Source organism: Callithrix jacchus, chromosome X (assembly GCF_049354715.1).
Source record: "Callithrix jacchus isolate 240 chromosome X, calJac240_pri, whole genome shotgun sequence".
Classification (NCBI taxonomy): Eukaryota; Metazoa; Chordata; class Mammalia; order Primates; family Cebidae; genus Callithrix; species Callithrix jacchus.
In genome coordinates this window covers 50670415-50814593 of record NC_133524.1, presented here as the reverse complement: position 1 = coordinate 50814593, position 144179 = coordinate 50670415, and the positions used below count along the sequence as shown (strand labels likewise).

Here is a 144179-nt window from a genome sequence, read left to right as displayed (position 1 = left end):
TTATTGATATGTTAAGACCTAAGTCTATGTATTTGTTTAACATTAATTTTTCTGTTGTTCTATTCTTCAATTCTCTAGTTTTCTTCCTTGTAGGTTAGTTGAATATTTTTAGCTCAGTTTGGTTTTTAATTTAACTATTTGTGTAGCATTTTAGCAATTGTTTTTTTAGTATTCCACTTTATATGCATAACATCACATTCTACTGGTGTCAACATTTTTCCACTTAGAGATAAGTGTAAGAACCTTACCTCCCTTTGTGTTCCTTTGCTCTCCCTGCATTAATCCATTCTCACACTGTTATAAAGAGCTACCAGAGACTGGGTAATTTATGAAGAAAAGAGGTTTAATCGGCTCATGGTTCTGCAGACTGTGCACACATGATTCTGGGGAGGCCTCAGGAAACATACAATCATGGCAAAGGCAAAGGAGAAGAAAATACGTCTTCATATAGCGGGCAGGAGAGAGAGGGAGAGAAGGAGGAGGTGCTACACAGTTTCAACCAGATCTCCTGAGAACTCTATTACAAGAACAGCAAAGGGGAATTTTGCCCCCATGATTCAATCGCCTACCACCAGACCCCTCCAACAACATTGGGAATTACAATTTGACATGAAATTTGTGTGGGGACACAGAGCCAAACCATGTCACTTCCCCACTTATAATTTAATTGCCTTAATTTTTTTAGACATTGGGAACAGTGTTGGTGTTTTTATTTTTGCTTCTACCATCAAACATAATTTATAAAAATCACAGGGAGAATGAAAGTATTAGTTTGCTAGGGCTGCCATAATAAAATACCACAGACTAGGTGGCTTATAAAACAGAGATTCATTTTCTCACAGTTCTAGAGGCTAAAAGTTCAAGAGTAAGGTTTTGGCAGGTTTCGTTTCTTCTGAGGCCTCTGTGCTTGGCTTATAGATGGCCACCTTCTGGCTATCCCATCACATTGTCTTTCTTTTGTGTGAGCACATATGTGTGTCCGAATCCCCTCTTCTTATAAGGATATCACTCATATTTAACTGAGGCATAGGCATATTACCTCATTTTACCCTAATTACTTCTTTAACGGCCCAATATCCAAATACAGTCACAATCTGATGTACTAGGAGTTAGAACTTCAACATATGAATTTCAGGGGGACATCATTCATTCCATAACACAAAGTCTGTTGTATTTGCTCAAATTTTTGCTCTTTCTGTGTTTTCTCCTTCCTAATGTTCCAAGATTTCTTCTTTTGTAATTCCCTTTTTGCTTTTAGAACTCCCTATAGACATTCTTTTAAATTAAATAGGTCTGCTAGCCACAAATTTTCTTAGTTTCTTCCTCTGACCATATCTCTATTTTGCCATCCTATCTAAAGGATATTTTCACTGGATATAGAATTCTCACTTGGCTGTTATTTTCTTTTAGCTGCTGAAAAACCTTTGTACCATGTCCTTCCCGTCTCTATGGTTTTTTTGTGAGAAATTTGCTGTCATTTTGTAGGACGTACATAATTTTTCTATGACTGCTTTCAAGACTGTCTTTAGTTTTCAAAAGTTTGAATATAATGTTTCTTAGCATGGATTTATTTTATTATGTTTTGGATTCACTTTGCATCTTGAATCTGTAAGCTTATGTCTTTTGCCAAATTCGAAGAAATTTACGCCATTTTTCTCCAAATACTTTTTCAGTCTCATCCGTTTTTACCTCCTCTTCAAGAACTCCAATTGCATGGGGGTTAGATCTTTTATTATAGTTGCATAGGTCCCTGAGGCTATTTTTTCAGTCTATTACTTACATTGGGTTTTTTCCATTGTTCTGTTTTCAAGTTTATGATTATTTCCTCTGTCTTCTCCATTATGTGATTGAGCCCATTCATTGTTTTTGAATTTTGCTATTGTATTTTTCAGTTCTAAAATTTCCATTTGGTTCTTCTTTATAGCTCCTTTTTTTGTGGAGAATTTTTATTTCTTTTCCAAGAATATTGTTTTCTTTCTATTTTTTCATTTTTTTTCAAGCATGTTTGTGATTGTTCTTTGAAACACTTATGATGGTTGCTTTAAAATTCTTTTTAGATAATTCTAACACCTGTGCCATCTTGTCTTTGGTATCTGTTGATTGTCTTTTGTCATTTAAGTGGAGATCATCCTGGTTCTTGGTATAATTAGTTATTTGTAATTGAAACCTGAACATTTTAAATATATTATTATGAGACTTTGTATCTTACTTAGATCTTTTGTTTAGCAGGCCTCCTCTGACTTTGTTCTTGTGTGGAAGGGAGGATGCTGCTTCATTACTGTCACGCTTGGATTAAAGCCCAGGTTCTCCATAAACCTTCGCTGATACTCAAGGGGAGCAATATTGAAAGTCTCAACCCTCCACGAGGCTTCCTCTAATAGCACCCTCATTACCACAGGTGGAAGTAAAAGACTAAGCTCCTTATGTGGTTTCCACTGATACCTTGGAAGGAGGGTCTCATTACCTCCTGGTGAAAATTAAAATCTCAGTTTCCCAGTCAGCATTCTCTGACAATCACCTGGCAGGGGTGGTGTGGGGTTGGGTTGCCTTGTTATAGCCAAGCCAAGGTAGCAGCAGTCTAGCTTCCCCAACTGGACTTTGTTGACAGTGGTGGAGGTGGGGCCACAGTTTTTCCTGGGGTGTTTGGTTACAGTTTTCTGTCTTGTTACTTTTACCCTTTCCTGGTCATTTGTCTAAAGAGAGCAGGTTATTCTAGGGCTTTCGTATGTTTGCACCTATTGGTGATTCGGGATTGCTGACTTCTCTAGCACCCAGTCTTGAATGTATGAGGCCCAAAGTAAACCCAGGGGACTCATCTCCATTTAATTTCTTAGGGCCCAAGGTCTCTAGCAGGCCTGCTTTCTTTTCTACACCGTTCAGAGTCTTGTGTTGTTGTTGTATATAGAATTACCAGGGCTTTTTGTGGTATTTAATAAACAAGATATGGAAAAATATGTCTACATCACCATACTGGAAGTAGACTTCCACAATCCCAAATGACAATTGTGTATCTTTAATGTATTTGACATCCCTGCAGGATTTGATTCTGTTGACTACATCTTTCTTTTTGAAACTCTTTTTCTTTGGATTGTTACCTTACTCTGCTTTTCTTGCTAATTCTCTTGGTGTTCATTCTTAGTCAACACTATGGGCTCCTTTTCCTCCATCCATCTGATACATTTTGAGATTCTCTAGGTTTCACCATGAAATTTTTAATTTCTCACCATATATCCTATCATTATTGACTCTCAGATCTAAATATCAAGCTTGGATCCTTTTGTTAAACTCCCCATCCATATATCCAGTTGCCTACAGGACATAAATACTTGAATACCACATATTTATTGCAAAGTTAACATCTAATAGATTAAACTCATCACTTTTTCTCTCAAACCAGACTTTTCTTGCCTGTATTCTTGGAGAGGTGGTATGAAATAATGATTAAGCATGTGTACTCTGGAGCCTAGATTCAAATCCAAATTCAGTTCATTACTAGCTGCATAGCTATGGGCAAGTTATTTAATTTCTCAGCATACCAGTTTTATCATGTGTAAAATGACATAGTAACTACTTCACAGATTGAAGGGTGAATTCTCATGACTTAAAATGTTTCTTTTTTTTTAACTTTAGGTTCTGGGGTACATGTGCAGGTCATGCAGGGTTGTTGCATAGGTGCATACATAACCAGGTGGTTTGCTGCCTCCATTACCCCTTTGAGTATATCCAGCATTTCTCCCCACATCATCCCTCCCCACCTGCTGCTGTCCCACCCCTAGCCCCTCCTCAACTGCCCCCAGAGTGTGATGCTCCTCTCCCTGAGTCCACATGTTCTCATTGTCCAACACTCGCCTATGAGTGAGAACATGCAGTGTTTGGTTTTCTGTTTTTGTGTCAGTTTGCCGAGAATGATGGTTTCCAGATTCATCCAAGTCCCTACAGTGGACACGAACTCATTGTTTTTTATGGCTGCGTAGTATACCATGGTGTATATGTGCCACATTTTCTTTATCCAGTCTATCATTGATGGGCATTTGAGTTGGTTCTAGGTCTTTGCTGTTGTACACAGGGCTGCAAAGAACATATGTGAGCATGTGTCTTTATAATAGAACAATTTGTAGTTCTTTGGGTATATTCCTACTAATGGGATTGCTGGGTTAAATGGAATTTCTATTTCTAGATCCTTGAGGTATCACCACACGGTCTTCCACAATGGTTGAACTAATTTACACTCCCACCAGCAGTGTAAAAGTGTTCCTATTTCTCCACATCCTCTCCAGCATCTGTTGTCTCCAGACTTTTTAATGATTTCCATTCTAACTGGCATGAGATGGTATCTCAAATGCGGTTTTGATTTGCATTTTTCTAATGACCAGCGATGATGAGCATTTTTTCATATGTTTGTTGGCCTCATATAGGTCTTCTTTTGAAAAGTGTCTGTTCATATCCTTTGCCCACTTTTGAATGGGGTTGTTTGTTTTTTAATTGTATATCTGTTTAAGTTCATTGTAAATTCTGGATATTAGCCCTTTGTCAGATGGGTAGACTGCATAAATTTTTTCCCATTCTGTTGGTTGCTGATTCACTCTAGTGACTGTGTCTTTTGCTGTGCAGAAGCTGTGGAGTTTGATTAGGTCCCATTTGTTTATCTTGGCTTTTGTTGCCATCACTTTTGGTGTTTTAGTCATGAAGTCCTTGCCTATGCCTATGTCCTGGATAGTTTTACCTATGTTTTCTTCTAGGGTTTTTATGGTGTTAGGTTTTATGTTTAAATCTTTAATCAATCTGGACTTAATTTTAGTGTAAGGTGACAGGAAGGGGTCCAGTTTCTGCTTTCTGCACATTGCTAGTCAGTTTTCCCAACGCCATTTATTAAACAGGGAATCCTTTCCCCATTGCTTGTTTTTGTGTGGTTTGTCAAAGATCAGATGGTTGTAGATGTGTGGTTTTGCTTCTGAGGTCTCTGTTCTGTTCCGTTGGTCTATGTCTTTGTTTTGGTACCAGTACAATGTTGTTTTGATTACTGTAGCCTTATAGTATAGTTTGAAGTCCAGCAGTGTGATGCCTCCGGCTTTGTTCTTTTTGCTTAGGATAGTCTTGGCTATGTGGGCTCTCTTGTGATTCCATATGAAGTTTAAAGTGTTTTTTTCCAGTTCTGTGAAGAAGGTCATTGGTAACTTGATGGCGATAGCATTGAATCTATAAATTACTTTGGGCAGTATGGCCATTTTCACAATATTGATTCTTTCTTACCATGAACATGGAATATTTTTCCATCTGTTTGCATCCTCTCTTATTTCCTCGAGCAGTGGTTTGTAGTTATCCTTAAAGAGGTCCTTCACATCCTTTGTTAGTTGTATTCCTAGGTATTTTATTCTCTTTGTAGCAATTGTGAATGGGAGTTCACTCTTGATTTGGCTCTCTGATTGTCTGTTATTGGTATATAGGAATGCTTGTGATTTCTGCACATTTATTTTGTATCCTGAGACTTTGCTGAAATTGCTTATCAGTTTGAGAATATTTTGGGCTGAGATAATGGGGTCTTCTAAATATACAATCATGTCGTCTGCAAATAGAGACAGTTTGACTTCTTCCTTTCCTAATCGAATACCCGTTATTTCTTTTTCTTGCCTGATTGCTCAGGCTAGAACTTCCAATACTATATTGAATAGGAATGGTGAGAGAGGGCATCCTTGTCTAGTGCCTGATTTCAAAGGGAATTCTTCCAGCTTTTGCCCATTCAGTATGATATTGGCTATAGGTTTGTCATAAACAGCTTTTATCATTTTATGATATGTTCCATCGATACCTAGTTTATTGAGAGTTTTTAGCATGAAGGGCTGTTGAATTTTGCCAAAGGCGGTCTCTGCATCTATTGAGATAATCATATGGTTTTTCCTTTGGTTCTGTTTATGTGATGAATTACATTTATGGACTTGTGTATGTTGAACCAGCCTTCCATCCCCTGGATGAAGCCTGCTCGATCATGATGAATAAGCTTTTTGATGTGCTGTTGCATTCTGTTTGCCAGTATTTTATTGAAGATTTTTGCATTGATGTTCATCATGGATATTGGCCTGAAATTTTCTTTTTTAGTTGAGTCTCTGCCTGGTTTTGGTATCAGGATGTTGGTCTCATAAAATGAGTTATGGAGGGTTCCCTCTTTTTGTTTTGTTTGATACAGTTTCAGAAGGAATTGAACCAGCTCCTCTTTGTATGTCTGGTAGAATTTGGCTGTGAACCTATCTGGACCTGGACTTTTTTTGGTTGGTAGCGTGCCTCAACTTCAGCTCTTGTTATTGGTCTATTCAGGGTTTCAACTTCCTCCTGGTTTAGTCTTGGTAGAGTACAAGCATCCAGGAATTTATCTATTTCTTCCTGGTTTACTGGTTTATGTGCATAGAGCTGTTTGTAGTAATCTCTAATGGTAGTGTTTATTTCTGTGGGATCAGTGGTGGTATCGCCTTTATCTTTTTGTATTGCAGCTATTTGATTCTTCTCTCTTTTCTTTTTTATTAGTCTGGCTAGTGGTCTATTTGGTTGATCTTTTCAAAAAATAAGCTGGATTTATTGATTTTTTGAAGGGTTTTGTGTCTCTATCTCCTTCAGTTCTACTCTGATCTTAGTTATTTCTTGTCTTCTGCCAGCTTTTGAGTTTTTTTGATCTTCCTCCTCTAGCTCTTTCAATTCTGATGATAGGGTGTCAATTTTAGATCTTTCCTTGTTTCTCATGTGGGCATTTATTGCTATAAATTTCCCTCTTGACACTGTTTTAAAGATGTCCCAGAGATTCTGGTAAGTTATGTCTTCATTCTGATTTTTGAAGAACATCTTTATTTCTGCCTTCATTTCATTGTTTATCCAGTTGACACTCAGAAGCAAGTTGTTCAGTTTCCAAGTGGTTGTGCAGATTTGAGTGTGTTTCTTAATTCTGAGTTCTAATCTGACTGTGCTTTGGTCTGAGAGACTGTTAAGATTTCCATTCTTTTGCATTTGCTGAGGAGTGATTTGCTTCCAATTACGCGGTCAATTTTAGAGTAAGTGCAATGTGGTCCTGAGAAAAGTGTATATTCTGTGGATTTGGGGTGGAGCATTCTGTATATGTCTATTAGGTCTGCTTAGTCCAGCTCTGCATTCAAGTCCTGAATATCCTTGTTAATTTTCTGTCTCATTGATCTGTCTAATGTTGACAGTAGAGTGTTGAAGTCTCCCAATATTACTGTTTGGGAGTCTAAATCTATATTTAGAGAGTTAGCCTTCCTTGTTGGATTGATCCTTTTACCATTATGTAATGCCCTTCTTTGTCTCTTCTGATCTTTGTTGGTTTGAAGACTGTTTTATCAGAGACTAGGATTGCAATCCCTGCTTTTCTTTTTGTTCTCCATTTGCTTGGTAAATCTTCTTCCATCCCTTTATTTTGAGTCTATGTATGTCTTTGTATGTGAGATGGGTATTCTGAATACAGTACACTGATGGGTCTTGACTTTTTATCCAGTTTGTCAGTCTGTGTCTTTTGATTGGGGTGTTTAGGCCATTTACATTCAATGTTAATATTGTTATGTGTGAATTTGATCCTGCCATTTTGTTACTGGCTGGTTTTCTTGTCCATTAGTTGACTCATTTTCTTCATTGCATTTTTGGTCTTTGCCATTTGGTGTGCTTTCGCAGTGGCTGGTACTTGTTCCTTTCCATGCTTAGTGTTTCTTTCAGGAGCTCTTGTAGGGCAGGTCTGGTGGTGATGAAATCTCTCAGTAAATGCTTGTCCATAAAGGATTTTATTTCTCCTTCACTGATGAAGCTTAGTTTGGCTGGATATGAGATTCTGGGTTGAAAGTACTTTTCTTTCAGGATGTTGAAGATTGGCCCTCACTGTCTTCTGGCTTGTTGGGTTTCTGCTGAGAGATCCACTGTGAGTCTGATTGGCTTCCCTATGTGGGTGACCTGACCTTTCTCTCTGGCTGCCCTTAGCATTTTTTCCTTCATTTCAGCCCTGGTGAATCTGACAATTATATGCTTTGGGGTTGCTCTTCTTGAGGAATATCTTTGTGGAGTTCTCTGTATTTCTTAGATTTGAATGTTGGACTGCCTTGCTAAGCTTGGGAAGTTCTCCTGGATAATATCCTGGAGCATGTTTTCCAGCTTGGATTCATTCACCTCATCATAGTCAGATACACTGATCAAGAGTAGATTAGGTCTTTTCACATAATTTCATATTTCTTGAAGGTTTTGTTCATTTCTTTTCACTCTTTTATCTCTTATTTTGCCTTCTCATTTGATTTCATAGATTTGATCTTCTAACTCTAATATCCTTTCTTCTGTTTGATCGATTCAGCTGTTGGAACTTGTGTTTGCTTCATGTAGTTCTTGTGCTGTGTTTTTCAACTCCATCAAGTTGTTTATGTTCTTCTCTAAGCTGGTTATTCTCGTTAGCATTTCGTCTAACATTTTCTCAAGGTTTTTCATTTCTTTGCATTGAGTTAGAACATGTTCCTTTAGCTCAGAAAAGTTTGTTATTACCCATCTTCTGAAGCTTGTTTCTGTCAATTCACCATGCTCTTTCTCGGTCATGTTGTGTTCCTGTGTTGTTGAGGAGTTGTGTTCCCTTGAAGGAGAAGAGGTGTTCTGGTCTTTGATGGTTTCATCTTTTTTGTGCTGTTTTTTTCCCATCTTTGTGGATTTACCTGGCTGTGATCTCAGGGAGCTACTTGATGAGGTCACTTGTCTGCCTGTTCAGGTGCTACTTGGTTTCTAAGGAATCCTTGAGGTTACTAGGTAAGCTTCCTGTGTGTGTTTTGTTTACACTGGGAGGTTAGGCCTGCCTCTTCCACTGACCTGGAGGCACTCCTGGGTGGTCAAGAACACCATCCTGTTGCTGTGTAGGCTTCCTGTGTTTTTTGTTAAAACATGAAGCCTAGTCCCACTTCTTTAATGGTGTGTTGTGTCTTTCCTCCACAGGGCTGGATCATTCAGGGTTCAGCTCAGACGGAGGCACTGGCTGCATAACCCACTGGAGTTAGTGCTTCAGCCCTCTCGGGTTTGTGGGAGAGTGTAGGGACCTGCCCAGCCACATCCTCCATCTCCCCCACTTTCAGCTCCCTCTCTCTCCCATCATGGGGGAGGGGCCTACCCAGCTGCTCCGTCTGTCTTCCCGCTTTCAGTTCCCTCTCTCTCTGGGCAGGGGGAGGGGGCGATAGCTCAGTCCACAGGCTCTCCCGGCTGGCTTATGGGCTTATGCATTTGCTTAGATCTGTGTGCCAATCTGGGACCCTGTCCTGGATTATTATTCAACTCTGTGCTTGTAATTCCCGGCACTTGAGTGGCAAAGATCCCCTGTTCTGTGTATTGCTGAGACTTTAGGGGAAGTGCTGTATCTGGACTGGAGTGCCAGAGGGGCAGCCTCCAACTCAGTGGTCAGGTGCACTTTCTGGGTGAAGTAGCACCCCTCCCAGCCTCGGTCTGCCCTGCTTGGGCTTTGCTCACCATCGGACCAGACCTGTTGAAATGCACCTGGTACCTCAGTTGGAGCTAGGAGGTCTCTTGATTTCTGCGTCTCTCTTGCTGGGTGTTGTGCACTGGAGTTGTGTCTATTCAGCCAACTTTACTTCTCCAACTTAAAATTTTTCAAAGGCTACTCCTCTTTTTCAAGATCCAATCCATACCCATTACCATGGCAAACAAGGAATAGTCCCATGTGTTAATTCCTTCCCTGTCACTGACACCCCTATTATTGTCAACACACAGGTCATACGCTGTCTTACTAAACTTGCAGTTTTCAAAATGTACTATGTTCTTCCTATCCCTACTATGTGTGAAAGGTTTTGTCCTGCTCTTTTTAAGCAACTTGTATTTTAAGAAATTACTCAAATGCTCAAGATCAAGCTGCTGAAGTGCATTCCTTGATTCATTTAACACTTATATAGTCCTTACCATACTCTAAAAAGTGTTCTAAAAGCTCCACAGGAATTAATTCATTTTATCCCTTCAATTCCATGGGTAGGTGCTATTATTATCCCCATTTTAGCCATAAAGAAGGTGAGTCATAAAGGGATAACACAACTAATAAGAGGCTAAGTGAATCTATGACTCTAGTCTCATCCTTCCCAAACCCAAGTTTAGACTGAGGATTCCTTTTCTGTGCTTCCACATAATTCAAAGCACACTTCTAACTTAGTATTTATCTATCAGTTTTTTTATCACCTTTTCCCCTTAATATATAGAGGTGAGGGGCTATCTTTGTATCCCAATACCAAGAACAAAACCTGGCCCACTAACTGTTTGCTGAGTGAATGAATGGGATGATGAGTTAAATGAAAAAAGATGAAATTTAACAGTAGTGTATGTGAAGGATTCCTCCTGGGTCCCAAGGACCAGTGGTGCAATGCAGGATGAAGAACTGTGTCTCATATCAGCCTGTGATCCTGTAAGATCTGTATAGATTTGTGGTTTTGTTTGACAGTGCCTCTATGTGGGATGTGGGTGTCAAAATTCTAAAGGAACAGCAAACCTCATTAGCTCAACCCTTCACAGCTATAGTCATCGCAAGCTCAGCCCTGTCATCATGAGCCAATCATGGCAAGGTATATAGTGCATTTCAAGTACTAAAATGGCATCAATTGGAAGTTACATGCAAATTTCAAAAACACCAAAAATGAAAAATGGCTAGAGCCATTGTAAAATGCCATTGATTTCAAGACCCATTTTGTCTTCAAAGAAAAGAGAAACTTGCATTTTTAATTTAGTGAAATACCAGTAGTATCTGCATTCTTAGCCCTACCACTTGGTGAAACCTAAAATAGCTTCACTAGCAATTCATTGGCAGTGCTAGGGCCTAATACAAAGTTTTTGGATAACCTCTGAGTTGTAGGACTTCCTTGGCCCCTATTCCTCCTTCCCACTTTCTCCAACTTCTCCAAATTAATCCGAGGACTACAACAGAGTGTTCGTCTGTCTGTCTGTCTGTCTGTCTGTCTGTCTGTCTCCATGTCCTTCTTAAGATTGGATATTCCTCTGGTCCTAAAGTCCCACTCCAAATCTTAGTCCATGTGGATAAGGCTGGACCTAGATCTCTGAACTTTCCAGTTCCTAGCAGAGAAATAAGTTAATTTTCCAGAAGTCCCTGACTCTGAGGACCCCTCTACCTTTGGACCTCTGAGTCTCAATCAGGTTTTTCTGATGGCCTGGGCTTGCCCCACCCTTTAGACATTAGACATTAGACCTGCTAGTGGCCCCTCAAAGGCTGGCATCTGCAGCCTAGTTAGTGTCCTCAGTACTGCTCTGCTCTGTTATGAAAAGCAGCCTCACAGCTGCAATAAAAGCAGCTCCAAAAAACACTTCATCATGGCTTGAAGCCTGCTGCAGTGTTTAAAGCACATTCACCACTTGATTATCAGTCTGTGGATCATTTATTTTGTGAATTATCTGCGGTCATTTAGAGTCTGAGTTTGCCCCTCCTCCATTGTAGAGGCTGTATCCAAGCACCTCCACTCTCAACCACCAGGCTCCCCCCTCCCTTTGCCAACAATTCTTGTATGCTTGGGAAATGCAAACTCATTCTAATATCAGCCCAGGAAAAACAGAATTAGAAACAGAAGTGGCTGTAAAACAAATTCTTAAATACATCTCTAAGCCAAAAGGACATCATTGTGAGCTTATCAGCACCAATGATAACCTCAATTAGCTAATGCAATTAAGAATGGACTTGATCCTCCGAAGGCAATTTAGGGCACATATAAACATATAATCTGATGAAATCTGGGCAGCAAAATAGGCACTACATGTGTTTTAGCTGTCCAGAGGTAGATTATGTTTTTTATCTAGCTGAGAAAAGACTAGAAATCAGAGAACTAGACAAAAACCCAGAAAAAATGAATGAGATGGCATGAAAGCTCATTGACACTGCAAAATAAGACAGGGAGGCTAAAGAGATTTTTGCTGAAGAAATGAAGAACTAATAACCATGGTAGAGGAGTGGAGGAAGAGGGAAAGGGGATGAGAAAGGGACTTTCAACACCTGGAAACATTTAATGTAACAATGATGAAGACGGAGAAGAAAACCAACAGTGCTGCTTTCTGTCTGCTGCAAGCTAAGGCAGCAAAAGAGGGCTCCAGGGTAGAATGCAGTCTGGAGTGACTACAAAGGGCAACTCAGGGATGTTCTTAGGGTTGAGCTGTAGATATTTGCATTTATTTGTCAATTGGCTCAAAATAAAGAGGACAAGCAAGTGGTGGGTAGTAATCCCAGCCACTTGGGAGGCTGAGGCAGAGAATTGCTTGAACCTGGGAGGCAGAGGTTGCAGTGAGCTGAGATTGCGCCACTGCACTCCAGACTGGGTGACAGGGTGAGACTCCATCTCCAAAAAAAAAAAAAAAGTTTTGGGAAAAAGAAAAGAAAAACCAGAAAATGAAGCCCTAAGGAGGCTGGGGCTAAGAATAAGAGAAGCATGTTGTAAAGACTGAAGATTAAAAGTACTTAAGATTGAGCTATTTTAAGAGCCTGATGTGGAGAGCCAAATGAGTAAATGAGACATAGCTTTGGCCATCACTGTGCCCTCAATGCCTAGTTCAGTGCCTGGCATATACTGAGTATTCAGGAAAGGTATTTGTATGATTCAGGATGTGTGTTGTGCATGTATGTGTACATGCATGTGCATGCATACTCCTATAGGAAGCTGGGCAAAAGCAAAAAATTAAAATTTCCACAGAGATATGAGAAACCTAGCCAAATTTATTACTATTTCTATCTTCACTAAGTCTTTGCCCTGTAGATCATATCAAGTCCCAACAATGGCTGCCTTCTCAGGACTCCAGCCCTGCTTGTGGGATCCATCTTGCTCAGAGAGTCTGATGACAGGGTTTTCTGCCTTTTCTGTGCACTCATTGGGGGTAGAGGGCAGTTATTCACAGCACTTCCTGGCACAAAGCTAGCTACATAGTAGGAGCTCAAAAAATACAGAGTAGCTTAAATACCTGGAAATTCCCAGTACTCGTCAGATAAATAGCAGCTTGATCTTATTCTCCAACAAACTGCCTTATGGTAGAAATGGAGAGCAGCAACTTTCCATCAATAATGGCTGAAGGTTGCTTATTGCTTTGGAGAACACAAGAGCAGAGCTCCTTATTCACTCCTTCCACCTTCTCCTCCCAGAAAGTTTCATGACCCCAAAGGTCATACTAGGTATCAAGGAATCAGAATACTCTGTTCTTACACCTACCTTACCAGAAAAAACCCTGAAGATGGTCCTATTACAAAAAGACCACTCTGGTACATGCAAAGTGTGACCTTACATTTTAGGACAAATGCCAATTTTAAGGCATTTCTATTTTTTTTTTCAAGAAAATAAATATATTTCTGCGCATTATATTACAGGGTTTACATGCAGTTTGCCAAGATGGATTCCACCTTGCACAGGATAGAAAGAGTCCCTAGAATTTCCTTAATGGAAAAAGAACTAGGAGATGAAAATGACACCTAATATTTGCATAACACACTCTAGTTTGCAAAGGTTCCTTATACCCATTGTCACATATAACCCTCATGGCAACCTGTAAGGTTCAGTTTACCGTTTTACAGATTTAAAAGTGAAGTTTGGATAATTGAAGTAACTTGCGGGGAAGTGACAAATGCAGGATTTGAACCTGCATATATTGCAAGTTATCAACTCTGCCTAGAAACTCTTGCTACCCAGTGCCACTGTGGTCTGCCACACCCTCCTGATAACTGTGTTTTAAAGCTCCTTCCTTTGGTAATTTCTTTACACTCTCCATGAGGAGTCTGAACCACAGCCTGGAGGCATATCCCTCTGGCCCACTAGCTTTCAATCTTTCACTTGGCTGCAACTAAGTGGCCTATATCAGGTCTGGTGGATGAATGTGAAATAAGTGACTTAACCACTATGAGCCTCATTTCATCTCCATGGTGCCATTATGAGGATAAATTATAAGAATGGGTGCCAATTTTCTAATTTATCCATTTATTTATTTACTAAGGTATAAGTGACAAATCCAACACAGTGCTAACACAGAGTAGGAGCTCAATGACTGTTTCCTTTTAGAGAACCTCTTCTCTGACTAAAACCACCCTCCAATCCTTCCATCTCTCTCATTTCACCCTCACCAAGATGGTGGACTTCTCCTTTACTTCCAGTTTACCAGTTTCTCCTTTGTCTCCATATCTGACTCAAGTCTCATAGCCCCTTTGAGACTTGGGGCTCATCATAGTTGCTTTGCCTATTCCAAATTCATGGGTCTATCTGCCAAAATTTTTTTCTAGTTATTTCTCTGGCCCCCAAAAAATACAATGGAAGAAAATCACACTCTCATATTCTCACTCAAGCCATATTTATTGAGCCATTTATAAGCCACACACTAAATAGGTATTGCAGATACAAAGATGAATAAGATTTAAGGCACTATCTCTATATACAAGGAGGATCAGATAAATAAATAAACATAAACAAATTATTACAACAAAATGAAATAAGTATTTTAATAGTTTACTCCTTTATAATGCCCTTGGCAACAGGATTCTCCCTTAGGAGATAACATATGAGTATTCCACAGTATTGTGCCTGGCACTGTCCTGTACATACATGAAATAATTAATTCCCCAAAAGTACAGCTTTTCCTCACCTCCCCTATTCCCAGGCCTCACTAGGTCTACTTATCTTTACCCTTTGATACCATTGACAAGCCACTTTCTCCTTATGGACAAGGTTTCCTCCCAATCCTCTGTGTCTTTTGGTTGTCCTCCTACCTCTTTGATTCTTCCTCTTCATTCATTTTCCTTAACTTCTCACTCACACCCTAAATTTAGGCATTTCTCAAGGATATATCCTTAGCCAACTTCCTTTTTTGCTATATGCCTTTCATGGGCTCTTTTATTCATTCTCATGCTCTCAGCTGTCATCTATATATCATCTGTATATATTATGTCTCTCTCACACACACATGCATACACACACGATATATCTCCATATGTATCACATGTCACCTATTATCTGTATATAGGATAATATATACAGATAATACCCAAATCAATACTTGAAGCTCTGGTTCTCAGTGGAGGTGCTTTTGCCCACAGGAGACATTTGGCAATGTCTGGGGACATTTTTGGTTGTCACAACTGAGAAGGATTCTGCCATTGGCATCCAGTGGGTAGAGGCCAGAGATGCTGCTAAACATCTTGCAACATGCAGAACAGTTTTCCATAACAAAGAATTACCCAGCCCAAAATGTCAATAGCACTAAGGTTGAGAAACCTGATTTAAAGCAACCATAAATCTTAAACATTCAAGAACAAATATTCTGTTTCATTTCCAAGCAGTAAGAGGCATTCTTAAACTAAGTAATCAGCTATTTTCATTTAGGAAAATGTAACACACAGAAAAACACATACATGCTCACATGCATGTGCATGAACACACACACACACACATTCCAAATCCACATTTTCAATCGACTTCTGGAGAGATCCTGAGGGATCTATGGGGATCACTCCCATGTGAGGCCCCTAGGAAATGGGCCTCGCCATACGGTGAGCTTGAGCCCAGACACAGATCCCCGGTTGGGGGAGTTGAGCTGAGGGAAAGCAGGAACTGAGAGAGGGACTATGCTATTCAAAATAATTAACAGACATTACTTTATGGATATGAGGACTTGGGAGGCATTGTGTCCACTTTTGGCTCCTTGTGGTTTATTGCTTGATTGTGTTCATTTTGGACCCTTGTTACCTTCATTGTAAAATATTAACTTAAGTATTTACACTTGGTAACTTACTGGGTGTAACTGTAATGTACTTACCGTAACTTACTGGGCGTAACTTACTTACTGTAACTTACTGGGCGTAAGTTAGTGGGTGTAACTTGCTTACTATAACTTAAGTATGTTGATCTGGCGTAAACAACATTAACTTCAGAAAAGAATATAATGGAACATATTGCAAAAATAAAATTGCTGCTTGGACATAGCCTAAGCCAGCCCTCCAGACTCCGCTTTTCTTTTTTCTTTCACTTCCGCCCACTCTCTCCCTCAGGTTGAATGAGACATCTACGTTGGTGGTCTCGGGGACTCCCGCAGGTTGGTAGCCCCCCGGCAGATGTGCCAGACCCCAACATCTGGTGCCTGAACAGGGACCTGAGTACGAGAGGTAGAGTGATGCACCCCAAATCAGAGGAGACAAGGTAAAGCAGTGGTTCTTGTAGTTCTGGACTCAAAATTAATCTGGAGTAAAGATGGAGTAATGTGAGTCCAGAAATCAGTCTATGTTTGTAATGTTGATGCATCAAATGTTAAGAAATAGAGGTGCTGATGTAAAAATGAAACATGTTTTTAGGTTTTTAGAGATTGTCTATGTATTGTGTCCGTGGGTCCCTGAGGAGGGATCGTTAGATGAATCTACATGGAGTAAAATAGGAACTAAGATTGAGGAATATGCCACCACTCATCAATCTTCCCCACAGGCAGAACTGTTACTTTCGGTTTGGTTGCAGCTGTGCCACACTGTTTGCCAGCCTTCCTGCAATGCTGCAAATGCTGACACTCACTACTCCCCTGCTGCCTCTCTTGCTTCTAACCCCTCTTCCCCTTACAAAGCTAACCCTGATGATGGAGGGGGCAGCTGTAATTTACCACCTTGTGATCCTCGAAATGAGCCTGATTCCACCCTCGGAGTAGGACCTGGAGCCAGAAATAGAGGGGCTCAGGACAAAGGGATTGGAACCGAAGTAAAAAACAGCACTTCAGAGAACATGCAGTGTTAGTTTGGGGCAGAGGTCACATTTGTGTCTTTCCTAGATCTGCCCCCTCACTTATCTGGGTTCCTGAACGCCAGGTCAAGCATGAATTCCCCACCAGGCAGTGCAAAAGACCTGCTACCCTGTCTTCGTCTTCTCCGGCTGATGCCACCTCCACCTCCCTGACGCCGCCAGACTCGCCACGCAGCTTGATCAGTGAACTCCCAGACTCTGCAACGGGACAGTCCCCTGCCTACGTGGGCCCAGATGCACAGTCTAACTGCTGAAGAAGCCGCCCTGGTCGCATCTTCTGGACAATCCCATTCTCCTACTGTTATGTTTATTGCTATAATGGCTATATTGTCTTGTCATTTGGCACAGGCCTTCCCTCTCCCTGATTCCCGTGTTTTGTGGGCTTATGTTCCCGATCCTCCTTTTCTTCGATCTGTTACCTGGAATGATCCTGCCTTCCCCATCTACATTAATGATACTTCTATTCTTGGCTTCCCCTCTTCTTCTCATATTACTCCTCAAGTTGCTACCTATACTTACTCTGCCCAGGCTGTTTCCCCTCCCATGTGCTTCTATGCCTCCAAAATCTGGGACCATGATTTCTCTGCCAATGTCTATTCCCCTCCTTCTATTCCTCTTTCTTTTTCCGGTCCTTATTGCTTCAATCTTGGAATTCACCGACTTCATACCTTTTCTGGACCCCCCAACCTCTTCCCAGGTGAAACTGTTTATTCTCGTGACTAGATACTCAACTATGTGGGAATTAGAAAAACTTACAACTTTTCCTCCGCTCAGCGATTTCCACTCATTGAGCACCACCGTTGTCGACCTTCTAACTCCTCTTTGGACCCCTCTCCACATTGGCAGTTTTGTTTTCCTAACCAAAAGCAAGCTATTAATTATACCCTGCCTTCTGGTTTCTCCTTATTTGACTGGTCTGTTCCTCATCCTCTTGGCATTGCCTTAGCTGGTTATGAAACACCTGGTGATTGGAGCACTCCTATTTACACTACCTTCTCTGGCAAAGCTTATACCTCTCTGTGGAAGCTGTTTATATCCTTATTTCCTACGTTTGTTCATGCTGCTTCCTGCAGTTTATCTTATCCCACTAGGCATACTATTTATACTCAATCTTATGTCGCTTCTCCTTATGCTATTATTGCTGGTAATGTTTCCATTACCCAAGCTTCTGGCTCATATTCCATTTATTGTGAAAATTGTACTCTTACCAACTGCATTGATTCTTCCTTTTTTCCTGTTCATACCCTTCCTCTTGTGCACCAGCCCCCCAATGTTATGTTACCCGTTAATGTTTCTGGACCTTGGTATGATGAAAAAGCCCTTCTTATTTTCCAACAAGTTCATGATCTTATGATCTGCCCTAAACGTTTCCTTGGTATTCTCATTGCTAGCATTATTGCTGTTGTTTCAGTTGTGGCCACTGCTGCTACTGTGGCTGTTAGTCTTGCTCACAGTGTCCAAACTGCTACTTATGTTAATCACCTTGCAAAGAATATTTCTGTTATGATGGGAACTCAAATGGATATTGATAAGAAAATTGATGAAAAACTTAACGCTTTGGAACAAACTGTTACTATTCTTGGTGATAAACTTTATAATATTCAAAACCACCTGGCCCTTCGTTGCCATGCTGATTATAAATATATTTGTGTTACTAATACTCCTTATAATGACACTAAATGGCAGTGGCCTCTTGTTAAGGTCCATTTACAAGGAATTTGGACTCATGACAATTTACCTCTAGATGTTTTCAAGCTTCAGCAGGAAATTCATGCCATTGATTTTTCTCGTCAAAACCTGCCTGAGGATGACACAATCACCTGTGATATTGTGGACACCTTGTCTTCCTGGGTACATGGAGTTCATCTCCCGTCCTTTTCCTCTTTAATTGGTATTGGAGTGGTTTTACTCCTTCTTATAGTCCTTCTCCCGGTACTCTTTCGCCTTGTGTTCTCCTCCCTTCAACAATTGTGGCTCAAGCTTTTTGAGTTGCATCTAAAAACAAAAGGGTGAACTGAGGGATCTGTGGGGATCACTCCCATGTGAGGCCCCTAGGAAATGGGCCTCGCCATACGGTGAGCTTGAGCCCAGACACAGATCCCCGGTTGGGGGAGTTGAGCTGAGGGAAAGCAGGAACTGAGAGAGGGACTATGCTATTCAAAATAATTAACAGACATTACTTTATGGATATGAGGACTTGGGAGGCATTGTGTCCACTTTTGGCTCCTTGTGGTTTATTGCTTGATTGTGTTCATTTTGGACCCTTGTTACCTTCATTGTAAAATATTAACTTAAGTATTTACACTTGGTAACTTACCTACCGTAACTTACTGGGTGTAACTGTAACTTACTTACCATAACTTACTGGGCGTAACTTACTTGCTGGGCATTAACTTGCTTACAGTAACTTAAGTATGTTGATCTGGCATAAATAACATTAACTTCAGAAAAGTATATAATGGAACATATTGCAAAAATAAAATTGCTGCTTGGACATAGCCTAAGCCAGCCCTCCAGACTCCGCTTTTCTTTTTTCTTTCACTTCTGCGCACTCTCTCCCTCAGGTTGAACGAGACATCTACGTTGGTGGTCTCGGGGACTCCCGCAGGTCGGTAGCCCCCCGGCAGATGTGCTGGACCCCAACAAGATCCATTCCTATTTTTCAGAGTAACCTCAACATTAGCTTGTCAAAAATGAAATCCATTGTCTATCCCATCTCAATTCTACCATCTGTGGTTCCTATTCTAAAGACTGGGAGTCATTTTTGACCCTTTTTTTCCCAACACTCCCCGCAACAAATCAGTTAGAAATTCCCTTATTGCTACCTCTTGAATATGTCTCAAACCTCATTTATGTTACCCCAATCCTAACCTAGTCACCATTATTTTCTTATAAGGATTATTGAAAGAGCCTCCCAACAGGTTTCACTGTCTCTGGTCTCAGTCCCTCCAATCCAACAACTACACTGCTTCCAAAAGCAGTATTTTAAAATGCAAATCTGATCACAACACTCCCATCTTTCATGTTTTAGGTTCCCCACATACACCTTGTACTCCAGCCACATAAGGTTGCTCAACAATCCTTGACAAAATTCTGCACAATCTCTAACATCCACTCAGAAGTATTACTGCATTATTTCAGTGTAAATGTGATCAAAAGACTTGAAAAGGTCCTTCACAAAATAAGATATCCAAAGGGCCAATTAAACACACAAAATGATGTTCAACCACATTAATGATCAGGGAAATGTATATTGAAACCACAATGAGTTACCACTACATATCTACCAGAATACCTATAATTAAAGAGACTGGCAATATGAAATGTTTGTGAGGGTGTGGAGCAATAAAAATTATCATATACCACTGAAGGGAATGTAAATAGGTTCAACCACTTTGGAAAACTGGCATTATGTGAACCTACATATATCCTATAACCCAGCAAATTCAGTCTTAGATATATATCCCAAAGCAATGTGATTATATATACATCAAAAGACAGGTACAAGAATCTTCAAGGCACACTATTCATAATGACTAAAGATCAGAAGGTACCCACAAGCCTAGAAACAATGAAAAAATAAATTGTGGTATATGCCTAAAATGGCATACTTGTACGGGTACATACAACATGGATGACTTTCATATGCACAATGTTGAGTGAAATAAGCTGAAAGAGTATATTACATTATAAATTCAAAAGCAGACAAAACAGAATTATACATTATTTATATATGTTATGTATATTGTTTCTGTATGCACTATTATATACAGTTTTAGAATACATATTTAGGTAGTAAAACTATAAAGAAATACAGCAAAATAATTACATTAAAAAGATAGTAATTATATTTAGTGGTTAGAGAGATTATGTTTTGTCAGGGACATCCAAAGTCTTCTGATATACTGGCAACATTCTATTTCTGGACCAGAGTGGCGGTTAGCCAGTTGTTCACATTAAACTAATTTGCTCGCTGTACATTTACGTTTCATGTATTTTCTGTATGTCTGTTATATTTTATTTTAAAAAGTTTTTTAAAGTTCTGTTGTTTTTGATTGATGAAATGAATTGTGTACTTGTGGAGACTGTTTAGTTAAGTATAATAAATGATTATAAAACAGTGCTTTTGAAATTTGTCAAGTTGGTTGTCTTGATCATCTCTGCAGCAACGTGTCAGTAAGTGTTAAGACCTTCATTAACATCTTAAAGACCCATAAAAGGGGCTACCAAATGAAGGCGGTCACCTCTAGCAGATCCACACAAAATTGATTTGGGGTGCAGATCTCTGGAAAACAAAAGTTTTTGTGTTGCTGTCTTCTATGATACTATGGACATTGCCTGTAAGCCCAATGGCAAGATACAATGCTGCTGCAGAAGAAATATCCAAGAACGAGTGTCTCACTCCTCTTCCTCAACCTATCCAGGACTAGTCAGGAATACAGACGGGTGGTAGAGCTACTGCACTATTAATCATTGGGTATTCCTTTGTCTTAATCAAAGATGATTTTAAGAGTGGCTGGTGGAAAAGAATCTGATTGCTAAGAAGCAGGTCTACAAAAATCTGCAGTAGATTCAAGCTACGGCTTATCTAAATAAGAATCAGGAAATTACTATTTCCATTCATTCAAAATTTCCATTAATTCAAAATTATTATTCTCTGTTCCCCTTTTCCTCTCCCTATGCACACCACTAAACCTTACCAGATGCTGCTTCCTCTGCCTAGAACACTGTACCCCATTCCCACCCCAGCTTTTACCCAACCTACCTGTACTCTTCTATCTCAGCTTAGATGATAAACCCTCCAAAAAGCCTATCCAAGCTCACCCAAGGCTAGCCTTGATGTCATTCATTTGTATTCCCATAGCACCCTGCACTCTTTTTCACACAGCCCCGATCACACTAGATTGTAATTGCTTGCCTAGGGTCTTGTTTACCATGGTAGTCCCAGTATCTATCATAGTTTCTGACATGTAGTGGGTGCTTGATGAAGGCTGTTGAATAAATAAATGAAAGAAAATTCCTTTCTATAAAGTCTTCTCCATCTCACCCAGTCAGAACAAATTGCTCTTTCCATGTTTTGTAGCACTTTTTTTTTTAACAGATTTCTGTTCTAGGCTGCCTCATGTTATAACTAGTTGTGTACTGCCTGTCTTTCCTCACACAGTTTCATGCTTCCAGGAGGCAAGGAATTAACCTTATTTATCTTTGTATTTTCCCTAGAACCTACCTTCTTTCTTATATGTACAAAGTAGACCTCAATGAATTTTCGCTGCATTTAATTGAATTTCCCTGCCCTCTAGCCCCACTGTCACGCAGTTAGTGATTAGTAATGATTGGTTCATGATTTGTAAATTAAAAACTTTAACTGTGCTAGAGAAATTGCTATTTAAAGGAATAGATTAGTGACTGTTTGAGGAAAGCAAACAATAAGAAAGAATAATGAGTAATATGAATAATTATCTTCTAGTTTATCTGGTTTGTAAGTCCAAGGTTTTATAAACGGGGTTTTGGGATTTTTTTTTTTTTTTGCAAATATAAAAATAGCCCTGTGATCATTTTAAATTTACAATTTTTCTTATTTTGTTCTTTGGGATATATATTAATCAAGTGGGGTCAAAATCAATTTTAGAGAACTAGATGAGAGGACACTGAGATATCACACATGCATATGCAAACACACACACAAGCACATACCTACAAATGGAAAAAGGGTTGTAAATTAGAGAGATCTCCTTGGTCTCAGCTCTAAACTGAAAGGGTTCCAGTTAGTTGAGATGAGAGGCAGCATAATGAATATAGCCTGACACCTTTGTAAGTCACTAATTTAAACTCAAGGCATCATATTCAGTCTTTGCAATTTGTTGTTTATATTGCACACTTGCTTGGTCGCAACTTTACAAAATTAAATGGGACATTGCTAACTCTACTCTACTGATCTCCCAGCTTCCACTCATTTCCTGCCACAGTCCATTTTCCACACAGCTTTCCAGAGCATTCTTATAAAACATAAATCATATCATGTATGCCCACTACTTAAAACTCTCCAATGACTTCGTTATCAAATGAGATCCGAATCTAAACTCCTACCTTGATTAGCAGACCTTGAATGATGCAACTCCTACCTACCTCTTTTTACTCTTTGTTCCAGTTTTCTTTCAGTCCCTTGAACAAGCCAAGGTATTTCCAGAGACTTTGCACATACCGTTCCCCTTGCCTGGAGTGCTCTTCCCTTAGATCTTCCCATGGCCAGTTGCTTTTCATCTTTCTGATCTCAAATCAGATTCATTAAGACATCTGACCTCTTTGTTTAAAGTGGCCTTATATCCCATTAGTCATTTTCTAAATTATTACCTTCATAGTACTTATTGTTATCTAATATTGTAATCCTGTTTATAAATTTACTTATTGTATGTCTTCCACTTTAAGAAAGTAAGTTCTCTTAAAGCTTTATACACTACTGTATCCTCAGCAGGTAGAATAGTGCCTTGTTCAGAGTAAGTGCTTAATAAATATTCATGAAAAGAATTATTGTGAAAATCAGTTGAGATTCTCTGCACTACTAAGTTAGTTCAGTGTCTTGCCCAGGAATGAGCCATTCAATCTGATTCAATTTAATTTAGTTCAAGCGGCACTTACTCGTTTTATTCACCTCTGATTCTCCAGAACCAAGAACAGTGCCCAGCACATAGTAGATGCTCAACTAACAAAGTTTAAATGAATGAATTAGTTTCATTCTACTGTATGCAACATTGAGATAAGGAGAGCCACTGGAAAAAAGGGTTCACAATAATGTGGATAACAGTCCAGGAGCCATTTGTTGGCTGCCAATAGGAAAGAGGCAAAGGCTAGGCCTGGTCTCCATAGCAACCTTTTAAGAGAAAGCATAGGAAGGAATCTCTCTTACACCTATTTCCCAGGCCAATTAGGAGCTATAAAGAAGATGAAAAAAAAAAAGAGGCATTTTTCTGAGACCCACATCACCTCTCATTTTCACTAACAGTGTGGATCTCTAAACTGCTTGCAGGATAGATCTGGGGGAGAGGCCCTCTGTTAATCTTGCTCTCACTGGGGATCACTAATGGAAGAATGCAGCACAGCTCCAGTTTCCCAGTAAGCTGATCCCTTGTGGCCTACCTGAATCACTGCGGAGGATGAGTTTCCATGGAGAGGGCTGCTTCCCTTAACTCCATTAGGCCTAGGTGAAAGGTGGGATGGTAAGCAGAAAGGGGCCTAGCCTGGATTAAAGCTGCAGCTTGTGGGGCTCTTCTTACAGTGGTGCCTCTCTCCTGCTGTCCTAGTTACACTGTGGGTGACATCATTACAAAAAAGCACCATCTATGCTGTAGATTCTACAGAAGGGGTTCTTTCTAAAAGTACCTGCTCTAAAATACCTAGTATGAATCGGTCTCAAGATATATTATTTCTATTCTTCAAAACCCCAAAGTATGGTAATACTAGCCCCCATTTTACAAATGAGAAAACTGAGACTCAGGTTGAGTAGAAAATGAAAAGCTCAGACTCTAGAGCCAGATTACCTGAGCTGAACTTCACCACTATGGGATCTCAGGTAACTCACAGAACCTCAGCTTCCTCACCTCTAAACTGAAAATAAAATAATATCTTAATCCATAAGAAATTTACACACACACACACACATCTATACATATATACATGATAAGCCCTTAAATGTGCCTAGCACATTATCTGATAAATGGCACATTGTTCAATAAATATTAGCTCTTGTCATTATCCAAGGTTACTTAAGTAGTAAGGAGATCAGATTCAAACCCAGATGTGTCTGGCCCCAAAGCCCAAATTCCTCCCATTGTACTAGGTATTCTCAAACCTTAGCATGCATCTGAATGACCTAGAGTGCTTGTTAAAACACAAGTTATTCAAGTTATTGTGCTTCACCTCTAGAGTTTTAGATCTGGGTAGAGCTTGAGAGTCTACATTCCTGACAAGTACCCAAGCGATGCTGCTGCTGCTTCTGCTGGTCTGCGTAACATGCTAAATACCACTGCATTAAACTGTTAACCCAGAGCTTCACTCTCAAAGAGCATCTAAAAGCAGCTCAATAACTTTTAGATGTTAATAAGGTGTGAACGCTTGCAGAGCAACTGCATTTTAAATAGAGGATTATGGAGGCTGATATACTGCACTTCTACATAGAGTAACACTGAGTAGGGTCACTTCTTTAGAGTAAAGAACTTCCCCCTCCAATCACAAATAGCTATAAGCCTGCTCTTTATCCTGAGACTGTGCAACTATCCTGTGCAGTGAGAAGGCCCTAGGGGAGCATCTCCTCTTGACTGCTAAAGGAGCCACATGGCAAATAGCCAGCCCTGGGGAGTGCTTTGAGCTTTTCTAGCCACATCCAAGCCCCATTGTTGGCTCTGGGTCAAGCCCTAGCTCACACTAGGGATTTGGGAGCTGCTGGCAGATATGGAGCCTGTAGGCCTGATTTTACAGTCTACTTGGCTGAGATGGACTTTTCCTTTCAGTGGAACAACTATGAAATACTGCCTTACCAACAATCCATTTCAAAAAGGAGGGACATGGATATGTGTGCCCTCTCAGTTGTCCCACAAACCAACATTTATGCTTAGGAATTCTTCACCCTGGAGCATCCACATTGATTTTCCAAAACTCCTATCTCTAGTCCAGCTACTACTAGAGTGAACAATGCACCATATAGGGTTTATACAAAGGCCCACTCTCCACTGCTTCTTAAAACTCTCTGCCCTATTCTTGATGACCATTGCAGGCATCCATTTCCACTATAGACTTTCAATTATTTAGTTCCCCCTGCACCATCGTAGGCATCCAAAAACCAGATTTCAGCCTCCTGGTAGGCAACCTTTCCCCACATTTCTCCCATAAACATTGGTTCAAATGCAATGCTTTGGCATAGGTTCCTCAAAATGCAAATTGCCCTGACAGAATAACACTTCAAAACACAATAAATCTGAATACCTAATTGTCAGTGAGTCTGGGAGCTCTTGCCAAGTGTCAGAAAGCTAGGAAAAGATGGGGCACAAAATTCAAGCTTCTTGAGGGTTGAGTCCATGACTGGTACATCTCTATATTCATCCTCCCAAGAAGGCCCTGCTTTTATTCTAATCTGTTTCTTTTCATATTTTGTTATTTCTTTGGGAAAGGCAGGTGAGTGTCCATATGCATTAACTGCTAAGTCTTTCAAAACACATCTGTACATTAATAATGTGAAAATATTACATTATTGTCTTGGCTCCCCAGTTTTCAATTGTGTAAATAATAGATAGTCTCTTTTCCAGAGAGTAAAACGTGTGTGTGCTCTCTCTTTCTCTACCTCCCCCTCCCCTGACCCTTCCCTCATATTATGTTAGAACTGGAGATCCCTTGTGTGAGTCTGTTTTGCCTCGCTATAAAATAATGTCAAAGGCTGGGTAATTTATAATGAAAATAAGTTTCTTTGCCTCATGGTTCTACAGACTGTACAAGAAGCACAGGGCCAGCAACTTCTGGTGACGGCCTCAGGATGCCCTAAATCATGGCAGAAGGTAAAGGGAGAGTTAAGTCACTTTATAAAACCAGTGATACCTGAGCCCTACTCCACATCTAATGAGGCTCCAACAAGGAGGCCTGGGTATCCAGATTTTCAAAAAATATACTACCTGCCCCTTCTAATACATACCCTTAGTTCATCTAGTTTAAGCCCTTCATTTTAAATATGTGGAAACTGAAGTCCATAGAGGGAAAGGACCTGTCCAAGTTTACAGGGCCAGTTAGTAGGAAAGCTGACTCCCTAGTTCAACCTTGAAATAGCCAATGCATTGCCTTTACTCATGGCTCTGTTCAGAACTGCCCTTTCTCAGTGTACTTACAAACTGAAATGTACCCGCAAAATCTATAAAAGAAAGTACTCGAGAGAAGGGATAAAGGAAAAACAAGGAGAGGGAAAAAGAAAGCACAGTGGATTTCAAACTATTCGAAGACTTAGATGGCAATAAGAACCTGTGAATATCTGAAATTTCCAGTGCTCACTACAGAATCTGCACAGAAATGATTTGAGAGTCACACTGCAAACGCTATTGGGAATTTTATGATCCCTGAGCTCAGTGGCTGTCATCTTCATATTGCTATTAATCAGCCAGGCTTGGCCCTCCATTCCATAGTATAATCTCTTCAATTGTCCCTAGCCCCAGATTAGGTCATGTGACAGCATCACCCCACACCAATTTTCCTTCTCTTTGTAGGTCAGACAAGCTCCCAGTTATCTTTTCTGTATTAAAGCATCTTAGGGAGGGTCAGAGACAATGGCCCTATGGACCTACTTACATGAGTTAGTTTTCTTTTCAGATTTCTTAAAGGCAGAGGGGAGCTGGACGCCTCCAAAGCTTTCTCTGACAACACATCAATGACATCCCAATCTAGAGGAGGGACTTTTAGCTGTCACAATTGTCTTTTTGAAATAGGATATTTAAAGAAATCAAGCTACTGTAAATTCAAGATTAAGAAAAAGTGAATAGGGGATTGGGAGCAACAATATCTCAACCTCCTTAACCATTTGCCAATACACAAGTAACTCCTGCCCTCTGTATTGTGTTTTCTTCCCTTCTGAGCTTTGACAGAAGAGGTCTTAAAATGATACTTACATCATTTTACACATGTAGCTTTAGCTCCCCATCACATTCTCCACAGCATCTTCACATACCTTGTTTGCTCTTTCAAGCTTCCTCTACTCAACCTTGCCTCCCACCTTATTGAAATCAAAGTCATCCTAAGTTAGTGCCCTAGACTTCCCTTCCTCTTACATTTCTACCTAACATTCTATTTCTTTCTTTGCATCATCTTTCTTCTCTGCATTGACTGCCTGTATCCACCCACCCACCCTTTCCTCAACCTCCAGCACTCTGGTTCTATCCCTACCATTGTCATATACTCTTTAATTTTTCATCAGTCAATCCAAGAAATGAGATCATACTTGTAGAGCACATGACACAGTTCTTGACACAGAATAATAACTCAATAACATTGTAGGTCTTTCAAAATATAAGCAAGCACACACATGCACACAGAGTTAACTCCAGTTGCTTTCCCTCTCTCATCTACCACCTATTCATGGCATTTGACACTGTTGACCACTTGAAACTCTCTCTCACCTGACTCTGGGAACACTGTACTTTAGTGCAGTATCTTATTACTTCTTTTTCTTTTGATAATTCTCTCTCCTCTTCCCCCTTCAAGTGTGGTCACAACCAAAGGTTCACAACTGAAATCTCTTCTCTTGCTGGATCCTTCCTTCCACAGAGAACTGCTACTCAAACTGTAGTCCATGTTCCAGTGCCCATCACCAAACTGTCAGTTATTGGTTCATGATGAGATAAGGAGCTTGTCCATAATGTAAATCATTCACATCACTAAACACATAGATTAGTTCAGCTGATTTTTTTTTGTAACAAAGCTTTCTCAGTGAAGGAAGTGATGCAATGAATTATGTTCTGCCACAAGTGTCTCCTCTTGACATGGCCTGATGCTTTGAGGAGAATCACCTTTGAGATCACTTACACTCTTTTAGCTTCAGTACTCCTATGCAAAGAAAATTCACTCAAATTAACTCTGTACCTCCAGCTTCTCCCCAGAGCTTCAAACGTGCATCTGTGGCTATCTGCCAGACCTATATCACCACTGACAACAACCTAGATATTTCATTAGTTCTTTAAACTCAACAAGTCAAAAGCTAAATTCACAGTTGAAATCTCTTTTGGGAACAGATAACGAATATACACATTTTCAAATATATTTCTTTTCTATAAATTTTACTCATACACATAACACATAAATTCATATTCTTTATAAATATTTTGAAAGCTACAGATAAGGTCCATTTTGCATATTATCAACAACCAAGGTCCACTTCTCTCCTCCCTAGAAATAACCATTGTTGATAGTTTAAATTTTGGTATACTTCTAAATCTTTCTCTACACATGTGCATTCATATACAAAATATGTACTTTTTACATAGGGCATTGTTTTGTTATTTTTTAAAAATCCCAATGCTATATTGTAACATATCATTCCCAAATTATTTTTTCTGATCATCAAAATATTCTGCATATCTTTCCATTCCAGTCCGTATAAACATGTTTCATTCTTTTTAAAGTGCTGAATAATGTTCCATAGAAAATACATCCATAGTTTATTTAGCCATTTTTTATTGATGGACATTGTGGCAGAGACATTGCTATATATTCAGCAAACCACTCTATTTTTCTCCTGGGCACACAAGAAGTCACAGGTGGACAGTAAGGCTAGTTCTGGCCAATGGAATGTGAATAAAAGTGATACATTCTACTTCTAGATCTGGACACTAAAATCTACAATAAATCCTTCTGCTCCCTTTCTTTCACTTCTATAGTGACGATAGGGGCTATATGTGGAAGATGGCCAAATTACAAGATGTGAGAAACTTGATTTCAGAATGACCATGAGGAGCAGAAAATCTCTCTTCTCTCTGACCACATTGGATAGTCGTATGAGCAAGCAATATATCCTCAATGTGTTAAGTCACCGAGATTTTAAGATTGTTTATTACAATTGCTATAATTGCTCATCCTAACTCATACTGAGAAAACTGGATGGATGGAAATTAAGGGGCAAGTGTTTAAGAGGTAAAAAATGACCACTCCTAGGTAGCCATGAACCTATGGTGGTGTTAACATTTTCTTCTTTGTCCCATTCATAATTCAACCAAAAGCTGTAATTATGGTTGACAAGCATAAGAGCCGTGCTGATGAAATCAAATTAAAGAATGAAGAGCCATATGCTTTAAAATAAAATTAACCATGATAAAAAGAAACTTTGCAGTATCCTCTAAAGTCCTTGAAAGTGCCAAAAGTCCTGTTTAGAATGTCCACATGTATATTTATTCATCTACTTTACAACACCCATAATTAAACCAGCTTCTCTTAAAGTACTAGCATTTAAAACTGAATGTCTTGTTCAACTTGATAGTTCATTTTGCTTAATGATTAGTACCATGACAACATTATTTCATATTAATTTTCCTAAAAAATGTATAGCATTCCAGCTATGTCATGGACAAATTAGATTTATGGATCTACCTATAAAAGGTGCATATCTTTAGTAAGTTCCCAAAATAAAATGAACTCCAAGTTCCAAGCAGCTGCCTTACAACCCAGCTTTAGAAACACCACCTATTCTTTATTGTTCCATATGTTTCTTTCCAAGAAATAAACAACAAACCTAGCCAAACAGTACATAAACACCTTAAAGTCAGGAACATTGCCATTTTCATCTCCTATCCATTTCTAGTTGCCCCAACACAAGGCCAGGTACACAGTCTACATCTTCTCCAGAGAAGGGGACAGAGTTCAGATAAGAAATCAATTTAGTGGTAAACCACACCTGATTCTCCTTATGTGTTTCTTTTACTTTCTGTCTTTCTTCACTGCCATACTGCTTAACCAGTTTCCACACCTGTATCCTGGGGACATGGTCATTTAGTTAATTAATGTAAAATGCTGAGGACAGTGTGTGGCTATTTAACAAAAGTGGTCCATCTTTGTTATCTCACCTACTGGCTCATTGTCAATAAATTACTGTTATTGATAGTGAGAGTCAGGCCTCTTCAGGTGGGTTAGAGTGAAAAAAAAGTATTGATCATCACTGCCTGAGATGGCAAGATGGCGCCTCTGTGGATTTTAGAATTTAGTCTTCGTAACTGCCTTGAGGAACCCCAATGGACTCAGCATCCATTTGCAGACAAATCTTTATGCTCAGTAAAGGCATATGGAGAGAGGTATGTTCTCAGCATGCATAAATACAAATGCTTCCAGGAGAGTTGCATGCCCTGCATGATAACATTCTCCCTGCACTGCACTGGGGATGAGGCTGCTTTGAAGCAGGTAGGAGCTTTTCCAGAACCAAAGGGGTCAGTAGATCTGCAGGCCTTACTCTCCAGAAGGGATCTCCAAAAATGTGATTGATTCATCATTCTATCAGAACCAAAAGATACCCTCATACATGCATACTTATTCATATATATTTTACAAAACCACAGCACAATATACAAAAATGAATGCCAATATTAGTGAAAACCATCTGTTGCTGATCATCCTGGCCATGTACTTCAGCATACAAGAGACTCTCAGGACAAGGTTAATTGTTATTAGAATGTTTATAAATTCATATGTCAAAGTAAAAAACAAAAAAAGAGTAGTCTCTATTCTCAGTCTACAATTCCTTCCCTCCCATTTGTGTTTCAGCTTACGTGGGCTGGGCTTCCCCTGGACCCTTCTACCGAATATGTAAGGTCTGTAAGGTCACTAACACCACTCAGTGCTGAATCAAGTGGGCTCTGCTCTTGCCATCATCTTTCTTGACCTCTATGCCATATCTGACACTGTGGACCAGATCTTCCTTCTCCTCAGGTTTTCCTCCTATCTCTCTGATTATTTATTCTCCTCCTTCATCAAATTCTCTTCCTGTGCCTACCCCTTAAAGGTTACTATTTTCAGAGACCCTCTTAGTAAGGCCCTTTTCATATCATTCTGGAAACTGACTGCAGGAAATCTCCATTCCCGTGGCTTCAACTACTCCATTGATGATATGTAAGTTTTTATCTCTGACTGTCACATCTCTCCCCTACTACAGGCCCATATATGTAGCTGTCTCCTGAATGTCTCCAACTGATCTCTATTAATGGTACTGTCATCTATCAAGTTACCTAAATTGGAAACCTGGGAGTCATACAAAACTTTTCCTCTCCCCAGCAACTACATTCAATTGGCCACAAAATCGTATTATATCTTCTTTGGAATCACCCCTTAACCATATTCCTTCCTCATTGTTTCCACTGTCACTGGCTTTGTTTGGACCCTTATCACCCTCATACTAGGATTTTTGCAACAACAGTCTTTTAATCTGTCTTTGTGTATCCATTCTTGCCTCCTTTCAAACTGTCCTCCATGTAGTTGTTGGAATGAACTTTATAAATTGCCAATAACAGTATGCAATGCCTCTGCCTAAACATGTTCAATGCTAAATCCAAGTACTTTAGCATGGCATAAGGAGGTTCTTCACAACCACTCTAACTTCCCTTTTTAGCAAGATCACGTGACACTGCCTCAATCAAAATGAACTACCTGCAGACCCTTGAACACTCTGTGCCCCTTTACATTTCTGTGTCTTTGCATATGCTTTTCCTAATGCCTTAAAATAACTGTTTCCTTCTTCTCCACATTTGAAACATAGCCCAAATGTCATCTCCTTTGTGAACATTTCTTCAGGCATACTTATTCTGTATTTCAGCAATTCATGTGGGACTACCTCTGGAAGAGAGATCTGTATATGGGGCTGTAAGTGCATCAAACGCAGGAAACTGTATCTTATGTGTCTTTAAATCTCCAGTATCTACCACAGTGCCTAGCACACAATAAGTGCTCAATAAATGCTTGGTGAAATGATGAATATGGTTGGCTGCATAAAAAGACGCTAACCCTACCCTAAGAAAAGAAAGAGTTTCATACATTGAGAATGATAAACTATTTAAAGCTCAAACCTCTTGCTATATCAAGATATCTTAGAAAAAAATAATAATAATGCTCAAACATCTGGATTCACAGTGAACAGATAAATGCACTGTTCTGAAGGTACCTAGAGCAATAACAGAAGTCTCTCTAGCAGCAATCAGGACTGTAGTAACTGTCCTGATTGAGAAACTAAGTTACATAGTTACTTACAGCACTGTGATATCCCCTTATATTCTTTAGTATGTTCATTCTTGGCTCTGAAGAAGAATAACACTAGTCCTTAGGCTAGTGGTAGAGGTGGGAGTGGAGGAGGGGAGTGAGAATTAGCTGACTAGTCAGTCTCATTCACATATTTTGGTTTCCATGGAGGACAGAGAGCACACAAGTGATGTCGTCAAGGCTACAAAATTTTCTCTCATCACTCTTGTCTCCAAAGAAGTCACATATCTTTTACAAACTCTTTCCTCTGAATTACTATTACTCCCTTCACTAGTCACACACACAGACAGAGAACATTTTTCAAGGAAGGAAAGTCAATGATCTTTAAGTATCGTCAGTCAATCTAGCCACCTCATTTATCATCATACTACAAGTATGTCTTGATGAAACTTAATATAACACAGTAGAAAGAAATTTACAGAGGTTTAAAAGTTCAACCAGAACTCGGAAGAACAAAAATGGTTAGAGGCAAAGAGTGTCAGCTCTACAGGAACTGCCAGAGCTAATGTTACAAAGGAAACACAAGGGTCTTGGGAAATCTCACGTAGGTTTGCCGCCTGACTTGGTTGTCAGTATCCTATATTCTCTATTGTATTGATTAACAGAACTCAAGAGGACTTGGCAAAGCAGAGCTAAATCTGTGCTATAGACTGAATTGTGTCCCCCATATTTGTATGTTAAAGCCCTAAACCCCAGTGGGACTTGAAGATAGAGCTTTTAAGGAGGTAATTAAGGTTAAATGAATCCATAAGGGCGGGGCCCTAATTCAATAGGATTAGTGTCCTTGTTAGAAGTGATACCAAAGAACTTGCTCTCTTTCCTTCTCTCCATTATGTGAGGATGCAGCAAGAAGGCAGCTATCTGCAAGGCAGAAAGAGGGCCCTTCCTAGAACCCAACCATGAGGGCACCCTGATCTCAGACTTCCAACCTCCAAAACTGTGAGAAATAAATTTCTGTTATTTAAACTCCCCAATCTAATGGTATTGTGTTATGGCAACACGAGCTAAGACATTTTTCCAGGATTTCTCCTAGGGGTAACAACCCCAAGTAATTCATAATAAGTTAATGCAATTTATACTGTCTGTTCCCAGTCCCCCCAACTCTTGCATTTTTCAAAAAATTTAGGGGAAGTCTCAAGGTGCATTAAAATTACTTCTTCCTGTTCCCCTTTTTTGTCCTTTTCTAGGCTACGTTCATGTGAACAATTCAAGACATTTCCATCCATATGTGTTTTATTCTTGAAATTCCACACAAGTTTGAAGATTGGGCAAAGTTCTCATCTCTACTCCAAGCCTCCATTTCTCCTATGAAGAGCTTGTGGAATAGTATAAGGATGTAATTTCATGCTACAGTTAAGGCAAAATGGTCATTCTTGCCACTTTGGACAATAATACAACTATAAGAGAGGATTTTCAGAAGAAACAAAATTCTGAGGCAAGAATAGGAGGAGATAGTTAACCAGACAGAGAGGTGATATAAGTAAAGAGTGGATGCATCCCACCACAGGTGTGGAGTAGACAGCAAAAGAGTTAGAATGACAACAGCTAATGTGATGTGCCCTCTTACCACTTCTAGAGCCCTGTCATAATTTGTAGTTAAACTATATTCCCCAGAACTTGATCGATTTAGAAAGAACTCACTTGGAGGATTCAATGATAATAAACTACATATGGGTACCTACCTAACAGGGCTATTGGGGAAGTTAAATAAAATAATGTATGGAAAGTGCTTAATACGGAACCATACGATCACTCCATAACTGGGAGCTGCTGTACTACTAGTTGGTGGTGGTGGTTACATTAGGGCTTTCTTATCATGGTAACTGTGTTCCTGGCAATATTAGATTTGCTCTGAGTTGGTTTTCTATTGACATCAATTGTAGTAGTAAGGGAGACAACTGTGTTGATAGCAGTCCTGGAAAATGACATGAAAACAATGAATCACAAACTGGATGAAATGCACCTTCCATCTTACTACACAAACTTAGGAGTCATCAGTGACACCTCCCTCTCTGTCTTTTCTCCCCACTCTCAATCTACTACCAAGCGCTATCTATTTCTTCTCTTAGAACTAGACACCTAACTGTTCTCCCAACTTCCATTGTTAGCACTCCCTCATAGTCTTCTTCACAAAAGGTCACAGGGCATCCCATTAATCATGACAATTTGAACACATGTATTTACCTACACTCTGCTGCCAACCCTCACTAAAATGACAGTAATTTGGGGAGAGAAGATAACAATGCAATATTCGAAGCTAAAAAATAGACATGCAAGGGTAACTGACTTAGCAGACCTGCAGATATTGGATCCAAAACTGGCAGTGGGGAAAATAGCAACACAATTCACAGCAAAGAACCTTCAAAAGGCTCCAAAATTGGTGGTACCAATACTTCTGGAAGTGGAGGTGAAAGTGAACCTAAAAAGAAGAGTATTAGCTAAAATTTTTATTAATTAGGTGGATCTTAAGACCTCCTCCACGACTCCTCACAGTTGGGTAATTATCTCTGCCCCAACTCCCATCAGATGTGAGGTTTATTCTGTATAAAGAGTAAAACAGAGGGTTTCTCGACTGGGGAAGCACAGTTGAGGAAGAGGTACCACATGGAAAACAGGAACAGTCAGAAGTTTACATATTGATTCTTGAGACTCTTAGCCTCTTATCCCACTTAGTTCTTCTTTTGTTTGTTTGTTTTGTTTTGTTTTGTTTTGAGACAGAGTGTCTTGCACTGTTGCCCTGGCTGGAGTGCAATGGCATCATCTTGGCTCACTGAAACCTCCACCTCCTGGGTTCACACTATTCTCCTGCCTCAGCCTCCCAAGTAGCTGGGATTACAGGCTCACACCACCATACCTGGATAATTTTTTTTTTTAAGTAGAGACAGGGTTTCACTATGTTGGCCAGGCTGGTCTTGAACTCCTCACCTCTTGATCTGCCCGCTTTGACCTCCCAAAGTGTTATGATTACAGGTATGAGCCACCGCACCTGGCCCCACTTAGTTCTTAGAATGCTGACTGTCAGGCTTACAGCCCCCAGGCTGGAATATCCTTCCCTGGAGATGTGAAAAATCTCGGGGGAACAAAAAAGAAAAAAACCTAAAGATGTTGATATAAAGGGTTGTCCAGTGAAACAACCCAGCCAGATCACCTTGCAGTGAACCCCGTTGTGGTAGACAATGTAATCCCCAGTGGATAGCACCTCCTGGTACTCATGCATTTACGTACTTCTGTCTTCTTGAATGGTGATGGGAACTGTGATTTGCTTCTAACCTAACAGAATATGACAAAGGTGATGGTATGTCACTCTCATAACTAAGTTACATTATAAAAGGCTCTGCTTTAGCAGACTGAAGCTAATGTCTCTTCCGGCGGGCTTCTTAAAATGGGAGGCTGTGTTGCAGACACCTACATGGCAAGTAACTGCCAATCGCCTTAAGGAGCTGTGGATGGCCTCTAGGACCTGAGGGTAGCCTCCAGCCAACAGTTAGTAAAAAGCTGAGGCCCTCAGTCATGTGTGGCCATTAGAAAATAAATTCTGCCAATTTGCTTGGAAGCAAATTCCTCCCCAGTCAAAATTCCAGATGAGTTACATCCTGACCAACACTTTGATCGCAATCTGGGGAGTCTCTTGACAGAGGACTCAGCTACCCCAGACCTGAACTCCTAATGTACAGAAATCATGAGATTATTAATGTGTGTTTTTTTAAGCCACTAAGTTTGTTGTAACTTGTTAAGCCACAGTGGAAAACTGATATACTCACACAAGTCTCACTAAATACTCTGACCTTTTAATTAGCTTTATAGGAAACTACTCAAAAATATGAGCAAACAGCCAAGGATGACAAGCTATCTGAGGAAAGCCTCCAATATCAAAGATAGAGAACTAAACCAACCAACAAATCAAAAACTGAAAAGAAACAGAAATGAAAAGTAATAACCATTATTGTACTCGAAGAGGCAATGTATCTATCAAATAAGAGCAACATTATATTAAAAAGGATACTTAGAGAGCAAAACAATTGCTCTGAAAAATTCCTGCTTTAGCTAGAGGCCATTATCCTAAGCAAATTAACACAGGAACAGAAAACCAAATATCACATATTCTCACTTATAAGTTGGAACTAAACCCTGGGTCCTCATGGACATGAAGATGGCAACAATAGATAGTGGGACTACTTAGGAGGAGGTAGGGAGGGAGTCATACTATGCTCACTATGTGGATGACAGGATCATTTTTACCCCAAGCCTTGGCATCATGGAATATACCCATGTAACGAACTTGCACATGTACCCCATGAGTCTAAAATAAAAGTTGAAATTTTTAAAAATGATTCTGCTTTGAACTTCTTATTTTAAAATATGGTATAATTACAATGTTTTCTGGTCTTTTTCACAGGATCTTTGTCCCAGTTTCCTGGAAAAGAGTTACTAAACTCTTGAAATTTGTTGAGTGATAAGAGTCTTTGTTATTCATAATGGGCCTCTGGACCCATGACTGAATTTATGCTAATCAGGTAACTCAGGGTGGGCTCTTGGATAGTTTCAGGATGGAGGTTGGTCATGCTGAAAAGACCAACCATGTGACTAGAGAGTTAGGGCTTCGCACCGGATTATCAACCCAAGATGACCTCTGGGGAGAGAATAAGGGGTATTGGAGACTGAATTCAATCACGTGATCAATGATTCAATCACTCATGCCTATATAATGAAACCCCAGTGAAAACCCTGGACAGCAAAGCTCAGGTGAATTTCCTAGTTAGTAATCATATTGATGTGCCAGGGGTGACATATCCTGATTCCACAAGGGGAGGACATGGAAGCTCCACAATTAGGGCACCCCCAGACCTCATCCTCTAGGTCTCTTCATTTGGGTAGTCCTGATTTACATCCTTTATAATAAAAATATAATAATAAATATGGCACTTTTCTGAGTTCTTTGAGTTATTCTAGGGAACTATCAAACCTGAGGGGCTCATTAGAATACCCAAGTTGGTAGCCAGTTGGTCAGAAGTTCAGGTAATCCTGAACTTGTAGCTGGCATCTGAAGTGAGAACAGTTTGTTGGAGACTGTGCCCTTAACCAGTAGAGTCTCTGCTAACTCTGTTAGTGTCAGAGTTGCATTGCAGTATTGCAGAAGCATTGAAAGATAAAGCTGAGGAAACAGCCCAGAAGTAGACCAAACAGACAAAAATATGGAAAGATACAAAATATAAGAAAAAATGTAGGGCCAGGCACGGTGGCTTAGGCCTGTAATCCCAGCACTTTGGGAGGCCGAGGCGGGTGGATCACGAGGTCAAGAGATTGAGACCATCCTGGTCAACATGGTGAAACCCCGTCTCTACTAAAAATACAAAAAATTAGCTGGGCATGGTGGCATGTGCCTGTAATCCCAGCTACTCGGGATTTCAGGAGAATTGCCTGAACCCAGGAGGCGGAGGTTGTGGTGAGCTGAGATCGCGCCATTGCACTCCATCGCTCCATTGCCTGGGTAACAAGAGCTAAACTCCTTCTCAAAAAAATGAAAAAGAAAAAATGTAAGCAAATTACATTATTCAAGTAGTCCAACATAAGAATAACCTGAGTTCCAGGGAACAGAAGGTCAGAAAAAACGGAAAGAACAAAACTAAATCAGTAATTCAAGAAAAGTTCCCAGAGTTGGAAGACAATTTTAAGATTGAAAGCACCCACAGAATGCCCAACACAGTAAAAGAAAATGAACACACACCAGGGGATATCAATGTGATGTTGCACCTTAAGGACAAAACAAAGAACCCAATGGCTTCCAGAAAAGAAAAATTACAAGGAATCAGGATTCCAAATGGCTTTAGACTTCTCAAAAGTTAGAAGCTAGAAAACAATGAAGAAATATATTCAAAATTATTAGGGATATGTCAGGATGAGAGAGTTCTACAGATCTAGAGAGCATTTGGTCCAGAGAGGAGCAATTCAAAGATGTCTCACAGAAGATGAAACTGACAGAAGAGCCAATGCATCTTCACATATTGGGAGAATATTTAGTCAACTGGGGAACAGGTTGTGGATGAGGTAATGTTAAGTACATAGAAAAATAAGCAAGAGAATAAACAAGACAATTATCACCTCCATTAAAAACAAGCAGATGTGCAAGAAAGGAAAAGCAATCCTAGTGTGCCATATAACTCAGCTGTGAATAGCATTTCCAGACTCGTAACAATATAAACACTGAATATTGATCTACTCATTTCACTACTCTGCCAGACATAACTGTACTGGTAGACTAGTGAAATGGGAAGTCTGTGTTTGTGCGTGCACAGGGGCTTATGGTGATAATAAGCTAAACTCTCCTCTACCATAGAATGCTTTAATCTGAAAAATCATGAATTAGCTTTACAAGCATGCTATTTAGCTAAAAGAGTTCCAAGTATTTCCCTCTAGAGAGTAGATAATGGGAGGGGGGCAGGCTGACAGCTGTGACAAGCACCTATTTGTTTCTTTAAACTGCATACAAAGCAAAATTCTTTAGAAAATAAAAAACTATGTATATTTATTATTATTTTTTTCTCTTTTCTTTTCAACTGTATTATAATTATTTTAAGTTTCAGGATACATGTGCAAGATGTGCAGGTTTGTTACATAGAGAAACGTGTGCCATGGTAGTTTGCTGCACAGATCAACCTATCACCTAGGTATTAAGCCCCACATGCATTAGCTATTTATCCTGATGCTCTCCCTCCCTCCACCTCCCCTCAGGTCCCAGTGTTCCCCTCCCGGTGTCCATGTGCTCTCATTGTTCATTTCCCACTTATGAGTGAGAACATGCGGGGTAAAAACTATTTTTAAAAGCAAATTCAAATCCGATCATGTCACCAAATTACGTAAAACCCTTAGTGGCTTACCATTGCAATTAGAACAAAATCTTCTCTTTCCCATGACTTATATGCTTCGTCATGATCTGAATCACACCTATCTTATTTCACTCCTACGACTCTCCCCCTTGATCTCTAGGCTCCAGTCACTCTGGATTGATTTTTCTTCCTCAAACACAAGCCTGTCCCTATCTCTGGGAGTTTATACATTCCCTCTGCCTGGAATCTCTTTCCCCAGATATTTTCACAGCTACCTCCTTCTGTTCACAGAACTCAAGTGAAAGTTGCCTCTTCAGAGAAGCTTTCCATGATCATCCAATCTCAGACAATCAGGCAAACTCAAATTGAAACTGAAATCCAGTCTACAAGCCAACTGGTCTGTACTCTTCAAAAGTGTCAATGTCATTGACAAATGAAAGCCAGACTAATCTGGATTAAAGGAGACTAAAGAGACAAAACTAAATGCAATCTATGATTTGACCCTATATTTACCCACCTCTCCCAAAAAAAGCTATACAGAGCATTATTGGGAGAACTGGAGAAACTCAAATAAGCATTGTATGATATATGAATATGATAATATTCATATATCATTGTTAAGTTCCATAAGTGTGATCATTGTATTGTGTATGAAGGAGAACGTCCTTGCTCTTTATGCGATACATGCTGAAATACTTATGTGTGAAGTGTCATGATGTCTGCAACTAACTTTCAAGTGGCTCAGCCAAAAATAAAGCAATAGATATACAGATAAATAGATGGAATTATAGATATTAAGTAATTATAGATATTAAGTAAATGTGATGAGGTGTTAGCAATTGGTAAAGAATATATTGTAAGTGATCACTGTATTATTTTTGCAACTTTTCTGTATAACTGAAAATTTTTCAAATCAAAAGTTAGTGGAAAAAAATCTTGCAGTTTATTTAGTAGGTTTATTGCTGGTAGTAGCATTCAGGTGAAGTAATTCCAAACTATTTTGGATGTGCTATAAGATTAAGCAAATGAGTAAATAAATTGACCAAAGTAGCTCTCCAGGCGCTTTCTATCACATCATCCTGTTTTGTTTTCTTGATTGCATTTATCATTTTCTGAAACAACGTCTTCATATATGTATTTGCTTGTCTGTTAATGTCTGTATTTCCCCAGCCCTTAGCCAATAAATGTTATTTGAGGACGGATGACTTCTGTCTTGTTTTTTGGTGAATCCTCAGCATTCAAATGAGTGCCAAGCATATAGTAGATGTTCAATCATTATTTGTGGAATTGATGATTGAATTATGAAATCCCTAGAAACCCTGGGGATCAGGCAGCTGCAGTTTTGCCCCCGGGCCACATTGAGGTTCTGAGGCCCAGTTGGGAAAGGGTCTTGTTATTGCAGAGCCCAGTGAAGTTGAGAGAGAGAAAGGGGGAAACTGAGCCTTGTTCTGTCATATAACGTGTGGTTAAAGGGAATAGGCCCTTCCAGAAATGGCTGCACCCAAAGATCACAACTAGAGCATGGGGACTTAAAACCAAAAGGTGAGTGATAGAAGGGAGGTCCTGGAAATGACCTGTTTAATGCTTTAATCTCCATCAAGACTACTGAGTTACGTGATGTTTTGCCTTTGTAAGTCACTTCAATTGTGTAAAACTTCTCCCCTGAGATTCCTTCTTATGACAGAACTGATTAATTATTCATTTTGAGCTAACTTTCAGTAAGGGAGAACTACAAGAGAGAAAAAAGGGGCAGCCAGAAAGGCTACTGGCAATTCTTTGGAGGAAAAGAAAGCCAGCTTCTTCCCCAACCGTTTTCATCACAGTAGTTCTGCCTATTAACACCAATTTTCCTTATCTGTTCCTCTCTCCTATATCCATCACTTTCCCTTCTTAAGTCAGTCAGAAAGTGTCTGTAGAAGGTGGTAAGGTAGCAAAGTATCCATCACTTTCCCTTCTTAAGTCAGTCAGAAAGTGTCTGTAGAAGGTGGTAAGGTAGCAAAGTAATTTTGTGCAGAGACAATTTTTACTAACATTATCTTTTTTCCTTTTTGGATAAACACACACACATGTACACATATTCAAATTTTAAGAATGAGTATTACAAATGTCTGCCTGCTTCCATTACTGACACCACAGCAGGGGGGTTCTAAGAATCTTTTTCACTCTTTCTAAACATCATCACCTAAGAGACACTATCAGCTCTATATTCTCTCCCTCAGCTCCTCACACACACACATCTGTGATCTGCAACACCAATTTCCACCACTTTTTTTCTCTATGCCATTAGAGCAATCTGTTTTCTCTTATTAATCCAAGCTGAGTTTAGATCCTTGGCAGATTAGGACTGGATGGCTGTTTCTCATCAGGTTTCCCCCATATCTAAGCCACAGGGAGTTAAAGATTCTTCAAAGATTCATTTTTTTTATGTTCCTTCAAACTGTTTTCAATCTCCAAATCTGCTTTCAGGTCCACAACCATCCCACTCCTGGTTGCCTACAAAGACCTTTCTCTCATCCCCTGGTCATTCATCATCAATTAGAATTTTAAATTAGAAATCCCATTAGCATGTTGAGTCCATGGAAGCCAAATGACCCATTATGGACTAAATCCAAATTTATAGGCAGGTGATTAAGCCAGTTAGGCCAGTAGCCTTGGCACAAGCCTTGGCAATGCAGACTCAAAACTATAGGTTGCAGCAAAAACAAAGGAAGAATCATGATTTTACAAATTACCTCAAATTAACTGGATATCAGCTCAAGGGGAACAAACTAGATTTGTAGATGCTTCCAGAACCAGATATACAGTCAAAGACAATTTTTTTCTCACTGGTTGGTTTTACCATGTACACCTATAGTTAAACAGTCTACATTGCCCCCACTACCTTTAAAATCAAATCTTACAACTCTTCAATCTGATGTTCAAAACCTTTTATATCTCCCTTTCTCCCTACCACTTGCTTCACTCTAATCTCATCCCCCGTCAATCATTGGTATGGACCTCTATCTCTATCAGCCTGGCTCATTCTCATCACCAGGTTTCTATCTTTGCTTCTCTCCTTGCCTGCAATGCCTTGCCACATGCTAACTGCATCATTCAAGACCCATTTCAAGATCTGTGCCCTTACAAAAAGCTGTCCATGATTCACTCACAGGACAGCTGATATTTTCTGCTAAAACAGATTTTAGAGCTAGATGATCAGGCTCAACTTTATTCCCACCTCCATTTTTCATATGAGAAATCTTGAGGCCAAAAGATATTAAATGATCTATATAAGGTCATGCTGAGAGTTTAGTGGTAGAACCTTAATATGAAGCAAGATTTCCTGACCCCCCTTGCAGTTTCGTTTCCACTCTGTCACACTTTGTCCCCATCCACCCCCCAGCCACACAGAAAAGTACAAAGTGTGGTGTTATGATCATAAACTGACATCTGTGTTTGGATTGCTTTTCACCTGTGTTTGGCCTATCTTGACCACCAAGTTCTAACGATTCTTGTGGGAAGGATCACGTCTAATATTTCTGCCCTTTCTCCTTTTCCAGGGCACCAGATAGGGCTGTATACACCCCAGACTGGCAGTAAATACATCTTAACTGTGGAGTGCTTCACTTCAAGAAAACATAAAAACAGAACCAATAAAATGAGTATACCCTGGGTGGATTATTATATTATATACATACTCAAAATATTTCCCCTAAAGAGTGACCTCTTATAGTGAGCTTGGTTACAGATCATTAACTGCCATCCAAAAGGAGAGTGAGAGGCAAGAAACCTCAAGGTAAAAATGGAAGAGTCGCTGCTCCTTTGACAGGCTCAAGAAAAAAAGAACATTAAGGCAGCCATCCCACTCTGCTATGGAGAGGATTTACACAGCCTCTGTCTCATAGTCCCCAGCTCACAGCCCTCAGCATTGTGCCCTGGTCTCCCTCAGCTGGGAATTGAGTGACACAAGTTCTAAATGTCTGTTCCATCACTAATTATGTCTGTGACCTAAGACATGGCACTTAATCTCACTGGACTTGTGTTTTCTCATCTGTTAAAGGGTAAGGGGCAGGGGTATGTGATGGAAGTCTGAATTTGCTTGCCTCACACATTTGTTGTGAGTCTAAAGTGAGATAATATATGTGAAAGTACTTTAAAAATCAAAAGGCATTATACAAATGCAAGGTATTAACTTTTTAACTCTCCAATCCTATATGGATTAACCCTAGGAGACTAGAGTGAGCAAAGGTTAACAGGTTTGCATTTTAATACCATCTAAATTAATTGTCTGAATCCTCTACTTTCTCCATAAATGCTGTCTGTTCTTAAACCCATCTCCTTATTTTATTTAGTAGATTGTTACAAAGGTTGCTATTTTGGCTTGGCACATCCCAAGGTAGAAGGGATAGGGGAGGCTGGCAGCTGCTAAGACTCAGGAGAGACACTGATTTCTTCCCAGATTGCTCTAAAAGGGAGGACTTAGGGAATTGAAAGCTACTGATTAAGGAGGGAAGGGCTTCCCCTCTAGCAGTATGGTGCCACTCTCTCATTCAATAAAGAAAATGAAATGGTCCATTTGACCCAGCAATCCCATTGCTGAGCATATACCCAAAGAACTATAAATTGTTCTACTATAAAGACACATGCATACGTATGTTCATTGCAGCCCTGTGTACAATAGCAAAGACCTGGAACCAACCCAAGTGCTCATCAGTGATAGACTGGACAAAGAAAATGTGGTACATACTATGAAATACTATGCAGCCATAAAAAACGATGAGTTCGTGTCCTTTGTAGGGACTTGGATGAATCTAAGCCATCATTCTCAGCAAACTGACACAAGAACAGAAAGCCAAACACTGCACGTTCTCACTCATAGGTGGGTGTTTAACAATGAGAACACGTGGACTCAGGGAGAGGAACATCACACACTGGGGACAGTTGGGGGGGTAGGGGAGAGACAGCAGCGGGTGGGGAGGGAGGGGAGGGTGAGGAGGGATAACATGGGTAGAAATGCCAGATATAGTATGCACCTAAAGTAAGATAAATAAATTAAAATAAATAAATAAGGAAAAAAAGAAAGTGAAATGGAAACAAGAAAGGAGAAGCTTTAATTTTTTCACGTTTCTCAGCTTTTCTCTCCTTTGCCTCTCCAGAACTCTGAGCCTGGCTGAAATTGAGGGAACTCCATGCTGGCTTGGATAAACTTTATTTTGGGTGGAGTCAGAGTAAATGTTGGCAGTTGGGTGAGGTAGTGCATTGTATATTCAAAAGATGTGAGCCTACCATGCTGATCTACTGATAGATCCTCCATCCAGCCCAATCGGGCAATTTATATAACATGCCCAAAAGTCCCAGGCTAAGGACCATTTCTGCCCTGAAACATCCAGAACCATGTTCATCCAAGTCTCTGTGGATATGGTCATCATTCCAGATATGTCTGGTTAAAGAAACTCTTATGTACCTCTTGGCCTTTTAAAAAATCAGTATTGTTTAATTTAAAAAGAGCCTCTTATGAGATCATTAATCATTTGAAATACGAAATACTGCTAAAAAGCAATGCAGATAAAGACACTGTAACGGCCGGGTGCGGTGGCTCAAGCCTGTAATCCCAGCACTTTGGGAGGCCGAGGCGGGTGGATCACGAGGTCAAGAGATCAAGACCGTCCTGGTCAACATGGTGAAACCCCGTCTCTACCAAAAATACAAAAAATTAGCTGGGCATGGTGGCGCGTGCCTGTAATCCCAGGTACTCGGGAGGCTGAGGCAGGAGAATTGCCTGAACCCAGGAGGCGGAGGTTGCGGTGAGCCGAGATCGCGCCATTGTACTCCAGCCTGGGTAACAAGAGCGAAACTCCATCTCAAAAAAAAAAAAAAAAAAAAAAAAAAAAGACACTGTAACTAGTAACCTACAATGAATTATCCACTTAACAGACATTTCCTGAATTCTGACTATGACCTCAAGCCCTGGGTTAGGTTGTGAGGGAAATACAGAAGCAACTAAGTAAAACTCTGTAAAGAAACCAGCAGGTTATTGGAAAGAGGAAGGTAACTTAGTTATAGCAAAGGTGCCTCCACAAATCAGACACCAGTCAACATTCTGGTCATTCCTCTACCCTGCCTCCAATGTAAAGGTTTGTATTCAATGCTGGGCTAAGGAACCCCTGCCACACACACACAAATCCTTACTATGATATAATAAGGCAATAAGGTAGCTAATGATGTGCTTAGAAATAATTTTTTAAACCCTTCAAAACTAATCATAATGTAATTCAGGCAGTGTATCTCCAGTAACCTACCCTAGTGGAGCAAAGGCCATGTACAAACAACTATTTTAGCATTCAACCTCAAAATGACCTTGTAGCAAGAGTCTACATCATACATTTTGGCATCATTATAGTTGAGTGTAGAATTATAGACAAGCATTTCAATAAAAACAAATAAAGCAGTAACTCCAAGCAGTCCCCTGGTGGTATCTCGCTTGACAATATACTGTCTATGCCAAACCCCAAGACGCTATCTCTCTAACTCAAGAGTCCGTCTCACTCTGTGACTGCTCAGCCTTCAGCCTTTCTAACTACATGTCCGGGTTTAGTAAAAAGCGAAATTTAAATGTGGGATAACAACCCCTTCTAAGGACAAGGATTTCACTAAGGTGTGAGAGCCTAAGAAATGATCTCCAATCCCGGGCTTACTGGTTGGTCAGATCTGGCACTTGTATGTGCCAGATCCAATAATGAGATCTGGCACCTGTATATTTCAGTCCTGAATTCTTATGGTTAAAGACAGTTTGGCAACTTGAGTGTGGGATAGGAGAAAGGAGAACAAGCCCAAGGAAGGTGAAGAGAGTTGGCCTCTAAGGCGAATTTACTGGAAGGAGGACTGCCATGTGAGGGAATTGACAGGGCTCACCTCTCCTGGGCTTCCCATCCCCAGAGGCTAAGGATGGCCTCTGCACTAGCTTAGTAGCTTCCAAGTAGTGTTACACATCTCTGGAAAGGTGGGCCTAGGCTGTGATGCTGCAGCAAGGATCTGGGAAATGCAGATCTCACCAGAGATTCTGGTCTTTGGAGTGAGTTAGGTGAAACTGTGCTCTTGTGGTATTGTTTATTGCTGAGACATAGTATAGGTAACAGAAAGATGCTACAGATTCTAGAAAAGTCTGGCTAGGTCAGTGTCCCTTGGCAAAAGAAGAGGGAATAGTGGGAGATATGATCTGGGAGGAAATGGCTAGAAAAGGGGCTGCAGAAGGAGGGCTGCTATCCACAACTGCAGCATTATGTGTGTGGGAGATAAATTCACTTGTCATATTTCAAATCAGGTTTACAGGTATTTCTCCCCCTTCTGCTCCCACCACCCAGCTGTGGCTTAACGGGTAGTCTTCCCAAATTTTAATTACAATTGGCAATATATTGGTGTCTAAAGTCTAAGTCTGACTAAGATGATGGTTTGTATGTATGTGTCTGTGACTGTAACAGAAAGAGCTTCTGAAGTCTCCCGGTGTGGTGGGAAAGGTGCTGCGCTAGGCATCAGTTGTTCTCTTCGCAAAAGAATCTCCCATCTCTAATGTCAGAGTGCTTCAGGAGGTGAAAAAGGTGTGGGTGTTGCAGTGAATTTCCCCAGCCCAAGATACACACACACACCACACACACACACACACACACACACACACACACACAAGCACTCGAGCGCGCGCGCGCGCACGCTAACAAGTTTGGTAAAAAGTAATAAATAAAAAAATAAATAAAAATTTTAAAAAGTCCTGCTGATGGCTGGGAAATCCAGCTAAAAGCACAAGGCAGTCTCCTTATGGCATAGGCGAGCCAGACAGACGCCCAGATGGCTGCGGAGACCTCGGTTCCTGAGCGCGGAGCCCAGCTGCTGGTACGGGGCACTCTCAGGGCTACATCTGCAGGCTTCGGAAAGCTGGGGCTCCAGCCTCCCTCATCACACTCCTTTCCGGAATCATCTCAAACTCTGTACCTAATGGGAAACCGCTTGGATCTGGCAAAGCTCAGAAATGCCAAAACCGAAGAGGGGCAAATTTTACTTCAATCCAAAGGAGGCTGAACTCCCCTACCCCCGCCACCACACACACACACACACACACACACACACACACACCTTGCCGCTTAATTTCTTTTCCTGGCTTAGATAAAAAGGTTCATTTGCCCATCAAGGCTTGGAAATGGGGAGCAAGAGGTTGGTCCGAGGCTAGGCTCACCTGCTGCTGAGGTGAGAGAGCAGACACAAGGATGGAAGCTGTTCTGAGCAGTAGCTCCTGGCTGAGTGGTTGGGGGATTGCAAAGACCCTCAACTTCTCCTCTGGATTTTTTTTCATTCGTGTCACTAAAGAGTTAAATGTGGCCAGGCTCCAACCCGTCCCCCCAACCTCCATGCCACTCCACTCCCCCTCCCCTTTTTGTCTCTCCCCTCCTCTCCTGCGCGTCGCTAGGAGGTCATAAAGAGCTCTGCCCAGTCCGCGTTCTCAAGCCCCTCCGCTTCCCGCCTATCGGACCGGTGGCTGCTTACGAAGAGGTGTGCGCTCACTGAGGGGCGTGTTCCAGCACTAGGAGACGCTGAGCGCCCCGAGTTAGATCTCAGAGAGGAGCCAGCCATGGAGTGGGCTCCGGGAAAGTTTGGCACCCTGCGAGGGGCTGCACGACTGGAGTGGGAGGGGTGCCCGAAGGTATTTTAGCCCTCCAGGCTCAGGGACGCAAGCTGCCCAGACCTGAGACGGTGTGCAGCCATGGACCGCGGAGCTGCAGCTTCCCAGGACACTGCCCCGCCTCAGGTTGGAGAGCAGCCCGCTGAGTCTCCAGAGCCTCCGCAGCCTTGGCCGCCGCCGCCACCACCACCGGCTCCGCCGCCGCTCTCCGAGCCTTCGCCAGAACCGGTACCAAAGCCCTGTCCAGAGCTTGCTCTAGGACCTTGTCCGGAAGCGACCTCAGAACCAGCCACAGAACTGCACACAGAACCGGCCCCAGAACCAGCCACAGAGCCGGCCCCAGAACCGGCCCCAGAACCTGCCACAGAACCTGCCACAGAGCCGGCCCCAGAACCTGCCACAGAACCGGCCCCAGAACCTGCCACAGAACCGGCCCCAGAACCTGCCACAGAGTTGGTCTCAGAGCCGGCCCCAGAACCTGCCACAGAGTTGGTCTCAGAGCCGGCCCCAGAACCTGCCACAGAGTTGGTCTCAGAGCCGACCCCAAAACCTGCCCCTGACTGGGTCCCAGAGCTGACCCCAGAACCTGCCACAGACCCGGCCCCAGAGCTGATCCCAGAACTTGCCCCAGAGCCGGCCCCAGAGCTGACTCCAGAACTTGCCCCAGAGCCAGCTCCAGAGCCGACCCCAGAACCTGTGACAGAGCTGGCCCCAGAGTTCTGCCCTGAGGCGGCTCCAGAGTCCCGTCGGAGTCCAGCACCCGGTCTATTGCCATGTCCAGTGGACACTCGAGAGAGGGGTCTGAAGACCTCGCCAACGCCATTGCCATCGCCCAGAACGCCAATGTCGTGGTCCAGAATAAAGGTAAGGAAAAGACCCCCTGGAGCAGGGAAAAGAAGCAAGGTGAAGTCAGATAGCTATGGAGCCCGCCGGACTCCGGGTAACCCTTGCATCCCGCTTGTCTGCCACTGGCTGGCCAAGATGCTGAGAAAGATGCAGGGATGGGGGAACCCAGGGGAGTGGGAAGCGGTGGGAGGCGGGAAGCAACTTGTGGGAATCCAGAGTGGGCTGTTTGGGGCTAAAAAAAAACCGGGAGTGACAGCAGGGAGTGGAAATCGGAGCAGTTTTCCCAGTGAGGAGAAGCGACAGTGCGGTGAGCGCCAATATCTTGAAAGAGAGGAGGAAGACACCCTCGGGGAGCGCAGGAGACCAGGAGAAGTGTTTGGGGATGGTCCCGAGCACACAGCGGACGGATTGAGTGGGGGCGGTGGGACACACCTCTTAGCCGCGGTCACTGCGGCAGAGGCCCAAGCTGCGGAGCCGCCGCCTGCTTGGCCCCTTCCCTGCCGCTGGGGAGGGGTGCCTCAGCTGGGCGCAACTGACAGCGCTCCAGGGAGGTGCCCGGCGCCTCTGCCGGCTCCAGCGAGCTGGTACTCCTGAAGGGGACGAGGGGCTGGGCGGCGCCCACGCGCACTGCAGGGGAAGGGAAGGGTTCGCCGGGAGGAGGGGGAGAGCATGCGTGTGTCGAAGCCACCATTCCATCTGTCTGCAGGATTTCCCAGCAGGTAGGTGCAAATGCAGTGATAATACAACGATGCGCAGCGTCACAAACGGGAAACTGGCATCCCGCACCAGGGCCAGTTGGAATGGTACATGAGTCCTGGTTTAGAGACACGAAAATAGGAGTCGGGATTGTCTAACGTGTGAAGGGGAACCTTCATCTCTATCAGTCTACCGCAATGCCTTCTAAATCGTTGCACTTCGCCAGGAAAAAAAAAAAAAATGAGTGGAGAATCCTCCCTCTGTCGCCCAAGGGGAGTAGGGATGAAAAGGTTTTCGTGTTTGCCTTGGACCCTGAAACCCTGTCGGCTCTTCAGCCAGAGTATGCCTGTCTTTCCTGCTTTCTCTGCATTCTCCCTACTCTTTCTTTCTCCTAAACTTCGTTCCACAAAACTGTGAAAACCATGATAATGTACACACACACACACCTCAATTTAGCTTCCCCTGCAGGAAAACACACGCGCGGGCACCCATTTACACACACACACACACACACACAGAGAGAGAGAGAGAGAGAGCGAGAGAGAATGAGAGAGAGAGAGAGAAACGAATAACACAACACACCAACAGTGCCGGTCCATCCTGCTGCCTGGCAGACCATAAGGACACGGCTCAGGAACCCTTCTCCTGCGGACCGCACACTTATAGAATGTAGAATGCAGAAGGGGAGGGGCAGAGGTTGGCATCAGGAAATGGAAGCGCTGTGTGCTTCCTGAGTTCTTAGTAGGGAGGCTTGAGTTTGTAAAATATCTGCAATGACGAACGACTGAAAAAGAAGAAGGCTAAAATGAAAAGTTTCACAGAAAAAAGAAAGTGCAGAGGTTAAAAATAAATAAAACAGGACGGTGGGACACTGACAATTTTTTAAAAATCCAACACCCTCGCTCTAGCCAGGGGGTGTATCCCTTCCCTTCCTGGAAATAGCCTTTCCTGCAGTGAGCTTAAGAAGGGCAAAGTTGGGGTGGCTAGATTTAGGAGCTCACCTTCACCGGGTGATTGCTCTTGTCTTTTTGGAAGTTTGCGTTAAACTGGTGGGAAAGAGACAAGTAGGTATCACCTGACCTGTGGCCATCTTAAGCGAAATTTGGGGAACATGCCTGTGAAACTGACACATAGGGAAGTAACACCCAGTGAATGCATCTCCTCTTTGGCCTCTGGAAGGCTGACTGGAGACCAGGACCCTTCCCACAGTGAAAAGCATCGCCCTGCTCCCGTGTGAAAGTATATCCTACCAACTTGACAGGAAAATGTCATTGCCAGACAGATGAGGAGGATTAAGGTAAGGGGAATCAGATTAGTTTCTTCTACATAGTGCCCAGTCAGACGTGCTGGCTAGCTGACCCACAGACATTTGGCAGCACTGCCAGGATCCCAGGGATTTGGCTTTGCCCTCAGTAGAGCCAGACATTTGTTGAATCACTTATCTGTAGAATGGGGTTAAGAACCATGAACATCCGTTAAGAAAGCCATGCACATAATTAATCAGTGGCTCTGGAGAATTTTGAAGGATGCAAAGGATCTAGGTACGTGCTCAAATTGTTAGGAGCCAAACCCTTTTACAACACCGTCAATATCTGATCTTCAGTGACAGAATCATTCTCTTCTGCATCCTACTCAGACAAATAGCACCCGCTAACATTCAAGGCAAACAGGTGGTCATCTTAGCTGGGGTGATGCTGTTCTCAAACACTGCCTCCTTGAGGCAAACTTGGGGGAAAACAACTATGCAACACACACAAATGTACACACACTCCTAACACACACACACACACACACACACACATACTGTACATATGTACACAAAATCTCAGAAAACAAAACAAAATATAGGTCTCATTATGCAATGAAATCCTACATAGCAAGCATGAAACTATCCTGATAATTCAAAGGATGAAATGAGCAAAACTAAGTGAATGTGGCTGCAAGTCTCTCCCAGATAATTTTGTTGACTGGTATTGTAGCAAAAAACTAACATCTTCCAGCCTTGTGGTCTGCTCTTTTTTGGGATTTCAGGAAAGTTTCAGAACCTGCAATTCTATGCCAAGCATGAGGGTAGAGATTGAGAAAATGGGGCTAATGTTTTCTTTCCAAATAGCTACCAGGATGACACCGTCAGTCTGTGAACCAAACATGCCTATTTCTTTCTTTTCTAAAATGTTTCGATTCCCAGGAAATGTGCCATTGTCTCCCACCTGGTGGCAGCAAGTATAAGTAAGGATGTGTGAATTGATTCTTTAGCAACACTATAACTCTCTTGGGCGAGGGGCGGAGGGCTTATATGAAGTAGACCATGTTGTTTCTCTCCCATTAACTATGCTTGAAGAAAGACAACATTTTTTTATTCATTGGGTTTTGACCAGTTATGAAATTAAAATCACACCATACAAGTGATAGATGAAAATCTGGGGAGAAATACACTTTCATGGCTTTTGGGGGAGATAAAAGGGGTCTGTCTATCCCTCCTGATGACTGCACAGTAATAACCATTATCCTCAAGCCATATCAGAACAGATTTTATGCACAAAACTGATTTTTTGTACATTTTCTTGCCAAATTGCAGGCATATATTTATATAGTATCTGGTGATTCCTACCAGAATATTTTATTATCTTAGCGATTTCTGAGCTTCTCAAAAATAGGGTTGGCCTTTCTCAGTGCCTAGTACAATGCAGCCCTCCCTGATTTTGCTTAATAAACACTTGCTGAAGCTTGAAACCTATTCATTTCCAGCAATGTAGAGGCTGCTGCCGTGAATGAATAAAAAATTGATCTCATTGGTTTCAGAGTGAGAAATAAATGATTACTTAAAGTATGGAATATATAGCCTTTAAGGAAATACAGTCAATCTTTCCATTTTCAGAGTGGATATTGGAACCATAATTAAGAAGCAAATTACTAACAATTTTTTTAATGGCTTGGAAAGTGTCCTTATCCCATGTAGTCCTGGCAGCAGCAGACTAATGATGATATTGTTAGCTTCAGGGGATAATAAATTTTTTTCCTAAGTGAACAGAGTATTTGCAGTGACTGTAAACAGCTTTGGGATTATAGATTCAAATGTTTAACCTGTTGAAGGTCAGAATGAAATTACTTTCTTTTGTCTTCAATTTCCCCACCCCTCCTTGCCAAGCTTTGATGATACCATCTGATTTATTTGGTATATTCTAAGAGCTCCTAAGCACTCACTACAGGATGTTCTAGAAAAGATAATGAAATATTGGTCAGTGGCCTTTAGTTTCTCAGAGTACGATTCTTATGCATTTATTAAATGTTTATTAAAATCTCTGACTAGGGCTTCTGCAGATCTGCAGCCCAAAGGGAAAGTGCCTCCAAGGAAAGGCAAAAAAAAAAAAAAAAAAAACCATAGAAACCAGGAAACAATTCAGGGGCGTTATAATAAGGATTATATAATCCCTTCTGCTCCTATGGCACTTCACAGAGTGCTTTCCTCTGCATTATTAACCCTTTTATTTCCTTGAACAAGGCAGCAGGTGGGGGAGGGCAAAAATAAAACTTGACAGCTTATAGGATGTAATGATGGAATTAACTATTATAGATTTTTAAAAAATCTAACATATGGCCTTTTGTGATACATAGGATCCTCATTTGTCTAAGAACAGTCTTATAGCGGACATTTCATGAGCTCTGAGTTTTTTTCCAAAGCAGTGGTTGCTGCTCCACTTCTGATGCTCCCAGAGGGGCCAGCATGGAAGAGGAGCCCGAGAAGAAACAAGAAGAGGCAGAGACCCTGAACCAATTACTCACAAAGACCTTTTTTGTTTGTGTGTATGTGTTTTGTAAAGGAAATAAATCGAAATCCTGCTAAGGATAGGGTGCCCGACCTTTCCAAAGCCCACCCACTGTAATTCTTTCAGTGGAAAAAAATAATTTTCAGGGTTAAAAAAAGCAAGCAAGCAGCCATTCTAAAGGTGGATGCACCACCCTCACTAAAGCAAATAGATCTTATTCTCAAAATAATAAAAACAAGTTTATGAATTTTAAAAAGGAAAATAAAGGAACAGTGACCCCAAATAATGAAACTTCTCTCTCCTCTGAAAATTATTTTAAGAAAAAAGAAGAAAGAGCTTCTAAAAGGAAGTTCTCCTCACCCTCATCAAAGCCAAAGAAACATTTTAAAATGAGAAAAGAGAAATCATCTTAAGTTAAACAGTATTTCTAATCTTAAAATATTCATGAAATTTATACACTTTATTTGACTTCATGGTTCATGCTCAATCTCTTGAGAAAATCAAGGGGGCAATAATAAAGGAAAGATCTATCTACCAACCTCATCAAAACTTCCTAACATTATTTTTCCCAATTACATAAAATGTGCAGAACAGGCAAATCCTTAGAGATGGAAAGGAAAGCAATATGGGAGGTGGAAAAGGAGATGATAGCTATAGGACTTCTTTTGAGGGTGATTAAAATGTTCTGGAATCGGAGAGTGGTGATGGGTGCAGAACCTTGTGTATACACTAAAACCCATAGAATTGTATATGTTAAAAAGGTGAATTTTATGCTATGTAAATTACATCTCAATTTTAAAAAATAGTTAAAAGAAAGATATCATCCTTCTAACCACAAGATAAGAAACCTAGTATTCTCCCGAAAACAAACAAACAAAAAATCCCACAAAATTTAAAAAAAGGAACTAAAAGGAAGGGAGATCCTCTTAAAGGATCTTCAACCTCACCAAGGAAAATAACCTTAATTTGCCACCCCTTCAATTAAAAAAAAATAAGGAAAACAAAAAAAGGAAATCTTTTTAAGGGCAGATTTCTCGAAATTATAAAAATTAATGAAATTTACTAATCCTACCCTCCAGATACACACATTGTAATTTTAAAAAGAAAGAAATATTAAAGGATAAGTTCCTGATTATACCAAATCTCCTGAATTTTTAATTTCCAGAAAGGCTGGGGGTGGGGGGAATAAAAGAAATACTACTCCTCCATGACTAAAGATCATAAACTTTATTCTTAAAATACAATTTTTTAAAGATTTAAAATAAAATTAAGAATGGAAAGGTATATGTGTTGGTGAAGTGGATATTACTAATGAAACAAAAACAAAATCCTCTTAAAGAGAGGAAGTACTTCAGTGTCACAAAGACCTGTACATTTTTCTGTCAAAAAACAACAAAAGCAAATGTGATTTTTTTTTAAATAAGAAACAAAAGAAAATCCTTCTAATGGGAGTTGACTCAAATGCACTCAAAAACTTTATTTTTTTTATATTTATTTATTTATTTTAATTAACTTTTAACTGATGCATAATAGATGTACATATTTTCAGGGTACATGTGATCATTTAATATATTTATATAATTTACCAAAAGCTTTATTCTTAATACAGAATTTTTTTTAAATTGGAGAATAAATAAAAAAGATAGGTAGGGGAGAGACACAAAGCCAAGAAAGTTCTCTTAAACAAAAGTATTCTCAGCCTCAGAAAAGCCTCTTCTTTTTTCTCAAAACAAGCAAATACATTTAGAATTATGGGGGGTGGAGGAGGGAAGAACATGAACAATATATTCTAAAAAAGAAATATTTTTCTTAGGGGAATGAAGATTCCCCCAAACTCACCAAAGTCCTGGAATATTTTGCTGAAAACAAAAAAGAAAGAAAGAGAAGGAGAAGGGGAGAGAGAAGGAAGAGAAGGGAAACGGAGGAGAGAGAGAAACATAGAAAGGGAGGGAGGAGGGGAGAAAGGAGGGAGGAGGAAAGCAGAAAAGGGAAGGAGGAGGGGGGGTAGAGAGAGGCAGAGATAGGGAGAGGGAAAAAGAGGGAGAGAGAGGAAGGGAGGGAGCCAGAGAGACAGACAAAGGGGAGAGGTGGAGAGGGAGAAGGACAGGGGGAGAGAAGGGAAGAGAGGAAGAGACTGAAAAAGAAAGAGGGGGAGAGAGAGAGAGAGAGAGGAAGAAGGAGGATGGGGGGGAAATGTGAAGGGAAGGGGAAAAGGGCTAGTTAGGATACAGTGAAGGAGGTAGAGAAGGAGGGTTGGGAAATTGAGGAAGAAGAAAATTAACAAAGGGATTATTTTTTAAAGGATCAAAGGAAGAAATTCGATTCACGAAAATGCACCAACACCTTACTGCAGACATTGCATATTATTCCTGATGACCACCCCCCTCCACCCCCCACAATAGGGAAGAAAAGCCCACAAAATCTTTCTTAAGCTTCTTCAAGGGGGAGAATGTTGGGGGGGGATTGCCCAATCTCAACCTATCCCAAGGACCTTATTTATCTTTCAGCCTTCACTGTTAAAAAATAAATTTAAAAAATAAATAATTGAAAAACAAGAAAAGAAAAAGAAATTCTTTCCAGGAGAGATGCCCCAATCTAATGTTTCCCAGTAAATTGTTCCTTTTAAAGAAAAGGAAAGAAAGAAAAATCCTACTAGGGAGGGTTCTCCAGCCTCATTAAAACAAGTTGCGCTTGTAAGTCCTCTCCACAAAACCTAATTTTTTTAATGGACATCCTCCAAACCTTAAGATAGACCCTCTCCTACCACCACTCAAAGCAAGGAATCCTTTCCCCTAGAGATTTTTAAAGAAAAATTCTTCCATTGTAAAAGGAGATACCTTCAACTTTACTAAAATCAAAGGACTTTATTCCTCTCCACATCCAAGAGAAGAAAAACAAATATTTAAGGAAAAGGGAAGAAATCCTCCTAACCTAAGGTAAGTTGGTCATAATCCCTCCAACACCATTGAACTTCCTCCCTGAGATTTTTTTTTTTAAAGAAAAAGCAAAGAGAGAAAAAAATCCTCTTTAAACAAAACAAAAAAAGGACTTACTTCTCCCACTGGCTCCACAGACTCTGGTGTTGTACAAAGAAAAGGTACTATCCCTCTCAAATGGCACCAGTGAACCTTAAATTCAGTACTAAGGCTGAAAGATGATACATTTTAATCCCACGTTGGCTTCCCTCTGCCCCAACCTATTTCTGGTTACCTTCCCCATCAGCCAGGTGGATGACACTCCCTAGAAAGACACTGTCCAAAAGGAAAAGAATTAGGATGCAAACCTGCTGGGGAAAAATCATACCTCTTTTCCAAACCAAAGAAATGATTTGGGAATTAGCTGAGTCATTGTTCCCATCTAATACACAGAATTAAGAGTTGATGATAAACTCGAAAACAGTGACATTCTTGCTATTAACTACCAATTAGACAGACACCCCTACCTAAGAGGGAAGGATCCTTAGCCAACTCAATAATGGAGGTGAACCATCCTCCATTATGTTTCATTATGTGCTGGCTTTGATGTCTGTTCCTGCAGGGTGATCAAGCCCTTTTGGCTTGATTTTCACAAATCCATAAAATTTCCAAATCATATTTCTAAATAGAGAGTAAGACTCAATTAATGTTTTCCAAATTTTAAAATTCATTTATTTCTTTAAAAACTAAACTGATACCTGCTCTCTATGTGCTATGTGCTTAGCATTATGCTAACCACTGAGGATTCTACAGTGAATGAAATCACGTGGATGAGACTTTGTTTTAGCAAAACTGGTAAATGAGACTCAATTACAAAAACAAATATACAGATGGTGGTTATTTGTTTTACCAGATACTTTGCCAAGGTATTCACTATTAATAGTCAACTATCTCAACTTATTGCACTTCTTTGGACACTTAGATTTTATTTGTCCAGCTAGCTTTTGTGACTTCACCTTGGAGAAGAAGATCCACAACAAAACCAACCTTCTCTTCCCATTGTCAAATTCCCAAAAGGAAAAATCTAAATTTCTGAGTAACTTTTCACTATATGTCAAAAAAAATTACTGATGACTTTGTCTCTTTAACATGAAGTTATAGCATTATGCTAAACTGGGTATATCATACCTGGAAGGGAAATAAGAATATGTGAAAACATTATCAACAATTATAAGGAAATAGAATATTCAATTCATCCAGCCTTCATTAACCAAATGTGGTCGAAAATTGAAAGAGTTAATAAGCTGTATACAACCCATCCAAGGTTGAATCAGTTATTTAAAAAGGAAGTGCAATGCATTATTAAGATCAGAATCTTCAGCGTGGTCGGTAGCACTTAGAGAGATTTTCAGATTTTCATCTTCCAAAGCATTATAGGCATTTACTGTTTAAGCGTCTTACTTTAAAGAGACTGTAAAAGAGATATTGGCCCCCACGGACAGGGATTCTTACCCCTTGTTTCCTTCAAACACCTGTAGGATACTGAGAGATAAGCTTAATGCTCCCCACCCACCCACGCAACCAGAGCTTTGCAGTGTTCTTCTGAAACAAGAGGCAGTGGGTCTGAGGACTGAGTCTTTTCCCTGCCTCCAGGAATAGAGGGGAATGAAAGTACAGCTTGCAGGACTCAATCCTGGCTGTTCATTCATTTGCCTTCTCCTGCAGCAAATGTCTCTACCTGTTCTCCTCTGGGATTTTGCAGCTTGACACAGGAAATGAAAGGTACCTGCTGAGTAAAAATTGTTAAGCTCCTTGGCTGTCAGTAAAGAGACTTGAAAACCAGGAAATTTTCATTAACTCTGGGCTGTCAGTTGAGTCCTCCCTGTCCTGATGTCAGCTCCAGTGTCATGGTGTTATCCTCTGAACCACAACTCTAAGAGTAGTTTCTCAGTTCCATTTTATAATAAACTTGATTTTTAAATTTTCCCTTGATAAGTGTCACTTTCATTTATTATGTATCTTTAATGTATTATTTCATGGTTTATTCACATCACTGTGCATGCCTCTTGCAGTATAAAAAAATATGTACCTTTATTAAAACAGCTAAGTGTAAACAGTGAAGAGGACAATGAAGCTGCAGAACAAGATTCTTGATTTCAGAAAATTAACAAGTTGGTACCCTTCTCACTAACCTCAATTAATGCTTACTGTGACAATTTCCCTCCTGCGGAGCTTGAGTAAAACAACTTGTCTTTTACCCAGAATTTGGATATTGCTGTCCTTTTCTTCTCTACCTCACCTCTAGTGCAAACCACTTACTGTGTTTGACTGTTAAGATTAATTAAAATGATAATTTTGACATTGTTATGGTCTCCTCTGCTTTAATCCTTTACTTAACTTGGTGACCAGTTTTTGAGGCTTTGTTTTGTTTTGCTTTGTTTGGTGTGAGAGCTTCACTTTGGTTTCACAGGGAATCAAAGCACCCATTAGTGGTTCTCTTCATGGTTTTCTTACATTGCTTTGCACTGTGAGTCCTCTTTCTAGAAATTCCTGAAAAAGCCTTTCTTTGCCTTTCCACAATTCCTTAATGGCACTGAACTTTTTGAATTCCTCTGTCTTTTTTTCTAATGATGGAACACAAAGGTAGACATTTCTAACCAGCTTGAAAGGTTGCTTTTTGTGTCGGAGGTACTTTGTATCCAGTATAGCAGGGTATTATCGTGAACTACCCACAAAGTATCTGCTAGTCTGTTAAGTGTTCAGTAATTCGGTACTTGGTGTTTTAAATGCTTTATAATATGATACACATTTGGAGTATTGTTACATGGGCATTTAACAGTGTTTTTATAATATTTTAAGAAATATTGGGACTTTTAGATGTGGTGAGATTGCATTTCCAACCTAAATAATGGAACAAAGATTTCTACAATTCAAAATTCATCATCCAACAAGTTTTCAGAGATGGACTAGGCACAGATATGAGAGATTGCCTGATAGCAAATTCACTTTGATGTAAGAAGTTTAGGGGAAAAAAATGAAGAAGTTGTTTGAGGAAAGTAGGAACGATATATCCCCTTCAAATCTAGAGAGAAAACTGGTATTAAATTAAGCAGTCAGCGTGAAAAGTATCAGTAGAAGCAAGGTTGTACTTGAATTGGGCAGGTGAGCCAGGGCCAGGGAATCATAGGGTACTGATTGAAATACTGTAAAAAATAAAGTAGATGAGGCAAGCCGTTTTGAAATTTTAAAGGCAACAGATTCCCTAGCAAGCAGACTCAGAAAAATAAATAAATAAATGAATAAAGGCAATTGACAAAATTTTGTATATCACCTGATTAATGTGCAACCATTGAAGAGCTGCTGATTAGTATAATATGGCTGAAGTGGAGGGCTGGCTGATGGGGCATATAATTAAAAACTCTCCAGATTTCAATTTCTTTGTATGCCAAATTCCAATATAAACTACGAAAGCTAAAATGGGAGAAAATAAATATATTATCTAGTGTCCTTTTTCTACTGTTTTAGGCCCTCTTTGACTCACATTACACTTTTACAAAAGTCTCATCTGCTTTCTCTATGACATTGTTCCCATTTAATTTCAGTGTTTTCTATAGTGGAAGTAAGAAACCATGATGAAAATCCAGCTAAACCTTTTGTCTTCAATATTATAGATCCATGGAATGTCCTGGAGAGAGCCTTTGGGGATCAGGTAGTCCAGTGATTTTAAAACCTTTTTTTGCCATAGAATCTCATGTTTTCTTCAATGAAATAATAAACAAAAGTAAGACATTTAACATAAAACATGTAGTGTTTTATTAGTCCTCTTCTATGCCAAAATGGGTTTGTAAATAACTTAGCTTCCCAATTGATCATTTTAGGCTAATAGGAGAGTGAGTTTGCATTCCATGTTTATTTCTAGCTCCTTGGCAAGGAGGCTGGTGATGCAGGAGCACATGGGACAAAAAAAGAAACAAGTCGGGGTTTAAAATTTGGTCTGTAGTACTCCAGAAAGTAGAATATACTTTCTTGGAAACATGGCCATTCTTTCAAGTTTCTTTCTTCCCTCCTCCTAACCTAGAATGTGTTACAACTATCTCATAAAGTGGGTTGTCATAATGCACACTGTCTTTGCTTATAGGAGATTATTATTACTAGGGTTTGTGTTCCTGACCAAGGACACCACACCAAATAAACTGTAGATATAACTAAAAATATGTGGTAAGAGCTAGTATATAACTGTAAGTCTCTGTAATCATTTAAAGCACAAAATTGTTCCAAGTCCTATAAAAGAGGCATAAATGTACCATCCACACTGAATTTATAAGGGGCCTCAGTGTACTATAAACTGTACATGAAGCACATAAAAGAGCCAGTTCTACATAACCTTAATCCATTGTTTATTATTTACTTAGAATTTACACTCTGCCTGAATCCAGAAAAGATATGAAGTATCTTACAAAATTAAATGCACACAAAACAGTACAATTAAGCACAAATAAAAACAAGACAAAGCCAGTTCAAAGCACGGGTGAATCAGACCTAGAACAAATATACGCTAGTTATAATAAACCCTAATTTCATATTTAATTAGTAGTACTTTTGTTTGCTGCCTTTGGTGGTCTAAAGGCTTTGAGGAATGATTTGAATGACTCGGGCCTCTTAAAGTTGGTATCCAAGGAAGTTTGAGCTGATACTATACATCTTCCTATGGCAAGCCGCAGCAACCACAAAATGAAGAACTAAAGGTTGCCAGGATTATGGTATAGGTGTTAATGAGCTGTCCTAAAAGGCTGCAGGACTAGGTTATTTTGATGTGCCTGTATTTTAATATGCTAATGTATGTGTTTGTGAGGCATATCAGTATGCAATTTTCTCACAAAAATATTTGCTCCTTGGTAACTTGTAGCAAGAGGTTGAAGAGTTTGAACTCTTTCTTAGATCTGGAGTCACTTCTCTTTGGTCGAGTCCAGTTTAGATGGTGGTGCAATATGGGGTAAATTGCTTAATCTTTCTGTGGCTTACCTTTTATGTCTCTTAAATGAAGCCAGTGATGTGCCATTGACTCAGATCAGCAGTCTCATCCAGCAGGCCTTCCCTGGTATCCCATCTGGGCTAGACACCCTTCCCCTGGGGTTCCCATAGCACCCTGTGCAAACCTTTGCTTCTCATTTGCCACATACTGGGATCATTAGCTTGTGTATCCCATTAGGCTGCAAGAGCAAAGCCCTTAAGGCCTAGCACATTGCCTGGCCTGCCACTCGATATATGGTGGCAGAACTACCTTAGAAGAAAATCACAAAGGCTGAATGAGAAATTAGATTTTTAAACACATGTTTAAAAATGAGAAATATGCAGGTGGTAGCTTATTTTAGTATCACTTGTATGCATGCCATGATATTTGCTATCATCACTTTCTATGTTTAGGTGTATAGATAAGTTTTACTATATTCCCCTCTCAAAAAATGGACTTAGCAATTCAGGTGCATTACCAGTAGGCAATAGTAGGCAGGATTGCCTCATATCTTCCCAGAGGATTGTAGATTTTTCTAACTCACACAGAGGCACCATATGTACTAGAAGAAGGCCCATATTGATTGTGTGGTCTTGAATTACTAGTCTTCAGTCATGAACATAGTTAATTTTAATAAAAATCAGAATGATGAGTTATCTACCCAGGTCTTAAAAAATCTAAAATGCACATTTATTAAAATATTCCAGCATAATAACACTAAAGAATATTGCATTTAAGTATACTATATAGAGAGCAAGTTTAAACAAATAACTAACTACCATTTAGTAACCTTTTCACTAATCTTAACATTAATCAGAATTTAATCTATTTCTGGTAGGCGTTTCACTTTAATTGAAAAGCTCTTGACTCATTACCTTGGTGTCAAATTTCTCCTCTACCTAGCACTTGAATTTGGAGCTAGGTGTTAGTAGGACTATTCCAAGGCTCTCTCTTTTTTGTGAGGACTGAGAAGCAACAGCTAAGCTCTGATGTTCCTTTGGCAGTCCAAGTTTTATCTAAAATAGCTTTCTACTAATTACAGAAAAAGCCTTAACTTGTTTCACTAACACCTCTGATCAGATTAGCACCCTAAGCTTGAAATAGTCTGGTCAGGAAAGAGAATATGAAGTCTCCAATCAGAGAGCAGGAAACCCTAACAGCCACCTTGTTTCCAATCAGAAGGAACAACTTTTCCTTTTAAATGAGATGGAAAACTTCTGCCCTTTCTAGAATAGCTGCAGGGCAAGATTACCACAAAAAGTTGTATAGGTTGCACACTATATGAGGGTGTCCTGTCTAAGGGACACCTTTCACATGTAGAAACCATAGATGTATATATTCACTGTGACAATTTTCTAGCAGATGGCAGTCTAGTGCCTTATTTTCACAAAATTGGTATATTGTAAGGGAGTGTAGACAAATGTGGGCAAATAATGTTTGGGAAAATGGACAGAAAAAAATACTGAATTAGAGTTTGAAGTATTGGAAGCAAATGAGGAAAGAAAAGAATGTGTAATTTTTTAAGGAACATTTTCCTTTAAAGGGTTGATCCTGAGTAATTTTTTCAATAACTTTTCTATTTTTTTCCTTTGGCTATTTTCTCTTTGTTGATGAAAATCCTCCAAATGGCTTTGAAGGGAAAGGGAATATTGTTAAGGTGTTGTCATTGGATAGAATGCAAGTGCCTTTTCTCTCATTACCCAACTGCTTATTTATAAGCCTTGGAATATACTGTGTTTAGGGAAACTAGTAATGAAGGTAAAGATTTATCCAATTATTAATAGGAGGAGCATGAAATACTTCTCTTTTATTAAAATAATGAGACTATATTGTTCTGTATATATTCTATTTTAATGTTCTTCATATATAGTAGGTACTTAATGACTGCTGAATTAACATGAACAACAAAGCAGTCATATATAGATAGATACAGATATTAAAAGATCTCCAAAGACAGCAAGCTAAAATATACCAAGAACTTTATAAGATTTGCTCTGAAAATGTTGAGGGAAAATGAGGATTTTCTTAAAGAAAACTGGTCTTACTAAGTCAACAACGTCTTTTAGGTATCAACTGAATAATAAGCTCCTTAAAATGGCTGCAGACAGTGGAGGAAACAAAGGGAAGGCCAGACAGAATAATCAGGGAATAAATCAATACTTGTTTGAAAGTGTGAACTGAAGACCTAGTAGGTCCCCAGTTTGTGGAAAGAACAGAGTAGATGCAAATTCTGCAATCTCATTTGAAAGATAAAACATGTACATTGGAGACAGATAAATAACAATATGAGGAAAGATATGATTTTGTTACAGAATATGTAGTACAGAGAATACTGTTGTAGAATTATAAAAGAGGACCGACAAAGGATAGAGGAAGTCTTTTTCTGTAATTAGTAGAAAGCTATTTTAGATAAAACTTGAACTGCCAAAGGAAAATTGGAGCTTAGCTGTTGCACCTCAGTTCTCACAAAAAAAGAGAGACCCTTGGAATAGTCCTACTGACAATCTAGCTCCAAATTCAAGTTAGGGAAGGCTTCCTGATGGAGGTGAGATCAATTGAATTTAGAACTGTGGAGAGGAGAAAGCATTCCACTACAAGGGGGCAAGCAACATACACAAAGACTTGGAAGCAGCAGGAACCCTATTAGCTGATATCAAAGAGTTTTGAGAGAAAGGCAGAGGGATTTGGACCTTATTATGTACAGCAGACATTAATTAAAGTTCTTGAGTAGGAGAGTAACATAATGAAAGTACTGTTTTTAAGATATATATTGTGACAGTGCAAAGGATAGATTGGAAGGGAACAATACAGAATGCAGAGAGATTACTTGGGCTGCTGCAGAAATCAAGGTGAGAGATGATGGTGGCCTGCTTACCTCAAGCAATGAGAATCTAAAATCATTCATTTAACACCTACTCTGTGTTGAGCACTGTGCCAATAACTGTAATTTGCCTGAAGGAAATTATAGTCAAGTAAAGGAAATAAGAACAAGTATACAAATAACTGTAATCTCAAATAGAAAATGAATATGGCCACAAGAGAAACTCAAATTCAATGGAGATAAGAATTGATTGGGGCCTGCAAGATGGGGTAGACTTGGATTCAGCAATGAGTAAAATGATATTCCAGAATTTTTCTTATTTGGGCGAAAGTGCTGAGAGGAGTGATGAGAAGGAAATTCTAGGCAAGTAAAATAGTGTGAGTGAAGGAACAGAGATGGGAAAACTGTTTATTTATTTATTTATTTTTTGGAACCCAGAGGATGTGAGAGAAGTTGGGGAGAACAAGTGAATGGTGGAAGGAAAAAGAAACGGTCAGAGGAGGTAGCATAGGATGCTGATAATTTCTCATTTTCTCTCTACTTTGCAACTCACCCTTTTCTCAGGCTGTTTGGATTCTTTGTGGGTGCTGTCAGAGGGCTGCAATGCTTTTGTTTCCCCTCTGGATTGCCCATTTCTATGTACCACCTTTCTTTGACATGAGAGCATCAGATCTTGACTGACTTTCAGAGATGTCCTGGTCTGAGAAGGGAGCTAATTCCCCTATGCATTTTATACAGGGCCAGTTTCTACACGAAGGAGCATCTATATTCAGTCCTTGGTATTCAAAAGAATCTTTCAGTCTCAGTTTTGCTGCCTGTATATGTCTGTTTGTCATACTTTTAGAAGGTCTTGTCATGCATGTAAGGAATACTACTCGTAATTGGCTTTTTCTGTAGGCTTATAATATTGAAATCGCAAAATGAGCCTTCAGAGACCTTCCCAATCGGGCATGTTATAGCCAAAAAATGTAGCTTCTTTCTAGACTACAACTTGATTTTTGTACCATACTCTACTGCCTTAGACACACATTTCCCATGTCCTATGTCCTTGAATTCTCACCCCAATCCTGTGTAATTGGCCATATTCATTTAATTCCCATTGTGCAGATGAGAAAAACTAAAGCAACAGGAAACTTAACTAAGAATCAGAGTCAAGATTGAAGCCCAAGGCTCAGGACTACAAAACCACTTCCTAGTTCATCTCAAGATAGTTAGTACAAGGTTTTCAAAGCAGCCTCCTGGAGCCCAGAAATGATCTAGGTTCCTCCAAACAAAGTGGGATAATGGGGGCCACTTGCCTGCCTTTTAGGACTAATTATCTTTAGAGCTAGACAAATCCAGACTTAAGATGAGACACCATGTTAAGGTGGTTGTAATAGTTGATTCTTAAAAAGTCTTCAAATTGTTTTAAAATGCTTATAATGATGACTCATCATTTAAACTGTTTGAGACTTCCTGAGATCAGAATTCTCAAAAGGTTCTAGAATTCCTAAGAGATTAAAAACACACCAGTCTTGTGCTGTGGGCCCGGAATTGAGATTTAACAGGCTAACTCTATTCCTAGCTGTGCCTTTGTTATTTCAGATAAATCTTTTAACCTCTCACTTCTTATTTATCCATTTGCAAACAAGCATATATCCCACACTAGAATATCTGGGAAGCACTTTAAACTTCTAGGCTCAAAGGTATTTTAAAGCCTTATGAATTCTGAAAAGCATTTTGCATAGCTTTAAAATGAATGCGACACCAACACATGGTAGAATTCATTCACTAAACAAAAGTAAAGAGCATAGGGACAAGGTTAGAGTCCAGATTTCTGCCTGTTTATTACTGTTTTTTAAAAAACATGCATCTGAGCACTATGTTCTGCTTTCATCTCTGCCACAATATGCTGTTGTCACAGCAAGTTGGATTATTTTGTATACTGCCTCCTGTAGAGCACTATGTCACTAAGACTGATTGCTGGGTAGAGATTTTTCTTAGGTAGAAGCCCAGTGAAGAAGAATTCTCTATTTCACTTCCTTGCTTTGAAGCCTAGATTATATGAAAGAAAAAATGTTTTAGACTCTCTGGAATAATACTTCTCTGTCCTATGACTTAATGTCCTTGTCTTTAAAATGTAGTTAAATTTGCTTCTACCTACAGAGAGTATGGTGTGAGACAAATGAGAGAGTTGTAGTGTAATATAGTGGGCTTCTGAGTCAGATACATTTGGGTTACAGTCCCAGCTTTGTCATTTCCTAGCTCTGTGACCTTGAGCAAAGACCCTCACTCACCTTTCTGAGTCTCATTTTACTCATTTATAATATCAGTCTAATAGTTCCCACCTTGTAAGGTTGTTCTAAGAATCAAATGACATATCAAGTGCTTAGTTCAGTGCCTTGTACCTAGTTGATTCTTTAAAACAATGGTAGCCCCTATAATGTGGAGAACACTGACTTCATTTCAAACAAATGCTATACTTGCCTACGACTTCTGGTCCCCTTTGTTTTCAAAAGGGTGAATGCCCTATGCAGAATAAGGAAAAAGTCAGAACAACAAGGATGGCTATCTTAACAATGTATCTTAACATCAGAGTCATATGTCCACTTTAATTACCGCTGTTTCTTTTTCTTGTGGTTAAAGGAGCATGTTAAGAGAAAGATTCACAATTCAACAAGTATTTCTGAGTATTTAGTATGTGCCTCTCTGACTTTTTTCTTTTTTTGAGACGGAGTTTCGCTCTTGTTACCCAGGCTGCAGTGCAATGGCGCGATCTCGGCTCACCGCAACCTCCGCCTCCTGGGTTCAGGCAATTCTCCTCCCTCAGCCTCCTGAGTAACTGGGACTACAGGCACGTGCCACCATGCCCAGCTAATTTTTTGTATTTTTAGTAGAGATGGGGTTTCACCATGTTGACAAGGATGGTCTCAATCTCTTGACCTCATGATCCACCCGCCTCAGCCTCCCAAAGTGCTGGGATTACAGGCGTGAGCCACCGCGCCCAGCCCTTGACTTTTTTCATAATAACTTCTTGCGCCGTAATTTATCACAGAGAAGTGGCAGATATTTCATTGATATTAGTCATTGTAAGATTTCCTAAGTTTTTAGTCAATAATTATTTTAATCTTTCCTGATATCTGAGCTACAAATATCTGAATATACATATAAATTATATATAAATATATGATTTCCGGGTGCATAGCATTGGCAGCAATTTAATTTATACTTGTCTCTAGCAAGAATATTAGTAACACTTGAGTGATCTGCCTTCAATCATTGAGGATGATGATGAACTTTGATCATTCTGAAAAATAATGAACTTCTTTCAGCAAAGATGATGATGAACTTTCATGATTAATGTATGAGAGTTTACAAAATTTCGTATTAACTTTATTCCAACTGCAAAGAAATTGCTGGAGAAACCTAAGTCCTGAAAGAAGCTCTTTTCACTTGGAGTCTCTCCGACGTAGATTTTTCAAACAGATAGAAGCACTAATTCAATATCCATGTGGAGTTTTTTCCAATTCATAGATAACTAGAGAAATGCCATTAAATTTCAAAGCACCTTTTTTCAGTTAGAGAAGAAAACTCTTTTATGTTGTCTACTTCCCCGCCACCCTTCTTGATTAGAGTTGTTCTGAATCTGCCACCAAAGAATACTGAAAACTATGTTTCCCTAGGATAACCTTGTCATTTGAGATTGCAGCATAACAAACATGGAGGACACAATTTCTGATGCATGGATTTATATCCATGAGACGAATTGGAGAGAACAAGGCTATTCTGTTTATGCACCGACATTGCAACATCTGCTCCTATTAAGAGACCTGAACTCTGATACCAAGTTTGGCTACCCTGACAAGGTCTCCAAAATCCTAAGGCTCCTCACAGTTGATGATATCATCTATAATCAACTCTACATCTCCAGGTGAAATGAAGACAGATTTACGTATTTAATTCATGATCTCAAGTAGCCTTGAGATTTCATAGAGGAGGCTCATGGCAGAGCATGCCTCTTGTCCTCTAGGAAGTACTTTGACTCATTAGCCTAAAAATAGCATGAATTCCAGGGACAGTCATCTAGACACTGCTGTGGTCAAATGGCTGTGTTTGCTAAGCACACATCTTAGTAGACAGACAAATGATTAAAAATGAAGAGAAGAGATAGTGAAGAGACAGCGCTGACCTTCTGGGAAGTGTGAGGCAAATCTAGCTTATGTGTCATCCTGCAACACGATCAAGTTCTGTATACAGTGGAAAGCTGCCACTTAAAGCCCACCAACGGAACAAAGTCAGCCAGGTAAAAGAAAGCAGGGCAGCAACATCCAAGTTCGCATCACATTTCCACCCATCTGAGTTGGTGCTCTGTGTTTTATAAATGGCAATTGGAAACTAAACAGCTGGTGTATGATGTGGCGAGGTAATCAGAATCCTAGAGGATGAAGGAAAGCTTTCTAGGACACACTAAAATACAGCATGGTTTGGCCTTGGACTTCCAGCAAATGAGAGTGTATGTGCAGACCATTTTAGTCAGGAACTCTCAGAAACAGAATGTCTTTTTACATATGGAGTCAAATATGAATCTTAGTTGCAAAAGTATGAAAAATTTCTAGCATGAGTAGTGGATAAGGCTGGCCTCAAGAATAGGGTTTGTGTGTAGAGCATGAAAGAGAGTGCCCACAATTATTTGCTGCCATGTGTATACATGACTAGTCATCCCTCTCACCTGTACTACATTTCAGCATTAAGAACAACAATGTGTGCCTTGTTTCTCAAGTCCATATCACAGAGGGCTAATGTACACATTTTCTATGCTTTAGAAGAAGAAAATATTATAAAGAATACCACATACAGTTAGTCATCCTTTTTAGGCTAAAGACAATCCTAGGAACTGACTCTTAGTTGCCAGGGGAACTTTTGTGGGAAAAGTTAAAGTACTGTAGTTGGCAAAGTCAGTCAAGAAAGCTTCAACTCACTTGGAGGAGGTATTGGGGCCCTCTATACTCCGTGTGTCTGAGCAAGGTCATGGTGCTAATGGTGTAAACAGTAGTACAGGGTTGGCTCTGTGAGCCAGCCCAGCTCTTGAGGACAGTGTGCTTTATCATTGCCTTTGCTCTCTAAGGAGCCTGGTCACTAGAGCTGTGTATGACCCATTGCATTCTTTGCTCAGAGGCAGCACAGGGTTTCTGTCCTCTGGCGTGTGGCTTCTATCTCTGGGCAGAGGGAGGAAAAATAAACAATCAAAGTAGTCCACCTTCTCTCTCCTTAGTGTCTTCTAGTCCTATTGCCATTGAACTCTGTCTTAGCTGTTTTGATCAAGGCTTCTATCACAGCAGACACTTCCTCTGTGGGATGGCTATTGATGGGGTATTTGAATATTTCATCATCTTTGGGTGGGTCTTTCCCAGCTTTTGCTTAAGAAGGGGAAAAATGGGAGAAGTGACGGAGGAGAGGAGGCTCCAAGTGGGTTGTATCTCAAATGCTGTTACTTCTGCTATCTCCCCTCTGACTACGCCCTTGGCTGCCACCCTAAGGGGCACATGGTTCTTGTTTTGTTTTAAAGTGTCACCACATGGTTTAGCATGCCACTCTCATTGCAGAGCTTGGTCTTTCTGCAATGTAGTGGTGACCTCAGCAAAGAAGGAAACTGATATGTGCAAGCTAGTGTGGGCAGGTTATTGAGGCTGTGAGCTGACAATGACCTCTACTTTATCCTGCCCCTGCTCTCTGATAAAAGGCCCCAAAACTCACCACAGGTAAAGATGCCACTCAATTCATTCTAACACCCTAGCAATTATTTTATCAGGGTGAATACAGAGGCACTTCCCCATTCCTCCTGGCTTCACAAATTCCTGCAGTCCCTTTGGGACAGTGAAGACTATTAATCCTAGGGCATCCTGCAGGGGGAGTTCTAGGTCAGGAAGCAGATAGAAGCCCTAGCCTGGTTCACTGTTGGGACACCTTCAACTGTGACTCATAGTAGGCATCTGATCTTCTGAGTCACCACTATTAAGGGATACTGGTCATCCAATGCTCATTGTGAGCTCTTGATAGCTATGCAGACTTTACATACTCTTGGAAGAACAAGAGAATCTATTTTGAAGCTCACCACTCCCTCCCTCACCCCCTCCATGCATTATTGAGTCAATTTGCGGCTCTCTGTATACTTAGGCACAGTCATATGGCTTTGCCCCTGCTGATGAATGTGTGTTTCTCTTCCTACTAGTATGAGTTAGTATTTCTGTGTAGGAGTGTAGCATTAGGTCTTTCAGTCAAGTCCTGCGAGGGGCATTCTCAGATAATTAATAGACCAATTTGTTTATGAAGCACTTCCCACCCCCAGATTCCCGAAACAGACTGGGCTGATCGAAAAAGAAAAAAAATCAGATCAGAAGTCTTTGGGGAGCCCCCAGAAGATCAAATAGTCCAATTTCAGATCAGCCATTTAGGATCCAGGAAATGGTACTGGGACTAGAGCCTGCAAGATGGAAGAGTGTATATATATATATATATATATATATATATATATATATATATATATATACACTCTGTGTTGCTAGCAGATGAGCTAGTCAGACTCTCTTTCACTGGCTTTGTAGAAATAAGCAAATAAGCAATCATGAAGTAAGTGGTCATGTTGGAGAAGCCCATGCAGCAAGGAACTGTGGGTAGCCTGTAGGAGCTAAGCATGGCTGCAGCAAAAAACAGACCTCAATCTTGTAACCATAAGGAATTGAATTATGCCAACAAGCTAAGGGAGATTGGGACCATACTTCTCCCCAGCCAAGCTTCTGATGAAAACATAGCCCTGGAAGATAGCTAGATCACAGTCTGGTGACACCTTGAAGCAGAGGACTCAGCTAAGCTGTGCCGGGACCTCTAACCTACAGAAACTGTGAGTTAATAAATGGGTGACTTTGTAAGCCACTAAGTTTATGTTAATTTTTTACTCAACAATAGAAACTTAATACATACATGAATCCCTTGCAAGGTCCTACTTAGAGTTGAGGCCACAACCCACACAGATCTACTCCACATAATCTGTCTTATCATCCTGAGACAGAGAAATGTCAAAAAGGTAGCCTCACATATTTTTTGGCTGACCATGTCCTGAAATAGTGTTATTTCTTCTTATTATTTGTAAAGAGGGTACCTTGACACAGTTGAGCCAAAGTTTTACATCCCCATTATCAAACTGTAATCTACAAGCTTAATAGGGTTGTTTGTTTAGGATTTCATAATAATCAGTTCTCAGTTTTGGCATGACTAATCAAAACACATTTATATTTGGCTTTTAGAATGTGTTTTATGCTTTCATTTAAACATAGTTACATAAACCTGAGTGACTTCATATTCCATTCAGAAAATAGATGGTGTTATATTTTGGACTCAGGCAAAGTACCCAATTTAAGCAGAGTGCCTGTTATGAGACTTGAAAATGGACATTTCACATGCTTTTTAGCTCTTAGTTGCTCTAGGTTGTTTGTTATGTGAAGAAATGGCCTTGTGATACTTACCTTGAGGAAATTAATTGAATATTCCGATTCAAAAAGCCTCTTTTGTGGCTGTAGGTTGCATTAGAACACAGAACTCAACAAGAGGTTAAGGAATGTTATCTATGAAATTTCTCAAGATCCATTGTTGAAGCGTATCAATGAGACATTGAAAGCATTTTGACCCAGGAAAATGGAATCATTTTTATTTATTTATATCAATTCGTTAAAAGGATTATACTTAAGCTAATATATATCTACACACGCATTCTGTTAAAAACTGTATAAGTGGCAATAATACAAAATGAATATGGTCTGTAACACTTTGACATTCTTAGAAATAGATGCAATTAAGAAAATATGACATTTTACTGCACTTTAAACTTGGGGAAAGGAATGCACTCTCTAAGTGTATCTACTGAGGTGATGAGTTATGAAAATGATAACCTACTTCCTCAATTACCTTTGTGGGATGTTGAAAGGATAAATCAGGCAGAATGTATAAAACAGTTTAAGCATAGTGGAAAATGTGTGCTTGATACTTTTTTTCCATACAGTAAAAAGTTCTATACATGGAATTTTGCCTTCCTGAAATCCTTCACTGACAGCTTTTCCTTTACTGCTTCTTTGATTCTACTATTCGCTCACCCCAGAACCACCTTCACTCATCTAAATATTCATGTTCCCACTTTAGTTTCAGGTCACCAATTTGAATGCCCTCTTACCTCCAAACATGCTATTTGGAGAACATATATATGAGGGATTAAATTAGTAAACCGAGATTGACCAAAAGGATTCTAAAGCACCTCTGAGTTCTTGAATGAGGAGATAATATGTGTATGTATTTAATACATTTTGAGATCAGAGAGGCTGTCCCCTGTCACACTTACCTAAGGTTTATGAGGTTTTAGCTCATGTTTCTCTGTTATTTATTGTTATGTAATTTGCTACTCCTGGGTTAAAATGGTTCAGTGAATCATGAGCCTGGAAAAGAGTTTCACCATGTCTCCAGGTGAGAAAAATCTGGAGAAGTCAAAAAGCCCATCAAGTTGGGACCACTAAAGTGGAAGTTCTGCTCATCAGGAAAGTCATGAGGATTGGAGGCAAATGGGGAGTTCCCTTATAGCTAATTTCTCTGAAATAACCAGAGAGAGTTTATCAGCATAAGCTATGTGCTCCTACTCTATACTCCCTTCCCCACATTAAAAGTTCTCTTGGTTTTCCACTGGTCTCATGTTGGTATAGCAAATCTTCAACTTCTCCTGACAGAATTGAAAACTAAGTAGAATTAGTATTTTCTGCCTCTGCATCAAAGGTAAAAGGAGAAGGAGGAACTTCTAAGAAAGGTAAGAACAGCCATTTGGAGGGGATAGCTTAAGTATATAGTCATCACATATAGCCATGAGCAAGGAGATGAATTTTTTACTGTGACATCCACTCCAATCCTCTTAGCTTCCCAAAGGTATGCAGTAAATAAAAAGATGTGTTTGCCAGTTTTCATTGTATAACTCAACATTTAGACTTTCCTTGAGAGCCCAAAGCACATGAATGACAAAATAAAATAGAATAAGATAGGGTTAGACATTTGGTTTAGGCTAAGTGCATGACAGAAGCTGTTACATAGTGTATAAATGTAGACTTCCAGGTCTTATCCAGTAAAGTCATAGATCTTACTGATTGGTGTGATAAAACCCTGCTCATCATTGTTTCATGGAAAAATGGCGCTGTGATATGTACTTTTATGTCACTTAACTAGTTTTGGGTTTGCAATGTTAGACTCTAAAAGGTATTGCTTTCCTCCCTAGGTTACTGGCCTGGAATTATGTTATACTATGACTAGAATACCAGGTAAATGGTGATGCCTCAGTTATGGCAGATTATAGAAGCTCTTGAAACTATGATTTCCATAACTGTGGCTGATGGAATACAACAGAAGAGGATATTTTCCACTCAAATTGCCTTGATGTTTTGATAATAAACATTTGAGAGTATTAAATAAAAATGTCTATGTGCTAAATTTAAAGAGATACAAACACTTGGGTTCACTAATACTAACTGTTATCATCCCCACTTATTCTGACACTGGTTTCTCTTCTAGGTTTCAATAGAACATTTCTTTCAACTTACCTTAAGTCTTCTTACCTATCATCAGAAGCTTGATGTAATAGGTTCTGTTTTTTACTCTGGGGACCTCATGAGTCCTAGCATTATGAGTGTCTTTATAGGGACAGTAAGCACAAATTCTTCCATAGACATAAATTTGATTTTATATTTATAGTCTTTGTTTCTTTTCCCAGTGATCTTTTCTCTGTTACTCACGGTAAAGAAAGAGTCTGTGCTTGCATGGACTAATCCACAAAAATCAAACACACCTTGACTTCTGGTAGTAAAGTCCCTCTGGGGTTGAACTATTTAAATTATTCTTCCAAATTTGCAGCAAAACATTAATATCAAATTAAGCCCCACTACCCTTTTGCAACCACATATACACTTACACTTGACAACAATTGTGTTCTAACTAGGGGTCAAAAATATAGCCACCATATTCACAGAAAGAAAGAAGAAATATGTATTGCATTTCTACCTTACGATAGACACTTTAATGCATTATCTTGATCCCCACTGACAGTTGAATGGCATCATGTATATTTTTACATATAAGATTGCTAAGGTTTTTAAGTTACATGACTTGCCCAAGGGCACATACCTAATTAAGTGATGAAGCTATCTTTCAAATTCAGGTTTATCTGAGTCCAAAATCTACACTCCTTTTTGCTGTACTAAAGTGGTTTTGCATAAATATATGTGCTTGAATATATGAATATAAGAATCTTCAGTGTACTTCTTCCAATAGTGACTGGCTTTTAGGAGCCAATTGATAGAAAAATGAATCTAGGAACATTTGAGAACTCCCTTTTTCATTGTCCTCTCCATGTGTGTTTTCTCTCATTCAATTTCACTTTATAAACATCCGTCAAGTGCTAATCATGGGTATGTTGTGGCACTTTGGGCACTGTGCTTGATAGACATAACTTGGCTATGACACATATTTGTGATTTACCAAGAGAGTTTTATGCTGAGGCTTGCCTTCCTGACCTGCTTAATTTTGAAATAAATTCTATTCCTGGGCCCAGGGTCTATTCCTACAGTGTTAAACTAAATAGGAGGCTACTTTATGGCAACAGACCTGAGCGATATTAATAGGTTTTTTTCTGTTATGTCTTGGCTTCCCTTGATGAATTAAGTGCCAAATTTTTATCCATAGTTCCTAACAAGGAGACGGCAGCTTGGAGAAGTGATATGATTTGCTCGCACATCAGGTTACTGCTGGTGGCTAAACTCCATGGGGTTTAGAACCCATGAAGTCCACTGTCTCTCTCAGGTGCCATATCGGTGCCTGTATTGTACCTATGTGCATATGTTTCTGTGGAAACTCACTAGTGGTATTACTCAGGTGTCTTGTGGTTTTGCAAACTAGTCACCCTCTCTTACCTCAAACCACTCCTCACTTTCCAGGAAAGAGAGGCAGTGTGTGTGATATAATGAGCAGAAATGTGTCTAGGTTTTGGAAGCAGACAGACTTGAGTTCAAAGTCATCCCTCTTTGTAACTGTGTGTGGTCATGGAGAAGCCTGTTGACCATTCTGAGCTTCAGTGCCTTATCTGTAACATGAGAATGATAATAACTACCTTGCAGTATTGTTGTGAATATCAGTACTAATGAATATAAAGTGCCTAGCATAATATTTCAGAAAAGGTGTAGATATCAGATGCCAGTCTTATTAGAACATTACTTTATAGTTATATGCATGGAGGTATGGAAGGAGCAAGAGGGGGATAGCTGTTTCATGGTATTTGTTTTTCAATTTTGGGTGTGCACATTGCTGTTAGTGAATTTGTTTCAAACTGGACTCTCCCCTGCCATCCTCCTTGCTCCTTCCCTTTATTAAGCTTTGTTGTTTAGGCCCTGCTTCAAATTAAAAGACAGTCCCCTACCCCACAGGACAATTGTGCCCACTGCTTTTTTGTGTGTGCAATTGAAGATTAGATGTCCCCCAGATTGCAGCTGATAACCCTTCTCTTCCCAGTAGCCTCTACTGCCTCTTCCCCACTGCCTCTTCCCAGCAATTTTAAACAGGGAGCAGCACATATGGATTAGGGCACAATCTCAGAGTCAATGAAATGGTGGCTTAGAGATCTTTCCAGGACCAGTGGGAATCCTATGTGTCACTGGTGGGAAAATAAGCATCTCTTGTGGTCTACAAGTCTCTGAATGTTTGCTGCCACCCCTAGCCCTCCAATGCAACATGCTTATCCTGTTCTTATTTATTTTCTACTCCTCTTCCTCCTCCCTTTCCAGACCTATCAGATTGAGTTATGATACCACCGATCTCTTCCTTCCCTCCCACCCCCTCTCTTTCTCCCTTAATGCATTTGTACTTTTTATGGTCACCCCTTCTGGATATGCTATCAACAGTTGAGCTGCACAAAATCCAGATGGTAACATTCAGCGTTGCTCTAAGCCCTGGCTGGTGGGTGTTAAAATTTGATTACTGTAGTTAGTGTCCATTTAGGTGTTGAACAACCTTAATCCTTTAAACATAGCCTGGCTAGAGAGGAGTGGAGGTGGGGTGGTAATTTTACCAGGTGATTGCCTGCAGGGAGAAGCTGGAAAAGGATGCAGATCTGGGTGGTGTTTCAACAGGGAAACAAATGGAGGTTCAACACTGTGAAAAAGGTAGTAGTAGGTTCCTAGGGTAAAACATCTGAACAAGCTGTGGGAAGTTGCCTCCTGGGGGGCAACACTAAGAGCTGCACTTTCCATCTTTTTCAGTAAGATCCTTGTGTGATGCTTTTGTGCAGTAGTTGTGTGCCCAAGTTGATTTTTTTTCATTACCAGGAGCTATCCAGGTCAGAGAAGAGTTTTCCTTTGGGTCCAGCATAGTATTACCTTTGTTAACCAAGTGAATACCTGCTATTGGCACACTTGATTATGTCATACTTCTTTACCAGTGGTGATGGAAGAGTTTTATTGCAGTATAACAGGAAAGGGAAAACTAGGCTTTGAAATATGGACTACTAATTAAAATGACACCAAACAACACAGAAAATATAAAGTGTGGAGATAACAGTGAAAAGAGCCTTGTACTGGAAGTCAGAGGCCAGAGCAAGTTTACTACTTAATGACCTTGGGCAAGTCCCTTTACTTTTTTGAGTAACAGTGCTCTCACCTGAAAAAAAAGGCCAGTAGCATTACTTACCTGGCCTATCCCTCAGAGTCAAGTGAGCATCTTCAAGATCTTTATAACCTATAAAATGCTGTGTAAATTAAACAATTATTACTTTAATTACTTTAGCATTTAAAATTAAAAACAAAAACAAAACTGAACCAACAAGCTGTGATTCACACCACCCAAATCCTGCCAATTCTGCCTTCTTCTGTCAATTGACCTAGAATAGGATATAATTTCCAATAAGACCAGTGGTTTAAACCTTCCTTTTTTTCCTTCCACTGACAGGATAGTTAGATATTCATATCCTTGTGAAACCTCAGGAAGGATTTTAGCAGTGCCATTTATTAACTCATTAGGAAAAATACTTCATCTCTCCAAGACTCAGATTAGCATGGCATCTACCTTTCAGAGTTACTGAAATCAAATGAGATATCCAATGTAACATAATTAGCAGAGTCTTTCCCACATAGTAAGGACTTGCCAACTGTTGGCAATTCATTTTACTATTATGATTGCTCCATGAGGCTTGTCCCTGATAGCCTCCTGTTACCAAGAATACATTCACATTGGCACAGCTTTTCAGTTTTGTTACCTGGCCAATAATTTCTCTGAAACCAAGGCCCACAGCATAATCTCTTCTTTGGCAGATTAGTGTCTCATGCAGTCACTTCTCTTCCCTCTCTTTCCCCTCCAGTTGGGATAGGCTGTCAAACTACCATATCTCCTGACTCCATGTGAGGCAATTGTGTTCAGCCAGGGACAGTCTTCTACTCAGAGGCAGCAAGGCTATCCACAGCTTTAGAAATTGAGTGAGGCCTCCCATCAATCTGTCATCATCCTTTATACCCCCAAGCCAATCCAACCCCTGAGGTGCTCTTACCTGACACTTTGCTCCTGCTCTCACCTACCACTGGTGGGACAGAAGCATTCTCTCTTCTCTCTCTCTCTCTCTCTCTCTCTCTCTCTCTCTCTCTCTCTCTCTCTCACACACACACACACACACACACACACACACACTCACACACACTCCCTCCTTCTATTCCCACCACACATACACAACCACTAATGAGTCAGTGAATTTCATCTTCCCTAGACCTCCACTGCTACAAGAAGCAAGCAGAACCAACTCGTCTAGCATCAATTTCTGTCTACCTTCCTCATGATTCTTGGTAATACCACTTCATAAAACTGAGAAAAAGTAAAAAGCAAACCCACACATCCCCTCTTTATAATCTAACCACTTCTTCCCCAGAGGACTTTTTTTTTGTACTTAATGGGGATTGTTGAGCCATGAGGTGAAGGCAAGTCCCCAGAGGACTTTTCAGTGAATTTATTCTTTAGTATTATTCAGGCCTTCAGATGGCTGTCTGCATGGGTCCGTTTAGCAATAAAACAATCTCCCCAGCTCAGGAGTAAACAGGTACTTCCTAAGTACACGTGGTTAGGTGATGTGGGCTCACCATCACCACATTTTAAGAGACATTTAAAGCCGTAATTGGAGAGATGGGTACTTTTAAAAACCAGAGCACAGAAGGCACCAAAATTGAGTTTCTCTGCTTTGCTGTTTGAGTGAGTTGTAGCCAAATAAGCTACATTCAGGCATGCGCTGCATAACAATGTCTCAGTCAGTGATGAACCTCTTATACTATGTGGTCCCAGAAGATTATAATAGTATATAGTTCCTGTACCTTTTCTATGTTTACATACAGAAATACCATTGTGTTTCAGTCACCTACAGTACAGTAATATGCTGTACAGCTTTGTAGCAATAGTCTATGCCATATAGCCTAGTTGTGTAGTAGGCTATACCATCCAGGTTTGTGTAAGCATATTCTGATGTTTGCACAATGATGAAATGGCCTAATGACGCATTTCTCAGAACATATCCCTGTCTTTAAGTGAGGCATGACTGTATTTGCATATTTACAAGCTTTCTTTTTGGCCTTAGGTTGCAAGCACTTTTAAATTCCTCTGAAGGCTGAAGTCTCCAGATTTAGAAGCTCCAAAGCATGGTCCAGCATATTGTCACAAAGTATTACCATATGCAAAGTTTAGGATTATGACATTTCAGGTACCTCTCTAAAGGACTGTGATTTTTTTCCCTTCCCTATTTGTGAAAGCATTTGCAGTACATGGTTCCCTTCAAGAAATTTAGCTAACCAGTGGGAAATCTGCAGACATTACTGGCCCATGGCTTTTCCTGCTGGGTGCAATAGTGGCCCCTGGGGAAAAAATGAACTGAAGTGATCCCCAAGTTAGATCTGACACCCAAGTCAGATCATAATAACTATCATCATATGGTTATTTGGTATGGGAGTAGGGTGGGGAGAGGCAGTAGCGTAAAAAAAATCAGGCTTCAAACCCCAGCTCTGCTATTCACTGTGACTTAGAACTAGACCCTTAACCTCTCTAAGCCTCAAGTTTTCACTTCCCTCACAGGTCTATTGCTCTGGGCATTAAATAAGATAATGCATGTAAAGCAAGGGCAAATGGCAGGCATTGTCAGCCAGAAACAAATATTTTCCTTTGGAGAAGGAGGGATGAAGAGAAACTTAGAGAAGAAATTGCTGCTCCTGCTGCTTCTAATGAGGGCCATCACCAGAGTCACAATAGCAGCCACTGCTCTCATAGTAGATGGTTAGGATAAACAGGGTATTGGGAAGTGTCCCTGAGAGAATAAACATCCACAGAATATTAGCTTTCTCTCTGGTAGCTAACAGTCAGGTAAAAGGATGGAAAAGAAGGCAATTGGAAACAGGCATTGTTTTGTCACTTTTTGTAGGATGGTGGCACTAGATAAGCTAATTGATACCCTGACCTCTGTGATCTTGCTTAGGTTGAGGACCAGGGTCCAAGATGCCCTGGTATCTTTTTGGAGAGACTTTGTGTAACCACAAAACTTCTTTTCTAGGCAAACAGCAACTACTGCTGTAGCCGTCAGAGTCTCCCATGAAGCTTTCACTTATACTATCACTTTCACTGGATTTCCTGTTTCTAGGCTTTTGGCTCCCCAGTGCTCAGAAACAGTCCTCTTTCACCTACTCAGAACCTTGAGTCTTCCCTGCATCTGTGGAGCAAAGTCAACCTTCTGCAGGAAGCCTTGTCATAAGCCATTTTTCTCCTCAAACTCCCAAAGCTCTTACCCAGCCCTTGCTTTTGCTCTTACCCATCTTCCAGCTGGTTTCCTCACATCCCATTCCATGCTATTCCCCTGGAACTCTGTAACTGTGCACATATTCCAGGAGGCATTCCCAATACAGAGAAAACTCAATTATTGCTGTTATACAGCACCTTCACTCACCTGAGGGACGTCAGTGAGGAGTCTCGACACAACTGAAATACAGTGGCCTGAGGCCCAGCACTCTACCACTAATTTGCTTTTTGACTTGAGTAAGCACAGCCCCTCTTGGAGCATTATTTTCATAATCTAACAGGGCAGGGAGATCTAAGATTACTCATTGCTAAAGTCAAAGTTAGCTCAGAAAGTTAAAAGGTCAGTTTTGTGGCATAAGAACAGACTTTGAACTAACAGAGACCAGAGCTTGTATCTCTATCCTACCAACTTAGCAGTGGCCCCTCATAGCAGTGAAATGCCTTGTTCAAGGCTGCACAGTTAGTAGGCAGCAAATCCAGCATTCAAACCTATGTGTAGTTCTGGGAGGGCACAGCAGAGCTCTTCCTCCTTCCTGGATACAGCTAGTACCATGTCAATTACCAAGGGCCAGGTTACCACTTTCTGTACTTTGTCAGCCTGGGCTCACATTACTCACCTCCTCCCCATCCCCCAAACAATTAGTGGTCCTTATCCTTCCTAGGAAACTCCACTAATAGAAAAGAGGAAGGAGGAAGGGGCAGAGAGATTTGTTCCTTTCACTGGATTTCCTGTTTCTATGTTTTGGGCTCCCCCAAAACTTACAGGTGTTTAGGCTCTATGGTCCCTGTGGACTAGTTTTTTTTTTTTTTTTTTAAGATAGAGTCTTGCTCTCTCACCCAGGCTGGAGTGCAGTGATGTGATCTTGGTTCACTGCAAGCTCCGCCTCCCTGGTTCAAGCAATTCTCCTGCTTCAGCCTCCAGAGTAACTGGGACTATAGGCACCCCTCACCACGCCCAGCTAATTTTTTGTATTTTAGTAGAGACAGGTTTCACCATGTTGCCCAGGCTGGTTTCGAACTCCTGAGCTCAGGCAATCCACCCACCTCATCCCCCCAAAGTGCTGGGATTACAGGCATGAGCCAGCACTCCCAGCCCCCCGTGGACTTTAAAGTCATCAAGACTTGATATTTATTTTATCAATGTACTCACACCACTGCAAAATGACATGTATATACAGAGTTCTTGCAGTGTCATTGGTAATAAAATAAGATTTGAAACCACTGTCTTTCAATAGGGAACTGTTTAAATAAATACATATAGCATCATGCTTAACTTTCTTCTATTTCATTGTTAGAGAATGGGACATTGATGTTCATCTATAGCTCTTCCTCAGCACAGGAAGCAGTGGAAGGAGATTTGCAGATATAGTCCTTGCAGGCTTGCGTAGTAGAAAAATCTGGCTTCTCAGTGTTAGGGTGACCACGAGGTCTCAGTTTGCCCAAGACTCTCCTGATTGTAGTGCTGAAACTCCTGGGAAAGCCAGGACAGTGGTCATCCTATTCCTCATCCTGCTGCTGCAGATCTTAGACAGCCAGGAGGGAAGAATCCAGTAGTGGCATGAGTGGAGAGATGGCAGCATCCACAATCCACAAGAGACAAGGGATTCAGAGTGTCAGGCACATGCTCTGAAGGCATCCTCATCTGACAAGGAAATTGAGGCTCAGAGAGGTTAAGTGATTTACCCAAGGTCACACAGCTAGTAAGTGCTGGAGCCAGTCTGTCTGACTCCTGCTATGTCAACAGGACCCTGGGGAATGTAAAGCTTTCAGTGAAGCAGTGGGTCTGACCTTTCTTAAAGCCCAGAGTTGCATTTTAACCAAATCAAACACTGTTGCTTTGAATCAACTTTGGCAGGCCAGTGTTAGGAAACGGCTTTCTTCCCAGCACTTCAACCCAAGCAAAGAGAATAGATGTTCCAGGTCTTTGGACTGAAGGAGTCATGCACAGAAAGCTGGCCTTTTCAGTTATGCCCATAATAGTTCAGTTCTCACTTGGGGAGTGATAGCCTACTCATCCCCCAACTTATCCAGCCTCCTACACAAGAGCAACAAGAGAAATTAAAACAGAAGAGCAACCAGCTAATAACAGGTAGCGGTGCATGTCATGATGTTTGCCTACTTTTTTAGTGGGTGGGGGTGGAATTCAACTTGTCTATATACCAGTGGACCCTTTCTCTAGGAAAAGGTAAAGAATTCCCCGAACCCTTATGCATCAAAAATGCACCAAGCAGGCTGAGCATGGTGGCTCAATTCTGTAATGGGATTACAGACGTGGGAGTATTGCTTGAGCCCAGGAGTTCAAGACCAGCCTAGGCAACATAGCAAGACTGTCTTTACAAAAAGATTAAAAAATTAGCCAGATGTGGTGGCGGGCGCCTGTAGTCTCAACTACTCAAGAGGCTTTGAGCCAGGAGTTTGGGATTACAGTGAGTCATGATTGCGCCACTGCACTTCAGCCTGAACAACAGAGCAAGATCTTGTCTCTTAAAAAAAATGCACCAAGAGACAGAAGAACAGATGTAGCAGATAGTAGAAGCTCTGGGAACTCGGGAGAAGCAAAGGTAAAGGTCACAGCAGCAGCTGTACTTGCCCTTTCCCAGTTAAGAAGCAGGCGGGCGTTAATTATACACAGGAAATTGGGCTGCTTTACAGACTCTGGTGAGATATTTTATAGAACATATTTTATAAATATGGAGTGAGGGAAATGCTTATCCTCATTAATTTATTAATCTATACATGTTGAGTTGCAGCAAGCACCAGGAAGGGTTACTACCTGTGCCAGGGTGTGGGAGTTTCTGGGATCAATGGATTTGGGTATTGGTTTATCAAAGAGGATTCAAAATGAAACTGAAGCAGAGTTTTCCAAAGCTTTAGCTTTCTCTGTACAAGCTGCTATGGTTTTGGCAAAGACCACTTTGTGTGGACACTGTACACAGGACCTGAATTGCGTATGCTTTGGAATACTACATTCTTGCATTTGAATGAAGCCAATTGATCTCTGTGGTAATTGAATTTGGGACAATAGGCTAACTAGCACCATACTCACTCTCACCACAAAACAACACTGAGGGTTTAATAGTAGAAACCATAATGTTATTTGGGTTTTTATGTCGAATAGAGCTGGCAGGAAGGCCAGGGGGCCTGCCTGAAGTGTGCTGTGGTTTAATAAGCACCAAGTGGTAACATGGCATTTCAACATGTACAAGAATTCTACAGCCCTTCCTAACTTCTTTCTATCTGCAGCATCACAGATATTGCCACCGAAATGTGGCAGCTTGGACCAAGAGGATTACATATGTGTCCCTTCTTATGAAATATCCCAGTGCCTATAAATGCGGCCACCAAGCAAAATTTCCCATATAGAGTCCCATTCCTCTTTGCCTTTTGTAATAACATTAGAGATACATTCTTCTGACAAATATTTTAACTCCAAGATGTTACAAAGTCTCCAAACTGCAAAACAAACATGGGCTATCTTATTTGAGAGGAAAACTTCCAACTATTTCCTAGGGCAAGCCACTTGATGAAACTAATTTCAGGGTGTCTTTTGTCAGACAGAATTGAGTTAGAAGACGCCTTTCACTACCTGCTTCAGAGGGCTGATGAGAGGATTTAACTAAGCAAAAGCACTTTATCAATTGCAAAGTGCTGTAGATATGTGAATTCTAACTACTCTTCCAAGTCAATGTTGGACTATCACTTTAGAAAACCAGGAGAACTCCCTTCTCACCCACCATTGAATGTTAGGTCTTTAGGACAACAAGGTTTACCATTTGCTATTTTGAGGGAAGCTCATTAAGAGTTCTTGTATGGAATAGTCAGAGCTGTTCATAGAATACTTTTTAATTCTTAGCAATCTATGCTCTTGTCTTTCAGGATAAAGTTTGGCAGGGGGATGGGGCAGGGTCTGTCTTCACCCTGCTGTGTACATACTAATTAACCAGGCCCTCCCAGTTTTCTTATCATGGGACGAGAAAGCACAGAGTCCACTAGCATTTTGTAATTGTGGGTACTTGAGCAAAGTAAAGGAAAATTCCCAAGACTCAGATTTACCGTCTGGAAGTCAGATGTGGCACTGCATAGTTGTCGTGAGAAGGCAATGAGATGATATTATCTGCAAGAAGCCAGGGACCAGGAAGCCCCATGCAAATCTTAGGGGATGCCTCCCTTCATAGGTTGCATTTGCTTGTTTCCTTACTTCTTCCAATTTTTGTCTCAGGAACTTGTTCAGTTTGGTAGTTCTAAGCAGGTAAAGATTGTTTTGCATGCACATATTTTATCGACTTAACGGCAATCGAGTGAGTGATTTTTAGCTTCTGCCTGTTCAAACTGGCTTCCTGGGGCTGCCTATTGGTTTGGGGTTTTTTGCAATGGTTTATTTAGAAATAGTAATTGGGTTAGTAGGGAAGTTTCCCTGAAGGATAACAGAGGTCAAAGACTACAGGCACTTTACATTTTCCAAGATCCAGGTTTGGGCATTTTTAGAAGTTCAGAGCTGATGACACAGAGCCTCTGTTTAGAACTCAAGGAACTCTTATTATGGCATTCTAACTTTAATTAACAAAAACTAGGTTTCAACTTCATTTTATCATATTCAAGGCAATAATACTTCATTTGGTCATTTCCAACAATGCCTTCTTGGGTCTTTTAACTTGGCGAAGAGATTTATCTTGCTAAACAATTTGAAAACCACAGAGCTTACCTACTCCCTAGCCTTGACATTCTGTTCTTGTCATGGTTGAGTGTGTCCTCCTGTTTCCAGTTTCCAGATGGTAATTTGGCTTTTGACAGAAACAAAGTAACTTGATAGGCAAAAGAAAGTCAGTTCCCACAAGCTACCAACCCTGTTCTGGTGCCAAAGGATTATAAACTTCATGTTGACAAGCCATAGTATCTGCGAGAGTAATTCCAGACTTGATCTAAGATGTGTTAATAATAATAATAACAATTTATTATTGGAAAGCAGTTTCATAACATCATCCTCCACTTCAGAAATAAATCCTCCTCATCTCCACTGGTATACACACATACTCTCCCCTTCTCATACCCTCAGACCTTGGGTATCAGCTAAAAAAGAGATTACTTCATTTCTGCCATCTCTTTTTCCCTTAAAGAACTCAAACAACCACTCTTCCAAAGAGCCAGATTGTAGACAAAGTTTTTGCTTTCTTTTTCAATGAACATTCCACATACTTATGCCCCTGCCATATCACATGGGTATATGTTTACATTCCTTTAATAATTTTAACATTTCAGCCCCTTGAATTATTTTTTCATTATTACAGCTTTATACTAGGTTTTAAAACCTAAATAGCAGGTAGTTCCCTCTTCATTACTCTTCTTTTTCTGAATTCTCAGGCTATTTTTGCTTGCTTACTAAAAAAATTAATAGACCATTTTTTAGCAGTTTTAGGTTTATAGAAAAATTGAGTGGAAAGTAAAAAATGTACCCATGCATACCCTCCCACTCCCTCCCAGTTTCCCCTGCCTGGGGCTACTAAACTAAACTGAACAAGGTCATGAGACAATTATTATTATTATTATTATTATTAACATCTTGCATTCATGCAGTGCATTTGTTACAGTTGGTGAGCCAATATTGATTTTTTATTATTAACTAAAATCCATCATTTACATCAAGGTTCATTCTTGGTGTTGTACATTCTATGGGTTTTGACAAATGTATAATGACATGTAGCCACCATTACAGTATCATATAGAGTAGTTTCACTGCCCTAAAAATCTCCTATGCTCCACCTATTCATCTCTTCTCAACTGCCCTTGAACTTCTTGCAGCCACTGAGCTTTTTTACTGTCCCTATAGTCTCGCCTTTTCCAGAATGTTATGTAGTTGAATTGATATAATATGTAACCTTTTCAGATTGACTTCTTTTACTTAGCAATATGCATTTAAAACTCCTCCATGTCTTTCTGTGGCTTTATATTGCATTTATTTTTATTACTGGATAACATTCCATTGTCTGTATGTACCAGAGTCTGTTTACCCATTCACCTACTGAAGGACATCTTGGTTGCTTCCAAGTTTTGGCAATTATGAATAAAGCTGCTGTAAACATTCATGTGCAGGTTTTTGTGTGGACATAACTTTTCAATGCATTTGGGTAAAGAGCAAAGATTTCAATTGCTAGATCATTTGGTAGAAGTATGCTTGATTTTGTAAGAAACTGCCAAACTGCCTTCCAAATTAGTTGTACCATTTTGCATTCCTACTAGCAATGAAAGAGAATTCATGTTTCTCCATATCCTTGCCAGCATTTGGTATTGTCACTGTATTGGGTTTTAGCTATTTTAATACATGTGTAGTGGTATTTAATTGTTGATTTATAATGTATTATAATTTTTTTAAAGTCATTTTTCTAGTTGTTGCTCTGGGGCTTATAATATGCATCTTTACTTATCAAAATCTATTTCAGATTTGTATTAATTTATAGTGAGATGTAGAAAACTTATTCCTATATAGCTCTATTGTCTCTAAGGGTCCCCTGAGTGGTAGAGCTTAGTTGGGGTCCCCTGAGTTGAGGGAGGGTACTGATTTTTTGGGAACAGTCTCTGAATAACTAAGCAGGATGATTTGCTGAGGAAAGGGATGTGGTCTACAGGCAGATAAAATAACTTCAACAAAGATACTCATTTCTCCTTCTTGCTCATAGTAATATCATTAAAGAGTTTATCAAATGCCTAAGCTAAAATCCGAGTCCTCCTGGGGTATCATATTCACAAGTTATAAATTGGGAAATTTTAGTTTACTAGCCTATGACTTGCAATGCCTGAAAAAATGGGTTCTTTAAGGGTATGTGCTTCTCAAAACAGGCCAAGAGAGTGTACTCGTGTAAATATCTTACAGTCTGAGCTGCAAAGCTTTAATCTGCAAATGGAGGGAAGGGAAAAGTAGCCAACCAAAAACTGTAAAATGAGCTGGTACCGGGAACATTATATATGACAAAACAAGAAAGGTAAAGAAAGCATTTAATAATTTTGACAGAGCAGAATAAATCAGGAAAAGGGCAGAGATAATGGGTGTAGATTCAGTTGTACAGATTTAGAGCAGTTAAAATTTGGAATTTAAGTCTTTAGCAGAAAGGAGTACATAGGACTGCCTAGGTATTATGAAGACTTAGTGTGGAGGAGTATATGGATAGAGGTAAGAGGGTTAGAATACAAAAAAACAAATGCCATTAGTGAGAAATATACTTTAGGCCACCTGGCCAGAGAGCAGAAAGGAACAATATATTCCTTTTTCTTTTTTTTTTGAGATGGAGTTTTGCTCTAGTTACCCAGGCTGGAGTGCAATGGCACAATCTCAGCTCACCACAACCTCTGCCTCCTGGGTTCAAGCAATTCTCCTGCCTCAGCCTCCTGAGTAGCTGGGACTACAGGCGCGCGCCACCAGGCCCAGCTAATTGTTGTATTTTTAGTGGAGATGGGGTTTCACCATGTTGACCAGGATGGCCTCGATCTCTTGACCTCGTGATCCACCCGCCTTGGCCTCCCAAAGTGCTGGGATTATAGGCGTGAGCCACTGTGCCCGGCCCCAATATATTCTTAATGCTTAGAGAACTTGTTTTCTCTTGGATGACTCAATTTCAACAATTTAAATATAATTTCTTACTCTCTCTCTGCAGTCTCCCTCCTTCCCACAAGGTCTTATTGTTCTCTTTGTTCTGACTTCTCAGCACCATTCTTTTGCATCGCAAAGGTGGTACAATAACCATGAAACTCCCACAAATTATGAAGAAGGCTCAGATAAATTGTGATTGCTTATGAAGTGACTTTTTCCAGTTGAGATAAAGAGGCTCTATCCTTTTTATCCAATTGGTTAGAGAATTGAGGAGTGTATAAATGTATGAGTATGTGTACATGTGTGTGTGTGTGTGTGTGTGTGTGTGTGTGTGTGTATTTGGGAGAACAGGAATGGCAAATAATTGTTTAGATCAGGGAACTAAACTCAAATTCCTGCTGTCAGGCACACCATCTGAAGGGAGCAGCTGCTACTCAGTTTCTGCATATCACTGCCATGTGAGAAGATAAGTTCAATGTTACCAAATGTTCTAATTAAAAAAAAAAAAAGAAACAGGAAACCTGCATTTTTATATGAAATTTTCTACCTTTTAAATATTACCAACTAATTTAAAACTTTGAAAAACACTAGGTAGGCCAAACAAAACACTTCTCCAGCCACCCAATGGTGAATGCTAATTTAAATGATAGATAAAATGCATGGTAGAGCCTTGATTTGGTGGTTTTAAACTCAGTCTGGCCCTTTGTCCACTAAGTACAGGTTTGGTTCCTGCTTGGTGGGGTTGAGTACTTCTCCCAAATGGCAGTCTTGCATGTTGATTTGTATCCTATAACTTAAGTGAGAACTTCTTCAATGATGAAAATGGTCAGTAGACTCTATGCTTGGTTGGGATCAGTCTGTTCAGCAGGTAACTGAAAAATCAGTAGTTAGACTATGAGATGTAAAGAAAGTAATGAGAAGGTAGTTTTCTTGTGGTGTCCTTTTTATGTGCTTGCTCCTTCATGAGATCATGAGTCCATTGAAGACAAATCATGGTAAGGACTTTGGATTTGGCTCTAAAAGTGTTGAGAAGCTATTGGAGGCTTGTGAACAAGGAAGGAACATGATCCAATTTAATATTCTAAAAGGAACACTCTAAAAGAGCTGACAGAAAAGCCCCGTCTAGAGCTACAATCTGGAGACTCCCAGAAAATCTGCCTTTATGGGCTTTTTCCTCTACCATGCATTCTTTCCTAGAAATGCTGTTCTTACCTTTATGTGTTCATGTCCTTGCCCTCTACCCTCTATTGAAAATAGAGATGTTCTCCATGGTTTCTGGGCCTTGTAGCCTGATAAATGTGAAGCCTATATCATCCTGAATGAGTAATCCAAGGGGCAACCAATGTATCCTCTGATTGAACAAGCTTCACTGTGTTCTCACCTGGCCTTCAGGTCATTTCTCAGATATGTGACAAGATAGAGCCTTCTAGAAACCTGCTCTTTCCATCTGAGAGAACAAGTGGTATGACTTTATGAACTGATCTCATTACTCAACACCATCCTTTTGTCTTTCAGAAAATATTGAAGGAAGGACCTCTGCTGAAGAACTGTAACTCTTTGAAGAGATGGAAGCCTAGATATTTTCTGATTCAAGGACAGAAGCTCTACTTTGCACACCATCCCGCGGTAATATATAGCATCTTGTCAAAAGGATTAATGGGTGGGCGCCAGGAAATGTTTGTGTGGAAAGATGGATTTACAAGTAAAGACACGTCAGCAAACATTAGGGTGGAAGTCAAAGCCCTCTACTCTTTTTAAAACTTGGCCTTTTGGGTCAAATGGGGATACTTTTCTCTGCTTTCCCTTTTCTGTATTCCTTTCCTTTTTTATTTTTCCCAGCTAGCTTCTGCACCCAGAACCAACTATAATTTTGGGGATCCAGTGCAAAATGAAAATGTAATGCTCCTTATTAAAAAAGCAGGGGGAAGTTCTAGTAAAGCTACTAACTTATAATGCTTTATGTTTATACTAAAATGTTAATATAAAACAATGATGTCATGGTGTTTTTATTTGCTATTTAATGTAATTCTAAGTAAAGAAAAAATTTTAGATAATTAGCATGAATTTTACAATTCATCTGCACACAAAACAACACCAGTTTTAAATGCAAATATAAGAGTATTTAATTCACATAAAGAATCACTAAAATTATACAATTTGTGTTTAGTGGCTCATACAAGTTTATGCATTTTGTTCTCAGCAGTACACAGAACTGCACAAAACTAGCTCAACTGTTCATATTTCACTTCTTGATACTTGTACATTCTACCAACACTTTTCTAACTGAAAGAACTATGGGTTGCCTTATCTTTCCATTTCCTTCCATGTCATCATTTTTAGCAGAAATGGTTGGCTAACACAGGGGTGTAATGAGCAAGAAAGAATACAATAGGGCTTCTTGGTTGTCCGTATTCCTTAGAAACCATTTTTTTTTTCTATGTCTGAAGCAAGTTCTGTTTCCAACAGAAAGTATGACCTCTCAGGGCTGTTGGCTCCCCTACTGCTTACTCAGTAATAGATGTAACACACTTATCTTGAACTTGCTTTGAGTATTGCTAAACTCCCACTTATCATGGTTCCACTAGAATTCTGTGTTCACAGGCAACACAAATCCAAATGGAGTGACAAGACACGGGGTGGAAATGTATATTGTGCCTATCTCCTCTACTCATATGCATGATCTTTGTCCCATTGGATTTCACTTAACAAAACACATGCTCAAAGACAAAATTATGAGGTAATTTTAAGATGACAATAGCAAAGCATTAAACTAAGCGTGGGGCCCTTCTGAACACGGGGCCCTGTGCGACTGCACAGTTTGTATACCGGTGAAACTGGCCTTGCCTGTATCCATGATACTGATTTCCTGCTGCTGGCTGGGTGGTATTTACTGTGGCCAGTGAATAAGGAGACACAGGCCTCAAACTGGATGGGACTAGCAACACTGTCAAAGGCTCCCACCCAGTAAAATAGGAGCTAATCACAATGTTCCACTAGGATTCTAGTTAAACCATATGCCATTATCTTTTCCAGCATAAGCCTTTATGTTTAAATAATTCTGAACTCACCAACTCAAGCCTTCCTATAATTCCACATAAATGTCTATAAAAATTTATTTTGATTTCATTTTATTTGTTTTTGTCACATGATTTACTAACAAAAATCATGTTGCTAAATAAATTTTAGCCCTCAAGTCAAAGAAATGATTGGATCATGACTGCCACAAATGCCTGCCAGTGAGTGTGTGTGTGTGTGTATATGTGTATTTACCTTTTAATGTCTCTTTGCATAATTAACCAGATGGTTTCTTGTCCCTCTCCCTCTTATATCTTTCCAGTTTGCACACTTTGACACAATTGATCTGTCTGAAGCCGTCGTGGCAGAAAGCAGCTGTAGAAACCTTTGCCACAGTTTTTGCGTAAGTATGATTGGGAATGACTGAATGGGCAGGGGTATGGGCTAGCTGGGAAGATAGCTTTCCAAAACCACTTTTTGCTTCTTTGAACTTCAGGTTTCCAAAGTTTCCTTTGATCTCAAATTGTTATCATTCATGCAAACATTTTCTAGCAGCCCACTGATAGTGAAGAAAAAAAGTGATGGTCTTGTTCCTTATTACCAGTATAAAGCCAAGCTGACTTAAAGGAGAAGGGAGTATGTAACCTACAAAAATCAGTCCTCCTAGTGAAGGTGATTTAGAAGAGTATCACTGGGAGTCTTTCAAGAGACTGCTAATATTTTATAGAAAATGGCAGGATAATTGAGTTACATGACATCCTCTCCTCTGATGAGGTAGATAGGAGCCCTAATCCAAAGTGAAATCTACCCCATGTTGAGATTACTAATAAAAGTGCCTCAAAGAAAGCAGAGGATTTTCTAGGGAAGTATCTGAGGGCTTAGTGTGGCTGAAATGTCACATGGCTTTGGTCATTTAACTGAATCCAGACCAGAAAACTCACTGAAAAATAGAAAGCTTGGTGGCCCAGGAATTCTTCTACCCAACTCTTCCAAGAACTGTCTTCTCCCAGCCTCAGTGGTGAGTTACAGAGCCTGGACCTCCTGTTTAGGCAGGTAGGGGATAGTAACTAACAGACTAAAGAGCAGCAGACCCAATGTCCTGCTTCCATGGTGGGTTCATGTTCCATCATCTCGTGAAAGGAGAGTGGCTGGATCTAAGAAAAAGACTGCTTTTGTTATTCTCTCATTACATCACCCTGACACAGGGTAAAGCTGAGGGCCCTGTTGACCAGTCCCAAAAAGCTGAGCCTTTGAGTGATGAGCCTATAGGCTAATGTTTTTGGTCTGCATTCTACAAAGAAAGAAATCTAAGGGCTAGGCTGCCCCTTAACCCAATGAAAGCACAGAAGCACTGAACATCAGCCCCACTCAAGAATGGGTTTGGACCAAAGGAGTGGCTGTTATCACAATCTTTACTAGATCCTAGTTCCATCTACCACATAATCACACTGTGCTACATACAAAAGGAGAAACAAATTCCTTGTTGGTGTGGTGAGCTCTAGCTTCAAGACTTGGGGAGCTTGTAGTAAAGGCAATTAGGGCAATGGAAGCAATGACTGATGCTGTAGCTATCTATGATCCCTCCTGCCCTCTGGAAAAAGATCAAGTCCTGCCCATGGTCTACATCTGCTAGACTCTCACTGTGGCATTCTTATTATTCCTGCCTGGGTTCTTGTGCCAAGCAGGATTAAGAAAGACAACTGTAAAATTCTCTTCAGGTTGTCCCTAACCATAAGAAAGAAAGAAACTGGATGTTTAGACATCTCACTCTCCCACTAAACAGGGACTCCCTAATGAACCATATACAATTTTACGACTTCAAGTAGACAGAGTCACAATAAGCAAGTACGGTTTACAGGCAAACTAACTTGAGTAATAGATGGTACATGGTTTAGTATTTTACAGAATGAATTCTGAAGCTAAAGAATCTGGATTTCAATTCTAGTTTAGTTTCTTACCTGCTGGGTGACCCTAGGCAAATCATTGAACTCTCTTTGCCTTGGTTTTCTGGGCTATGAAATGGGAAAAAATAATAATGCCCATCTCACAGGGTTGTAATAAAGATTGAATGAAATTATACATACAACGTGCTTTAGAATAGTTCCTGGCACATAGCAAGTGGCACTGAAATGTTAGTTATTGCTATTAGCACTATTACTAATTTGGATGGGTATCTAAGGAGCTACGAGTGGCTTTGGCAATGTCTGTTTTATATTCAAGAAATGGCTTGCATTGTGCTTAGTATGTCTGTCTAGTTTCTTAGAGCGTTCACAGACTGTTTGGAGGCAAAGTTATGGAGTGAGAACAGCTAATATTATGTCTTTTTGTTTAGGTTATCACATCACAACGAAAAATCACTGTGGCCGCACCCAACCGGAAAGACATGGAAGAATGGATTAACGTCATAAAAACTGTCCAACAGGGAGAAATTCATAAGGTAAGGAAACTAGTAAAGAAGCCACACAATTCTTAATAGGTAAATAACTAATTGCACTAGTTAAGCCACCTTTACAGCAGGGAAATAATAAGATGGAAACAGAGACCACCTGGTTAGGAATTATAGACAGAAAACCTCTTTAGAATTATTCATAAATAGGAGTAATTAATTTGGACTCAGGCCTTTTTAAATATGTGGTGCAGACACCTCTATACATATCCACTTGATATGCAGATGTCAATCTATCTTCAGTGAATGAGGTACTCAAGATGTAGGTGAGCAGCTAATGTAGATGCCCTTAGGTTATGAAAACTACAATCAGCAGTCTTAACTTGGGTCTGCTGAGTGACGATAGTAACAGCTAATGAAACTGAGCTTCAGAAAGAGGAAGGAACCAGTCCAAGGCGGAATCACTATTCAGCAGGGAAACCAGGATTCAAGCGCTTGACCACTATACTATTTGCTTGACCACTATACTATTTGCTTTTCTGTTTTCTGTCTGCTACAAAAGTAATGCAGACGGAAGTGCAAGAAGTAGTCCTTTCCAAAGCTTAGCAAGGTTCTTTTTTACCTGACAGTACCAAATCTCTGGCCACTGCTCCCTGAAGTAACTGGTGCAGTTAAACTCCAGGAGATACACTCCGACTGCTCTTCTATAGATCTACCAAAGTTAGAAGTTATGTAAGTTCCAACAGGAGAGAGATCTGTGTCATTTATTTACTTAAAGCAGTCTCTGGAACATAGTAAAGGCACAATAAACATCTTTTTAATGAATAAACGAATCTGCAGGAAATCTTGGAACCAGGGTTTGAAAAGAGAATGATACATACTTCATTCTGAAGTAAAGTTCTGCTGTAAAGGTCTTAGAGATAAAGAGGAAGGTGAATCCAGACTTTAAAATAACCTGATGTCTTAAATAACTAGCAATGGGTAGAAGATTGTTCTAGGCAATTGGGATGGAGCAGTGTGTGAAGTGGCTTGGTGATAATGAGGTTTAGAAATAAAACTAATGCCATAGAGAAGAACCATCCATCCCTACTCCCCGAGGACTTCTCAGGCTTTTGACTACTTCATCTCATAACTATACATTCTGCTCCCTATAGCAATTATGGGGAACATGGCAAGATGGCTGACTTGAGGCCTCTCCAAATATCATTAAGGCCTCACCAAGTTCCACATTATATATGCTTAAATTGAGAGACCCTTTGCTCAGCATATGATGGTGATCGTTATATGCTTTAGCACTCAGAATTTTACCTCTTTGTTATTTCCTTTTTCCTTTTCCATAGAACAGAGATTAATTATTTTACCTGTCATTTTCTTCTTCCTTTCCTAATGGAGAATCACACCCCCTCTTTGCCCCCTCCCCCCACCAATGAGGCCACTATGGTACAGCATTAGAGGTAGTCATAAAAAGTTATGAATTCCATGCTCCTTTCCTATTTTCATCCCTGTGGACCAATATCTTTCCTTCCTGTGACTTACCTCTATTCAAACTGGAGTGTTTCTCATGAATCATAGAACATTTACATTTTGGCATAAAAGGTCACATAGGATATTTTGAATTTTAATTATTGCTCTAGAAATGCAAAAACTGCTAGAGAAATTCTGATGACTACCAGAGAATTGGTGCACCATTCCTGAATTCATTGAATTAAACACCTAGGTATTGATTACCCAGCACAAACTAGGAAGGAAAAAAATCTCCCTGTTTACTCTCTTGGAAGAGTTGTATCAGGTTGTAATCACAACCTCTGTGGAGCTTCTCCAGGGACCTAAATCTATTAAGGAACACTTTTAGCTGATCGTGAAATGTCTCACCACCAGCATCTTAGCAATTCATCTTACTTGAGGCTTAAATAGTCAAATATGCTTTCTCCCATATGTACCTTATCCTAATGGTCCTTTCTGTCCTCTGTCACCACCAATGCCTGACAAATAGGGTGAGGGAAGATTAATCATGGATTTAGTAGTCTATTAAAGTGGTGACAAAGTAATTGGATAATCTATGGGAAACTAGTCAGTACACATTAATAAGCTGCCCCCTACTAGGTGCCCAGTTCTGTTTCACAAAGAGTAGAAAAAAAGGATGCAATACTGACTCCCAGCCTCAATGAGCTTTGTAGGTAATAGGGAGAACCTATATACACAAAAGAAACAGTTAAATAACAGTACCCAAGATAAATGCCAGTTTTTAGAGATGTTACAAGGCAATATATGATTGATTGCCAGATGAATGAAACAGACAATAAAGTGGTATGGGAATTCAGAGGAGGAAGAGATAAGTATGGGCTGGAGTCCTCTGGGAAGAGTTAACAGAGGAGAGATTTGAGAAAGATAGATTGTATTTTATTGGTGGCAGGGAATTAGGGGCAGTGGGAGGTCCTGAGCAATGGAGCTGGCATAAGCAAAAGTTGAATAACAGGAAAACAGAACCTTTTTGGAATACGGTGAAAGGGAGAATCCATTTCACCAGAACAGTATAGGAAAGTGAGTCCGAGACGTATGTTTTGAGAGGTAGATTGGGTCTGACTTTGGAGCTTTTTCAATGCCAGGATAAAGAGTGGGGAAGATTAGCAATGTGTTCAAAGTTCAGCTTTAGGATGGATTCAAAGGGAAGAGAATTGATAAGAGGGATACTTAAGAAATACAGGATGGATTAGACAAGGGAAAAACTAGAGGCCAGAAGTTCAGAGAAGAGGCTATAGATTAATTATGGCAAGACAATGTTAAGCCCCAGAATGGGGCTAGAAAGAGAGAATAAATGTGGATACTGAGTTAGGGGTGGAGGAGAACCTAAATATAAGAAAGAGGCAAATGAAATAGGAAAGTCATAGACAGATGAAAAGCATGAGCCTGGGAGATTTAGAGAAAGAATAGAAAGGAGAAAATTAGGAATAAGAAGTGCTTAGAAAACTAGATTAAACGGGTAGCTCTTCCTAATGAATTGTCATGGAATCATAGACTATGGAAACAGAAATAGACCTTAAAAGTTATCTGGACTCCAGATACTACATTCTAGAGCATCTAGCATCTGGAGATGTAAGTCATATTGCCTTTATTTGAACTCTTCCAAAGGTAGGGAACTAAATTCCTTGCAAAAAAAAAGTCCATCTAATGTTCCTAAAGCTTTAAATCTTGGAATTTTTTTTCTGAAACTTTGGCCTAGTTGAAGAAAGAACTTTCTAACATTCACTGTAAGCTGCAGGAATGGCATCAGCTGCCTCTTGAGGTAGAGAACTCCCTGTCGTTGGAAGTAATACAAACAAGCAAATTGAACAACTGCTTGTCAGATGTTGTACAGAAAATTGATTTTTTCAAGTGGGCAAACTAGATGAACTTCAAAATTCCTTTCAACTTGAAAAGCTTTCATTAAGCAGATGAGAAAACTGAGCCTCAGAGAGGGTCAGTTGCCTTGCCTGAAATCACAAGTTGATTCTGGCAAAATTAATATCTTAGTTCTTTTAATTTTTAATCTAAGTTCTCAGAAGGATATTTTCAATTCTGCCTAATTATCTTCTAGCTTTCCTTTAATCTCCACCCTTTGTGATTACGGGGCAGGAATACTAAGGTAGACAACTGAATTGTATAGATCAACAAATAAATTCAAAGTGGCTAAATGAGTAGCTCATGCATAGTGTGTCCATGGCTAGTGGTTTGCTCAGGATGAGCCCAGTTTACACGTGTCCCAGCATAAGTATTAATAGCTCCCCTTTCACTGTGCAAAGTGGCTCAATTTGGACAATATGGTCACCCTACAATGGCCAACCTGGAAGGCCATAACACTTCAGTAATTCCCCAAACGTTGATAGAACTGAGCAGTTGAGTTCACATTACAGCACAAACCACTGACTTCATTTTATCTAAACTCAACCTTTTATCATATAAGCCATCCCCAAAAAGACTCCTTTACGGAATTATGTCTGTAGCAGACTTTGTGCTTTGTGGAATATTTCACCTGAAACTTTTAAGTACCTTGCAAACACTTGATATTGCTAAATCCCCACATTTGGAAAGTGCTTTGGTGTTAATAAGATTTCATTTAACTAATAGACAAAAAATCAATGTACCTATCTGACTTCTGGTTTATGCTGAAAGGAATTCAGGAGGTAGGGAAAGTACCCTTAGCTGCCCTACAACAGTGATGTCTTAGTTCAGGCTGCTATAACAAAAATACTATAGACTGGGTGGCTTAAACAACAGACATTTCTCATACTTCTGGAGGATGTAGAGTCCAAGATCAAGGTGCTAATAGGTTCAGTGTCTGATGAGGGCCTGATTCTTGGTTCGTAGATGCGAGTCTTCTCATTGTTTCATCATATGGAAGAAAAAAGAACAAGAAAACTCTCTAGGGTCCCTTTTATAATCTCATTCATGAGGGATCCACCACCTCCTATAAGGAGTGGGGAGCACACATTCAGTGCATTGCAATCTGCCCCTGAACACCCCCAAATTAATGGCCTTCTCACAAGCAAAATGCATTCATTTCACCTAAAAATTCCAAAAGTCTTAACTCATTCCAACATGAATTCTAAAGTCTAAAGTATTATCTAAATACCATTTACATCAGATATGGGTGAGAGAGCCTTGGACAAAATTTCTTTCCAGCTGTGAACCTATGAAGTCAAACAAGTTATGTCCTTCCAAACTAGAAATGGTGAAATAGACATTCTCATTCTAAAAGAAAGAAATAAGAAAGAAGGAAGGAATGACAGGTCCCAGGCAAGTCCAAAACCTGGCAAGGCAAGCTCCATGAGATCTTAAGTTTGGAGAATACAGACGGTCTCCAACTTATGATGGTTGACTCACAATTTTTTGACTTTACAATGGTGCAAATGCAATACTCATTCAGTAGAAACAGTACTTCAAATTTTGAATTTTAATATTTTCCTCGAGTAGTGATAGGCAGTACCATGCTGGGCGGTGGCACCAGTTCCCAGTGAAGCATTCAATCTTGAGGGTAAACAACCCATACTCTACAGTGTACTTTGTTGCCAGGGTTTTGGGGGACATTGTGCTTTGTGTTTTTGCATCCAATCATGTCTACAAAATATCCATTTTTGACTCAACAATATTTCAAACTTACTGGGTTTATCAGGATGTAACCCCATAGTAAATTCGGAGCATCTGTAATCCTCTGGCTCGATGCTCTGCCTTCCAGACCTACTCGAGTGGCAACATCACCCCCACAGATCAGTGGGGCACTACCAATGCTGTGGCTCTCTACAGTGGCATGGTTCTCTGTTGGAACGGGGGCAAGCCCCCAGGGCTCTGCCGGACTGTTACATCCCCACAGCTCTGCTGGGCATTGGTTCCACCCTTTGAAACTGAGGTGGTGACAGCCTTGCTACCTAGGACTGTGCACTTTGGGCCTGTGATGGCAGCCCTACTGATCTCTGAATCACCTTTGGGATCATTCCTTGCTTGTCTTGAAGAAGTTCACATCCAAATAGTGCTATGGTCTGGTCCTCTAGGGTCTTCCTTCGTTTTGCCCCATTTTCTCAGTTTCCTATAGTCTCAGGTGACAGTGGTTCTGCTACTATAATCTCATCTTAATCCCACCTCTATTCCTGACTTTTGTAGAGATGGTTAATTAAGTCTGTGATTCACATCCACACTAATTTCCTTATCAAATAGTGGGTCTTCCACACCTTTTTGAACATACTTTCTCATTTTTTATAATGTGGATAGACTGAGAATTTTCCAAATCTCTAAATTCTAGGGGTTTTTTTCGCTTAACAATTCTATCCTCAATTCATTTATCTCCTCTCACATTTTTCATTTTAAACATCTTATTAGCCAAATATGTCCACAATATTATAATTTTAACTACAATCAAAATAAAACTTATTAATGAGCTATTTATGTATGTTACATTTTTAAACATTATTATTAATTTTGATTGACAAATCATAATTACACAGATTTATGGAGTAAAATGTGATGTTTTTATATATGTATACAAGTTTGCATGATTAAATCAAGCTAATTAACATATCCATCACCTTGATTACCTATCTTTTTTTAACTGTCAGATATTTGAAATTTATTCTCCTATTTTAAAATACTCTATATAATTCATTGTTATTGACTATATCTGCTGTACAACAGATCTCAAAATCTATTCTTCCTGTCTATCTGAAACTTTGTACCCTTTGATTAACATCTCCCCATTCTCTCCTCCTCTTCCTCAACCACCATTCTGTTCTCTACTTCTATGAGTTCAACTTTATCAGATTCCATATATAAATGAGATGATGCAGTATTTGTTTTTCTGTGCTGGCTCATTTCACCTAGTATAATGTCCTCCAGATTCACCCATGTTGTCACCAATGACAGGATTCCCTTCTTATTTAAGGTTGAATAGCATTCCATTGTGTATATATACCACATTTTATTCATTCATTTGTTGATGGACACTTAAGCGGTTTCCATATCTTGAATATTGTGAATAATGCTGCAGTGAACATGGGAATGCAAATATCCCTTTGACATATTGATTTTGGTTTCTTTCCACATATACCCAGAAATGAAATTACTGGATCATATGGTTGTTCTATTTTTAGATTTCTTGAGGAACCCCTATACCATTTTCCATAATGGCTAGAATTAATTTGCATTCCTACCAACAATGCCTGAGAGTTCCCTATCCTCCACATCCTCTCCAACACTTATTATCTTTCATCTTTTTGATAAAAAAACCATTCTAACAGGTGTGGCATGATATCTCACTGTGGTTTTAATTTGCACTTCCTTAATGATTAGTGATATTGAGCATTTTTTCATGTACCTATTGGCCATTCTTATATCTTCTTTTGAGAAATACCTTCTCAGATCCCTTGCTCTTTTTTTCAAAATTTTAAATTATTTTTAAGAGTAAATTAATTTATTTATTTATATTTTTTACCATACTTTAAGTTCTGGAGTACATGTGCAGAATGTAGAGGTTTTTTACATAGGTATACACGTGCCATGGTGGTTTGTTCCATCTATCACCCCGTCATTTACCTTAGGTATTTCTCATAATGCTATCCCTCCCCTAATCCCCCAGCCCCCAACAAGCCCCAGTGTGTGATGTTCCCCTGCTAGTATCCATGTGTTCTCATTGTTCAACACCCACTTATGAGTGAGAATACATGGTATTTTGTTTTCTGTTCCTGTGTCAGTTTGCTGAGAATGATGTTTCCATCTTCATCCATGTCCCTGCAAAGGATATGAACTCATCCTTTTTATGGTTACATAGTATTCCATGGTGTATATGTGAAACATTTTCTTTATCCAGTCTATCATTGATGGTCATTTGGGTTGGTTCCAAGTCTCTGCTATTGTAAACAGTGCCACAATAAACATATGTGTGCACGTATCTTTATAATAGAATGATTGATAATCCTTTGGATATATACCTAGTAATGGGACTGCTGAGTCAAGTGGTATTTCTAGTTCTAGATCTTTGAGGAATCACCACTTGATCATGGTATTCTTTTAATGTATTCTTAAATTCAGTTTGCTAATATTTTATTGAGGATTTTTGCATCTGTGTTTGTCAGGGATATTGGCTTGTAGTTTTCTTTTTTTGTTGTGTCTTTGTCTGGCTTTGTTGTCAATGAGCATCAGAAATTATTGGATCACCTTTCTGCTGCTAGGGTTGGGTGGGGCCAGGTGTTCCCTATATGGATGATCGCTGGCCTAACAGTTATCCCTCGGCCTGGGGAAGAGTTAATCAGAGCACCCAGGTTATATGAAGAAGCTAGCTAGAGATTCAAGCCTGGAAGTCCCGTGGACCATGTTTCATGCAGCATGATGTTATTGGCTAGCTCCTCTGATGTGGTACTTCCATTGGCAAGGAAGACAGAGCAGCCACCAAGACCTATACATTGATCACTGTGAGCCCCACCCCACTTTTTGTTTCTAACTGACCTCAGATGATCTAGCCCTGCTGGTACTCCCAACGTTTCCCATGGGACAAGACAGGAGTGGACTTCCTGTGAAGGATTCGAATGTGAGGAAGCTGAGTATCTGCCTTCAACTCTCTTTTCCCACTTAGAAACCATAAGTCCAGGGGAGTTCTCTGTGGCACTGCACCAGCTTGAAGGAGAAGCAGCACAGTCAAAGAAAACCATTCCTCTTACAATTTGATCATGGCTTTTCTCAGTTCTGTGGTCCAAGGGGGTGTCTCAGCCTCACTCCCAAGTTTGGGGATATTCACAATGGTATTCTTACCTGTGGATAGTTGCCAGTTGCATTTCTGTAGTGCAAGGAGTGAAGCCGGAGAACTCCTATTCCACTATCTTGCTGATGTCACTCTATATCTCACATTTTACTATAAGCAGTCAGGAGGAACCAAATATCCGAAGCTAAATGTCTAATTTCATCATTCACAAGTTCTACTTTCCATCAAACACTAGAATACAAACACAATTCAGGCAAGTTCTTTGTCACTTTATCACAACAATCACTTTTTCTTTATTGTCCAGCAACATGTTCTTGGCTGGTCCAGATTTCTACCAGAATTCTGTTCATGATTATTTATGTATACTCTAAGAAGACAGAAGCTTTCTCTACAGTTCTCCTTTTTCCTTTCTGAGCTCTCAACAAAATCTCCTTTAAAATTTTATTCAGAGCAATTAAGGCTTTCTTTGCAAGTACTTCAAAACTCTTCTAGCCTCTACCCATTACCCAGTTTCAAAGTTATTTCTACATTTTTAAGTATTTATTATAGTAGTACTCCTCACTTCTCAGTACCAATTCCTGTCTTGGTCAGTTTGGGATGCTATAACAAAATACCACAGACTGGGTGGCTTAAAATAGCAAACATTATTTTTCACACTTCTGGAGGCTGGAGCATCCAAGATCAAGCAACTGGAAGACTCAGTGTCTGGTGAAGACCCACTTCCTGGTTCAGAGACAGTTGTCTTCTTGTGTCTTCATATGGTGGAGAAGGGAGTGAGATGGGTCTCTGGGGTCTTTTTTATAAGGGTACTAATCCCATTCCCGAGGACTCCCAACTCATGACCTAATCACCTTCCAAAGGCCCCGTCTCCTAATATCATCACTTTGAGGGTTAGGATTTCAACATGTTGGGATTTCAATCCTAACGTGAGGGTTAGGATTTTAACACAAGCATTCAGTCCACTGCAAGTGAAGAATCTGATTGGAACAATAGGCTGCATGAATGTATTCACCTAAATATTTTAGAGAGGGTAAAAAACAAACACAAAACCCAACAACCACACTCTGAAAGCTTTAAAGAAAACTACTTTCTTTAGCATTTAGAGATCAGTGGTTTGTGTGCATGCCACAGTTTTAAATCTGTCTTCAAAATGGATTTTTAATCTGTGCCAACAAGTAAGAAGACCTGTAATGAAATACTGTATTAGTTTCCTAAGGCTGCTGTAACAAATTACTGCAAATTTTGTGGCTGAAAGCAACAGAAATTTATTTTATCAGAGTCCTGGAGGCTAGAAGTCTGAAATCAACATGTCAACAGGGCCATGATCTCTCTGTAAGATTTAGGGGAGAATTTTTTTTTTAGCCTCTTCCTAGCCTCTGGTGGTTGCTGGTAATTCTTGGTGTTCTTTAGTTTGCTGACACATCACTCCAATCTCTACCTCCATTATTACATAGTATTCTCCCCTGTATCTGTTTCCTCTGTATCTTCACATGGTGTTCTCCTCTCTGTATGTATCTATGATCAAATTTCTCTTTTTATAAGGATAGCAGTCATTGGATTGAGGGCCACCATAATATAGTGTGACCTCGTCTTATATTTATTATATCTTCAAAGACTCTACTTCACAGTCACAGGTACTGGACATTAGGACTTGAACATATCCTTTGTGGGGGGACACAATTCAATCCACAAGAGTCCACCCTCTAGATCCCCCAAGTTCGTGTCCTTCCAATGTGCAAAATACATTCACTGTCATCTCAACATCCTCAAAAGCCTTAGCACATTCCAGCATTAAATCTAAGTTTAAAATATCATTTTGTAAATAATCTAAATCAGGTATGAGTGAGACTCTGTGTATGGTCCATCCTGGGCAATATTCCTCTCCATCCGTGGACCTGTGAAACCAAGAAAACAAGCTAGATGTTTCCAAAATACAATGCTGGGACAGACATAGGACAGACATTCCCAGTTTGAAATGGATAAAATGAAAGGAATAAAGTTGTGGGTCTAAAACAAAATTGGCAACCCAGCAGGGTAAATTCCATCAGGTTTTCCAGGCCTGAGAATAATTCTCTGTGGCTTGATGTTCTGTTCTCTGACCCTACCCTCTTAGCCCACTGGAGTATCAATCTATCCACAACCCCCTGCATAACCAAGGAGGTAGCCCCACCTTCTGGAACCCAGGAGACAACTCCCCCCTCTGGAACCAAGGAGACATTCTGAGGCCCACATTCTTTGGGCCTGTTAGGGCAGCAGCAGCACATCTGGCCCTCTGAGCCTCTCTCAGCAGGCTTGCTGGCTTCTGAGCTACCTCTGGAAGTCATTCTTCCATTTTCTTGAAGGATAACACATGTCCACAGCTGAGTCACTTTATCAGTGTGTTTCATGCTTATAGAATCTCCGAAGTCTGAAAACCTTCCTTCATTTTATCCCACATCTGTCCCCTTCGGTCCAAGTTCAGTCCAAGCTGACAGTGTTCTGCTGAAATGGGTAATTGGAGCCAGGTGTCCCATATCTAATCTCTCCAGCAAAAGTTTGTCCAGCCACACCCTTGGTGTTCTCTGCAGGGCACACTTTCTTGTGTTTTGCAATATAGATAGGCTGAGAATTTTCTAAATCTCCTAGTTCTGGTGACTTTTTGCTTAATAGTTCTATTATGGACTGAATTGTGTTTCCTCCACCCAACTTAATATGTTGAAGCCCTAACCCCTAATGGGACTGTATTTGGAGATAGGACGTTTAGGAGGCAAATAAGATTAAATGTGGTCATAGGGTGTGGACCTAATCCAATAGGATTGGTGGCCTTATGATAAGAGGAAAAGAAAGAGATATTCTCTCTCTCTCTCTGTCTCTCTCTCTCTCTCTCTCTCTCGTCTCTGTCTCTCTCCACATCCACACATTGAGGAAAAGCCACAAGAGCACACAGTAAGAAGGTGACCTTCTACAACCCAGGAAGGAAGCCTTCACCAGGAACTGAGTTGACTAATACCTTGATCTTGGACTTTCCGGCTGTAAACTATGAGAAAATAGATTTCTATTTTTTAAGCCATTCAGTCTATGGTATCTTTTTATGGCAGCCTGAGCAGACTAACACAATTTCTTTCCTCAATGTATCACTTCCCTATCACATATTACTATAAACAGCAAAGAGAAACCAAGATGCACCTCTTATACTTTGCTTGGAAATCTCCTCAGTCAAATATTTAAGTTTATTGCTCACACGGTCTACTTTCCACCTGAGAATAGAGCAAAATCAGCCATGTTCTCTCCTACCTTATAGAAGTATTACCTTTCTTTAGTTTCCAGTAATATGTTCCTCATTTTCATATGAGGCCTCACCAGAAACACCTTTAATGTTCATATTTTTAGTAACATTCTGTACAAGGCAATCTAGGCTTTTTCTAGCATGTGTCTCAAAATTCTTCTAGTCTTTACCCATTATCCAGTTCCAAAGCCACTTCCACATTTTTAGGTATTTTTTACAGCAGCACCCTACTTCCCAGTAACAAAATCTATATTAGTTTCCTAGGGTTGCCATAATAAAATAACTACAACTGGATAGCTTAAAACCAACAGCAACTTATTGTCTCACAGTTCTAGAGTCTAGAAGTCCCAAATTAAGGTATCTGCAGGGCCATGCTCTCTCTGATGACCCTGGGGGAGGATCCCTCTTTGGCTCCTCCTACCTTCTGGTGATTGCAGGCAAACTTTGGCATTTTTTGGCTTACAGATGCATCACTCCAATCTCTGCCTTCATTGTCACATGGTGTTCTCCCCTGTGTCTGTGTGCTCTGTATCTTCACAAGCTGTTCTCCTCTTTGTGTGTGTGTCTGTGTCCAAATTCCTCTCTTCTTATAAGGATACCAGTCATTGGATTAGGCCCATTCTAATCCAATATAACCTCATCTTAACTTGATTATATATGTGAAAATCCTATTTCCAAATAAGGTCATATTCATAGGTATGGGTTAGGACTTGAACATATTTCTGAGGGGACGCAATTCAGTCACCACACATACTCATCCAGGGTTGGAAGCATCAAATATTCCTTATAGAATAGGATGTACACAAGGAATATAAATTCCATCTCCTCAACTGCTGAACCTAAGCAATGTCCATTTTACATATTCCTTTGTATTCTGTAGGAAATTTGAACCATTAAATTTAATATTATACCCAGGCAGAGCTCTGAATTTCTTTCATGCAGTCCTGTAAAACCTTGCACATTCTAGAAGAGCTCACTTGCCACTTTACACAGGAATGATCTGTTTTAGAATTTGTTTTCTCCAGCAAACTATACATTCCTTGAGGGAAACAACTATGGTTTATTCATTTCTGCATCTCTAATGCCTACCATGGTAGATGATACATAGTAGGTTTTTAGTAATTATTGGAGGAGAGGAGACTGGGAGGGAAAAAAAGAAGATCCTTGTAGAATTACAATCTAATGACTTGAGGGAGTAGAAAGGTTCTAGGAGCTCAGAGTGCCAACAGGGCTCCCATCTTCTGTTCTAATTGCCCTAGAGCTTTTCAGTGTCTTAATGTACAATAAACATTGCAGTCACAAAGCAATCCCAGAACATGTGAGCCTTTAGTTCATCAAAGTAGCTTTCCTTTCCAGAAGGTTCCAGGTCAAATCAACAGTAGCTTAACACATAGCCAGCATGCTAGAAGTGGAAAGGAGTGATCAGAGAGGGCTATGTACAGGCTATGCCTTGGATGGCTAATTTTTGTAAATTGATCAAGGATGAATATTTAATATGCTAGAACCCTCAACAGCTCTCTCTCTCTCTCTCTCTCTCTCTCTGTCTCTCTCTCTCACTCTCTCTCTCTCTCTCTCTCTCTCTCTCTCTCTCTCTCTCTCTCTCCCTCCTGTCAACTGACATCAGGAAGAAATGACAGTTCTTTTTAAAGTCTTGTTATACCTTTGCACACCCAACTCATTATCATGTGAAGAATGAAAAGCTCAGTGTACACCTATGTCTAAAGTTCAGGGGAAGGCAGAAAGGGAGAAAATCAGACATTCACAGGAATTAGAGAAAAAGTATAAGAGTCCTTGGAATTTTTTTGGTTCCCACCCTTCCCTTCTTTCAATTTCAAAACTGTTGCTAGTAGACCCCTGTGCCTTCTCTACATGAAAGTCAGGCTGTGATATACAAATGCAGCCTTTAACATAAAATGTTAAGGCATGTTAACAAGAAATGTCAAACTCAATACCATGAAAGAGGACACCAATGAGAATGCCACTCCATGTGGGCAGGGGTTGTGTCTTGTTCACTATGTCTCAAATGCTTTGAAAAGTGCCAAATACAAAGTATTTACTCAGTAAATATTTGTTTAGTGGATTATTGAATGAACTAAGTTGATTAACTAACAAACTGCTGTAGGCAGTCAGAGCATGGTATTCCTAAAAGAATACTCAAGGGATTCCTAAAAGAATCCCGTGAGATGAAACTGTTGTCCAGGTAAAGCAATGCTCTGCTCATCTGGCAGCCAGTAAGGGAAGTGTATACCTCCAGGAAGGAGTTAAAGCCTTACTGAGTATTTCTTAGCCCAGAATCAGAGCTTTGCGCCTCTCTTTATTCCCTGGCTAGAACATTTGGATATCACTGAATTTCCAACTTAGTACCTCCCTCTACTTACTACTTAAAGAGAACCAAGGCCAAAGCTAACAGAACACATTTTTGCTTGAACTAAACCAATAGAGTGATTGGCCAAGCAGTATAAAGATCATTACTCTTGCCTTCAGCTTCGATTCCAAGATCTACCCCTTTATTATTTTTCCTTCCTAAAATGACTGGCAAAACAAACAAAATGTACACAAAAAATCCCAGGTCCCAGTATCGGTTCCAACTTTCAATCTTCCCCTTCACATGCTTTGACACCTATAGAGCAGGCCATTTTAGACTTAGCAGCCAATTTTCTGGCCGTCTTTAATCTGTCTCTGATTCATCCTCCATTCTCTCCTCTTGTATTTATTTTAGATACCTGCAGCAGAAAACAACCCTTTTCTTGTTGGAATGCACTATTGGTACTCCAGCTACAGTCACCAGACCCAGCACTGCAATGTTTGTCGAGAGAGCATTCCTGCCTTATCTAGAGATGTCATCATCTGTGAAGGTACCTTTCTGATTCCTTTAGGAAGTGAAGCTCAGTGGGTAGATATGGGGATGAAGGAACTCATGTGGCTTTAGTATCATTAACTCACACTAGGTTACTGACTCTGGTGTGAAGTTAACCCCAAATGAGGAAAGAAAAAGGGAGGAAACTAGCATGGGGGTATTAAAATAGAGAGATGGTTATGGGACTATATGATCGCAAGTATTAAAAAGACAGAAATCATTCTAAACATCAATTTCCATTCAAGTTGGATAGTAAAAAGATTAGCTGGTAAGAATAAAAAGGAACTGGATTCTATTGGAAATAGGTCTTTGGAGGTGCATTAGAACTATTTAGAATGCATTGGTGTTCTAATTTTCAAAGCAGCTTAGGAAAGGGAATTAGAATCTTCACTGTCACCAGATTCACATCCATCTTTTTCCTTCCTCTTCTCACAGTGTGCAAAGTGAAATCTCACAGATTATGTGCTTTGAGAGCAAGCAAAGACTGCAAGTGGAATACACTGTCTCTCACTGATGACCTCCTCCTGCCTGCAGATGAAGTAGTAAGTATCAGTCATGTCTTCTCACAGTTGCCCTCTCTCATCTCCCCTTCCACCAAGATACACAGGAGAAGGAAGACTTCTTCCTCACTCCAGATAAGCAAAGTCCCAGGTTCACAATCCATCTTATCTGGAATAATCAACCTCCCTCTTCCACTTGTCATTGGTCACTAGCATTGGAGTAGGCAGGGCAGGACCATAAAGGATGTGGGGCATTTACCTAATGTCCTCCGTGGAGTAGTACAGTTATTCCAGCTGCCCCTTCTCCTTATGTCTCTAACTTCTACCTTCTGTGTCTTTTTACCCTTCTGCAGAACATGCCCCATCAGTGGGCAGAAGGAAACATGCCTGTTGGCTCTCAGTGTGCAGTATGTCATGAGAGCTGTGGCAGTTATCAGAGACTTCAAGACTTCCGCTGCCTCTGGTGTAATTCTACGGTAAGACTCTGCCCATCTTCTTGAAGGGGTGGATTAGAGCTTGACCATGCATACACATAGATAGAAACCTAAGAAACCCTTATCTCAAAATAGGTTAAAAATATTCCATAGTATAAAGCTTAGTATCCTGACTTTCCAGATCTGGCTATGGAGCCTTTGGGAGAAAGATTTAAGACCATCTTTGTTGGTTCTTAATTGGCGAGGCCTACTAACACATGGGAAAAGCTGAACTCTCTAATGGCAGTATGGGCAATTAAAAAATAAGTTCTGAGTCTGCCTTTGAGAAACCTTCTCCCTTTCTCATTCACTATTTCCTAGGAACTTGTAATCTTTGTTAATTAAAAATGGTCAATAATATTAACACATTATTATTGCCACTATATACTGAGTGCTTTATATACATAATCTCATTCAGTCCTTCCAATAAGCCTAAACCAGGCCTCATTGTTCCCATTTTATAGATGAGGAAAGTGAGGGTCAGAAAAGTGAAGTGATTTGTCCAAGGTCATTCAGCCAGTAAGCAGGAGTCTTTATTTATACATAGTTCTGCAAAGACTATGCTCTTTTTTGTTTTGTTTTGGTTTGTTTTTTGTTTTTGAGACAGGGTCTCATGCTGTCACCCAGGCTGGAGTGCATTGGCAGAATCACAGCTCACTGCAGCATCGAACTCCTGGGCTCAAGTGAGATGGTCTCCTCTTACCTCAGCCTCCTCAGATTAGTTGGGACTACAGGCACACGCCACCATGCCCAGCTAATTTATTTTTTATTTTTTTGTAGAGACAGAGTCTTGCTATGTTGCCCAGGCTGGTCTGAAACTCCTCGGCTCAAGCAATCCTCCCACCTTAGCCTCCCAAAGTACTGGGCTTATAAGCATAAGCCTCCACGCCCAGCTGACCACACTCTTAGCTACAACACTACCATGCCTCTAAGCCAGTGGTCCTCAAATGGGGTAATTTTGCATCCTCAGGAGACATTTGTCAATGTATGGAGACATTTTTTATCATTGCAACTCTGAGTGGAGGGAAGTGCTACTGACATATAGTGGGTAGAGGCCTAGGATTCTGCTGAACCTCCTACAATGCACAGGTCAGCCTCTCATAACAAAGAACCATCTGGCCCAAAATATCAGCAAGGCTGAAATTGAGAGATCCTGATCTTGATTTCTAACCTTTTAGATTCTTCTCACAAACTGAGGTTTCTAGACAAGAAGAAACTGAAGTATGAGATTCCTTTTAGAAGACTCTGGTTGTCCTCTGGCTTTTTTTCACTTACGTTTGAATAACCAGGCCATGTTCCTACCCCGCTACAAACTGTGTAATTTTCTAGGAAGTGGCACATGAAGATGTCAGAAATCTTGAAAGAATGGCCACTTGTGGGAAAGGCAGCAGAATCTCAGCTCTGTCACTTCCCAACTATTTGACCTTGGGCAAAACCCTTTACCTCTCTGAGCTTTGGTATCCTCGTTTTTAAAAGGAATCCAACACCTGTTGTTGAAAGGACTGAAGTGTAATATTACATCGTTAGTATTAAACCTTCTATACTGCAAGTAAATTCCCTATTCTGTAGGCCACTACGGTTGTGCCTTAGGATTGGTGACTTCTCAGTGCCTGAAGGTGGGTATCTTCTGAAATCCACCTTTAAAAGGATCAGAGTTCTGAGGTCACATTGAGGGACAATGGAGGCTTGAAGTAGAATGGGGGTGTTCAGGTGAGTTAGGGGTATATATATGGCACCAAATCTCAGAAAGGGAGATTAAATACTAAGAATCTAAATCTTGGTTTTGGAACTCAAAACTGATCAATGGTATCCTTTTCTCTCCCCCTTCCTTTTTTTTCTCTGCTCTTGTCGTTTCAGGTGCATGATGACTGTAGAAGACGGTTTTCCAAGGAATGTTGCTTTGGAAACCATCGCTCGTCAGTCATTCCTCCGACTGCTCTAAGCGATCCCAACGGCGATGGTGAGTAGTTAAATCTTAACCTCAGAAGCACAATGGGGATGGAGGGAAGGTACAAAGGCTGGGAAGAAGGGCTACAATTAAATTATTCTCCTCAACCAGTCAAACATTTTGGGGAAGTAGAAATGTGCATGTGTATATAGATAGCACATGGTTCTCTTACCTTTGATATTGTGAATGTTGTTCTTTCTGGTGTATATGTATGTGGGCATATTCTCTGTAGCTTGGTCACAATTGTTTCTGACTGATCAGAATTGATTTCAGCTTTTTCATGATTTTCAAATACTAAGATAATTCATGAAATAAGTTTGTATCCAGGTGTTCAAGGAAGAACTACATGAAGGCCAGGTTATGTTACTTTTAAAATGGAAACTAACACCAACGTTGTTCCTAAATGTGAAACTAACATGACCACTGTGCCAATACTCTTCATTGATGCTTTGTCAATTCCTGGACACTAGTGATTTATTAAGAACTCTATTCACAAGGTGTCTGAAGGCTACAGAAAGATCTAAGACATGGGCATGGCCAGAGCTACTGATTATTGTGGATTCAGTTTCTTAATATAAAACAAAAATGAACAATTTAATGTGTCATATGATAAGTGCCAAAGGAATGGTAGAGACATTTGGAAATAAGAAATATTAGGAATGTTAACCATTTATAGGAAGTTGAGCAGAAAGGAGGTAGTGATGAAATCAATGCGGCAAGAATAAACTTTGTATAGAGGCTTCTATCAAGAGGTCTAGCAATGCTAGAACCAAAAAAGCAGAAGCCAAGGAGAAGGGTATTTTGTATAGCTTTTGTGAATAAGTAAGACATGGAGGTAGCATGACATAAGGAAGAAAAAGAACAAGAGCCAGGCAATTATGAGTTTTAGTCACTTACTAGATATATGATGGGGTTAGCCACTTACATTCTCTGAGCTTTGCTTTCCCCATCTGTAAATGGGAATGAAGCTATCTATTGTGAGGATAGATGATAATATGTAAAGGTCCTAAGTATCTAAAAACATAACTTCAAAGGACCATAAAATTAAATCCCTCAACTTCTTGGGCAACTAAATACCTAGTCTCCTAGCTTAATAAAAAGTGCAGACCCCACAGGGATGGTTCACTCTTTGGCACTTGCCTTTTGAGTTCACCTCTCCTTCTCTACTTTTTCTTTGCTTCTTCTGAGAGACTCTCCTTTTTGCCATTGACTTGTTCATTTGCTACTCCCATTACTTATTATTAAAGAGTGAGAGCTGTCAAGATCAAAATCACATATCACAGCTTAAAAGACCTAACCTGTTTTACTAACACTAAGAAATTTAGAAATCTAATATACTTACCACTGGCATGCTAGTATTTCACTAAGCCAGAGAAGAGATACACTGCTCAAACATTTCAGTTTGTATATGGTTAGTTTCATTCTATATATGGTCAATTTCACTTACTGGAGGAAAGTTCAAATTCTTCCTGGAATATTTTAATCTATATTTTTCTAATTTTCTAATTTGTCCATCTCTGACATGTGGGATATCCACTTGTCCAAGAGTGATTAATGAACCCTCATTTCACTGACTTACAGATTATCTCCATATAGATGCTAGTTGCTCACTTCATTGACAGGGAAGAGCTAGCATCAGCTGGAAGCAAAGAAAGAAGAGTGGATAGTTTCCTTAGAGAACAGAAGGGGGCAAAGATTCCTATAGCCATTCCTGTAGCCATAGTTTTAGAACTAGACATACCACATGTGTATCTGCATGCTCATATATATGCATGCACACATACAGACACACACACACATACACAGAGCCACCGTAGACTCTCAGTTATTTTTCCAACCCTAACACAGATATAGCTGGATCTTAGTACATGGAATGAGTCCCTATAATGACATGTACAGACACAAAACTGAATTCACTCAGGTATACATGCATATATTATTCTCAGATCTACTCAAATAGTTATCCACATAGAGTCACCTACCAGGTAGTTGACCAAAGAGGTGATAAGATTGATGACTTAGTAAATAAGAGATACTTGCCTAGATAGGAGAATGAGGGACTAGGGGAAGATGCAGTTGATACAAGATGAAAAGTAGAAAACTGGTCAGCTGAGCAAAATCAGGCTGCTAGTGAAATCAACCTAGTTTTGAATTTGAGACATTTTGCTCAACCCCACAGGGACCTGACGAAGATGTCTTTAAGCAGATGTCCCACCTCAACATGCCACTAATCACCCCAAATAAATGTTAAGAGGGTTGCCACCTCTCCTTTGTAACATATTCTGTGCTTCCTGTCCTTGTGTTGGTGTTTTAAAAATGTGTTTATTCCTATCCTATATCAGTTCTTATTCTTGTTGTAGATTGCCAAATAATGGCATTGTTACTTTCTTTTTCTGTCCGCTAATAATGTAATATTACTTAGGAGCATGTAGGCTAATCTATTCTTTTTGTGTGGTGTCTTAAATACCCCATGAGTTCGCTTTTAGCTTTTCCTCCTAGTCATCTGCAATCTTGATCCAATTGATCTCACTTTCAAGACTTCCCTATCTTCCTGACTCTTCCTGGCTTCTTGGCTGTGGCCATGTGCCCTTTAATGGGTAAGTTTCCTACTGAAAGGTCCCATCCCAGAGGAATCTTTTGAATCTTCCAGTCATAGAATCTTAGTGATGTAAGGACCTTAAAGATGATCTGGTTCAATGCCCCCTGGCTGAGCTAGAGAATCCTTTCTTTAGCATTCAGCTGAAGTCATGAAGGCATACAGCTCATGACTTTCTGAAAAAGGCCTTGCTAGCATTGAGTCAACCCATCCGTTCACACATATATTTATTCAGACAATAGACTCTAATTTCTGAGAATTCCTTCCAATTATCCCTTTTTCCTATCCGGTCTGCTTGGTAAATTTCTTCTCTCATCCTTTAGAGTCGAGCTCAAAATCAAAACATTTTGTCTTCTCTGTTTGACAGCTTCTGTAATGGCCTCTTCCCACTCCCCCAAACAAATCAGTTACTTCTTTTGCTATAAACCAAGAACACATCTCTCAAAGTACCTAACACATGACATTATAATGGTGTCCATCTTCCACCCCAGACTGTGAACTCTCTGTACCCCTATCACTTGACTCAAAACTGGGTATATGATATACACACAGTCAAGATTTGTTACATGAATTCATTAATACGTTTATTGAATACTGCCTGTATGTAAGGCTCAGTGCTGAGCAATGACTAAGATAGTATCACTGGCTCATATGGAGGAAAAGTAGTGAAGTGCAGTGGTTGCTGTATCAGAAGCATCTGAAAGGCTTGTTAAAACACGGATTTCTGGGCACTACCCCCAGAACATTTGATTCAGTAGATCTGCGTGGGGCCCAGGAATTCACATCTCTAACAAGTCCCAGATGCTGCTACTACTAGTCCCAGAAACACACTCCATAATTGAATGTATGCCCCTGGACAAGTTACTTAACCTCTCTTAATTAATCTGTCATTTGTTTTCTGCCAATAACGAGTGATAATTGTATTCAGGTATGTCATGAAGGTTAAATGAGTTAACATTTGTAAAGGAGGATTTTAAAAGTATGGGAAGAGAATGGTAAGCCAACCTTTGCCAATTTAGCATCCTTCTGTGGAGTGAACAGAATAAATTTGACTGGGACTGTTGGCTCCCTGTTTAGGGCACTGTGGTTGTATTAATGCAGCTCAAAGAAACATGAGCTTTTTTTTGAAAGGTTCTTTCAGGCTGTTGACTCATCAGGAGCTTAAAGTCAACTAAATCCCCTAAGCTCTTTTCACACTTGATGCTGCCAAGTCAAGTTCGTATTGCCCTGTTCTGGAACAATTTATGTCCTCGAGCCTAAAGGGCAAGCTTTATATTTATTCCCTTTACAATTTCATCCCTGGACTTTGACTGATCAGCCTGTCAAGGTTATTTTTCAATCTTGATTCTGTATCTCTTCTGCCAGCTTTGAGTACTTCAAAGTTCACAAGCCAGCCTTCTATGTTTCCATGTGAATTGTCAATTAAAATTGTGGAATAATACTGGACACTCCCTTATGATTAACATCAGTCTATTCAAAGAAATCTTGTGGGAAGGATTTTTTACCTGGTTATAAATCTTCCTAACATTATTATATTTCAGCCCTCAGTGGCACTCATCTTTGTCACCTTGTTCACAAGATTCTCTTGATAAACTTGGCCTTGCTCAAGTTCAGATATTCTCTTCCTCAGGGGAAAATGCTAGATGGGGCTGCCTCTGTAGTCTCCTGGGACTGCCTTCCTGCTGGGGCTTCTTCCCATTGCCTTCCCATCTGTGACCAACTGAGGTTTTATGCTAAAGTTCAAGTTGCCTTACTTACAGAATTTTCTCTTTATTTAGAAGCTTCCTATGCTCACTCTAGTTTACACCCTCATGGCTATTTAATTTATAGAAAGCATTAGTGTAATTCTTTTTTCCTATTTCTTAATTCTTCTCTAGCTAATAGATTCACATGGTTCAGTTTTTTAAAAAAGAAATACACATACACACACAATTTTTTTTCCTTTACAATTTTTTTATTTTCTAGAAAAGGGTTTATGAATCATTTGGGGCTTTATAGTTTGGAGATTTATTTGTAGATGTTCATTTGTTTTACCTAGGCATTATATTTTTAACATTATTTCTAATTTTAACATTTACAAGGATTTTTTAAAAATATACCAGATTTTGAGGGGATTGTCCAGATTTTTCTGAAAGCAACATTATAACCAGTCACACCTCACTCCTGCATATTAGATTAGTGTATCAGTTTTACACACTGTGGAATGGAAAGTGGAGCAGGCAAAGGCTGAGGAGTGGCAATGAAGACAGTACACGCCTTTATGCATGCTCCATTTGGAACTCTCTGTGCCTCTATGTTTCAAAATAAATTTAATTTTAGGAATTTTGTCTATGATCTTTTTTTTTAATTTTTTATTGCATTTTAGGTTTTGGGGTACATGAGCAGAACATGCAAGACAGTTGCGTAGGTACACACATGGCAGACACACATAATATTTAACAAAAAGTCATGCTGCTATCTTTTCTCTGATCTTCTCAATCTCCTACAGCCCTCATATCCTCACTCACAGTTAAATACTGCCATTATTTTTTTAAATACCTTCCAGTAGTTCTTCGTGTATATACTAGTAAATATAAATAGATATTATTGTCCACCCCCTTTAATACTATGCACATTGTTCTGCGCCTTGCTCTTTTTCTCCTTCACAGTATATTGTGGACACCCTAGACAGTCTCCCTTTTCAGGGTCCTGGCACTTCTTCCTGCTTCCCCCAAAAAAACTCTTCCTCAGATATCTGTATTGCTCACTCTCTCACTTCATTCGTTTCATCTCAAATGTCACCTCCTTAGAGAAGCCATCCCTGACCACTCTGTCTAAAATAACACCCCTTCCAATCTCTACTCCCTTTCCCTACTTTATCTTTCTTCATGACAAATTCTTTTTTATAATTATTTGTTATGGTCTGTCGCCTTCATTAAAATATAAGTTCCACAAAGGCAGAGACTATTTCTATCTTGTCCACCACTATAGTCTCAAGACACAAAGCAGGCACAGAGAATGCCCTCCATACATATTTATTGAATGAAGGGATTAATGTGTTTTAAACTACCATTGTGTCAACATATTACTTTAGTAAAAAATTGTTGAAAGGGGTACTACTTTTGGATAATGTGTTCAGGGAAAGTAACTACTTCTGAGGTATGCTACTGAGGGGACCCAGCTTGTACAAGATTCCCCTTGTAGCTGTGAGTCCTGGCAAGTCCTAAAAATTTGGTGCATGACTGGCTAGCTGGCTTAGGATGTCTTCAAGCTGCACTGGCCAGAGAGTGGGAATTGGCCCATAGAGGAAACCTGCCTTCGATTTTTCCAGGCAAACCAGTAATGAAATCTGCTCAAGTAGATTTCCCTCAGGCTTCCTTTCACCCAGGCTAAAACAAATGGGTCTTCTCAACCCACCTCTTCTCATCCACAGCTGGACAAATACTTTTAAGCCCCTCTGGGTGGTATGTTGACTTTTCCTCTGCTCATAATTCTCAAAAGACTGAGATGCATACTCAAAAAGTTATTGCAAAATGTGATGTTAAGTCATGTCTCATTTCCATCTCAATGGGTCTGTTCTTTTTTTTTCTTCTTTTTCAGGTCAATTAGTAGTATCTTCGGACTTCTGGAATCTTGATTGGTCATCAACCTGTTCATGTCCCTTGCTCATCTTCATCAACTCCAAAAGTGGAGGTCACCAAGGGATCACCTTCCTTCGAAAATTCAAGCAATACCTTAACCCGTCTCAAGTGTTTGACCTATTGAAGGGTGGACCTGAAGCAGGGTAAGCATGTACCCCATGTGTATGTAAGGGAGTCTTCCTTCTATACATTCTAAACTAGAATAGGCTTCTTGGAATAATTTCTTGTATTTAGGCAGGAAAAGTCTGTTTGCTCAAGTCAGAACACAAACACATAACTACAGAGCCTTTTGGGTTGGCTGGCAGGAGGACTTTTAGCCCTCTCCCAGAAATCCTTTCAAGCCCATGTCCAAGCCCCTCCCAGATTTGCTTTATCTTTTCTGGTTGGAGAAAGTAAAACTATGCTTCAACCAGAAGCGGAGAAAGAGGCAAATGGATACTGCTATCTAGTTTTCCTACCACTCTCTTTCCTGGGACCAAATAGATGTATCTCCACTATAGACCTGTTATATTTTGGGACCACCTGGCTGCTCAGTTCTGGTTCCTGTGAGCCCACTGGCCACTGGCCACCATGCAAGTGGCCAATGGCCAATGGGTTTGGTTAGGTTACTAGTGTTTTCCAGAGCAAAGCTGGGCACAGAAAGAGGATGACTTGAGGCAAAGCCTGATCTCTGGGGTTGTCTATGATCTTAGATACACACAGAGATAAGGGATAAGGGAACGAAGGCAGGTAGTCTGTTACCAGAGTGCCAAAGCAGCAACCCTTGTGTCCTGACACATTGTAGGAAAAGTTACAAAACCCAGCTGTTCATGAAATAACCTCCTTTCCTCTTTGTCTTTTCAGGCTGTGCATGTTCAAGAACTTTGCTCGCTTTCGCATTCTGGTTTGTGGTGGAGATGGCAGCGTGAGCTGGGTCTTATCTCTGATTGATGCCTTTGGATTACATGAAAGGGTAAGTCCCTGGATAACTCAGTTTAGCCATTGCTAGAAAGAGTAGGGGTATGCAGCTGCCTATCCCAAGAAGTCTAAAGTCTTCACCCTCCATCTCTGTAAAATATGTTTCCCACAGGTTTCATAGTCATCCTGACTGGTAGATTCCCAATCTAAGCCTGCTCATCTAGACTATTTTCTGGTTGTCTATCCGTGTAAAGTTGACAGAAAGAATGAGCAGTGCTCCATTCCCTAAGCTTCAAAGTGAAGAGTTGAAGGGGAGGAGAGCAAACAAAACAGAAGTGGTCATAGACAGCACTTGTCCCCCAATTTCCTTCCCCTCCTGAGGCCACTGATTTTCTTTCTTGAGTCTCAAGAGTGGCAGAAACTTTCCTCCATGTCTCCTTGCTATGCAGCCCCCTGCTCTTCTCACTCCAGTAGTTTTGTCTCCTGAGGTACTTCACCTCCTTGGCCCAGCCCAGATAGAAATTCACAGCTATATTTCTCTTTTATAAGCATGGCCATGAATATTGACATATTCCAGCAACTTTTCCCTTTACTTAGTAGGTTCTGTGCTGTTAATATTGGGGTCCAACTCCTTAGGGAAAATTTCACCCAATTGCAAACATCCTCTCATTACCTTCCCCAGAATCTGAAGTCCCTTAAAACCACTGACTTTAAGACCATAATTCTTCCCAAAGAGTTCCCTCTAGGTTCTTTCATGGGTGACGCTTGGTATGACTGTCTGAAAAGGGTATCTCCTTTTGTTGTTGCAGTGTCAGCTGGCAGTCATCCCACTTGGAACCGGCAATGATCTGGCTCGTGTCCTGGGCTGGGGTGCATTCTGGAACAAAAGCAAGTCACCTCTGGACATCCTCAACAGAGTGGAGCTGGCCAGTGTGAGATTTCTAGACAGGTAAGTGGCCGAAAGACCAGGCCCTTGTGCCTGTTCCTGTCCCACATCAGTTACATCATTTCAATCAGGAATACTTTAACCTCTCTGATAGAGCCTCATTTCCTTTCTGGCTTCAGTGCAGAGCAGTTTGTGAGTTGTGTGGGGTTTGTCTCTTGGGAAGCCAGGGTCTACCATGTATCCTTCAAACATCATTGAAGCCCCTCTTCAAAACTAAAGGATTCTACCGGGAGGTCAAGGCTGCAGTGGGCCACGATCATGCCACTGTATTCCAGCCTGGGTGACAGAGTGAAACCCTGTCTCAAAAAAAAAAAAAAAAAAAAAAAAAAAAAAAAAAAACACCAAAAAACGAAAGGGTTCTAGAGTAGGGGCCCCATGGACAAAGTTCAAGGGTTCTGTGAACCCTCTTCGAATTGCAGAACCAATGATCTGTTTAAGCATATTTTCTCTTAGAGAAAAGTCTATAATTTCATCAGATTTTCAAAGAAACTAAAGAAGGGATGGAGGGAGAGTTTAGAAATAACTTGTTTACATTGTCACTGCTCTAGAGAAGAGAGAGTATTATTCTATCTCCTGAGGAAAAAAAGACTTTCTATGCTGGTGCATATATGAGGATTTGATTTATTGCTGCCCATAAAGATTCCCTGGGGAGCTCTTTTAAAACATCAACCTGGGCCCCACCACAAAGATTTAAGTGGGTCTTGGGCAGGGCCCTGGATTGTGTATTGTGCAAAAGCACCTCAGGTGATCTTGATGGTTATCTCTGGTTAAGTAGCACTGCTCTCTGAGAACCGTGTAAAGGAAGGGAATTATTTACATCACACTGGCCTATAGAAGTCATGAGACAGAGGTCTCTCTTATGGTATACCTTAAGATTAGGTGACCAGAGATAGCTTGGGCACACCCTACAACCTACCTCCTCCCACCGCATAAACATTTTTATTTCTATGTTCGCCTCTGAAGCATTAATTCCTACCAGTGATGAAACAGATCCTTAAATATCTGTCTTTGAAATTCATTTCAGATGGAGTGTGATGATCCGTGAGACTCCCAGACAGATCCCACTGCTAAAAGGACAGGTTGAAATGGATGTACCCCGATTTGAGGTAACTACTGTTCAGCTGTAATTCAGAACAACATCTTTATTACACAGTAAAATAATTAGTAAAACCCAGAGAGAAGCTTTGGCATTGTCCATGGACGAGGATGAGATCATTGAGGGTGGGTGATGTGTCATTTAGCAGCTATTTACCAAGAACTGTGCTAAGCAGTTCTTGGTATAATTCCTTCACCCATTTACTTATTCATTCAAAATATTTATGGAGTAACTACCATATGTGAGATATTGTTCTAGGAACTGTTTGTATATGCTAGTGGGTAAAGAAGAATGACATAGTCTACTTGAAGAGATGGGAAAATAAATCGTTTTAATCAAGTAGTATGAGTGTTAGTATATAAGGAAGTAGAGGGGGTTGGGAACACATAGCAGGAAGATTTATCTCAGTCTGGGGAAATCAGGGAAAGCCACCCAGAAGGAGTGCCATTTCGGAACAGATGATATCCAGACGGAGCTAACCAGGAGAATAAGAAAGGGGAGGCCTGTTCCACACAGATGGAACAGCGTGTATTGTTCCAAAGGCAACAGAGAGCATGGAATATTCACAAATCTGAAATACATTCATAATGGCTAATGCATAGGGGCCAGGGAGGGGGCATTCAGGAAGAATGACTAAAGATGAGGCTAGAGAAGTAATCAGGGGCCAGGCCAGGAAGGGCCTGATAAACCCCAGTAGGAAGTCTGAGTTTCATCCTAAGAGCCATTAGAATTATAGAAGGGGTTTTTCTTATATTATGATGAAAATTTCTACATTTATGAAAGTCCAAATGGTAGATCTACTAATAACATTTTCCTATGCATGCTTTATCACATATCCAGTCACCTACTCAGTCTGCTATCAAAGAGAAGGGGTTTAAGCAGAGGAGTGCCATGGTATGTGGAGAAACAGTTAAAGGAATAAAAGGCTAGAGGAAAGGAGAAAAGCTAGGAGATGTTGTAATTGTCCAGGCAAGAGGTGACGGTAATTTGGACTGGTGAAGTGGTAGCAGGGATGAGTAGAAGTGGATGCATTTGAGACATACTGAAAAAACAGAATTATAAGGTCTTGGTAGATGTTTGAATGTCAAGGGTGATAGAGAAGAAGGAATAGAAGTTGTAATTAAGAGCAAAGACTCAAGAGTCAGATCACCTGGAATTGAATCCTGGCTCTACAACTTATCTTTCCCTTCTCTGTGCCTCAGCTTTCTCTTCTGTAAAATGGAGATAATAATAGTCTTTATCTCATAGTGTTGTTATCAGGATTATATGAAAAAACATATACATGTAGGTTAGAACAGAGCCTGGCACATAGTCAGTACTATATAAGTGGATGCTGTTATTATTAATAGTAATACTATTAAATAAGTTACATTCTAGAATTGAAAAGATGTAGATTTGAATCTAGCTTTATTCCTTACTAGCTATGTAATGTGAGATTGTTTGTTCATTTGAAACATGAAACAAATAGTACCTCCTTCATATGAGGTCTTTTATTAATGAAATACATCTAAATATTTAGAATGAGCATAGATCTAAGATCATCTCTGTTGACCTTCAACAAGAATTCTTTGATCACAATCATTTCTAGAGAGGCAGTTGAGTTGCTGGTAGAGTCAGTAAGAAATAATGAGGCTGTTGGGGATGAAGATGGGCAGCATCCCATCCCATCCTTAGTCCAGGGCTAAGAACTCCTTTTGCCCCTAGGCTGCTGCCATCCAACACGTAGAATCTGCAGCTACTGAGTTGAACAAAATCCTGAAGGCCAAGTACCCCACAGAGATAATCATCGCAACCAGGTAAGTCTTCCTTTGGCTCTCATCCTTTGGGGCTGTTCCCAGGTCAGACATGGGGCTCATTTTGATAGGTGGGGGTGTTGAGGCCAAGGAAAATATATGTTTATATTCCCAAATCAGATTTCTCCCAACTCAAACCCCTTGAACAGAAAGTTTAGGAAAGAAGGATAACATTGAGGTGAAGGCTTCTGCTGCTCCAAAAAGTCAAAATTGCAAGCCAGAGATTTGGAAAGAGGATTATAGTAGGGAAACACAATATTTTCCCTATTTAAGAGCATAGCATAGCTTCCTATAGTATAGACACCTTGCTTTCCATCTTTGACATCAAAAAAGGTCTCTGTAGAATCTACCTATAGCTGCTTTCTCATAACCTGAGGAACACATTCCCCCTTCTAAATATATGGGTCATTGGTTCCTCCTGGGACTTAGGGACTTCCTGTCGAATCGACTTCACTCTCCTTTGAGAAAAACTTCCCACAGGAAGAGTCCTCCCAGTATAAATGTTTGTGCTAAATTAGCTGGGCCCCTGAAACATAGCTGATTGACCCTGGGTGAAAACCTGACTCAAGGTGGATCAAGTGAATTCTCTTTTCTGGAAATTCAGAATTAGTACTAAGAAATGCTGGTCAAATTCTCTTTGGTACTTGACTTGGGAAGTGGTGTGAAACTGGACTAAAGTGGGGATGGAATACATTTCACCATATGAACAGAAAAAATGCAGAGAGAAAAAGGCTGGGAGGAGAGGGTGAGAGAGAGAGGAGGAGGAGGAAGATGGGGACTGATAACATAAGAGAGAAGGGCTCTGGGCCTCATGGTTTATGTAACACTGTGCCATCTATCTTATCTTTCCAGATTCCTGTGTTCAGCCGTGGAAGATTTTGTGCTAGATATTGTAAAGGCCTGGGGTCAGATAAAACAGAACAACACAGCAATAGAGTCTGTGATTTTGAAAGTAAGTTTCCACTGCTTTTGTCTTATACTCTTTGTGGAGCAGCCAAGGGCCCCTTTTTAATAAAAAGCAAACACGCTTGTCATCAGGAATTGTAAAAGAAAAAAGGAGGGGCAGCTGTTAAGCCTCCCTGGTGAGGAAGCTCCAACCTCATCAACTTCCATCTTTTGCTAAATGAAGGATGGCATTCTGCATGCATACCCACATGCCATCTACCTCAGCACATGCCAGGCATCTGCAGACAACTAAACACAAGTGTACATCAAGCAGGTATGCACATGGTTGTACATCAGAACATGTCTAAAAGTATGTACATAGAAATACACACTACAAATACATTCACATTCACCTCTATAACAATGATGGCCAACATTTACTTAGCACTTACTCTGTGTCAAGGACTATTCTGCTTTTAATATATTAATGTATTTAATCCTCACAACTACCCTAGAATATGGAGACAGAAAGATCACAAACTATTAAGTGATGGAGCTGAGAATCAAGGCCTTAAATCATGCAGCAGATGTAGGTCCCCAAACCTACACACATACAAAGACACACACCAAGCACCCAAGCAAGGACACATTCATATCCTTAGGAGCATGCCCATGAAAATCCAGAAATGTTTGTCTTTCCTGGAGTTTGCATGTTACATGTCATTTTATAGGCCAGTCTGACACAAGAAAGGCTCAGCTATATATATTGATGCATGGGGACATTCAGAAACAAATATGTATTTGATCCCCTAACACCCTTTGGTTATCTCATCACATCTGTCCACCTTCTTTTTTCTCTAAGTACGTCATCTTCTCACATGTAGTTTTCCATGCTCAGCATTTATGGACAACTTCTACCCCTCCCTACCCTTCCTCATATCATCCCCACTCCTCATTCTGTCCTCTCAAGCATGGGTCCCTCATAGCAATGTCCTGTCTCCTTCCTTTCTATCTAGAGTGACTTAATGTATGATAAGCTCAGTGTCATGATGGATGCTCTGGCTGAGGCGGCAGCAGATGCTTCTGTTGAGAAAAGTGCTACAGTACCTGGAGACAGCAGCAAGGCAGACAGGAAGCCCTTCATTCCTCAAATAGACCACATAGCCAAATACAGGTTGGAGCTGACCACAAAGGCCCAGAATCTCCAGAAATCCTTGAAACTCATCATATTCCAAGTTGAACAAGGTAAGGTGGCCACGGTTGTAGTGACTGAGGTAGGAGAAAGAAAAGTTCCAGAGGATGGTTTACTGGCCTCACTGACTCAGGGTTTGCTATCTGACTCTGCTACAAAAAGTTGTCTAAATTCTGCATTCATATTGCATACAAAGTTAATATTCAGACGCTGATTTGAAAAGCCTCAGTCCTGCTAAGCTGCCCCTTTGGCTCCTACCACCTCACAGACAGTCAACTCCTGCTACTCATTTTTGGAAACCAACACTCATCCGAAACAATTATATTAATAGATGTTAAGTGGCCTGGCTCAAAGCTCTATCAGCTTCCACTACCAGCCATAAGACCTTTTTTCCTCCTGCTCCTGTTTCTTTCCAAGCGCCAGGCCTATGACTATTTTAGAAAAAAAAAATGGTGTTCATCTCTGCATGTGTTGCACAGTGTTAATCAGGCACAAGGGCCCTGAGAGTGGTCCTGACAGTTCTGGCATTAATTATCATTACCCAGAACTCACGACAGTCTGCAGACTTCCCAACTCAGTATGAAAACTCTTCAACTCCCTCAGTTTCTTCATGGAATGTTTTGCTACTTCTTTCCCACAATACTTCTTTGAGAAACAGATCAGAAGGTGGTGTAAGACCAAGTGTGTTCTAACTGAGCTATTGGAACTGAGCAGAAGTCCCATGCAGCAAGGAAGTCCCTTTGGCTGGCCCTTGACTTTTAGCCATGGTGCCTTGCCCTACCTTGGTACCTTCAGGTACAACCTCAGCCAAGTTTCCAAGAAAGAACAAAAATTTCCCTTCCGCACAGTGGAAAGGTTAAACAGTCAGTTTGCCTTTATTTATATAATTAGTTTCCAAGCAGTGGGAATCAGATTAAACTGACGTAGCCATAACTGTCACAAGCAACCCTCAGTCTGCTCCATCAACACATATGTTAGATTCAGAGGTGTAGTTTGTGGCTACACCTCTGAATCTAACATATGTGTTGATGGAGCAGACATATGTGTTTTCTATATCTTTGAGATAGAAAAAGATCCCTCTGGTAGGGGTATGAGCTTTGACACAGGATGAGACTGAGCATCTGAACTACACAACATACAGGCTGGTGAAAAGAGAGTTCCCAAATGTTCTAGGTGTGGAATGAGACATTTGAGTGAAAGAGTGGCACAGTCCTAGAGGCTCAATTGTGGACAAAAGCCATGTAAGTAAATGAACTAATAGAATGGAGGTAGAAGAGTAGAGGGTTTCTCATGCCGATACGTCAATCCACAGCCACAAGCTTCTACTCCCAACCACATGTACTGGGTGACAGAAAAAAGAGTAACCAGTAAAACAAAGAAATCTCAGGCATAAATATGAAAACACAGAAACACTAAGTAAGCTGAGACTACAAACAGTGTCATGGAGGAGATGTGATGGTCAAATGGGAGTCTCCATCATCTACCCATTAACTAAACAAAATAGATGCTCAATAAATGTTCAATAAGTGTAATTAATCTTTCCTTCCTTCCATCCTCCCTCTCTCCTTCCTTCCTCCTTCCTTCCTTCCTCCCTTCCTCCTTTCTTTTTTGCCTTTCTTCCTCCCACTTTTCTCTATAGTTCTGGATGAGGAAAGCAGACAGACAATATCTGTTAAGAACTTTGGTTCAACTTTCTTCTTGGAAGATGACCCAGAAGATATTAGCCAGACAAGCCCACGACGTCGTAAGGATCTTTGTGTCTTCTTCCCTTATTCTAGCCTTCATCACTGTTGTTTAGTTCCCAAAGAATATGTATTTTTCATGCATCCTCTTTTAGGCATAATCCTGCAGTAGATACCGCCCCCCTCCCAGAAACTCACACTATAAGATCCCATGCCAATGTCCAGAGTAATGATCCCCACAAACATTGAAGAGGCTGGCCTGATGAAATACAAGTTTTGAAGCTGTTTTCACTGCCAGCAAGCAAGCAGCCCAGCTTTACTTTTCTCTCAGTGGCAGTCCCTGTCCATCCAGGAGAATCCCTCTTTGGAATGAGAACTGTGAATATTATCTAGGAGAAAGTCATTGAGCTTGACCCTGCCTCCACAGAGAAAATAGGTTGAAATACAAGTGAGGGAAATGGCTTTTTTGTTTGTATCTGACACTCAAGTGATGTATTTTATGTCTAGGTTCTCGTCGTGGCACTTTGTCTTCTATATCTTCTCTCAAAAGTGAGGACCTAGACAACCTTAACTTGGATCACTTACATTTTACATCTGAAACTATGTAAGTATTTAACTCTATCACCATTTAATGGCTTCTTTCTCTTGTTAAGAGTACAATCTCAGGATATCCATAGTCAACTACTTTCTCTACTTACTAGCTTTGTCACCTACACAAGTGACTCAACCAATTTGAACCTCAGTTTTCTCATATGTAAAATAAAGACCATCGTAGAACTTGCATCATGGGTTTGCTGTATTTATTACATTTTTATATGAAAAGTGCTTGCACTGAGCAGTGCTTGGCAGCATCCATAGTTAAGTGTTATATGCATTTGCAGTTATTATTATTATAAACAATTAATAAATGTTAGCTGTTATTTCAGAGGACTTGCTTTCTTTACTGTTGCCCTTACCAGTAAATGGTTGAAGATACTAAAAACTAAATGGTCATTAGGGGACTAGGCAGCAAATCTAAGGACATCTGTCTCACCAGTTCTATCTCTTTAGAATATCCCCAGCAGCCAACTTCTGCCATACTCACTCATTTTGAGTTCCATTAAGAAGATCAGTTCGGACATTAGTTAGAGAAACTCCAATCTCTGGACTGTGGTTGAGGGAGGCAAATCTCATGTGAGAGATGTAGGGTCAGTTTAGTAATGAATAAAAAGGTAATCTAAGATTAAACAGCTAAACTGTATCCATTTTAATTTCTCAAAAGGATACAGCTAGCAATTATTTATGTTTTCTTAAATAATTTATTTAAGAAAATGATTTTTATTCCTGTCTCCAATCAGCATTCTGACCCCCACACTTCACCATTAGCTCAAGTTTATGTCTGAGCTCTCATGGATCTACCTAATGAATTTTGATCAATAGTGCACTGGGGCAAGTGTTTAATGACCTGCTCTCTTGGGGGAGAAAGCCCTGATTCATTTATGGTGTAAACCATTCCACCGTGGCCTATTTAAGTTACTGACATAATGCCATTGAATGTGGAGTTGGAAAGATATATGCATAATCAGTTTACATGAGCTGGTGCCAACTGGCTATGGCACACCACTGGTTTTGATGCTGACACCTTAGATAGACACAGGAGACTTGAAAAACAGCTTGGCTTTTTTGTTATATTCATATCTACCCTCTTTTATCAGTCTTCTCCCTCAAATGTGTGGTCACTTTGCCCTTTGATGTCAGACGTCACTGAGAGCAGTGGTGCAGACTTAACTGTCATGGCATGTTTGTATCTAGGATACTAAAAAGTTCTTTATGGGAATAAGCCCATGACTCTATTTCCCTTCATATTGTATGTGAAGAAAACATGAGCCACTCATATATGAGGCCTCCAACAATGACCCAAATCATGAATGTTGCTTCTTTACTATGAGTTACAATCCCACTGAAGCTTCCCAACTGGCTAGGCACTCCCTCCTACAGCTAATAAACTGGTTGTTCATACGAAAAGATATCTGCACATGCCTCTCAAAAAATGTTACAGTTAGTGCCCACTGTGGAGGAGGCCTTCCCTCACTGGTTTTCCATCATCCAGATTCATCTCATGCCCAATGATAGTGGCACTTCTTTCTTGCACCAATGTCTGTCCTCTTCTTTGATTAATTTCAGACGTTTTAAAGAAAAATGTGTCATGAACAACTACTTTGGAATTGGACTGGATGCTAAAATTTCTCTGGATTTCAACACCGGAAGAGATGAACACCCAGGACAATACAAGTAAGAAAAAGAAGCTCCCTTCCCTACATGCAAACACACAATCACAATACACATATATATTCCTACATCCTCTACCTATCAAACAAGCAACAGAAAGAAATGGACCCATGGGAAGTAAAATGCATCCATCACAAGATTATTCTGGTGGGACAGTGTGAGCCAAATGATAGATGACTGCACTGGCATACTAAACTTGGAGCCGCCTTCAAATCCAGGCCTGTGGATATCCGCGTAAACACAGCTACCTGTGTTAACTGTTACTGAGAACAGATTATGTTGACTCAGTTTAGCAAATCACCCAGCTTTGTTCTGTTTGTGAGAGCTGAACCAGGTTTCAGTAGTGGCTGCAGATCTGTTTTTACTTGACAAGGTTGCAAAGTATCAAAGATCCCTCTATTTGTTCTTGCTGTTCCTAACCTAGTTCCCCTGGACCTGTTAATTTTACCCCACCCAGTGTTGGCTTGTATGGCACCTTCTCACACTTTCATAGTTCAGACATGACCCAAGTTAGCCGCAGAGTTCTTGTGGTACATTGAAAGTACAAGTAATAAGAAGCATGACACCCCACCCCACCCTTGCCACTGCCACTAGAACCTCTTTCTCAAAGCAGGCCTGGGTTGAGAAACAAGTACTTTGTCAGATATGTGATTTGCAAATATTTTCTCCCAGTCTGTTGCTGGTCTTTTCATTTTCTTAGTGGTATTTTTGAAATACAGAAGTGTTGAATTCTAAGGAGGTCCAATTGATCAGTTCTTTTCTTTATGGACCATGCTTCTGGTGTCATCTCTAAGAAATCTTTGCCAACCCAAGATCTTAAAATTTGCTCCTAAGTGTTCTTCTAAAGTTTGTATTGTTTTAGCTCTTATTAATACATTTAAATGCATGATCCACTTTGAGTTATTTTTTACATATAGTGTGAGGGTCTAAGGTAATAGTCTAAGTTTATCTTTTTGCCTGTGGATATCCAATTATCCCAGAACCATTTTTATTTATTTATTTATTTTGGAGATGAAATCTCACTCTGTCACCCAGGCTGGAGTGCAGTGGTGTGATCTCAGCTCACTGCAACCACTGCCTCCTGGTTCAAGCAATTCTCCTGCCTCAGCCTCCTGAGCAGCTAGGACTGTAGGTGCACACCACCATGCCTAATTTTTTTGTAAGTTAGTAGAGACAGAGTTTCACCTTGTTGCCCAGGCTGTTCTCAAACTTCTGAGCTCAGGCAATTTGCCCACCTTGGCTTCCCAAAATGCTAGGATTAAAGGTGTGAGCCACTGCACCGGGCTCCAGCACCATTTTTTAAAACAGGTATCCTTTCCCCAATGAATTGTACTGGCACTTTTGTCCAAAATCAATTGACCATAAATGCAAGGGTTTATTTCTGGACTCTCACTTCTGTTCCATTAATTTATGTGTCTATTCTATGCAAGTACCACACTATCTTGATAACTGTAGCTTTGCAGTAGTTTTTGAAATTGGGAGATGAAAGTCCCCTACTTTATTCTTTTTTTCCTGAATTGGTTTGTTCTAGGTATTGTGCATTTTCATATACCTAAACTCCTATTTTTGTAGATGAGAACACCAAAGTGCCCAGAAAACGAATGGTTTCAAAGTGTCTAAATAATTTTGTGCTAGCCTTCTGACATTTCAAAACTCATTCCATGTGATGGCTCATTTCTTTGGCTCTACAAGCTCAAAGTAAATGATATACAGCATTTCTAGTGATCGTAAGCTCCCCACCTATTTCTATCAGAGATCCCAGAGTCAGCAAGACCCTGTCCTCCCCATCTCTACCTTAAGTCACCTGATATCCTTTCCTATCTGGCTCCTCCTCTAAAATCTCCCTACTAAGCTTAGATCTAGTCCATGGCATTGAATTAAGCATTTAGTATATGGATCTGGTGTTTGGAAAAGAACTTCACGTTGCCAGAAAAGTTGCTACTTCAAAAAAATTGCATTCTACTTCTGACACCTGATGTGGGAAGTGGAAAAAGTTCCTTTTTAAGGTTTCCTTTATTGTTAAAGAATAAGTGTGCTAATAACGTTGTGAAGCCCTATCCTACGTAGCTGTTAGACATGCCGTGCTTACAGGCACGTAGTACATTCTGTGTCCTTGTACTGTAACCAAGATATCTGTGCTGGACGTGCTCACAGGCATGTCCCAGCTCTCCACTGCTTTGACCTGTTTAGAAAAGTTTTAAGTTGTTAGCCAATTGGGTTTTAGTTAGATTGTGAGGTCTGCTTCCAGCCAACGGAGATCAGATACAGCAGTAAGGATGACCCCAGATGCGTAAGAAATTAAGTTGTGTGTTTCCCTTTGTTCTTTGTACTCTCGTGGCACGATGGCTACTAGGAGTACTCTTCCTGCAGTCCAGTGAGTAAAAATTGCATTGGCTGAAAAAAAAATTGCATTCTAAGAGTCACATGTTTCAAATGAAATTGATTTGAAGCAGCTGAAATCTCCTGGAGTAGCACAACCAGGGTAACTGGTGTGTACCAGCCAGCTATGCACACAGCTTTTTATGAGCATTGCTGTCTAATATAACCTGTTTCTTCCAAATCTACACCAATATCAGTAGCAAGGAGAAATGGAAAATTCATCTATTGATAGGATACTGAGGCTTCAAAGCGGCCCAGGAACCCATTTCTGCAAGTGTTTGCATGGGATACCAGTTACATTAACTGCTGTCCAGTTACCATTTATCATGACTCCTCTCTGTAAGAAGGCATTTGAGAAATAAGGTGGTTTTCCTTCCTGTCTTTCTCCACCCCATTTATCAATATATCATTCATCCCCTGACTATCTTTCTTGATGTTTACCTTTCTATAGTAGCCGCCTTAAGAACAAGATGTGGTATGGCCTTCTGGGAAGCAAGGAACTTTTGCAGCGCACTTACAGGAAACTGGAAGAACGGGTGCATTTAGAGGTTAGTGGAAAGGAGGATGGTCTTTCCCGAGTATGGAGAAAGGAAATCTCACAGCCTTGGGAATACGCTATATGCTGGTTCTTCCTGAGCTTTAACTCTGTGATCCTCACAGCTCATGGGAGGAAGGCATGAAGATAGATTTCCATGTAATGGAAGAGAAGACAGAGCCCATTCCTCATCTCTGTAAATATTCCTTCACGTTACTACCTAAAGATCCAGCTAATGAAAGCTACTCTTTTCTTTCAGTGTGATGGAGAACCCATCTCTTTGCCAAACCTGCAAGGCATTGTAGTGCTCAACATTACCAGCTATGCCGGAGGTATCAACTTCTGGGGAAGCAACACAGCAACCACGGTTAGTATGGAACAAGGAATGGGGAGGGAGAAAGGCATGATCCCACTATGGTCTCTCAGAAGGAAGCACTGTGCTGATTTAAGTGAAAAATGAACAATGGGAGAATAGGAGGTGGGCTGAGAACCTTTATTAGCAGCAGCTACATGATCAGTTTTTCAGGCAATTACCATTCCAGAGCAGAAAATTTCGATCAAAGACCTCAGGAGAAGGTCAACTCTTAGGTGTTGCCTGGGCTTTGGATTTTCCATTCTTCAGGTCTGACAGATCCTTTAAAGGCTATCTAGACCATGCTTTTTTTTTTTTTTTTTTTTAAGATAGAGTCTCACTCTGTCATACAGGCTGGAGTGCAGTGGCATGATCTCAGTTCACTGCAACCTCTGCCTCCCAGAGGTTTAAGTGATTCTCCTGCCTCAGCCTCCCAAGTAGCTGGGATTACAGGCACTGGCCACCATACCCAGCTACTTTTTATATTTTTAGGAGAGACAGGGTTTCACCATGTTGGCCAGTCTGACCTTGAACTTTTGGCCTCAGCTGATCCACTCGTCTTGGCTTCCCAAAGTGCTGGGATTACAGGCGTGAGCCACTGTGCCTGGCCAAGGCCATGCTCTTTTCTCCAAGGAATTCTGTCAATACAATCTCCTGGGAAGCTGACCATGACCCCTTTACTCTGAGTTCACCCAAGAAGGTCATAAGGCAAATGAGACTGGTCTCGGGGATTTATGATGCTGGACTGGACAAGAAGGGAACTGGCTAAGAGTTCACTGCCCTTTTCCCAGATTGGCTTCCTGACCTCATCTTCTCCCCTTTGAATTATGCAGTTTTTCCACTCTTCATGTGCTAGAAAAATTCTCACCAGGAGCCTTTAAACATTCCTTCTTGTTATAGACAAGTTGTGGTTTCTCAAGGGTGGGAGATGTGATGCAGTTCTTCCTTCTCAGGAATATGAGGCTCCTGCAATAGATGATGGGAAGCTGGAGGTAGTGGCAATCTTTGGTTCTGTGCAGATGGCAATGTCCCGTATCATCAACCTGCATCATCATCGCATTGCCCAGGTAGGCAGGGGCTGCATGGGCACCAGGAAGGGGCTGAGATTTCTGCCTGCTACCAAGGATGTGGGATAGTCCCAGGAATTAACTGGGTATAAGAATGCCAGGGTGGAGTGAGCAGGCTATCTGGTAAGCGGTAAGGTGCTGACTGAGGTTGGAGGCAGAGGTGGTAGAGACCAATGGAGCAAAAAGCCCATAGTAAACAGCTGTTTCTTCCTGGGATGATCTGATTCACATCTTTTCCAGTCCCGCTTCAGATACACATTCAAGGCCATAACTATGAAATTATCAGATAGAGCAATAGCAGTTGCCTTATTTTTCTCTCCCATTCTTCCTCATTTTCTCTGGCAGTGCCGTGAGGTGCTGATAACCATTGATGGTGAAGAAGGTATCCCAGTGCAGGTGGATGGGGAGGCCTGGATTCAGAGACCAGGCCTTATCAAGATTAGATACAAGAACGCTGCCCAGATGCTGACAAGAGATCGGGTAATGGGGGAAAGCTTGTCTTGGGCTCTTATACTGTCTCATCTATAGCTGTCACTTGAGTACTGAATATTTCCACTCAAGCAGAATTCCTCAAAGGGATGTTGGTGAGTCCCTGGTATCAAAGTCACTTGAGATTCTGGTTATAAATGCATATTCTTGAGCCCCACATTAGACCCACTGAACCACATAGGGATGTGTAGTTCCCAGGAACCCAAATTTGCAAACAAGCTCCTCAAGACATACTGACATTTGCAAACACTGTTCAAAATAGACACGGGACTCCCTCCCCTGGTTTTGGACAAGGTTATCCTCCTCTCTCCACTACAAAGAGAGCTAAAGGCCTCAGATGATTATGGAAAAATCTACTCTTTCAGCAACAGATTCTGCATTGAATATGGTCTTTAGGTGTCTCTAAGGCTCCTTAAAATGCTGCATTCATAAATGTCATCCACTTCAGCTATACCTTCTAAGCTTAGAAAGGTGCTATTATTGATCACATATTCAGTGCTTGGAGATTATCTTGCACTCTGACCTGTGAAAAGTCCATAGAAACAGCAATAGAGAAGGGATGAGAAGCCCAGTTTGTGAACTGCCTATTCTGTGCTAGGCACTTTACATCTCTCTCATGTAGATACTCCCCACAATCCTATGAGGTGGATACACTTATTCCCATTTTACAGATGAGGAAAATGAGGACCAGAGAGACTAAATAATTTGCTAATGGCCAGATAAAGAGTAAATGACAGGAACATGATTCAAAATTAAATTAGATATGTCTGGATCTAAACTGTGTCACCACATATTGCCTACATTTGGTAAAGAAGGGAGCATGAAAGGTGCTCCACTGTCTTGTCAGTCATGATGCCTTCATATTGGAGCTTCTAGAAAGCAAACATGTGTTTGACCCAAGCCTGGTATCCCAAAACCCAGCATACTGACAACAACAAAAGCTAAAAGGGCAGAGTCTAGAAGAGATACTGAATAAAATGATGGACACTTGTATAGGTATATAGATGGGTATGAGAGGGGGAATGGTCAGGGGCCCTCCTTCCTCTTTACCCACTTTACCCACATACCCATTGCCCACAAATGTCAGACTCACAGATCTGTCATGTGCCCTAGTAGCTACAGCAATCATTAGGATATGCCACTGTATTTATCTCCAGGACTTTGAGAACTCAATGAAAACATGGGAGTGCAAGCATACTGAAATTCAAGCTGCCCCTCAACCCCAGCTACACTCCCAGGACTCTCAAGAGTGCCTCTCTGATGAGGAGTATGCCCAGATGCAGCACTTAGCTCGGCTTGCAGAAAACCTCATCAGCAGGTAAGTGGACTGGTCTAGATACAGAGCTGAGAATCCCAAGAAGGCATAGGGAGAAGAAGCCATTTTGTGTCTATTGGCCACTAGGAATCCTGGCCTCAAAGAGGAATTTAGCTTAGAGCTCTAAAGATTGAGTGGGACTCTCACAATCCAGGCAGGAAATATTCTTTGTGTTCAGCAATAAGCCAGCTTAGACATCTCTCATTAGACCCAGAGATGAATGTGGATCTCTTGATGCTGCTCCAAGCCCAACAGAACTAAGACTGTTTACCCTTGCCCCTAAATATCAGGAGGGCCTTGGAGTTCCTGTAGTCAGCTGCCCTCCTCTATTCTAGCCTCCTACTCTCCCCAAGGTCCCAGTATCTAAATTCAGGTGAGACAAGGATGAGTAAAGATAAATACCTAGAGAAGAGCAGAAATATTTTCTAGCATAGGTAGCTACCTAGAGAAGAGCAGAACAAACAGGAGGGAGTCATGAATCCAAGTGAGGCACCCAGAGCTTTCATTTCTACTGTTACCTAAACCCTCACAAGTGCCCCAGGCCAGAAGTCCTTCAGAAATACCAACTCATCTATCTGTTCTTGCTTTATTACAGACTTAACGACTTGAGCAAGGTCCACCAGCATGTATCTGTCCTCATGGGTTCTGTGAATGCCAGTGCTAACGTCCTGAATAATACATTTTATGGCCAAGACAGTGGCAGTGAGTTGGGTGCAGCTTCCTGTATTCCCATTGAAGTAAGTGGAAAATGAGTGAATTAAGGAAAGCAACAAAACCAGATAGGAAAGAGGATAAAAGGGAAGGAAGTGGAACAAGAGGCTGATGGAGAAACTGGGCAAATATGGCAGGAAACTGATGGATAGAGTAGATGGGAAGGCAGTCATTCCTTGACTTGTTACAGGTCCAAGTTAGTTGCTGGGGGAAAACCACAGCAGATTTCATCAGTCTGAGAGCTAGCCTTCTTCCCTAACAGCCATCTACCACACCAGCCTCAAGGGAGAAATGGACAATGAATGAAGAGAAACTTGGCCTTGGCCCTTCCTTATCCCAAGTAGATCTCTGTATAACCGGATAAGGTGACACATGTCACTGAAACCAGAACTTCTGGGTGCCTTGGTTTTCCTCTTGAGGGAAAAGTCCAGATCAAGCTGGACACTTAATGTTAAATGTGCCACCCCATGGCTTTGTTCATTGCCAGAATTGTTCAGTGATGCTTTTAAAAAGTAACTTTAGTGCTAGGCGAAAGATATAATTGTGTCAGGACCTGATTAAAGTTGGAGGAGGCCTGCAGCTCAAGGCCTTAGTTGCAAGAAGAGAGATGGTAGGCCCTAATTCCACCTGCCCTGGAATGATGGTTTTGGCCTAGAGACAACAAGTGGCCTTACATTTATTCTCCGGTTTGCATATTTTCTGTTTTCCTATACCCACTGCAATCAATCAATGATGCCAAAGCCAAGTCGTGCTCTGCTACTTCACATAGTAGTACACAACTCCTGTACCAGCAGTTGTCAGCTGGCACTGGTTCAGATTGCTGAACTAATTGTGCTATATTTTGAATATTGCTTTTTCACCTATAGCCACATCTTACTAGCTTCCTTCTACCTTCCCACAGAGAAGCCAGCTGCATGCTTACTAACCAACAACTCCCCTGTCTTTGTCTTTTTCTCTCCTTTTCCTTTCTTCTCCTCTCAGACTCTAAGCAGAAATGATGCTGTAGATATTATGTTTAGTCTTAAAGGACTCTATGATGACACCACAGCTTTCCTGGATGAAAAGCTGGTAAGTGCAGGGGGTTGAAGCATGGGAGGGCAATGTATTCCATCTGAACGTGGTCATGATCTTGTGCTTGGTCCAAGGGCACTGGAGACTTGTGGGAGCATTTTGGCCAGATGCTTGCCTGGAATTCCCGACTGTGTCACCTAGGATTGTTGTTGATTGTATGATTTCATGGGTTTTGCTAATCCATATGGATTACCATATTCTTGGGAGAAAGTCTCAACCTGTCCTTTGGTAAATGTCTTGTGGGTTCAGACCAGGCCAATAAAAAGTAGAGTGTTATCGTACTTGATTCAGCTGCAGTAGAAAAAGGTGAGCTCTTTGAGCTTCTTTGTACCTCCCAAGTTTCTACATGCCTCTTTCATGTAGAAACCTGTGAAAAGGTGGTGTGGATTAGTAGAAATATTGAGAGATTCTTGGGTTCAAGTCTCAAATCTACCACTTACTAGTTATTAATATATTAGTTTCCTAAGGCTGCCATAACAAAGTACCAAAAACTAGGTGTCTTCAAACAATCAAAATGTGTTGTCTCACAATTCTGGAAGCTAGAAATCCAGAATCAAGGTATCAGCAGGGCCATCCTGTAAAATCTGTAGAGGGGTCTTTCTTTGCCTCTTTCTAGCTTTCAGTGGTTTTCTGGCAAGCTTTGGTGTTTCTTGGATTATAGATGCATCACTTCAATCTTCTATCTTCACATGATGTTTTCTCTGTGTTGCTCTGTATTCACAAGGCTATCTTCTTATAAGGACACCAGTCACACTGGATTAGGGCCTACCCTATCCAATATGACCTCAACAACTAACTACACCTTACAATGACCCTATTTCCAAATAAGGTCACATTCTGATGTACTGGGGATTAGGTCTTCAACATATCATTCCTGGGGGGACACAGTTCAACCCATAACACTAGCTACATGATTTCACCTCTCTGGATCTTAGTTTCCATATCTACAAAATAGAAATTATAATCCCTACCTCTCCAGGTTGTTGTATACTAACTATCAGCACCTAACACATACTAGCAGCTTGATAGATGGTACATTTTATTGGTGCTAGGGAGAACAGGCCAAGACTCCATTTTTAGGCTACAAGGCTAGTTGAATATTTCTCAGAATGCAAAACCCGTAGGCATACTTGGTGAGTGTGCTCTGATTAGGTGACTAATTATGATCATCCCATTTTAGGGTTGGCTGGTAGGGCCCTGAGGTAGGTGCTGTTCTTGCCTCTCATCTAATTAAGGTTTATTTGAAGAGGGGCTTCTGACTTGGTATTGCAAGAAGTGCATCTATTTCCTGTTTTCATTTGCTCATCTAATTGGCACACTGCACAGGAGGCAGAGTGGCTAAGGCTATCAGGTCAGGCTGTCCCAACATCTGAGCCCCAAGCTAGTCTTTCAGCTTTAGACAACATCAACAGAAGTACCTTCTATATATAGGCAGAGCTCAATGGCCTTGCCTATTTGGGCAGCAGGAAATAGTTGAGTGTGGTCTCTTGTTGCCACTCAGACTTTCCTGAGGCTCACGACCTGAAAATTGGTTCGTGTGAACCAATAACCCGACTCGAGCACACACCACACTTGAGAAGTCTGCCACCCCATAGGGCCTGGTGAAGACTTCAACACACATACACATCCACACATCCAAATGTGGCTAAAAAGCAGGTGGCAGCTAAGAATGACCATATATCTCCAGAAAGGCTGTCATAGAGGTGAGATGAAGATAAAGCTTGTTTCAATTGGGTGTTATTCCTCCCCTTGAAGAAGGAGGGCAGTAAAGAGCTCAGAGTTAGCAAGGGGAAGTAAATTGATGTCAAAGTGAATCCCACCCAGTAACTCCCAATTGCCTTACTTGGCACACGCATGTCTCGTGCATCTAGGGCAGTCTGTATTCTCGTAAGTTACTAGTTGAAAAGCAAAAGACATTGTCAGCACTGACTTGTTGCCCCCATAATATCCCATTGTGACTGACCATAACCTCCTACCCTGTAGTACTCCTTTCATTCACATGCCACCCATTTATGACAGCTGACAAGGCTCAACCTGTGGCTGGAGCAGGGACTGGGAGTGGGGGAGAGTGTAAGAGTCTACAAAAGTGCTAGTCATTGGACACTCACTCTTTTTCCTGTCTATGCCAGCTGAGAAGTTCTGAGGATGAGGCCACATTACAAAGCACCCTGGATGCCATGAATAAAGAGTTCAAAAAGCTATGTGAGATAGACTGGATGAATTCGATCTTTGTTCCCGAGGTGGGTAACTTGGGAATTGGGAAATAAAGGGAAAGAGGGATTCTTCCTTAGTGCCTTCCCTTCCAGGACACAGTGACTGATTGTAGTACAGGGGGTCCAGTGCTGGCTTTCAACTGAAGCTTACTGGAACTTCCTCCCCACCCACCTTCCCCAAATCTCTTCATCATAAATAGATAGGGTAAGGCAAAAAATACATAGAAAAATTAGGTTATTATAGAAAAATAACCAGAAAGAACACTCATTCTGTAGCAAGAGATGATCAACAAAGAATAAACAAGATAGGTTTTTCCATGTGTTGTTTTCCTGTCTGCAAACTCCCCCTCCCTGCTCAGCACCTGCTGCCAGGATTGAACTTCATCTGGGTCATACCAGTATGGCCCAGGCCATATTGGTGGTTAAATCTTCCAAATATTACCTCTTCCTGCTGCTTCCCGTCCCTCCTGCTCTGGGTTTTCTGGCAACAAAGTTAATCTCAAAATTATGTTTTACTGAGACCAGTAGTAAAACAAGCACACTTTAGCAGGCCTGAGCTGGAATTACAGAGCCTGCAAGATCTGCACAGCAGAGAGCCAACATTCATAGTAGTTATGTTTAGAGAACACTCTTTGCATTCCAGACAGGGAAGCAGCTGGCCTGGCAGGCAGGGGTCTCCCCTATAAGAAGGTATTTGGCCAAGAGGCAAGTAAGGGCTCACCAAACTCTATGTCTGAAGGAAGAGGTATTTTTCGCTAATTCATGCAGAGATGCCATATGAGCTAGCGGTGGCCCTAGCAATCTCATCCTTCTAATCCCTAGCCACATGAACTCAGGTGAAATACTTAACTTCTATAAGCTTCTGCTTCCTCATCTTTGATACAGGAATGTTAATAACCACTTTGCAAGGTTGCTTTGAGAGTTGTATGAGAGCATTTATTAATGCTAGCGAATCACCTGGCACCAAGTAATCTCTTGGTAAAGATCAATTGCTTTCCTAGAGCATGCGACCAGTGATGGGGGTGTTTCTTATACTTGGATAGACAGCATATCTCCCTGTTTTCTGCAGCCATCCTTGTTTACTTTTCCAGGACTCTAGGAATTATCTCTGAATATTAGGCAACTAACATTTTGACCTTCCCCTTGTTGTTTCACAGGAAAAATCTTCAGACACTGACAGTAGAAGCCTCAGGCTGAAAATTAAGTTCCCCAAATTGGGAAAGAAAAAGCTAGAAGAGGAACGCAAGCCTAAATCAGGCCAGAGTGTCCAGGGTTTTATTGGTAAGTCTTTCGCATAGGCAGAGGGGTAATGGAGACTACCCCCAGCAGCCTGGCTACCTCCCAGAAACCTAAAGTCCCATTAGAAACGTTTGTGGGAATGGTGATGATGAAGGAGAGGCCACCTGGGAGCCAGCAGTAAGTGATACACCTTGTCCAAGATGACATCAAGCCATCTCTTGGACAAGGTGTAAGAAAGTGATATGGACACTTGTAAAAGGAGAACCTGCGTGGTCTCCATGACATATACAGAAAACAAAAATGCAAACAGGCAGTGATTTTTCTGCCTGATTCACTCCTAAGGGTCAGGAACAGGTTCTGTGACTTAGCTAAACACTTTTGTTCCTGTTATAGTAAGTGGTAGAAAAGAAACATATCTGTATGTTTCATTGTCTGAATTTCAGATCCATTCCTTTTTCTTCAGAATTGGCCCTAAATACTATTGATATATCAGTGGGATTCAAAAGAAGTTTCTCTTAGAGTTTTTGGTTATGCCAATTCTGATATCCATGGTGGTCTCCCCTAAATTTTGGTCCTACACAACCTGGAAGCTTGGGAGATGTAGTAATAGTGGATGTGGATAAAAAGGAACAGGCCAGGTGCAGTGGCTCAGGCCTGTAATCCCAGCACTTTGGAAGGCCAAGGCAGGCAGACCGTTTGAGCCCAGGAGTTCAAGACCAGCCTGGGCAACATGGTGGAACCCCGTCTCTACAAAAAATAAAAAATTAGTAGTGCATGGGGTGTGCACTTGTAGTCCTAGCTACTTGGGAGGCTGAGGTGGGAGGATTGCTTGAGCCTGGGAAGCTGAGGCTGCAGTGAGCTGTCTTCGTGCCATTGCTCTTCAGCCTGAGCAAGAGAGTGAGACCTCATCTCAAAAGAAAGAGGAATGAAGGAAGGAGGGAGGGAGGGAGGGAAGGGGGAAGGGAGGGAGAAAGAAGAGAAGGAAGGAAAGAAGGGAGGGAGGGAGGAGGGAAGGAAGGAAGGAAACGAAGGAAGGAAAGGAGAAAAGGAGAAAAAAGAAAGGAGGTAGAAAGAAAGGGAGAGAAATGAAAGAAAGAAGGAAAGAAGAAACAAAGGGACAGAGGGTAGCAGTTTGCTTTCAAGAAACTAAAAATTTGCATGAAATCTGAGAGAGAATCTCTTGGATCAAGCTGTATTTTCTCAGGTATGGTACAACTGGTTTCATTCTCTAAGAGTCTGTCAAATGGGAGAACATGGTGTTTGCAAGTATTTCTAAAGACTGATGGAGTCAATAACAGTTCCATAGATTATCAGGTTCTGAAAAATTCATCCCATTTGTCTTTAGCTCACATGGTGTCAGCTGGTTTTCTCTGATGATTCAGAGATGGTTAGTACAATAAGAACAAACCAGTCTCTCCTAACAGACTCTTTGCTCTCCTTTGGATCCACATACTTGGGCTTCTGGCAATGTGCTAACCTCATTGTTTCTATACCATTTTCTCCTCTGAAGGTCGTTTGTGGCACCGCAGACATCGTGAAGATGAAGCAAAGGGCGATGATCCTCCAACACCATCAAGATCTCAACTGTAGCCCTTGAAAGCTGGAAGAACTCACAACATTTAGAATTCTACTGAAAAACTCTCAAAACCTCAATACAGGCTAGACTAAATAATTTCAGAACAAACATGAGCACCACCAAGAAAGACCCTCCAATTCTTTATATGAACGCATTTTCCTGGAGTTAATCTGGTCTCTTTAGAGGTTTACATTTCCTCATTGGTTCTTGTTCTGAGTTGTCTTGTTCAGTTCTCCTCTTTGTGCCTCTTGAGCAACTACAGTATTTGTTGGGATAAGCTCTTTATGAATGGCCCGGGATCGGATCTATAAAGGATTCAAGGGAGTTCACCTCTTCAGGGAGTTTTGGAATGGTTTTCTCTGACCAGCAGAGAAACCATCAATGCTACAGAATTAATGAAAGACAGACTCCCAGGGAGATGAAGAGCAGGGGGCAGGCAGGACCACCAGGTTTGGTTGTGTGTCTCCCCGAATCCTTGCCAACTGCAACTTGCAACTTCAGGAGATCTCTTCTAGTTGGCTCATTAAAATGAGAACTGGACCCTGGGGGCTTGCCCACTTTCCTTTTAAGATGACCATGTGAAATCTCTTCTTGTAGATGTGGTAACCACATGCTTTCTCTCTCCACAAACCTTTTTCATTTTTCCATGTGTGCATGTATGTCTGCATATGTCCAGGTGGTGCTCTGGTGGCTGGGTGGGCTCGTTGGTTGGAACTCACCCCTCATGGCAATCACACAGGCTCCTCTCCTGCTTCCTTGATCCTAGCCTGCATGCCTCCGTGGAGTGTTTGCCTGCATTCTTGCTGGATTTTTTAACTAAATGTTTTGCTGCTGTGCTGCAGTATAGATTATGTATGGAGACATAAAGGTGTGTACACACACACACACACACACACACACACACACTCTTAAGAACTGAAAATACAACTCAACCTCTAAGTGACCCTATAATTTATTGTGCTAATCCAGGAATTCCTTCCCACTCCCCTTTACCCTACATGACACATACATCTCTACCAACTGCCCTAGTTCTTGGTGGAGCTTCTAAATCTTTTGGTGCATTTTCAGCGTCTCAGAGGTAGCTGGGATCTATTGGCCCAGCTGATTCTGATGCCCTCCTAAAATTCTGAGCCAGGCCAAGGAAAGGGGAACAAAAACACCAATTCCCTAGAGAAGGGGGGTTAAGCTGGCAAGCTGCGTATTTTTCCTCTATTTGTCCTAGACTCTTCATCAGCAACTGTGCCCTTCCCCAATAAAAAGACTATATGGAGCAACCAGGCCTTGAGCTTTGTGACTTAGATGCCTGAACTAGGGACTGCCTGACAATTAAGTCACAGCCTAGGCCCTTCCCCACAAGCTCCATCTTGGCCTGATCTTCTGGACAGGCTGTTGGGTCAGCCCCCAAATCACCTTCAATCTACCATCTTGACCTTTTCCCTTGAGTACAGAGGGGCATTCAAGTGATCAGAAAAAACATGGGCCTGGAGAAATGAAGGCTATAAGCCTCTGCTTTCCTGTGGTTCTTCTTGCAAATTTCTCATGAAAACAAACTGGTCCTAAATCGCTCCAAACCCTAATTCACATTTTTCAAAAATGCCTTCTCCCAGTCAGGCAAATCTGATGAAACCCCAATACCCAGAGAGATTTGTATCTTGTATCTTCACCCCACCCTCGACTCATACCTTTAGTTAAGTGTCCCTTCCCACTTAACAAGAGAAAACTGGCCTCTCCCTACTTCTCAAACTTAGCGTGCTTAATTACCTGATTCAGTCAAATGGCTGGTTCATTGTGGTGCACAATCCAGATTCCAAGCACTGGTTCTCAAATCTGGAACTCCACCAGCCTAACGCACTTAAACCAGCCACCTGTGCTCCACCTCTGCAGGGGTGAGGAGAAAAATATTAATAAGGGGATAGTCCCCAAATGCCTGATTGCTGTGTGAAACAAATTAAGTCCTAGGTCTACAACTAGAGAAGAAAGTCGTTGGAAAAAGATGACAGAAAACATATAAAGCTTACTTAAGCCTAAGAGTATGTTAACTCATTGTACATATTTGAGTAGTGAGTGTGCTGTTTCTGTGTCTTTGATTTTCTCTATATCATTCTTTCTTCCCAGGAGGAGGTAGTAGATCAAATTAGCAAGCTCACTCTTGCAGCCCGACTTGGCTCCTCCATGGTTGCGTGCGTTAACATCTGCACACACACTCAAGGAGTTGGGAACCAAGTTGCATTTGCTTCTGAAGAGCTTTTTCCGAAGGGGAAAATTTCCAAATGAGCAAATTTAGGACAACAGAAGGAAGTCCTGGGAGAGGGTATCTTTATTTTGGCATTCACTAAGCAGGGCTGTGTCTTGTAATTATTTTTATCACTGATGATAGTAAACTGTAATAGGACTCCATCTCTTGTGCTTACTTTGCTGCAATAGTTAGGTCTTTGTGCACAGTGATGCTGCTGTTGTTCTGTTGTGCCATGTGATTCCCTTTCACCCACCCTGTCCTCCCACTCTGAGTCAGAATGATACTGAATGAAACCACCAGTATCTGGGGCTACAGTCAGCTAGTGGAGCAGAGTCGCTAGATGACAAGGCCCAGGAACAGGTGTGGCTTGCTCAATCCCTCAGTTAACTCCTAAATTGCCAAGTTACCAGTAGTTTCCCTAAAAGGAAGACAGCTTGCCAAGCACCTGTTCTTGTGTATGCTGACTTGGAAACAAAGCAAGAAGTGATCCCTCTCTCAAGGGAATTGTCTTAGCCTCTGGATGTGTGAGCTCCTTTAAGAACTTTGTTAACTATTTGCAGTAATAAAATTGCTTGGGTGGTGGGACCAAACACCAAATATCCATCTCAATTATGTTTAGATATCATTAAGATCCAAAGCTCTAGGGTTTGGTGGTATCTTTGGTATTACTTTCTGAGGAATTGATTGGGTAGGCAATTCCTGGCCAGCAGAATAGTGGGGGAAGAAAAAGCCAATAGATTTGAACTGCCACCAACTGCCTCTGGTGTCAATACTATAGGAGGTCAACAGTTACGGGTACCCTCTCCAGAAAGGCCCTATGCTGCATCCATAAGGGCACAGGAAGAATAAGAAAGAGATTTTTTTACCTTAAAACTGAGCCAGAAGAAACAGTCAGGGTCAACTTCATCTCCCCTCAGGACACAGATGGAAGAATTTTTGTTTCACAAGAGGTGGAAACTAATACCAAAGCAACCAAACCCATTAGCACCATTCCATCCTATATTAGACCTTGATTGGCTACATGGTTTATAGAATTGTATTTGTCTGTTTGTCAGCTAATCTGTAATCCATTGTTATTTTCTGCTCTGTGCTTTTTATTTCCTTAGAGGCCCCTGCAAATAAGCAGCAGGGCCAGAGGCTGGTTGGGGGAGGAAGCTGGGTTAGTCACAGGGTAACTGGAAAAAGCAGAAAGAAAAGGTCCACAAAGTGTGCTTATTCCTTTCCCCCCACCAAATAGAACACCAGTCCTCAAAGTTAATAAAGTAGTGCTTCTTGAAATATTTTATTAAATGGATAAACATAATCAACTCCAGTGCCTCATCATTTACCTCAAGCATGGGGGAAGTTGAATGGTGGTGGAAATGGGGGGCAGGTGGGCTTGGGTGGTCATCCAAGCTCTAAACAAGCCACATGCAGGTCAGGATGGCAGGTAAGGGAAGGCAGCAGCAGCACAAGCCAAGAATCTCCATCAGGGATGATCATGATACTAAAGGGGCTGCCACGAAGAATTCTAAAACCTAGCTGCAAGTCTGGATGATCCTGTGGGGAAATATCTGCCACTGTTATTGTTCCAGGAGCTAATTCTCCATAGGATACAAATCTCAATGGAATACATTAGTTACTGGGGAGGCAAAGTGGGATAGAGTATAGTCCAGACTGTTAAATAAATGCATAAAGCACCTTGAAAATCTTTTGACAATACCATCTATTCCCCGCCCAATGCATACATCACACACTCGTCTCCTCTCTGGAGGAGTTTGAGGTGGGAAGGCGTATTATGTTCAAACGCAAAATGAGTTCAGCTCAGCACTAAATATAGTTTAATTTCTGTCACACTAACAGTGACCCCAGGGGAGCCAGTTCTTAGTCACAT

The 144179-nt window shown here is 40.6% G+C and overlaps 1 protein-coding gene across 1 annotated transcript; it reads left to right on the top strand.

Annotated features, from left to right (window-relative positions):
* Window positions 1–47921: 47921 nt before the first annotated feature.
* On the top strand, window positions 47922–143613 carry DGKK (diacylglycerol kinase kappa). The gene is made up of 28 exons (XM_035288764.3): window positions 47922–48851; window positions 88999–89109; window positions 90821–90901; window positions 92831–92935; window positions 107090–107225; window positions 107663–107769; window positions 108081–108203; window positions 110058–110160; window positions 116324–116507; window positions 117208–117316; window positions 118071–118210; window positions 119232–119313; window positions 121008–121099; window positions 121949–122048; window positions 122998–123226; window positions 124813–124917; window positions 125363–125459; window positions 127019–127126; window positions 129954–130050; window positions 130297–130404; window positions 131343–131456; window positions 131802–131936; window positions 133103–133263; window positions 133856–133997; window positions 134953–135039; window positions 137172–137282; window positions 138413–138536; window positions 140005–143613. The coding sequence occupies exons 1-28, from the start codon at window positions 48069–48071 to the stop codon at window positions 140082–140084; spliced, it is 3954 nt and encodes a 1317-aa protein (XP_035144655.3). The 5' UTR covers window positions 47922–48068; the 3' UTR covers window positions 140085–143613.
* The last annotated feature ends 566 nt before the right edge of the window (window positions 143614–144179 follow it).

What these genes read in the sequence shown, in the direction of transcription:
- DGKK (XM_035288764.3), top strand. Translation starts at nt 48,069, where the DNA reads ATGGACCGCGGAGCTGCAGCTTCCCAGGACACTGCCCCGCCTCAGGTT. An exon ending in AGATGTCATCATCTGTGAAG is followed by an intron (nt 107,226 to 107,662) that starts GTACCTTTCTGA and finishes CTCTTCTCACAG; the next exon opens with TGTGCAAAGTGAAATCTCAC. An exon ending in ATCATCATCGCATTGCCCAG is followed by an intron (nt 131,457 to 131,801) that starts GTAGGCAGGGGC and finishes TTTCTCTGGCAG; the next exon opens with TGCCGTGAGGTGCTGATAAC.